This window comes from Eumetopias jubatus, unplaced genomic scaffold, assembly GCF_037043125.1.
Source record: "Eumetopias jubatus isolate StellerSeaLion01/CBP00866 unplaced genomic scaffold, mEumJub1_p1.0 scaffold_5, whole genome shotgun sequence".
NCBI lineage: Eukaryota > Metazoa > Chordata > Mammalia > Carnivora > Otariidae > Eumetopias > Eumetopias jubatus.
The window spans coordinates 53972270-54116448 of NW_028274811.1; the positions used below are offsets into that span (position 1 = coordinate 53972270).

The 144179-nt window shown below is 42.9% G+C and overlaps 1 protein-coding gene and 1 pseudogene across 2 annotated transcripts; one reads left to right on the forward strand and one right to left on the reverse strand.

The window, feature by feature from the left end:
* Nucleotides 1–13606: 13606 nt before the first annotated feature.
* On the reverse strand, nucleotides 13607–80886 carry ZNF366 (zinc finger protein 366). 2 transcript variants are annotated; one of them, XM_028089665.2, is made up of 5 exons: nucleotides 80763–80886; nucleotides 33167–34509; nucleotides 29808–29999; nucleotides 21015–21189; nucleotides 13607–17763 (listed from the first exon to the last, which is right to left on the reverse strand). In XM_028089665.2, exons 2-5 carry the CDS (start codon nucleotides 34493–34495, stop codon nucleotides 17216–17218), a joined length of 2244 nt encoding a protein of 747 aa, XP_027945466.2. In that variant the 5' UTR covers nucleotides 34496–34509; nucleotides 80763–80886; the 3' UTR covers nucleotides 13607–17215. The 2 variants fall into 2 exon arrangements, with proteins under 2 accessions (XP_027945466.2, XP_027945465.2); XM_028089664.2 differs by lacking the exon at nucleotides 80763–80886 and adding an exon at nucleotides 59650–59821.
* A 35663-nt stretch (nucleotides 80887–116549) lies between these two features.
* LOC148164356 (transcription factor BTF3 pseudogene) lies at nucleotides 116550–117270 on the forward strand (annotated as a pseudogene).
* Nucleotides 117271–144179: the final 26909 nt, after the last annotated feature.

The following is a 144179-nucleotide window of genomic DNA, read 5'->3' on the forward strand; positions in this document are numbered from 1 at the left end:
GCCATCCCCTCAATAACATTAATAACCCCTCTGTGAGAGTGCTGACTCTGGACTTCCTGATACTCCATTTCATCTTTCTTATTCATGCCTAGTACCATTTATAATCTTTGATATTATAGTTTTTTTGGACTTTTTCTCCCTTCTCATCATTTTAGGAATGCCATTTATCGCTATCCTATTAAATGTGTTCCTTCAAGCCACCATAAGTTGTCCTCAACTTTTGCCCGGAACGTATGCCTGCCATGTAGCCAGCTGATCATTTCTCATGACCATCTTCTTTTAAAGACAGAATCTTCCGCAAGAAGGGATAAAAAATTATTGTGATGTCCAGTCCTTTAATTTCCTATCTAGAACCAGAGATAGGAACGTTTCTTCCAAATTCTACCGTTTGCTCCCCTGTGGTAGTTGACCAAAGGGACGCTTTCCTTGTCAAACATCCTCCCAACAGACAACCCAATTCTAAAGTGACCAGGACAGGTTAGCTACAGTCATCTCCTTATTCCTCACCATGGATAAGCTCCACAAAACACATCTTCCACCTAGAAAATGATTAAGCATATAGATGTTGGAGGAGTAAGAGCAATTCTTAGAATCATTGATTCAAAGACAAAGTCTTTGGAGGTAGTGAGAGTGGCTGGAAAGATGAGACTAAAGGAGAAACATGGTAAATAGAAAAGAACAAAATTCCTGAAGCTTTTCTGCGAATGAGTTTTCTCATATTATCTTGGAGATCTCCCCTCCTTAACAAATCAGAAGGATAGTGGAACTGGGAGATTATCTTTTAAAACTTCTGACTTCCAGGGACTGTATTTGAAATTGAAGCGCAGGGCCCATGACTAGTCCTAAATGTCACACACAGGTGTTACCAACCCCAGAAAGACTTGGACTTTGTTAGAAAAGTTGCTGACTCTTGAGAAAGCACAGCTGCCTCGAGGAATTGAGAGACCCATTAGAAGTTTACACTGGGGGCACCTGGGTGGCTCAGTCAGTTAAGCATCTGGCTCTTGATTTTGGCTCAGGTCATGATCTCAGGTTCTTGAGATTGAGCCCCATGCCAGGCTCCACACTGAGTGTGAAGCCTGCTTAAGATTCTCTCTCTCCCTCTCCCTCAACCCCTACCCCCATTCGTGTGTGCATGTGCTCTTTCTCTACAAAAAAAAAAAAAAAAAAAAAGGAGAGAGAGAAGAAGTTTACACTGGAATCTGTCTTCTGTCTTTGGGATGCCCTTTTAGTTTCAGAGACATAATAATCTGAAATTTGAAACTTGCCAATGACTCAGTTTCCTTTTCTTTCAGCTGTCTTTAATGAATTTATGAGATCTGACAATGGCCAGGCATGCAACCACTGAAAGTGCTCCCACTCCGGCACTTACTAGGCAAAGTAGTTTTCTGGGGTACTTACATGTGAGGGAAGCTGGAGGTAAAATAACATTGGTCTAAGAGAATGCTAAGAGTCAAACGGGAGAAGCCAAGTTCATGGTCCAGGGATTCAAGAACAACACAAGAAAAGAGGAGAAAAAAGCAGGAAGAAGGAAAGACCATTTTGCCCTGAGTAGGGCTGGGAGACTGGAGCTCTCTCTTTCATATGACTGATTCTCCAGGGTGTGGGTAGGGCAGCCTAGGTTGAAGGCACTGGACACACTGAATAAGAGCCACTGGTTTTAAAGACACATCCTCCATTCTCTAGAGATTTCCTTCTAGAATGCTCCCCTCAGTGAGTAAAAGCTGAAAAGTCAAAGGGATGGTTTATCTTACAGGGTACCAAAACCAGCAGCCTCTCCTGGTTTTGGGGATTAAAACATTGTTGGTAGAAGGGGCTAGGAAGCTTAACAGAAGCTAGATTCAGTTAGATTGCGCATTTATTTTGGGGCAGCTCTGAGGTTGATGGAGATGGGGGCTGGTGGCTACGGAAAGTCCAGAGTCCTCAAACCACTTCTTGGCACCATTTCCTTTCACAATTAAATTAGTTTACTCCACTGACGATGAAGGCATATTGTGAAAGATACAGAGAACTGTGGACAAGATGTTTGCAGGAGGCTGTGATGGTGTGGAGGACAGGACACACAGAGATACTGCCTGACACCAACAATTTAATGTATACCAGTGATGCAAGGGAACACAGTTCAGATTTCCAGGCTGTATTTTCATTTTCATCCATGCAAATAGGGAAATAATGAAAAGAAGGGTGAAGGAGAAAAATATAATAGGAATAAGATTATTTAGTTCTATCAAGAAAAAGGGAGAAAAACATTAATCATTAAGTGTAAAAGGGATACTCAGTCAATAATGAGCACATATTCCATGCCCAGGGTAGACATAATAAAAGAAAATAGACTGCAGCCAGAGGGGACATTGATCTGGGTAATAGAATTTCCTCCTCAGTTCTCCGGAACAGAAGAGATGCCCTTGTTCTGATAAGGCTTAGTTACAGCCCCCAACTCTCACCACTGTTCTCCCTGCCTCAGCATGGAAAGCACAGCCAGTCTTCCCAACCAGACGCACCCTGCCCCAGACTCTGCCTGACATGTTAACCACAATTGACATATAGACCACAAACCCATGAGAGACCATCAGCCAGAACCACCAGATCAGCTGCTCCTGAATTCTTAACCTACAGGATAATGATGCTTACTATTGTCTTAAGCTGCTAAGTTGTGGGGTGATTCACTACAGTAAATAACCAATATACAACCTGTGGACCAGAAGGGACTGAGCCAGGTTTGGGCAGAGGGAGCGGTTGAGGTGTGATCACCTCAGCCGACGCTATGAGAGTTTCTGAAGCTCGCATGACCCTTTGCAGTGATACGTATTCTTTTTTTAAACTATGGTGATTTCATTTTTTTTTTCTGTCTGTTGGAGATCATTCCATATCCGTTCATAAATAGCTTCCTTATTCTTTTCCACAGCTACATAGTACTCCACTGTGTGGAGGTAGGTATCATAATTTGTTGAGACAATCTCTTCTTGGTGGACATTTAGAGAGTCTTGCTATTTCAAAACATGCTTAAAGGTACGTATGTATATATCCTCTTTGTACACACTCACAGGTAGAAGCATAGAACTAACCCCTGGAGTTGGAATTGATGATACTCAGGCTTCTCACTCATGGTTCAGCACTGATCTATAGGAGCTGCCTGGCCCTTTGTGCTTCATCTACCTACCCCTGGTTCTCACCTAAGTGCTGAAACCTTTCTCTTCTGTGAATTGTCTGGAGATCCTACTGCACTCATCACACGAAAGGCACTTTATGTGAACTCGGAGAAAATTCCTGAAAACCTTATGGGTGCGTTCTATTAAGACATTAACAGAGAACTAGCTCAACAAGTCCACCACTGTGTCCTGTACAGACTTTTAGGTTAACACAAAGTTCTCAAACCCTTACTGTGATAGGACACTGTAAGAAAGTCAAAAGAAGTTAGAGACTCGGTCTTTACTCTTTAGAAACTGAAAATCAAGTCTACATCATTAGTTGGGACCCAGAGGAGCTGAATCCAATCAGCTAGTTTTTCTCCCTCACTGACACAGCTCCGGTTACCAGGGGGAGGAACTGCCCGGAGGTCACTGAAGATGTGAGGACACTCTTTAGTAGTCTTTCCCTCCCTCCCACCACTGCCCTTTCTCCTTCCTTCCCTTCCTTCCTTCCCCCTCCCCTCACACACTTTTTGTGATAAAATTATGCCATTACAAACAGAAGGTATTGGCTGAATGACTTGGGTTTCCCATTATCTTCATATAATTCTTTAATCCAGAGTGGGTGTTTTCGTTTGTTTTATTAAAATGCACATATGTATGTCTGTAAGTCTAGTATTTCAATGGCTTTCAAACTATTTTGGTCATGGCCAACAGTAACAAAACCATTTACCTTGCAATCTATCCAATTATCCACCTATCTATATGTCTTTTTTAGAAGGTATCACCAAAAGCCCCTAGCCTTATATGCACAGTACTCTAGAATAGATATTTTCCATTCTAGTCTATTCCTTTTTGTAAAAATGCTGGTCTTAACGCACTTGATTTCATGAACAATTAATGGGTCGCGACCTGTGGTTTGAAAACCACGGCTGTCTGTGCCACACCACAGGCCTGGGGTAAATTTCAGGTGTTCGCCTTGTGTAATAAAAACCTTAAAAGCGGTGCTGGCTGCTTGCTAAATTGTTCTTCCTTTAAAACTTAAAAGTTATCCTCACTAAATGTACTGGAAGCCACATAAATCTGAGACTTTCTCAGAAGTTGGCATTAATGTGCTGTAATTTGGTGCCAGCGCTGGGAATATCAGTAAGTGCACCTGGCTCTGTCATTCTGCTTGATTGTCTGTCACAGCTGGGGAGGTACTTTGCCTCCAGATGCCCTTTGATGCAGCTTGCATGAAGAGAACGCAAATGCTAGTCAGCTCCGGCCAAGAATCCATCCCCCTCTAGCTGATTGGATTACATGGCCGAGTGGCATGTGTGTCTGTCACTGGAAAGAGTGATGTGTTGTATGGGAAAACCAGGGGGATGGAGTGCAGTGAGAAGACAAGGGAAGGGGTACAGGTATGGGAGAATTCTCCCTAACCTCATGCCATCCCGCCCAAAGCGGCATTAATGATGCCACACTTGCGTTCAAGTCAGTCCGGGAGGATGGGGGCGAGAGACCGACATGGTCTGTAAGTTGCCTTGTGTGTCAGGCCCTTCTCTAGGCACATTTCCACGCAGTCACTGCAGTAAGGAGTTAACATGTACTGAGGGCTTATTTTACTTGAGGCATTTATGTGCCTTATCCCATTTAAATCTCACAATTCTCTGAGGTGGATGCTCTGTGGCTCTCAGTTTTGCAGAGAAAACTGAAGCTTAGGGAGGGAGACTAATTTCCTCTAGGCTACATTGCCAGTATAAGAGGGAGCCAGGCCCAGCGCCCAGATCTGCCCCAGCCCCAAGCTTGTGCGTGTCACCACCACCCTGCGTCATCTCTCTTTGGCAGATAGGAAACTGACTCAGAAAGTTTGTGTCCAAGGTCACACAGCTAAGAGGTGGCAGAGCCGGGAGTCACGTGGAGTCTGTCCCAACACCATGGTCTTTCACTGGAACTGCTCAGCACTGCTGTATCCCAAGCCCATGGCAACCTGGGATAATTTAAAGACAAATGTGGTTCTTCCAGGAATGTAAGCTTGAATAGGGTAGGGTGAAACAATCCCAGGGCTGCTACTGAGAAACCGGGACTCTGGTGTGATTCCCCACAAACCTGTGAGGACTGGAGGTTAAGGAGAGGGATGTCTCAGATAAATCATCCTGCATCTTCAGGCAAGTAACAGTAACACTGCAAGCTCGTGGACATTTGTGAGCTTTCCCTGAGGATCAGACCTAAAGGTGTGAGGGCTTTGAAAATTTTTTAGTTCCATAGAAAGATTGGACTCTTAAAATTCCTTCTTAAACCATGCATCTTATGAGAGGCCAAGAGAAATGTTAAATACTTCCTTGCTTAGATAAATAGAAACAAATTCCTGGAGGGCAGGAACCATGCTGCATGGCACTTAGAATACTTAGCTCTCAAGTCCTTCTCCACTGTTACCTTGTAAAGCCCCAAAAAGGAATTTCCAGTGTCAGGGAAGATACTTAAAAGTTGTGGGGAGGGGAGGTGGTAACCCCTGCTAATTAATACCACTATTAAGCAATAGTTGTAATAGATGTTAATATTATAGTTAATTAACATAAGAATTCTAGAATCATTCTCTCAACAGGAACATAATTATTCTGCTCATCTGTACATTTTCTCTATAACTGATATATTGTTTTAAGTTACTCATATCAATGGCCTTTATATATAATGGCCTCACAAGTTTATTTTATTTTTTTAAAGATATTATTTATTTATCTGAGAGAGAGAGAGAGAGAGAGAGAGAACGAGATTGAGAGCACAAGCAGGGGGAAGGGGCAGAGGGAAAGGGAGAAGCAGGCTCCTTGCTGATCAAGGAGCCCAATGTGGGGCTGGATCCCAGGACCCTGGGATCATGACCTGAGCTGAAGGCAGATGCTTAACTGACTGAGTCACCCAGGGGGCCCCCCTCACAAGTTTATTTAGGAGAGTGACTGGGTCTGTAATGCTCATTCTGGTATCTCCAGAGCCTCTCAGCACACTGCCTGTCACATAGCAGGTGCTCAATAAACATTCATTGGATGAGTGGAGTTGTTGATATCTTACCCCTTTTTTAGTTCAAATGGGAAAATAATGGTTGGCAAATACTGCAGACACGTTTTTAGCTTAAGAGTAAGTGTCAGGGTTTTGGTGAATGAATTCTGTTCCATTGTTTTAGAGACTAAATAGAGGCTTTCATCCCTAAACAACTCATATTACTACAAGATTAGCCACATTGGTTCATTCTCTTCAAACAAACAAATGTCGAATAGAGGTTTTTTGGTTTGGGGGTTGTTTTGGGAAGCTTGTACAGTTTAAAATTGGCGACCTTGGACAAGAAGATAGACAGTTCCTGGGGACTTGATTCGTGGTGGACGTGTGTTCTACTCCTGACCGTGGGTACTCGCATGTCTCTGTCCTCTCACCCCCACTCACAGGGAAGGTGCGTTTCTCCAGACTGTTTACAGACAAGTCCCAGGGAAGACTGCCCTCAATCTTTTTGGTGCAAGTGTTACAAGGGCCACCCAAGGGTACAGCCGGCTTGCTCTAGCTGTTAGTTGCACCTGACTATTCAGGGTCAAGGGAAAATAGGAACAGAGGCCCAAAAAGAAAATAGACTGGTAAAGCGGAGGAAAACAACTGGAGTAAAGACTTCTTTTCAAAATTCAAGCAGAGTCCTTGCCCTTTGAAGAATAGGAGGTACAAAACAATGGCAAGACAACAGGGATAAAAGCCGCATAAATCCCTGGACTATTCAGTTTCTATTTACAAGGAAAAACCTCCAGTTCATCCAGTTATTTTCTGTTGATATTCATGAGAAAAACACAAGGAGATGATAAAACACAAGGAGATGATAAAACTAAATAGGAATCTCAGCATTAACAGCCGAACAGATGAAGGAATTTACACGTGTTAATCTAAAAATTATGATCACAATGAGATACCACTTCATACCCATTAGAATGGCTGTTATCCAAAAAATGGAAAATTGCCAAGTGTTGGAGAGGATGCAGAGAAATTAGAATCTTTCTTCATTGCTGGTGGGAATATAAAATGGTGCAGCTACTGCGGAAAACAGCCTGGTGGTTCCTCAAAAAGTTACACAGAGAGTTACCATATGACCCAGCAATTCCACTTTTATGTATATGCCCCAAAGAATTAAAAGTAGGGACTCAAACAGATCTTTCTCCACCACTGTTCCCGGCAGCACTGTTCACAATAGCCAAAAGGTAGAAATAACACAATTGTTCATACCAGGACAGGTGAATGGATACATGGAAATGCATTCTACACATTCAATGGAATATTATTCAGACTTAAAAAGGAATGCAATTTTGACACACGCTACAACGTGGATGGACCTTGACAACAGTAACGTCGAGTAAACTAAGCCAGACACAAAGGACAACTATTGTATAGTTCCACTTACATTATTTACAAGGAAAAAACTCCAGCTCATCCCTTATTTTCTGTTTATATTCATGAGAAAAACACAAGCTTATGAAACTAAATATGGATCTCAGCAATAACAACTGAACAGATGAAGGAATCTAGAGTAGTCACATTCATAGGGCCAGAAAGGAAAATATAGGTTACCAGGGGCCAGGGGGAGGGAGAGTGGGGAGTTAGTGTTCAGTGAGTCCAGAGTTGCTATTTGGGATGATGCAACAGTTCTGGAAGTGGATAGGGGTGATAGTTATATGGCATTATAAGTGTACTTAACGCTACTGCGGTGCACACTTGAAAATGGTTAAAATGGTCATTTTTACATTATGTGTATTTTATCACAATAAAAAAAGAATATATTATAAAACCTGTGGATATATGAATTATATTCGCGGTGTTGTACAAACATCACCACCAGCTGCCTCCGCCTCCCTCAGAACAGGGTTTACATAGCCCAGAGGCAGGGGAAATGGGAGCTGCCCGGGTTTGCCTTGACTAGCCCTCCTCCAACCAGGAACGGGAGCTTTTGGAAAGACAAGCCCTTTGAAATCCACAAAATCATCTGTGTCTCAGATAGGGGCTTAGAGTGACTTCGGAGGGGATTAGACCCTGTCGGTGGTGCCTACTTCCTAAAGATGCATCATTATTCTCAGTGATGTTTACTGAATGTCTCCTGAGAGGCCGGCATTTTAATGATCTCTTTCGAAGGCTCTGCCTAACCTTGCTTTGGTTTTTGCTTTTTCTTCCTTTAAAGACTCTGCTACTGCTGGGGATTTCATATTTCTTTTCTTTTCAGCTGGTTTTTCAGGAGAAGAGGCAGTTGACTCAATGCTCTGTGTCTACAGTCTTGCAAAACCACAGCTGAGGATTTTAAATATTAGCCCGATTTGGAGAACGTGCCACTCTAAGCAAAGGCTAGGCTTGTGACAAGTTGTCAGGGAAGCTGTCCTTCAACAATGGCAAATAACACAGCTATCATCTCTGCAAGTCCAGAATGATGAATAGATTTTACCTCATCCCTCCCCTCTCTTGACAGAAGTTGGAGAACAGTTTCATTATTACTGCTTTCTGGAAGAAGAAACAAAATTATTTGCCAGTGTGCTTACAATGATGAATTGCTAAAATGGAAGAAGTATCTTTATATTCCTTTTAGATGTCTCTTAATGTATCTCTTCATTTTCCTTCCAAAGACCGTTTGTTTATTAAGATCCACCCAGTGAAGATTCGCAAGGCCTATTGCAAACATCAGTTTAAAATGATCCTTCAGGTGTGATGCCAGAAACTTTAATAGCCCCCTTTGCAACACTTCTGTATTCTCTGGCATGTCCTTCCAAGTTCCCTCCTGTCGCCCCTTCCCTGCCCTAGGGCATTGTGAATAACAAAGATTTCTGGCTGGACAATGTTTGGGTCAAGTTCAGAGAGTGTTCTTGTATTTCTTTCATCATCTAATGAGGATGGGGGGGTGCTGTGGTCAGGAGAAGCACGTCTTAGGGAGGAAGGGCAAACTGAGATCTTTGGATTCAAAGACTGTGGCTCCATCACTTTCTCTTACATAAAGATTGTATTCGTCGCATACTTCCTACTGCAAATCACGCTGGTACGATGTGACAATGCAGCGGACACACAAGCACTTTTCCCACATCACACTACAAACAGAGCCGCCCTCTCTGGGGAGCTGAAGAGAAACGTTTGGGTTTCCAGTTCCCCTCCATTTGTTTGAAGGATCAAGAGAACACAGTTTCATTTTCAACAAAAATTAAAAAGGAAAATCATGAAAAGAACCAGCCTCCTCTTTTTTTTTTTTTTCTCTCTCTTAATATATTGTTGCATCCAGGGCAGAGGAAGCAGTGAGCGCCACTGATACTGGATCCCCCGGGACCCTCTAAGGGTCACTCCCAGCTATCAAATGAGCATGCCTTCCTCCACTTGCTACAGCAAGTTTGTAATGGCAGTTACTGGAAGTTACTTTCGGCTCAACTCTGCAGTGCAAAACTATGAAATGCTGCAGCATCTCAGGATTCAGGCCGTGTTCACACCTGGGTTTTCACAGGGAAGACAGTTTTCAGTTTGAAGGCTTTGGAGGTTTGAAAAACCATTAGCCATGTTCCTGCCAGCCTCCATAGGCCTCTCTAGGAACTGTGTGTTCCTTAAGGACAGGAGCCAATTCCTTCCACACGTTTTTGTGTTTTATTTCTTCTTTGGGTGCTGACTATGGTGCCGTGGGCCAATTCGATTTGGGGACTTAAAATATGACAACATCCCATTTATTCTGCATTGTTGCAGAACAATGTGTGCACTGGATAAAAATTTCCGGATGACGGTACTGTCACCCTTTGAAGAGCTTAAAAAGAAAATGTTATTTGGAGGGCATCTAGTGAATAAACAAGCAAGTTCATTGTTATTAACATGCATTATTTTACTGGCTGCATCAGAGATGTCCTCAGGGCCTACAGAGACAAAAAGGACTCTTTGCAGCCTCGCTTGTGGTCTTGGAGTTCTAGCGTCTTTCCTTGGTTTTCAGATTTCTAACTGTGTGCTCATTTGTCCTCAGTTCTGCCATTCCTTCTGAGGATCTCTGTCTGAGAAGCTTCATTGATTTCTTTGGTCCTCACTATTTATTTCATCAGCAACTATAACTCAGAACAAAACCCAAGAAACCAGATGGGCTTAATTCTACCTACAGTACTTGGTAAATATGCTGTCTTGCCAACTGAGTAAAGAGCATGGGTTTTATGATAGCTCTGAGACTCTAATTCTTCCCTTCTATCATTATGTGAGGAGATAGACTTTGTAGTAAGTGGCATTCTATTTTGCACTTAGAAAAATATACATTTTTGTTATTATGATGATTAGCCTTCGATAGAACAAATCAACTGGACCCCCAAAAGAGCTTTTGAACCATCCACTCCTAACTCTTCCTTGCTACCTCCTTAATCAAGGCGAATGTTAACTCTCACAGACTATTAAAACTGCTTCTTAGTGGTCTCTCAACATCATCCTGGCTTCCTTCCAACCCATCTTCCACACTACAGCCAGAATGAGCTTTAGAACATGTAAATCTCATCATTTCACCCCCCTTGCTCAGTGGCTTTCCATGTCAGCATCTCCTTACATCACTCTTGTCCCTGCTGTGTGCTGCCACACTGTCTCCTCTCCCTGGCCATGTTCCCTATACAACAGCCCTTTGCACATGCTGTCTGCTCTGTCTGGAATGCTCCTCCCCTGGTTTTCCCCATATGGCTGGCTCCTTATATCCTTAAGTTCTCAAATTAAATGTCACTTTTTCAGAGAGACAATTCCTGATCACTCTAATTAAAGTAGGTATTCACTATTATTCTCTTTGTAGGGTGGATGGACATATGAGAGTGAACACAAGAATGAAAATCATGGTATCACATGTTAACATCCACCAGGTTGCATGCATCATGAAAGAGAAATTAATAAATCAGGCAGACAATGACCTTGCCAGTTGACTTCATCCGTCTATCAACAGCCACTCCAGTGCTAAACAAAACAAAACAAAACAAAAAACATATGAATTAGCCACAGTGATAGATATGGAGGCTACACATGCGCCCAATAGCGTAAAGTACATTTACCAAGGCTGATCGAACTCTTATCACTGCTGAATATCCAACACACCAGCAACAAAGACTGATGCTGACCTTCCAATACGGCACCATTGCTCTGGACGATCAACCAGTCACTTAGTGAGAAGTTGACTATATTGAGTCCTTTTCATCTTAAAGATCCAGTGGTTTTCTTTGTCATAGGGACAGACCCATACTTCCAACGGTAGAGACAGGAGTGGGCCCCCCCACCTTGTCAATACTCACAGTAACACACTGTTATACTTCTCATCCCTGGCACTCTGGGTTCTGTGGGGTTAGAGATTCTCATCCTCAAAAAGGGATACACTTTCACCTGGGGATACAGCAAGGGTACCATTGAATTAGAAGCTACAGCTGCTATCTGGGCATTTTTTGTTCCTTGTCTCCAGGAACCAGCAGATAAGGAATGGAGTCACCATTTTGGCAGAGGTGATCAACCTAATCATCTGGAGGGAGAAGGCTGTGGTTACAAAATGGGTCATGGAGGAATACATGTGGAACCCAGATCACCCATTTGGGTTTCTTTTGGTACTTCCTTTCCTACTTGTGACTACAAATGAATAAATATGGAAACTTCATTCTGAAAAGGGCATGTGTCTTAGTCCACTTGGGCTGCTATAACAAAATACCATAGACTGGGTAGCTTTAGCAATAAACACTTATTTCTCACAATTCTGGAGGTTGGGAATTTCAAGATCAAGGTGTTGGCAGGTTCTGAGACTGGCAGAGGTGGTATCTGATGGTGACAGGGATCCAGACAGGTAGTGGAGGAAGGAGAAGATGAGTATTGGCTATGTCTCCTAGACTAATTACAGTAGTGGGGGCTAAAGTTTTTCCCACTCATCTTCCTCTTCTAAGTTTTCCTTCAGAAAGAGAGGCCCACTGGTATCCTGGAGGAGATGTTCCATGAACGTACATGAACAAGTGGACTGGAGTCATACAAGGGGTGGACTGTGGTAGACAAGGGATGAGTCAAGCAGTGTCTCTTCAAGGAAGGACTTGTATCGAGCCGTCAGTCAGTAGACAACCTCTGGCCACTGGCTCCTTCAGGGTCTGTCCCTGCTACAGAGTCACACCGTCCTGAGGTCGTGCCCTTTCTAGGGCAGCCCATACCTGGTGACTGAGCAAGGGGGTGTGTGCAAAGGCCCGGGCATCTCTGCTCAACATGGCACAACTCTGATGGGCAATCCTTGCCATGAGCTACCTGCTGTGTTGAGTGAGGCTTAGCAGGCCAGCATCACACACAGTTTGTCCTCTCTCTTTACTCAGCCTTCTTTCCACCCCTTTCTTTTCACTGGTTCTAATCCCTGGAAAACATCTTGCACCCAGATTTATCTCATCATCTACTCCCAAAGAACCCAAACTGGTACATGCTTTGGTGGCAAATGAGGAACTTGCTAACTAGGTCGTTTGGAGCAACTTATTTCACTCTGCCGATCCTCCATTTCTTCATCAGTAAAATGGAAATAAAATTTGCCTCTCAGGGTTGTGTGAGGTTTGAATAAAACCAAGTGTGTGATCACCTAGCACCATGCATGGTGTAGAGTGGTGTATGATGTTTAAAAGGGAAGCCTTCTCAGAAATGGTGACTTTCCATGCCGACACAGCATTGTGAGCTGAGAAGGGAGAGCTGAGTGTTCTGTCTTCTGGCCACTTTGTTGGTGACAATAATGGCAAATTCTCACATAGCGTGCACCATGAGCCAGGCACTTTTCAAGTGTCTTGCATATATTAACCTACAAACAACTTGGTGAGGGGGCGCCTGGGTGGCTCAGTCATTAAGTGTCTGCCTTCGGCTCAGGTCATGGTCCCAGGGTCCTGGGATCGAGCCCCGTATCTGGCTCCCTGCTCGGCGGGAAACCTGCTTCTCCCTCTCCCACTCCCCCTGCTTGTGTTTCTGCTCTCGCTATCTCTCTCTGTGTCAAATAAATAAATAAAATCTTAAAAAAAAAAAAAAAAAACTTGGTGAGGAAGGTTCCAAACCCCATTATCACAGGTGAGGAAACGGAGGCACAGAGAGATTCACAAACTGGTCACAGTCTCAAAGATTGCAAGGAATAGAGTTGGGCTTTGAACCCAGGAACCTGATACCAGTACCTATGCTCATGCCCAGTATGGTACATGGCCTCTTAGTTCAACTTTATCCTACAAAGAACTTGACACAGAGTAAGGCAATCTTGCTGCTCACTTCCCACTTCCTCATGACACCCTTCCAGAACTAGTTTTTCTGAATGGGAAAGAAAAAGATGAGGAAAGTGTCACCCCCACTGCAGATGGTCTGAGCTTCATGAATCCTTTCTGAAACCTTGAGGCAGGGAGAATCGAACATCTATCTCCCTGGGTTGAAGCCCCAAAGGGAACTACTCTGGCAGAAGGAGCGAGACACTGACAATGGTAGTTTCCTAGCAAAATTTCAGGTATTTGCAAATAATTAACTCAGCCTTTTCAACATGTCTTTATTTGCTTAAATTAACAAAATATAGGTTACATGCTATTTTCAGGTAAACTGCTTTTTCACCGAAGTAGAAAGCGATATTCACAACTTGGGTTACTACATACTTGGAGTTTTTGTATTTAAATAGCAAGCCAGAATTCTGTACAAAATCAACATTTGGTGTAATGTTGTCCAAATATGCGAAGGATTTTAAATGTTAGCTCTGTTACATGTTGTTCCAGCAAAGCAGACAAAGATCATGATTCAAAATGCGATGTTAATATTTTATTAAATGCCTTTAGGGCTTAATAAATACAGTATGCACATTGACTTTCTCATGCAGCTACTCGTATACAAATATACCAGTTACCCTTGTGGGGTTATGAAAGGTCAGCCTCAGTCTCATGGCCAGTGGGGAGTCAAATTTTAAAAAAAAAGAATGAGAGAGGAATTAGAAGGCAAAAAGAGGGAGGTAATCATAGGCCTGAATAAAAGGATAAAAGAGAAATATGCCACTTGGCTGGTCGGTTGGCTGTTTCAGAGTGACAGCGGTCAAAAGTCTGGAAAGCTTTCAGTAGTGACCTATTTTCAGAGTGTCACAAGAAGGTGAATGTTATTCTGCCCTAGCCCTTAGAATGCTGATAACCTTGGACGGTTTTACCCCTCAATTCTCTCAGGGTGATCCCCACGTGCTGTCCTTCAGGTTTGCATTCTCATTAATTAGCCCAGTAGGCAAGGTTGGCCAACCCTTTCCTTTGCTCTGCACTTACACATGAGGTATCCATGTAATTTATCTCCCAAACTGGGATACTTCTGAGAGTTGAGGTGATACTCTTAACAATTATCTTGGGGCAGAGGTATAAACCAGGGTTGGTCCAGGCAAATCAGGATGGTGGTCACTCAACAACATACAAAACCAAGATTTTAGCCTTAATTCTCACAAAGTCAGTGTATATTTATCATCAGGCTAGATCTAATTAAGTCTCTCATACCCAGAGTCAAGAACTAAAAACAGGCTTTATAATACACTTCCTAACACTTTTTAAATTACTTTTCTTAGGAATTTTTTTCCCTCAAAATGAAATTTTACTTGGAAGGCTAACATGAAAAACAGATGAAATGTGAGCCACTTTGAGTGAAGTGGGCGTGAGGGCTGAGAGTTTCTCCTTCTCCTCTAGTAGCTTTGGAGGGACCTAAGAGGGACCTCTGGCTCCTTGATCCACAATTTGGAAACCACCATTCTAGACCATACTCTCTCTATCTCAACATGAACTTGATCCTCAAACATTCCCGTATGATTCATTTGGTTGGAAAAAACTAGAGCTTGCTATTCTAGATTTCCTGGTTCTGGCGAGGCATACCCAGAACACACTGGAAGTATGTCTTCAACTACTATGGGCTACTGAAAGAATGAACTTGTAATGGGACCCTGACAGCTGGAGCCCTCACAGACCATGCAGCCAGCCTCCTGCATGATTTGATCAAAGGCACTAATGAGCTATATCAATAATGACTGGAAGGCAAGTCACCCCTCCGAGGACTTGGGACAGTTTCCCAGCACAGAGTTGGGCTTGTACCCACAGAAACCCAAACTGTTTCCTTCAGCATCCCCTTTGCAGGAGCCTGACCTCAGGACACAGGTGGCGGCGGTAGGAAACCCAAACAGCTTTGGCATTTGTGGTGGTGGTGAGGCTGAAGGAAAGAGCTTTAGGCGAGGGGGGCAGGAGAAATGCGTCAGGGACTGACAAAGCCCATGAGGGGATGATTAGAAATCAATGAGTCTCAGGGGGAAGCACCTTGGCCAAGAGAAAAAGCTGACATCCAGCAGTCAGACACGGGCCAGGTCTTCTCAAGAAATGTACTGGAACTTTAGGAGGAGAGAAAGCACACAATAAACAGTACCTCGCTCTACAAATAAGAGTTGAAACTACCAACCAAGAGGCAGTTTTTACATAAACACAGACACAGTACCAGAGGGTTACTGCTTATGGTCAGTCACAGATCTGCGACATCCCGTGAGCCCTGCTTTACTTGGCACCGGTGCCTAAGGAAAGCCTACTGGCTGGGTTCAACCCACCCATGACAGTCATGGCCACTCACTACAATCATGATTCAAGCATCTAGGAAGAAATAATGAGTCACTGTAGGCTGGCTATGTATTTTTAAACATATTAGGTGACCATAAACATCACAGGCATCATCTCCTAATACAAAGAGTGTGTGTTTATATGGTGTGTGTGAGTGTGTGTGTGTGTGTGTGCACACGTGCACATGCATGTGTATGTTTGTGTCCTTGTGAGGGTCTTACGGAACAGGTAAGAAGCCCTAGGTCAGCAATAAGATTTCAAGGTCTCCTGCTCCATATTTTAATGAGTCTGACGCCAGAAACACATATTCATGGAGTCCAAGAGAGCCACCCTATTAGCCCAGTCAGTCTTTCTTGATCCTCCTGCACAGAAGAATCATCAGGGGGAACCTTTTAAAAAACACCAAAGTTGGGGCTCCACTCTAGACCAAATTAAATCAGAATCTCAGAACTTGAGGCCTCAGCATTGGCATTTTTTTAAAAAGTTCCCCTAGATGATTCTACTGTGCAGGCAGCATTGAGAACACAGTCCAGAGTTGGGCTTGTACCCACAGAAACCCAAACTGTTTCCTTCAGCATCCCCTTTGCAGGAGCCTGACCTCAGCTACTCCCTTAGCAGTAATTAGCTGATGGTGATTCTAATATTCTAAAGAAGCAGCACTCAGATTGCAAGACTTCCCCACCACGCCCCCAGCTCCGGCGCTGAGGAGAAAGCCGCTGCTCGTAAGGCGACAACTCTTCCTGCAGCTACTTTTATGGGGCACGGGGCCTCAGAACAAGGTGTCCAGGAGGGAGCTCTGCTCAGGACACAAGGGGTGAGCCTGCAGACACTGACCACTTTGGGGCCATCTGAAAATACGCTCCAAATTCCACATGCGATGAAGGCAGCTGAAGCAGAACAAGGCAGACCCAGGCAGGAAGCTCAGTCCTGCTGGTTTTTCATTAGTTGAAATTATTCATATTTTCTTAAACTTCTCTCTTATATCTGCAGCAACCACTTGAGAATATCCTCTTCAATACCTCACTCTTCTTGTCATTTCTGGTGTCTTGGCTTATTTAATAAAGGTGATTTTCATATATACAACTAGGAATGTTTTCATCTATCTGGAAAAATATGATAACTTCCACACATTCAACTAAATCATCATTGATAAGGTAACGTGTCAAGCACCATATTTTTGCAACTAAAGAAAATTCCCCATGTATTGCATATTAGTCAAAGGAAAATAGACTTTCTAAAAGCACCTCGGCATCTACAATTAGGTATCTAGGATATGTACAGTCTATTATAGTGAAGATGCATAAAATAGCACTGAAGAGGACCCTGCATGTGTGTTAGAAATCAAGGGCCCAAGGAGAGACCTGAGAAGCGTTTACATGACTGAGGACAAATCCCTGCTCATGTAGTCTGAGCCATTTATAAAGATTTGCACCATTTGCCAGTCTCCAGCAAATGACAACTCATGCAGAAAGCTATATTTGAACTGCCTAGTTCTCATTTTCTAAATGCAATTTGAAAACTGTCCACTTAGATACCTAAAAGCACTGCTTGTTTTTCCATTTTCCTCTCCAGTAATTCTTTTAAACTCTCATCTCTGTGCTTGAAGTACAAGTAATCAGAGAAGGAGGGGCCCCGCCGGGCACTCTGCAGAGCCCTGAGGCGGGGACGCTCTTCTCTGAGGGCAGATCGTCTCTGCGGGCTGCCCTCTGCCCCGCAGCTGCCCTTGCTCCTCTCCTGGTGCTCTCCTCGGGGCTTGTCCCCATCGTCGTCCTCCTCTTGCTCCTCACAGGGGTCCTCGAGGGCCCTGGGAGCCGGCTCGGGGTGGGCGGGTAGACCATGGGGTGTGCAGGGCTGCCTGCTCTGCAGGGCCGGGCCCGGGCTGTCTCGCCCCACCTCACGGCTGGTGTCCTCCCCCTCTTCCTCGTGGCAGGGGCTGCCCCGGGCGCTCTCCCCGTCCGACCGGAACACTGGCCCCTTTGCCCCACGCTTCTGGGAAAGGTCAAAGGGCTCCTCCTGTTCCAGACTCCTGAGCACGCCTGCCGCCGGGGCCAGGGCCATTCTCCCCCTTCCAAAACCTGTGAGAGCAAAAGCAATATTCAGGCCCCAGGAATAGCTGTGAAAATGGGTCACTGTGTGGTACCCAGGGCCATTTAGTATAGTTTCATTTTACATTTTAAAAACAAATTCCCAGGCGCGCCTGGGTGGCTCAGTTGGTTAAGCATCTGACTCTTGATCTCAGCTCAGCTCTTGATCTTACAGCCGTGAGTTCAAGCCCTGTGTTGGCTCCACGCTGGGTGTGAAGCCTACTTAAAAAAAATAATTAAATGAAAATAAAAAATGAAAATAAATTCCCAGTAAGGCTACGGAGAGATGGGCCTTGTCACAAACGTAGTTTACATCAGTAGAACTCCTTTAAGGTAAATCTGGCAACATGTACCAAAAGCTTAAAATAAGCATAGCTCTGACTGAGCAATTATACAATTGAGAATTTAAACTATGAAAATAGTCATACAGGTGCACAAAATGTATAAGGATGCTCATCACATTTTTTTTTTTACAGTGAAACTGAAATGATAGAGGTTTACTTAAATAATACAATGAACCACATGTAGAAGATGTAGAGACCTACTAATAGTCATAAAAAGGTATTCTATATATTTTAAGTAAAAAACATATTTATCATATATATTTATAGTACCGTCCCGATTTTATCTATCTTTATCAAAAAATATCTGGAAGAATTTATGTCAAAATCTCAAACATTAGGTGATTCTAACATTTTTCTTTTCATTTCTAATATATTTCTTATTATTTTCAGTGAGCATATATTTTACCATAAGAAAAAACAAAACCATAACAGAGGTATTTTCATCTTGAAAAAATTATATTTACCATTTGGGGCCAAGAAGGCCACCCCATACCGGGCCCCTAAGCACAGATAGAGAGGGCACAAAGAGATCCAAAGCCCCTGTGTCCAACCACAAGTATCCCTGCTGTTGGGCACAGCCATGCGCAAGGGTCTCACTTTTAGTTTCAGTTTGAGGGCCCTGCAGGGAGGGACTTTTCAGGAGCCAACAAACGCATGGTAACACTCTGCCTGATTTGATCTTGAAGGTCTCTGGTTCTGGTGACCCCCAGTCAGGCCCTGGGGAGAAGGTGGGAACAATCAGGCTTCCAGGGTGGGGGCACATAAAGGAGGTAAAGGTCCAAGTCAGCCTACCTTATGCTATTGTCAGGCAATGAAGCTGTCTATAGCTTTAATCACATAAGGGGCACAGGGAGGATCTTTTTAATCTGAGTCATGATTTTTGAGCCATTTCAAACACTAGAGTGAAAAAGTGCTAACACCTTCTGTAGATGAAAACATTAAAATTGTTGAAAGCCTGTTAACTTTCAAAGCATCTCTCTGATATATATGATGCTCTTTATTTTTCCAGAAGAATGACAGAGTCATTAGGTGCCTTTTAGGATTTGAGCCCCCATGTGGGGTAAGACACGATGACCAGGGTAGGCTGTCAAGTGGAGGACTGTCTCCTCAGTGCCTTCTGTCCCCAGCCACAGCAATTGAGCAACTTCACCTATTCCGGAAAAATCCAGGCCTATGTTGGAAATTAGCTCAGGCAACTAGAGATGCAAAGAATAATTCAGGAGAAAACCAATCTCGGGGAAAGAAAACGGCTTTTATTTTTTACCAGAATTTTTCAGCGCTTTTGCATAAACTCTAGGCTTTGTTTTGTGATGACCACAGCTCCCTGTCACTCAGGAGCAGTGTAAGCTCAGTGGGTGCCGTGAAAAATAGGAAAACTATAATCATTCTGTTTCATCCTGTGGGTATACGTGTATGTCGTATTTATGAATACGTGTGCCTATTTGACCAGCTCTCTGAGAAGGGTAGGAGAAGCGGCCAACAAGAACAGATCACCCCACGTGTTCACCTAGTGTAGTGGGCACCGGCTTCATTCAGAAATTCTGGAGTTGGAGTCCCAGTTCTGCCTTCAGATTTGGTGTATAACATCGAACAGTTTATAACGTCTCTTGGTCTTTGTCTCCTCTTACATAAAATGGGAATAACACAGGCTACTTTGTGAAGTTGTGGGTACAAATAATAGTATTTCTAGAGTGCATGGCACTGCGCTTTAATCACACCAGCATCAGAAAACAGCAGTTCACAGGGTTTTGTAAGTTACCTCAGTGTGTGTCTGCTCTCCCCGCACACGGACCTTCCAGGGAGCAAAGATGGTCTCACTTCCCTGGTCTCTCTGGCAGCACGTAGCGTGCTGTTTGGGATAGAGGTGCATCTCTTGCCTGCTTGTTTAAGTGACTAAAGAGCAACCTGCTGAATTTAGTGGATCGGGAACCTAAACTCTTCACAGCTAAGGGCGCTGGGACTGAGAAAATGGAAGAGGCAAGATCTTTTTACCAGTTCAGTGAGGACTCAGTGGGGGGAGGCAGCAGCCTGTGCTCTGCATATGGGCCAATTAGCCCCACCAGGCAGGAAAACTGTCCCTGGGTGCATCTGGTTGTAAACACAAGGAGCCCTGGCCTGCTACAGATATACTTCTGCTAATGCGGAGCTTACAGACCTGGTTTTTAGAAAGGAAAGAAAAATCACACGTCCTTTAACAGCAGTGTGATGAAAAAGATCCACTAAGGGCTTTAGGGTCAGGAAGGTCTGTGTTCAAATCTTGACTCTGCCACTTTTGAGTTGAGCAGCTTTGGGAAAATCAGGATCTTGAAGCCTCAGTTACCCCATCTGTAAAATGGAGGTAATAGAAGTTCCTCTCGCCTTGAGTTGTTTATTTTTTAAAAAGATTTTATTTATTTATTTGACAGAGAGAGAGAGAGCACAAATAGGCAGAGTGGCAGGCAGAGGGAGAGGGAGAAGCAGGCTCTCCGTCGAGCAGGGAGCTGGATGTAGGGCTCGATCCCAGGACCCCAGGATCATGACCTGAGCCGAAGGCAGCCGCCCAACTGACTGAGCCACCCAGGCGCCCCTCGCCTTGAGTTGTTTAAAGATTAAAGGAGACAGGACACCTGATGTGGTGTCTGGAGCAAAAACTAATAACAGTACTGACGGGCGTCATTTGGATATTCCAGTTTCTCCTCTATAATTCACTTTTATGCACTACCTTCAGATATTAGCATTCTATTTGTTATGGTAACATTGTAAGACTCTTCCTTTTCCTCTGCTGTGGTCTTGAAAATTCTGATCCCTTTTCAACTACAGGTATAGCCCCTAAAGTAAAGCCCCCTAAAAACAAGTTCAGCTCCCTTTTGTTATCCACTGGCCTCAGCAGCCTTGGGTGCTTCCTGGAAGAGTGATTACCTTGAGAATGGAGGCCCCGCTCCATGACCCCGTGCTTGACTTTCATGTGGCGTGTCAGGTTCCCCTTTAGGGTGAATTTGCTCGGACAGTAGAGACACTTGAAGGGTTTGCTGTCAGAGTGCAGGTGCATGTGACCCATTAGGTTGTGCATCCGGTTGAATTCCTTCCCACACAGCTGTCAGAAACAATGATGAGGATAAGACAGGTTACTCGTGGTGGTGGGCCCTCCCCAGATGAGCCCACACCCAGGCCCATGTGAGGATGGATGTGTTTCTCCTTTGTTTGGATCTTGGCATTTTAAGCAGCCTCCAAGTGAAATGTCCCCAGTGACGTCAGGGAGGGCCTGGATTGTGCCCAGGCTCAGAGGTGGAGCCAGTAGGAATGGACTCATGAGATTGTGTTCCTATTACACAGTGATTTTTAAACACAAGGCAAAACTTGCAGACCTATTTCAGCTTCAGTTGAATGCAAGTTGTAGAAAAGGAGAAAGGCTGATGTGAAAAGCAATGGCTCAAAGTGTGTTTCACTTTAATCGTAAGTATATGATTACTTGTTTAATATCTATGGAGCATTATAACATGGAAGATACTGTCTTAAGTCTGCCATGGAGTGTCACATCTAATTCTCACGTCAATTCCATGAGATGGGTGCTGTTATCACCCCCATTTTACAGATGGACAAAATGAGGGATTAAGGCACTTGGCCAAGGTACACAGCTAATGGGTACTGGAGCTGGGATAATGATCTAAGGCCACTAGACACCAGAAGCCACATGGTAAACCACCACACCATCTTGTGTCCCTTCAACATAACTCTTTTGTTAGACTGTATCGTGCAATGTGTTTCTAATTTTTTAATTTGCTTATTTTTGGGATGGATGTCAAAATTAGAAAGAACAAAGAGAGAGCTAAAGGAAGGAATATGTCTTCTCTATGGGCAGAGATTTGAAGTACTGAAAAATATTATCTCAGCTATACAAAAAGTAAACATGTTTTATTCATTTCTTTCTTTTTGTTGTTTTGTCATTTCTTTTTCCAACAAAGTGCAGATGCATGATGGATCAGAACAGTGGTTCTCCAACTTCTTTTGAAAGAACTGAACTGCCTTTTCGAAGGCAATTTATGCAGGTGCAAAAGGTGGAAAACAGAATCTGCTGCTCTGGGTCTTTTCCTTCCTTTTCTCGTCCCCAAGCCCTAGCAGAGCAGAGTTTAGAGAATCCAGCCCTCCCTCAGCTGTGCTGGGAAGAATAGAAAGAAGGGTTTTCTGTGTGTGCTAAGGCCAGAGTGTTAAGAAGGAACATCTTCCTTCCCTCCCCAACCTCAGAGGCCCATGTCGTGAGGGCAGTGAGATGGGGGGAAAGATGGCTTGGAGACAGGACTCAGGGTAAGTGTCCCCGGAGGCTGACACCAGTTTTCCTTTCTCATGGAGAGAGATTTTCAGGGACAGTGTTGGGGATCCTGGATTGAATATTTATTAAAGAAGGCACTGTTTCTGTTAGGTGGCCTTGGAGATGAGACTTAACTGGCCCTGGAAGAATGGGTAGACCTAACAAACAATGACCTTGGGAGGCCAGCTGAAAAGAATGCTGGGTGGTAAGAGGCAGCCAGCTGGGATGACAACTTTGTCACAGATAATCCACGCATGGATAATGAATAATTGGTTCTGTATTTTTAAATGATTCATATTTGGGGGTGTTAAGTACTTTTTTCCCTTTTTACTTCCTTACTGGCAAGAATGAATTTGGCATACTGGTGTCCCACACTCAGTATTCAGAGCACCTGCACACCACATTCATGTGGAAAAGGTGACCCAAGAGGGAAAAGGCTGAGAGTGTTGGTCTAATTTTAATGTCCTGGGGAGAAGCCCTACGTGTGGGATGGATACTTGCTTTCTTTTATTCTCAATAGAGACGATTTAGTAAGATGAATCAATCTGTGACTCAGCTTTGCACATGTGTGGAAGTTCTGGTAGAGTATTATTTATTAGCTTAGCTTAGTTTATCCAGTTCTCCATCCTGACTAAGGGGGAAAGAAAGCTTTGAATCTAGAGATTCTACATTAGGTATTTCCACTCATGATTCATTTTAGAAAAAGTATATCTCATTCGGTTTGTGGGGTGCTTCCTGATTATTTGGAGTGAGGTTGCAGCAAAAGATCTGAAAACAGCAGAAGCCCTGGGTGGTTAAGCACAAGACACATGGGAAGAGAGGAGCTGGAGGCTGCAGGATCAGACTACTGCGCTAGTCCAGGCTTGGATGGGTCTCGTGGTAGTTTAAACCAGACAGAATTGAAGAGATGGGTGCCTTCTTTACTTGGCTCCTGTAAAGGAGAGATTCTACTTTTAGGTATTACCTCTACTTGCTAAGGTATTAGAAGCTGGACTTGTCTGAAACAGTTTTTATAAAGGAGATGGAATTTTAGCCAAACCTTGAAGGATGTATAAGGTGCCATTTGTTTTTGTTTTGATACAGAATGACTTCTCTTCATTAAGTAGTTTCAGGCACTCTATTCCACCTTAGACCATAGGCAACACAGTGATCACAGCTGTGCTAATGACCAACTATTTGCTGTTGCCACAGCTGCTATGACTTGGAGGTCAGAGGGGTCGTGCAGTTCACCTGCCCCAAGGTCCCACTTCCCTTTCCCCTTCCCTACCCCACCCCCACTCCAACACACAGAGATGTGTGCACACATCAGAATGGCTACTGGTAAGTAATTTCCGGATTCTTTCTTAGCTTTAGACAAGCCACATTTTATGATCCTTTAACATAGCCCAGTGTGTATTTTTCTAATATAATGTTTTTCTAACTCAATTCATTCACTCCTGAAAATCATGAGACATTTTTAGTGGTACATGAGTACATCAGGACATTAAAATGATATTGTCCCCTGAAGTCAAAGCATATGGCTTTAGGGAAGGTCCACTGTAGGGCATGACTGGTCAGCTATATTATCAGAAGGTGACTGGTAGAGGACACTTATTTTTGTGCTGTTGGTAAAATTTATTTTTTATATATCAGAGTTATCCCTCATGGTTTATGGTAGCCTGCTGGACCAACCAATGGAAAGCTTTTGCAGGGTTGAACGAAGGTGTGTTAACTCTGAAAGATGTTTGGGGCACTAAAAGGAACCCTAGGTTATCTTCTGAAATGCAAGGGCTACCTTCCTTTTCTTTGTGGCCAACCTCAATATCAAGCACAGGGCTATCCACATAGTAGAAGATATTTTATGTCTGTGAAATTCAGAGAGAGACCTCTCAGTCACTGTTACTGAAGAGAGGCCAGAGAAAGAGAACTGGGCGAATTAAAGATGGCCCCCTCGGGTAGGGTTTGAGATGTGAGCTTCAGGAAGACTCATTATAATAGAGAAAGGGAAGGAGACCGGAAGGAAGAAGAAGAGTTGGGAGGGATCACCAAAATGCTAGTTTCTTCTCCTGGGGAAAGCAGTCAGTCTATGTCAAGGCCCCTATAATCATGAGGTGTAAGGCTAAGAGCTTACCCAAGTCAAGACTTGCTGAATCATCTCCTGCCAAGGTCTGTGGGGATTAAATTAAGGTGGCTGTCGGGGGATACAGGAAGCTAATGGAATGGTGAAGTCTCAGATGTCATGGTGCAGATGGTCATCTCAACCAGTCTGCCCCTCCTGAACTCTCAGTTGCTCTAATGAGGGGTATTCGTGTGCCTCTGACATTAAATCTCAGCTTCTCCATCAAAGACACACTTTTATGCCTACTTTTTAAATGGAGGGGGACCTCAACATTTAATAGAAAATTGGAACAAATGTTTTGAACTGTCCTTTCAAAGTGGGTTGCACGAATCATTAGGTTTGGAAATAGCAGAGCAGAGAGGTGATGCTGAGAGCCCAAAAGGATAGAGAACTTGCTCCATTTTCTCTTCTGTAAAATGTCAATGATAATAGTTTCTTATGAAGGTTGTTGTAAGGATCAAATGAGATAATTCATGCAAAGGTCTTGCCAAATAGTAAGAGCTCAATAAATATTAGCTCTTATTATTATCATTACCGTGTACATAGTAGACTCCTTTACAATCTGGAAATAGAAAGATCTTTACAGATAAGAGTGCTTTTTAAACCAAATTATTTGGAGGAAATATTAAAGGGAGGATGAAGTAAGGAATCCTTTGAGCAAATACTTGCCAGGTCACTTGAGGCGTACAGAAATGGAAGGAGTTGTGCCTGACCCAGCACTAAGAAATGTGGTTGGAAAGAGAAGATGCATCCCGAATTGCAGCCTTTGGGAAAGCCCTTTATGCGGCAACCCAGTCCTCAGCCCTTTAAATAGCTGGCCGAAGCCCTTCACTCTGAATTCTGGCCTCCTCCTGCCCCGCCCCTCACTGTCCAGGGCCTGGAGGCACCTCAGGCACTTTGCGTGAGCTGCAGTGACAACGGGGCCGGCCAGCCACACCGAGAAGCCAGCTTTGTGAAGAGACTGGGGGATGGCAGCAGGCAGCCCTGGCCAGAGGCCCACAGAGCCAAGAAGAGGCACGCCGCTTCGTGCCAACCAGCCTCATCTGAGCCTGAGGACTGAGATGCACCAGGAAGCCTGTGTTTTCCTATTCTAGGAGAAAAGGTCAAAGAGCTGAAGCCTGCAGCCGAGGAGAATGGCCTCTGCTAAACTGCCCTTCCCTTACATTCTTCTCTCTCTCTCTCTCTCTCTTTTTAATAAGAAGGGTGTTCCTTTCCTCAAAGGGAGAGGGAGGGAGGGAGAGAGAGAGACTGTAAACTGTCCAAAAGGACCGTGAGAAAACAGGAAGCTTTGAAAAGTACAAGAGAAAGCAAGATGAAATCTATTTGCAGGAGGGCCCCTGGGGACATGTGAGGCATTGTTAAGCAGGCAGTTCATACAGTTATATCCTTCCTTCTGCTGAGGAGGGCTTTACTGCCAAAAGGCTGCTATCTGGTCACTGCCTTAACCCCCTCCATGCCAGCCTGAGAGCCCAGACCCAAAGTTCTGGGCCCCTCACAGGCCCCAGCCGGTTTGTCCCCCATAGGGCATCCAAGAGCTGGAGTGCCAAGCAAAGCCATTGTGGCAAAGGTGGTGGGACCTTTTCCAAGGAGACCTCATCCTCTTCTATCAGCTCTGCCCTCCGCCTTCGGGCCTCTGCCTCAGACGAGGCTGCAGATGACCTGGTGATTCATAACTTAGGCAGCTCCCGGCTTCACCCATCTCAAAGGAGAATTTGTCCCGGAAATTCTGGATGGCTGCTTTTCCTGGACAGGTTTCCCAAAGACGGCAGCTGGTTCTTTGCTATTATGGAGTGTGGCTGCTACAAGGATAGCATCCAAATCAACCCCTGCGTGCTTACGCAGAATCTGGGAAGCATATTTCTGAAACATGGCTTAAGTCTACAGGCGCAGGTCTTTGGAGATCCTCCAGCTGGCTCCAAGAAGCAGGGAGTCCAGAAGTGGAGCCAATAGCAAAAGAGCCCAGAAGGGCAGTAATTTTTTTTTTGAGAAAAAAAAAAAGAAATATAGAATGGAAACCTTTCCTCTCCTCTAATTTTCCATCCTATTGTTAATGCTTAATCTCACAGTGAGTGAATGTTTCTGCTTGCTGTGGACAGCTGTTTCCACTGAGCATGGGGCCAGAGAGAGCCAGTCCATGTTGCAATGGGGCTTGGAGGGGGGGAGGGCTTTAGGTTAGGAAGGATTTTTAGTGGTGAGAAACCCAAGAAAGTAGAATCTGTTACTTAAGCAATCTCCCCTTTTTACAAGGTTTTGGGTCAAAGAGACAGAGCTAACTCTTGGAACATGACTGAAGCAAGGTCTGCCTCCTTTTCCAGCCATGTCAATCATGTAAAGGGAACATCTCCTCCCTGTTACCCACAATAAAGCTTGGGTTGAGTTTTTGGGCCTCTTCTCCAACATCGCTATGCAGTCAGCCTGTGACTCATTTCTGATTGACTGTGAATTTTGTAGTGATGAGCAAATGGCCCTCCATTCCGTACCCAACTCCCAAAGTCCCATCAACCTCCACTCAGGGCCAGATTTCCAAGAATCCACAATGACAACTGATGGGGAGCAAAGTCCACAGGGACACTATCTTGAGATGGCCCATCCTACAGTGGGATCTGGAGCTAGTTTACAAACACAAAGAGCCCTGTCACATACTCTGTAAATGCAGACATGTGCTGAAATTCCTTTGAAATGAAGAAGGGTGATGATACAAAGAGCACACCAAGCAGGGGAGCACTTGGCAGGGAGATGGGGACAGGGAGATGCTTCTGGCACCTCCCTGGCGGCAGAGGGCTCTTCAGTGAGATGACTGACACCTGTCCTTGTTTCAGAAATGTCTAAGAACGGAGAAGGGCCACCTGCTTGACAAAAGTACCTTTCAACAGCCACTTGTTTTTTTTAATGATAGATACACTCTCCTAGGCAGCCTCCTGACCCATAGTGTGGTCTTCTGGGAAAACCCTTCCACCAGGGAAAGGTGGCCTTTGCAGATGACTCGTCCAATTCCTGCAACAGGCCCATCTGCCACTGAAGAATATAAACTGTGCATCATCTCAGAGCTGGCATTTCATCCTGCAATCTGGTGGTGTGAGCACACATACAGAGCCTAATGCACCCTCAAGGAGAGGTCAAATTGAGTTTCTGAGCCACAAAGTGGAACCTCAGGCACCTGTTGAGCCCTGTATGGTACACTATCATTGGGGTGGATGGTGGATGCCCAATGCCCACAAAGCATTGGGCAAAGCTGGCTCACTGATCATTGGGCCCAGGTTGCACTACAATGTGCAGTCTTCTGTGCACTGGTACCAGAGGGAACCTTCTAAACCCTCAGATACCACCTGGCCCAAGAAATTCTCCAGGCCGTTCCAAGGCCCTTGAGGTAGGCACAAAGAACTGCCCCTATGTCCCCAGATCAAACCCAACCTGCAAGCCCTTTTCCTGTATCGGCTCTGCTCCCTGCCATATCCCTTGTTTCAGAGATATTTTCTGCCTGGTTTAATCACTACCTCTGGACCTGAACTGATGAGGTGGAAGTGGCAGTTGGCTGGACTGGACAGGTGTGGAAGGGACGGCAAGCATGGCTCCCTTCGTGTTTTAACAAGGTACATGTTCCACCACCAGTTGATCAGATAAAAAACACAGTTCGTGCTCGAAGCCCAAGAGTACACTCAGCGTAACACATGGGGAGTGACTGACAGCACCTGTTTACACCCCCACTGTAGGAGACAGCAAACCCCCGGGCTCAAGTGGGAAGTGGGAAGGAAATCAAGGGTGCCTAACAAGAGAACAAAGAGGTGGGATATGGACTCCACAGACTCGTGCAGCCAGGGCCGGCTTCACAGACACGTGGCCAGCGCAGTCACACAGGCCCCAACTCAGAAGGGTCCTGAGTTTAACACCTTGAAATTCTTAATGATGTTTGAACAAGCGGCCTCACATTTTCATTTTGCACCAGGCACTGTGAATTCTGTAGCCCCATGTGCATGCAGCTTCCTCCCCCTTTGGCTCAGATGACTCAAGATGGACATAAATTGACTTTCAAACCACTGGGAACTTGAAGGAAAGGAGGGGAAACACAAGTGGGTGGCAGGAAAGGGCTGGAGGGAGAAACCTCCCTCCCCCACCTCCAGAGAATGCTCATACAGGTCTAGGGAAGCTCTGGTTCCTGACCCCTCTCACCCCGTCCAGGAGTGGCCAACACAGGAAAGCAGTTAGCTTCACGGGGGGTTCCTTCAAGTGGGGAGGGGGGGGACAGGGGACATGCTGTAGAGGGTTTAAAGCAGGAACAGCCCCTCGGATGCACAGAGCATATCATCGGGACCCTATCAGACATGCAGTAACCAAGAAGGAAGGCTTCCATTTCAAACAGAGAGGCTCTAACTGAAGGTGGGGTTCCCCTTTCATTCGCCCTCAGCCCTCTCTTCACGATGGGGATGACACGTGCCTGTACATTCCTTGAATTAAACTACCCAATCCCCGGCAAGATTCCTTCTCACTCTGGAGGTGGAGAAGGGAAACAATGTGGGGAGGGGACGGGAGGAGAGGGGAACAGTCTGGAAAGCCCAAGCATTTTAAGTAATACCAGTCATTGCGTTGAGTTTTACAGATCTCCAGTTCCCACGTTATCTCCGCTGATACAATAAAAATCCAACCAGGTTAACCTGATACAGACATTTTAATGAAGATGCTCAATCCTTGCACTCCATGGTACTTAGGAACAAAGGAGAAACACTTCAGATGACCGTGCTCACAGTTATTCCTTGACCCAAACAAGCATTTCTAAGGTCATCAGAGGGGCTAACCTCAGAATCTCATTCATCTTGCCTGGGAGAACTGCCCTCAAATTACACGGCTCAGGCCAAGTGTCAGGAGGGCAAGGGGGGTGGTATGAGACAGGAGGGGCAGTGCTAGAAGCCTCTATGACTCCTTTCTCTATTCTACTTATTGGCTTGTAAGGAGAAGAGGACTATACCCGATTGCTCCTTTCTGGAATGGGAACTCTCCACATCGCCTTCGTCCTTTAACCACCTCATTCCCCAAATGGGCCTTCCATCCTCAGACCTCCCCTACTGGCTGCGTCCTCCCCTCTACACTCAGTGAGACAAACAGGGCAAGATTCTCAGGGACCAGCGAAGGGCTGGTGTGAGCGTAGGTGGTGCAAAGAGGAACAGAGCTGCAGATGGGCCGGGGGTTGGCCACAGCCTCAGTGACCCCACCTGATGACACCGTAGAAAGTCTCCTGGAGATTCTCCCCCACAGGGCATTAGCACAACCCTCTGAGTCCTCCCCACCTGCATCCCTCCCGGGGCCCACTGCCCACCTTGCATTTGAAAGGCTTCACGTCAGAGTGGACGATCATGTGTGCCTTGAGGGTCTGTTTCTGCACAAAACTCTTGTAGCAGAGGTGACACTGGTAGGCACGAATGTTGGTATGGATCAGCACGTGTCTCTTCATGTTGGCCAACAGAGTGAACTCCCGTCCACAGATCCCACATTTGTGCTCCTTCACGCCCTGGAGGGAAGCAAGATTCCAAAAATGCTGTGGTTAGCAGGTAACATGCTTTCATCAGAATTACAGTCTTCATTTTTCTCTTTGCCACACAAGTCCATGAAGAGCTTGGTGACAGATGCTGAGTCCCAAATAGTGTGGCACTAGCCTTGTTAACTGATGTTTTCTTGAAAAGTGTTGATTACATAATCTTTTTTGTTTTCTGAAAACCATGAACTAAGCCAGACCTTTAGAGGAAAAGAAAGCCACTGCTCTTGTTCCTGCTGCTACAGGGGTTAATTCTACAGTAACAGTTCTGGGGATTAATAGGATTTTGGTAAGAGCACTGTGGAATATGTGAAATGAGTCTATAATCCACCTTTCCTGATAATGAAAAAAATAAAACCTTCTCAAGATAATATCATTTCTCATATGAAAACCACTGTTTGCTGGCGTTCTCATTAATGGACTTGAAAATCCCAGAAGAACAATTCTTATGCACACTTGAATAAATTACAACTCTTGAAATAGTCTCCAGGGCTCCCACAGGTCATGGTGACCTCCGTGTGATTTGGCTATGGAGCCTCTGCTCAGCTAGCTTCTGTCCTATAGAGAAATTTGGCAGAGGACAGCTTTCTGAATTAGAAGACAGGACAGAAGGAGACCTTCTATTTTCCTTGCTGTTTATGGAGAAGTGTTTGAATTCTTAAGCATCAATGCCCTCAATTGAAAGCACTCTCAGGAACTCATAGCATACGTAGAGTATTAGCTATTCCTGACTCACCAGTGCTTTCCTGAAAAGGCCTCTACAAGCCATCTTAACACAGAATGACTTTTCAGAAGGAAAACTTAGAGAACCATGGCATTAAAACTAAGGTTGTTACAGGATCATAACAAGTTGCTTAGCTAACAATTGTACCTTATAAAACACATATTATCTGGTATCCATAGTGACCTAGGGAGAGAGGAGTTCCAAGTATAGCTCTCGGTCTCTCTGCCTATATGTCCATTTCTTTAATGTGGGACATGATAAGAAAATATCACTCTTCAGTTTTGGTGAGCCCATGGCACCCAAGGGTGAATCCAGGTCTTTTGCCCAGCCATTTATTGGCTGTGTAACTTTAGACAAGTCTCATGGCCTCCCTTGGTGATGGCTTCCTCATCTCAAGATGTGGTGGTAGGTATGAGAATCAGGTACTCTTTCCAGCTGGAATACTCTTGAGTCTAGATGATTGTAGATGAGTATGAATTTATGCTAACAAAGAGACCTAAATTTTAATGCCCTCCTAAGAAGATGAATTTTAACAGTATGTTGCATATTCAAGCCGTGAGTTTAAAATTTTGAAATTAATAAAAATTATGTTCTTGATTGGTTTCAAACATTACTTCAGCATCTTTCTTCTCAAGATCGCCTCTCCACTTGCCTATGATTCTGTTGTCTTGCGACCAAGGAGAAGAATCTACTTATCACTGTTTTCGGAATTCTCTGAAGAGTAAAATTCACACATAGGCTGGCCTAGAACTCAAGTGAATGGAAGGCTGGACACAACTTGGGGAACAAAGGAAGCGACTGTGTCACTAACAGGATCAGTGAAAGCACAGAGAAGGAGCCTGTGGGGGTTGTTAGGAGTGAGGGAGGAAAGGGGGTGGAGAAGGGGAACACTTGACAGTAGCGTTCAAGAGCTGGAGTCCCAGATTCTGGGTGGCTGCCCCATGCCTCAGTGCCTTCATCTGCAAATCTGGAGTAGAGATACCTGCAGGTAGCTCTTAGAGTTGTTGAAGAGGATTAAATGAGAAGTAAAGCACCTGGTACACAGCAAGTGTTCAGTAAATACTACCCCTCACTGTTTGCGGACACTGTGGATTAAAATGGGTTTTGTTTCCTAATTCAAATGAGACATTTCAGATACCAGGTTGTTTTGTCCATTTCTGACTTCATTTTCTACTATTTTACAGAATTTTTATATGTTCTAAAATGCATCTTTGACTCCTTTTCCACACATGTAGGAGCCCTTGAAATCAGCATATGGTCCCCTTTGTGGCTGAATCTCAGTATAGATTCTTTGTTGATGGTTCCTGCATTTGGCAGGTGCCTCCTCTCTGGGTGGAATCTACAGTGCCTTTTGTAGGGCAGGAGCTGTAGAATCTACAGGTGCACTGCCCACAGGGCAGCCACACATTTTGTCCTCTGCTGCAGAGCCAAAAAAATGCCCCTGTTGTGTCCTAACCTATCAAATGAAACCCATTATGGCAGAGTAGAGATGTTTTCTTGGCTGGGCAAAGTCCTCCACTGACCTTTCTGAATTAAAGAGTGGGTTTTAGAAACTCTGGCTTACTAGAAGTCTCTCCCGCCAAGAAAACCACTTGAGGTCAAAAGTGTGAGGGGAGAGGTCAGTGGGGCAGAGCTCCCCTCTCGGAAGCTCAAAGCAGACCCAAGTCAGCTTTGCTGGGTAAGATTTTAGGGACACAACTGAGGCCCTGCCTTAGTTCATCCTGCAGGACTCAAGAGCTCTGGTTGCAAGCTAGGCTGAAATTAGACCCTCGGGCCTGCAATTCCCAGGGAAAATAAAATCCAGGCAAACAGAAGGATACTCTCTCACTCCTCCAACTAGGCGGGGGCTCTACTGCCGGAAGCGCAGGCCTTGCTGGACCCAGAGCCATGTGCATATGAAGCAGTTCTCACAGCTGAGCGAGAAATCGGCCCAAAACGGAGCCACGGCTTCGGCAGCAAAGGACCAAGAGAAGTCTCTAGAAGGCTCTGATTAGTATATCCCAGGCACAGAGCTGGTCTTGGGTAAATGAGGCCTAAGGCCACACTCATGCTAGTGCCTTGGATGAGGTTTCCAGAAACCGAATTTTAGTGGTTGTAGGAGGCTAAGAAGCAACAGCACAAGGACCTGTTGTTTCCTTCGGCCTTCTTCACCCTCTTTTCCGAACTGGCCACATTATTTATTTCGACGCCCATCTTAGACTCTAGAAGGCTGGAGGGGGCAAAGGACGTGCTTGCTGGTCTCCTAAGCATCTGCCATGTCAAGGTGAGGAGGGAGGTGAGGACTCAGGGAAGCAGCCCCTTGCCCAGAGTTGCAAACCCCACCTGTCCCAGGCGGAGGGCAGAGAAGGGCTCCTGGCCCCTCCCCGCCAGGGCTCTGCGCCTGCTCCCCAAGCCCCCCCCCCCCCCCCCCCCGCCGTACCTTGTGCGTGAGGGAGTGCTGCTTGAGGTGGTGGGGCTGCACGAACTCCATGCCGCACTCGGAGCAGATGTAGGGCCGGATGTCCTTGTGCTTCATCATGTGGTTCTGCAGCTGGCTCGGGTACTGGAAGGTCTTGTCGCACTCGGAGCAGCTGTACTGGATGGGCCCCCGGTGCGTGGTGAGGTGTCTCTTCAGCTGGGCCAAAGTGGGGAAGTCGAGGCCGCACTCCACACAGATGTTCTCGCGCCCGCTGGCGTGCTTGGCCTCGTGGGCCTTGAGCTCGCTGGGGTAGGCGAAGCCGCGGCCGCACACGCGGCAGTTGTGCGGCTTCACCTCGCTGTGCTGCATCATGTGGCGCTTCAGGTGGCTGGTCTGCGTGAAGGCCTTGTGGCACACCTGGCACTTGTGGGGCCGCGTGCCCTGGTGGGTCAGCATGTGGGTGTGCAGGTGGCTGAGCTGCTTGAAGAGCTTCCCGCAGCGGGTGCAGGCGTGCGGCTTGATCCCGCTGTGGCCCAGGATGTGGGTGACCAGGTTGTACTTGGAGGTGTAGGACTTCTCGCAGGTGGGGCACTGCCAGCGCTTCTGCGCCCCGCCCACGTCCACGTAGTAACTGTCGTCGATGCGCACGTTCACATCCACCCTCTCCACCTTCTGCTTGGTCTCCTCGCTCTCTTGAGGCTCGGCTTTGCGCGGCAGCAGCGCTTCCGGGGGCTGCTTGGGCAGGAAGGTGTGCCGACTGAAGGGGAAGGGGGAGGCCGAGGGCATGAAGAAGGGGAACATGAGGCCCGGGGGCACCTTGGGGTAGTAGGGGTAGGGCGTGGGCAGGAACGGAGCGGGGGACGGCTGGGGCCACACAGCACTGGGCTTCACGGGCTCCTGCTTGACGGGCTTGCCCCCCAAGTGTTCCAGGGTGCGGTAGAACTGGAAGCCAACGTTGCACAGGTCGATCATTTGCGAGTCATACTTGGGGCGCGGGGGCTGCGGGAAGAGCAGAGAGAGGTTCGGAGGGCCGTGGTTTTTGCTCTCCTCATGGAGGGCGAGAGGGGCTTCTTCCGCAGGGTGGTTGTAGGGCATCTTGGTGGGCATGCTCTTCCGTTTCCGAGACCCTCCTCCTTCAAAGACCCCCGGGAATCCATCCAGGTGTCCCGGAGGAGGTTCATACCGAAATTGGGAAAAAGGCCCCCGGAGAGCTTCTGGGAAGGGGTGTCTTTGGGGAGCTTTCCCTTGGGAAACCACTGGCTTCAGGCAGTGGGGAAAGGAGGGGGCTCTCTTCACACCCAAACTGAAATGCACATCCTCATCTTTGATCATCTTCATTTCCTTCTGCATCCTTGGCAATTTTCCTTTAAAGAGAAAGAAACTTACTGTTTAAAAAAGAGTCCCTTTTTTTCCCTGAAGGGTTCTGGCTAGAGATCAGTACTAATTTATGAAGAGTGATGCTTGTTTAATACTGACCCTCACTTATCCTAGGGCTGTTTGAGGTATCACATTTTTTCCCCTTACAAACCCGTTACTAAAGTGGAAAGCCCTGGCCTCCTGGAGTGGGACCCTAGAGGTCCAGTGTAAATCCACAGCCACAGAATCATAGCTGGGGGTTGGTGGGGGGCGCTTGGGAGTGCACTGGACTGGGAAGAAACCTGAGAATTCAACCAGCCGTTGTGCCCACTTAAGATGAGGCTACAAAAAAAAAAAAAAAAAAGAGTAGCAAGGCCCAGACAGATGAAGTGACATGCTCAGTGCAGGAGTAAGAATGGGGATGCATTCTGATGTGGGTTTTCAGCCTGAGATGGAATTGTCATCTGCTAATGGTCTTTGGGGTTGTTTCTGTTCTGGAGGAACCAATTTCCTGTGCCCCTCCCTGTCTTGGGGACCTTTGCTGCTGGAGGATGAGAGTACTCAAGTCCACACAGGTGAAGAGATTTAACTGCTTAACTGGGATCTCAGATTTTCTGAGTTACCCACTCCGAGCAAGGTGTGCTGCTGGGGTATATCAAGTGGATGAGGTCAATGTGATTAAGAAAAGCCTGTGAGCCAGTGTCACAAAGTCATCTTGGCAACTTATGCATTTTCATCTTCCACCTGGAGCAACCTCAGGTGAAAATTTCCAAGACTGTGAATCTCTAAAACTGCGCTTGTATCTCCTCCTTCACACAGGTGTCGGGGTAAAGCTTGGCTTTCGGTGACTCCTGAGGTGCATGACATTTCCTTGCTGAGCCAGTTATTGTATCCTGGTGACTACATCAGGTATGTGTGCGAGAGCCTGTGGGCTGGAGTCTAAACCAAGGACTCTGCTTCCTTTCACATGTCTCCTTGCCATTTTTCTACCCTCCTCATGTGGATAGTGGTAGAAAGAACCAAGTGGCTGACTCCACGTTTCCAGTGAAGGCCCTTTGTACCCAAATTCTCTGAGCTTGGATGGGATACTTAGGGCCCTGACCCTGTGAGATTGGCTACATGCTGAGCAATGTAGGGTGAGGGTCCCAGGGGGTGAGAGGGCCAACAGCTTCTAGTGATTTTCTTCATTTGCAATATTGGATATTCCCAAAACTGCACATGTGTCTTCATGAGAGGTTTGAAAACTGCAGCATAATTAAAACAAAATGGGCCTTTTTATATTGGATTACCAATTCCATACACAGAGGATCCAACTGAGAGAAAAAATATGTGCCTTTATTATATGAATATTTGGGCATTACTTAAAAGTGTTACATAAAATCATCAGAAAACGAAAAAAATGTCTATTAATCTTTGTATTTACGTGGTGGGAAGACAGTCCTGGTTTGTCTTCTTTCCATGGGTTTGGGGCTTAGTAATTAAGAGCAAGAGCTTGCTTGTTTAGCAGAAGGAAACCTCAGCCCTAAGTCCCATCTTTCTTCTGCTTCTTTCTAAAATTGTTACCAAAATGCTGGGTCTTCTACCACTGCAGACTCAAGGACCAGGCACCTGTAGGAGGTGAAGAGAGCAGTAGGAGAATGAATATCTAGGTTTATGAGGTCGGGGAATCCTGCTCTGCTGTTGACGACACCAGGGCAAGGACAGAGAGGGAAGAGGCTCTTGGATGGTTTTCCATGTTTACTAGGTCTCGCCTTGCACTTCAGCAGCTCCTGCTCCCTGAATTCACATGCAGTTATAGAGGGTGCAGGGGACCCTGATCTGAGAGTGTTGCTTCTATAAAAATAGTTGGCTTCCAGATAAGGTTAATGTGTCCTATTGAAATAAAGGTGAAAAATGGCAGCTCCTTTCTCTGGATTTCATCTTGACCATGGTTGGTTGTATACCCTCGGTGGAGAGAAGATTCTATTTTTAAAAAGGCTACTCAGACTGAAGAGAACTACTCCAGGCTACATGTGACTATGGCAGACCACGGCAGAGCCCATCCAAGTGCACACTGGTTCTGTCTGTCTTATTCTGATCTAGTTTAAAGAGGCAGGGATTCCTATTTCCTATTTGAGAGCTTGATTGGAGAATTAGTGTAAAAAAAAAAAAGGTTGCGGGGAGAGAAAAAGATACAGAGAGACATATCAGAGCATGGACCAGAATGTATTGAGTTTTTTGTGTATTTTATTGTTAAGAAGGTATTAGAAAATGCATGGCTAATGATGTCTGGTGTCTTTATACCATGTGTTAATATCTTACACTAGAAAACTGCTTACATGGAAATGAATGTCATCACTAATTTTGAAACAAAAGGTGTTTTGGTATATACACATTATTGCCTTTGTTTAATATATTTGTTTTTAGTTGTGACATAGTCAACTAATTGAGTCACTTTACTGTATTAGAAGTGACATTTTTAATACAATACTAAGTTCAAAAGCATATTTATTTTCAGTGTTTGCATTTTAATTTTATCACCATCAACCTAGTAAGGCAAAGAGACATTGTTGAACAGAGATGATGTGTTTTTAAACATCAACAGCAGAATTGTGTTCCCCAAATACAGAGATTTTCCATATGTACATTTTAATTTCCTCCCTGTTTTAATATGATTAAAATTTTCCCCGGTTCTAACTTGTGTGTATACACACCCCACCCCTAAAATAGTAGTGTGCCTATTCTAGAATAAAATCATTAATTCAGGAGCATTAAAAAGGCATTGAGATCCATCCACAGACATTTTTCCAGAACTTTAAAACAGCAGTCCCCTCTGCATAAAGATCTTAAGGGACGCTACCAGTCCCTACAGAGGTCAAGGAGAGCTGGATCTGCTTCCTCTTGGCCCTCTTGAGAGAGAAATCAGCTGTAGCTGCTGCTGGTTATTAATATCCCTGTCTTCTGAGCACAGGGTGCTAAGGAGAAGCCCTAAGGGGTAAAAGAAAAACACAAAAAGCAAACTCATTTTGGGATGGGGAATGCTGAAGGGAAGAACAGGGAAAGGATGTTTTCCCCAGGAGGTAATTTATCTTGAAATCAGTCAACTTAAAACTCTGAGTGGCCTCTACAAAAATATTAACTCCTAGAAAACCTCAATGTGTGCCACCCACAGGCTCCCCTCTATTTCTAAAAATAGGTCCACAGGCATCCATGGCAGATAGGGATTCCCATTCAGGTGGCAAGAAGAGATCTGAGAGCCACAATAATCTTCTTGGCCAAGGGCAGAGGATCAGGGAACTGTAGGCCCTCCCCTGGCCAGTAACCCATGGCTTCTCCCAGAAAACTAGCGTGTCATAGGACCATACCCCACCAGGGTGAGCAAGGCAATATGCAAAAAAGAAGAACTGGAATTGTAAAGTAGCCACCTATGGGGTAGTTTGGAGACTTGCTTTGGAGGCTGAGGACCTGGATTTGAATTCTTTGTGTTAGCAGCTGTGAGAAACTGAGCAAGTTAATTTTGGGGCTTGGTTTCCTTGGCCATGGAGGTTGGGATATCCCCACTGGGTTGCTGCAAACTTAAAATAGGGGGTGTATGTGAAAGTGTGTTAAACACTGGACAGCGTGGTGCTCTTGAGTGGACAAGAGGGGAGGATTGCTCTTGTGATCAGTAGATGGATGCTGACTGACAGCATCTCTCTTTTCCAAGCTGAAGCTCTTGGTCAGCCTCTGCTTTGCAGGTTAAAACATAGACTTGACTCATTTACCCTGAGTCGGTCTTGTCGCAGCAGTGGATATGAACCACACTAAAAGAGGCCGGTGGGCGAGGACAGGACGTGTGTATTCATTCAGTGTGAAGAGCAGCCTTCTGGTTTGAGAATGGTCCCCCATCCCTTCTCCTTGGCTGTCTTTCCTATTATGGAGATGGCTCTGGGCCTACATTAGTAACAGATGGCTTCCGTGAGTGGGGACCAAAGGGGTCGGGTGGTCTTGTAAGCTATTTCAGCCAGTCTGTGGGAAGCTGAAGGATTGTCCCCAGCCTAATATCAGAGGTCACTAACCCAGAGATAGGAGGACCTGTTTGTCAAACCCCAAGTCTCAGATACTTAGGACAGTGCTGAGCCAACAGTGACAACCTGACTCTTGCAATTCCTGCTAGACTGTAAGGGCAGGGACTGGGTCTGTTTTGTTCACCACTGCATTTCCAGTGCCCAGCACGGTGCTTTGCTTTTTATTGAGCAACAAAGTGCTCAATAAACTGCTGTGGGATGAGAGAAGGAATGAAAAACTCTTGTTTTTAAAGTCTCCACATGGAACTTTTAAATGTATAATTTTATCTTACTTTATTTAGACTGCAGATGACTTTTTGAGACATCCCTAATCAGAGCATGAGCACACTCATAAACTCTCAGGTAGTTACTGTGGGAAGAACTTGAAATATACACCTTACGTGTGCTATTGCTTACCCTCCTCAGTTTCCAAGGGCTGCAGTCTCTGAACTGATCCTCAAATCAGGGTAAGGCCTACGTCCTGGCTATTTCCAGGATGCAAAGTATATGGAAACTAATTCCAGGGAGCCATCCTCAAAGTGCCATAAGGTTCTGCAACCCAGTCAGACAACAGATGCCTGAAAAGGCCAACAGGCAATAGTGAGTGGAAAGACAGACCCTTGGGGGCGCCTGGGTGGCCCAGTCGGTCAAGCATCTGCCTCTTAATCTCAGCTCAGGGCCTTGATCTCAGGGTCGTGAGTTCAAGCCCTGCATGGAGCCTACTTTTTAAAAAAAGGGGGAGGGAGGTGCTGGATCAAGAATGTGAAACATAAACCAAGACTAAGTAGTCACCCTGCACTCTTCCACCCAAAGGAGATGTTTGGAAAGGTAGTAGCAGTCCACCTTTTGTACTGTGAGGTAAGGGTGGAGGTTTAGAATCGTCATAGATTTTCATTGCTACTCTCTGAGAATGTCCCTGACTTTCTTCCTTGTATACTCAATCACCAAAGCAAATAGGCTATAAGTCAGGAAGCAAATAATTTGAGGAGGAAAATATTGGGTTGATCTGTGTAGAAAAATCTGGGACTTAAGATGTCTTCTTTCATGCGTATTATCCACAAGAGGTAGTGGTGAGGAAATGGGGAATGAAAGGATTTTAAAAACAAGAATAAAATCTTCTGAATCATAAGGACCAGTTAGAAATGCAAGGCCTAAGATGAAACCACATTTAGTTTGGGAAAAAAAAATTCTTCTAATAATGCCCTTTAATCAGGAATTCACCTACTGTACTAAAATATAAATATTCCCCAGATAAAATTACTGGTATTTTGTGGTTCTCACTCGAATCTAAGGTCATTCCAGTAAATGGTATCAGAAGAGTCATGGTGAGTCAGCAAGGCAGAGGCAGATCTACTTATCTTGACTCCGTAACACTGATTTTTGTTCATCCTGAAATTCATGGAAGAATATTCTCTCACATTCTTTATTACTTGAAGATTTCCACCTTTCACTGGAGGTTGTTAGATCTTGGTACTGGAGACAGTGGCTTCCCTTTTCATTTGAGAGAGTGGCACTTTTTTATGTGGTCTACCTGGAGCTCTGCTCTCAACAAAGATGGAAGCAGAGAGGAGGTGGGCATTGAGGAGACGTTTAAGAAAAAGCAATAGTGCTAAGAGAAGCAAAGGGTAGGGAGTTGGGGGGAAGGTACCAGGAAGGCAGGATGGGAGATACATGGACTGATTACTAACCTCTCTCTGTTCATACAAGAAGATTTTGTTGTAACATTCCTCCAGAGTGGGATTTTATTGGATCACCTGGTTCTCTGTGAATTTTTGATAATAAAAGGAGACTTTGAATCTTAGAATTAAACATTGTAATGATGGAACATAATTGTCTTAATATGTATGCAGTTGTATTGCTGCGTTCTTCATGTGTATAATATGTTTGGCAAATAATGATTCGGTCTTGTCTTCCTGTAGTCGGCAGGCATAGGAGGGTCTCTGTATGCAGCTGGTAGATAAGGTAATATGTTCTAAAGAAAGGAATGGTCTGCCTTGTCACTCCCTGAATTAGTGCTCTACCTCAGAAGAGGTAACCAGATACCCGGGAGCAAGACCCCAGGTAGGGCCCTTCTGGATGGCCCTGTGGCCCTGATTTAATTTATAAACCCAAATTCCTCCCGTTTTGTTATAAAAAGTAACCTGTCAGCCCGCAGCATGGTGGTCAGAAAATATTAATTGGTGATGAGACCGATTTACATGTAAAATAGTTCATTGAACTCACATGATTTATTTTTTTTAAGTTCCTAAATATCACCAAGACATGACATAGTTAAAGTCAAGTTTAGTTTTTCATTGTTAAGATTGACAATGCTGAGTATGCGTATTTACCTCATATTGACATATACAGTGAATAGGTCTTATTAAAACAGCAACAGCTACTAACTTGCATAGATTAAATAGATGTGGGAAAAAGTAAATAAAGAGATGTGGTTTTCATTTAGGAAAGTGCTTGATGCCTAGGTCAGGTTCTAGAAAGCAGAATGAATATAATTACTTGAGCCCCGGAACAGCTGCTAGGGTGTTGGGGTTATCTCTGCCCTCGTGACCCATTTAAAGAAAGGAAATGAATTGGAGATGTGGCTGAGCAGTTTGCTTTCCCAACCCTGAGAGCTAATATATCTCTTGTGGATGGAGCTGTAACTGGAATTAAAATTTTTTCCTACTTTCTTTTGGGGGAAATGTCCTTAGAATATATGTCAGGTTTTTGTTTGTTTGTTTTTTGGCTTTATGTTTGTAGATGAAGTACACTTGTTATACCTCCTCCTGGCTAAGCAAATATACACATGCATATGATAAAGCTTTATTTTGTCTATCTCTGGGAATGACAGCATATTCTGTTAGGTAAGCCTTAGAATGGGTAGCTAATGCCAGAAAATATGACCCTCTGGCAAGCAAGAATGGTGAGAATTAACACATAATAAACGAGGATAGCCATCTATGGAGGGAACCTGTCTTAAAAGTATAACTCAAGGCTGTATTTTTGGGAGAGGGGTGTGAAGAACTGTTTTGTATCTTAATTGTGGTGGTGGTTACACAACTCTATTTGTCAAAACTCCTAGAACTCAAATGAATTTTATAGTATGTAAATTAAAAATAAGTTTAAAAATAAAAAGAAACATACCCCAAAATCCTACTCTCCACATTATCATAAAAAGAGTAACTGGGGATATTCGGGAAATATCTGTCAAGGCAAGCAGACTCCACCCTCTCTTTGGAATGCATACAATAATATGCATATGGTGTATGAAGAGGGGAACTCGGTTATAAGTATTTGATCTTAATTATTGCTCTTTCCGAAGGGGAGACTTTAAATATGGCAGATATGCCAGCTTTTTTTTTTTTTTTTTTTTTTTTTTGGTTTTTTACGTTTTCTTTTCAGCATGAATGTTATGGGGGCAGGGATAGTGCTTTAAATTACACTTCAAGGTCTAATTTTTGGCCCTGATTGCATATTCAGTAAATAATCTTCTGTTACTTCTCCAACATTTTTGAAATGTATGTCTACCATCGGTGGACAGGATCATTCTGGTCATTAGGAAAGATATTTTTCCCCCGTGTAAATCAATAGATTGGTATTGACATGCAGGTCCACAGATAACTCTTGTGAATGAATCATTTCCTCTAAGAGTGATTAGCTGAGTGCTTTTATGAAATGGAACACTAGAATATCCAAACCCACAGACTAAATAATGGCAGTCCCACCAGGCGCTGCTATCCCATGAAGTCTACCTGAGCAGTCAGCTGCCTTCTTTCTTTGACACCTTTCACTGGATATATGAGCCAGACAGTCCCAAGATTGTAAAGGGCAGGAGGTAGAGAGACTCTTGCCTACTGGAGGCTTTATGGAGACATACAGGTGAAACTTTCCTTTCTATCAGAGCTGGAAGAAAATTCCTCACTTCTCTGATGGTTATCACATTTGTCTGTTTGACTCATTGACTAGTTCCTGTGTTGCTAGTCACCTTTCTCTGTGGGTAGGTATCTTATATTTCTAACAATCTGGTTAGAAAGTCAGAAACTTGCCTGGTGCATTACCTATTTAACAAGTCCCATGTTTTAGCTTGCTCTTGCTCTCTGATCCCTGTTCCTATGCCCTGTCCCAGTCCATCCCAGGCCAACTTCACATCCAGGCCAAGAACAACTCTGATGAGGAAGGTGGTTTAGCTAAGGTGTAGCAATGCCTAGGGTTTTACTTTTCAGAAAGCATGGCCCCCTTTGCTTCATGCGGGTGCAGGATCCTTAGCCAGTGTGTGCCATATTCCTTTGACCTGAAAGGTGGAATTCAGTCCTGTTACACTGAAATAATATGAGTGAATGTGGGAGGGCTCTGGAAATGCCCAGTGATCAAATGCCACCGAGCCTCTGAGGGAGTGTGTCACCCTAGAGTAGAACATGCCCACGTTCTAGCAAACAATATCCCAGGAAGGCAGGCCACCACAATTTCTCTCAGTCACTCCATAACTGCAAGTTCCCCCATGATCTGCTGGGCAAATGTCCATTAGTTTTGTGGAATTGTCCACCCTAATGGTCAAAGGGATCTGTGACCTTACCCTTTGTTTTTATTTTTATGTAGAGAAAATTCCTTCTCTATTTTTGTCATCTGATGAGTGATCACTTTTCATCCTGGATACCAGTTTTCCCCTCGTACTTTTTTAAGTTTAAGATCTTCTGTTTCATGTTGATTTTTCTACTGATTCTGCTCACTAAAAGCATTCTTGGAAAATACATATACTTATATGTATTTATTTCCTCATGTTCTTGTACCCCTAGCCTGTCTCTGGAAGGAAATATAAGAATCTGATAAGACTGGTTGCCTCTGAGGAGGCAGACTGTATGGCTGGTGGAGGAAGGCTTGGGAGTCCAGCAGTTGAGTTACCTGTTCAGCATGGATCATTGGCATCATAGTCTATAGACATGGGAACGTGCCCTTTGGGTTTGGAGTTCCCTGGGTGGAGAGGAAACTTTTAATTGTATACCCTTTCAACTTATACTTTAGCAACTGTGACTGACTTAGCTGCTCAAATATTTGCACTGAAAAAGTAAAAATTCATATTGGCTTTCAAACAGCAAACGTTCAGACAAAATTAGACTTGGGATCCCCATCCTTTTAGAGTACTGAAGAATTCTCTGGAAGCATTTCTTTGGACTCCTCAAGTTTTCTGCCCAAGGTCTTTTGATGCCCCTGGCAAAGTTAATCCCGGTTTAGACTTTGGGCATGCAGCTTTACGACCCAGGGAAGTAAGTATAAGCAACCACAAAGACTCAGCCTTGGAGAAACCTCCTCAAAGGCATTCACTCAGGAAACGCCTTCAAGTGCTTTCTCTGTGCCTGCACTGTGTGGGAGCCAGAGGACAATGTCTAATTAGCCAAGTGCTAACTTCAAGGAACTTGCCGTCTGGGAGAAGAAACTGACAAACAGATGTGGAGAAAAGTATTCTAGGAACTACAATAGAGGATTCTTGAACTGGCAGGTTGATTTGTTGGATATGAGAGATCAAGAAGCAGAATGACATTTCTTTGACATAAAATATTTTCTTTCAAGATATTCCTTAATTTCCTTTTTTTTATCATTAAAACTTCTATTAGAATAACAAGAAACAGATGAAGGAATATCTGTGGATGTGAAAGAAATGAGGAAAACTACCCTTTTCTCCAACCAGTGCCCCAGTCTACACTAGCCATGTATCCTACAGAACAGAGGAAGACTTTGGTGACTTGAAAAGTGGGCTGACCTTTGATGAACTGCATTAAGAAAACGAGGTGGATCTAAAGACAAAAATACATTCAACCTTGGAAGTTCAGATTAAATGAGTCTGATGTGAAGATTCGTAGTAATTACAGAATCACACGCTGCAAATATGACTAATCCAGTTTCTCCACCCTACCCATCCCTGAGTTTTTCCTTGGCTCCCTCCCCCCTGGTGAGAAGGAACTTTGGGACACTAAGGATGAGGCCCTTGGATTATCAGGTCCTCCCCCAGGGCCCTAAGGTAATTAAGTTGCTTAAAACTTCTTCCAGGGTAAAAGTCCAATCCTATTTATGCCACTGCACAATCATAAAACGTCAAAAGACAAGCATGCTCCAGCCCTCAGACAGAATTAGTCCCTCCCTCATCTGGGCTCCCGCAGTCTGTGCCCACACCCATCACGCTGATTCCTCCTGGAACGCTGCAACAACTTGCTTCCCCACGTCACTGTGATCCCCTTGAGGTCCAGACTAATTCCTAAACTTCTCCGAGTCTCCACCGCCTTGTACAGTGACTGGTACTTACTAACAGTTTTAAGTGAGACATTTTCAAATTGCAATAATTTTCTAGTTGTAAAATGAGCTTATTCTGTTCATTAGCACTAACTAGTAGATAAAAGTACCAAAAAAGTCTGTGGAGTTCTTTCCTTGTACCCTTTTCTTTCTACTTCCCTTCTAACAAATAGACAATGCTTTTTTGTTGTTGTTTAGTATTAGTCATCAAAAGGAACATAATTTGCTTTCAGATGTGGTTCATCTTGCTTATTAGTCACAAATGTATTTTATATTCTAATCTGTTCTAATCATCTGCTAAGTGTTGTGTTTAGAGAATGCAATGCTCACATTCCCAAGAAGGAGCACATTCATATTAGAATCCGTAACTTCGAATCTAACTCGTCTCTTTTCCATACCTTAAGTGCTTATTACATTAACATGTAATAATACTCCAAGATTTGTAATTGCCTCAACATGTCTCATTCTGGCATTTTTCTTTGTTAGTTTCTCCCTTTAATATGTTCTCTCCCATAAACCCTCAATACTAACTTTATGTAAAAAATAAGGAAGGAAGGAATGGAAGGAGGGAGGGAGGGAACCAAGAAGTCAACTTGCCAATACCTTCCACATTGACCATGCATTGTTGGGTGGGTGCTAGAAAATCTTGTTCACTGTTTCTTAGAAATGGCTATTAGCTTCTCTCTTTGTTTCCATTCCCAGAGCTAGGACTGTAGTCTGGGTGCCCACTCACTCCTACGTTACTTTCAGCCGTTTCCATCCACTCTTCCAGAACTTCTTCCTCCTTCCTGAATACCAGCATCAAATTCATCTTCTAAACAGGCGTCACTTTTTCTAAGACAGCTCTCTCTTGAGGAACCGACAACAATAGTGTATAGATATTGCTATACATGGAGTGTAGAGCTTGCTAATTGCTGCTCCTATATCCGTTCTTCCTTCTACCATTAGAAACAGAACCCTGATTTTGCTTGTGGTGGCCATGTGCCCAGCCAAAGTTCTAACCTTTTCAGACATCCCTTCAGTTAAGGTTCTCTCGTACCACAGTTCTGGCCAGTGAGATGTAAGCAGCTGGGGCTAGGGATTTCTGAGAAAGCTCTTGCATTCCCAACACAGAAACCACCTGCTTTATCTTTTCCTTTTTTAATTCTTTCTGCCTGGAATGTGGATATGAGGTTGGAGGTGGAGCGGTCATATTGCATCCATGAAACAAGGTTAATGACAATGCTTCCCACAAAGTATAGTAGAGGGGAAGAGGGTAGTTGTCAGTATGAAACTTCCGTTACCCCCTTGGTGCTGGTCTTCTTGTTATTTGACAAAACAAATCCTTTACTTTGTTAAGAAAATGTATTCAGAGTTCTATGGCTTACAACTAAACAGAATCCCTACCTGATACACAGAGCAATGTAAACTTCACTCCCTGACTTTCAAAGCAAATGTGAACTCCTCTCCCTGACTTTTAGGTCCTTTAATAAAACAGATCCAACTCAGTTCCCCTTCTCACTAAAATCCTCTCAACCGCAATGAGACCAGGCTTTCGCTATTCTCTTTACGTGGAGCAAACTGATTTCTACCTCCTGGCTTTTGTTTAGACTGGTCAGCCATCCAGGAATATTCTTTCCATTGATCCATCCCATTGTTCCAGTCTTCCTCCTGGAAACTTTTCCACCCTATCCTTATGCACAGTTATCTTTCTCCTCTTTCTTTTTTTTTTTAAGATTTATTAATTTATTTAAGAGAGAGAGAGAGAGTGCCTGTAGTGGAGGGGGGGGGGGCAAAGGGAGAAGGAGAGAGAGAATCTCAAGCAGACTCCCCACTGAGCACTGAGCCCCACTCAGGACTCTATCTCAGGACCCTGAGATCATGACCTGAGCCAAAAATAAGAGTCAGTCACTTAACCATCTGAGCCACCCAGGTGCCCTTCCCTTCTTTCAAATCCTATTGTATCACCCAATGAGCCCCGGGTTAAATACAGAGTTTTTTTTTTTTTTTTTTTTTTTTGTCTTTACTGCACTCTGGTTCTTTCATGTTTAGGTTTTGTTTTACCCATAAGCTCCTTTCAGCCTGGGATTCATACCCTTCTGTCTCCCATTGTGCCTTGCATGGTACTAATTGCCATGAAGTTACTCAATACAGAGCTGTTGCCTGGTTAAGATTCTTTTACTATGTGCTGCTGTACCTGCCTTTTAAAGCACATTTGTTTGTGGCTTTAAGAGGACATGTGAATTTAGGTTGTATTTCCATCTAGTAAGTTAATGTTACTATAGATTGCCAGTTCAGATTCAGTATGATTTGCCAGTTGGAGATATTTGCAGCAGCAAACATCATCATTGTGGATTTTTAGTTCCTATGAGCATTATGTTGAAATCACACATTGTTGATAGAACATTTGCTAACATTGGAGATCCACCCCTAGGCCCTTAATCTGGGTTTTCAGCATCAAGAGAATGTGAGATTAGGACTCTTTGGAGCCCATTTCTCCCTGTCTCAGAAGCACTACAAAGGCCAATTAAAAGACTCAGCTTGGGTGCAAGGCCACAGATGTACTGTCAGGTTCCTGTGCTGAGCTGGGGCTAGGCTGCCACAGTGGGCCAAACCAGCCCAATACTCTCCTCAGAGAGTGGCATTCCTCATGTTCTGCTGAATGCAAAGAAAGGAGGGAGAAGAGGGGAAAATACCACCTTTGATTAAACCTCTGGGGGTTTAGTTACTCTTCTATGAAATGGAAATAATCACTGGACTTATATGGTGGACAGTTTTGTGTTCTTCCTTAGACACTTCAACTGTGAAAAATGAAAGGGACATCAGCACAAGGAGGGGGTTCCAAATTCAGAAATGAAGGTTACTGTAATTTACCAGCTTTCTTTTTTTTCTCTTAAAGATTTTACTTATTTTATAGAGAGAGCATGGGGTGGGGGGGGTAGAGGGAGAGGGAGAGAGAGTCACAAGCAGACTCTATGTTGAGCCCCATGTGGAGCTCCACACTGGGCTCCATGTGGGGCTCAATCCCGCAACCCTGAGATGACAACCCAAGCTGAAACCAAGAGTTGGATGTTCAAGAAATCAGGAGTTGGTCTTTTAACTGACTGTGCCACCCAGGCACCCCTAATTTCTCAATTTTCTATATTTTTTTCAAGGAGATATCACCACATTAATATCCTTGCTTTCTTCCCCTTTGTCTCAAACATACACACATATATGTGCATACACTGACAAGCCATGTAAAGCTATCTCTTATCTAATTTGTTATATTCTTTGTATCTGTTACATTAAGAAATATAGGCATTATGGAACACAATATGGAGGTTCCTCAAGAAATTAAAAATAGAACTACATATGATCAGCAATATCACTTCTGGGTATATATCCAAAGGAAACGCAACTATTATTGAAGAGATACCTGCATTCCCATGTTTACTGCAGTATTATTCACAATAGTCAAGAGGTGGAAACAACCCAAGTGTCTGCCAATGGATGAATAAATCAAGAAAATGTATGTAATGGAATATTATTCAGCCTTAAAAAAAGAAGGAATCCTGGCATCTGTGACAACATGAATGGACTTTGAAGGCATTCTGATAATTGAAATAAACCAGACACAGAATGATAAATACTGCATGGCATCACTTATACATGGAATCTAAAAAAAAAAAAAAAAAAGAAAAAAGTTGAACTCACGGAAACAGTGTAGAGAAGTAGTTACCAGAGGTTTGGGTGTGGGGGAAACGGAGGCTGGTAAAAGGGTATACAATTTCAGTTATACGATGAAAAATCTGAGGATCTCATGTAAAACATGGTGGCTGTAGTTGATAACACTGTACTATATATTTGAAATTTGCTAAAAGAGTAGAGCTTAAATGTTCTCACCAAAAAAAAAAAAAGTGGTAAATATGTGGGGTGATGGATGTGTTAATTAACTAGTTGGAGGGGATCTTTTCACAATGTATGTCTAGCAAGTCATCACGTTGTTTAAATATCTTAAAATTTTATTTACCAGTTATACCTCAGAAAAGCTGGAAAAAAATGAGGAAGTCTCTTCCAAGATATGTCCTCCTAATACCTTTAAACATCAGCAGAAGTGTGTCTTCTGGAATAACAATGTCTAGTCTAAGAAATTGCAATGACTTTGTTATTTGGTATATTAATCTCTTTTTAAAAAAAAATTTAATTAGCAAAACAAAACTGATGGGGAACATGAAATATCATTTCTTTGGGGACAGACCTTGGGGCAAATGCCCACAGGACCCATTTATAAGTGTCTGTGAGTTGCTTTGGGGCACTTCAAGGAGTCTCAGTGTTGCTTGGTAAAAACTCCTCTGGGCAGTTCTGATGGGAAAGGACAAAGTCCAAGCTTATGAGCAACAACACTGAGGCTCGAAGGACTCAAAGGATTCCTTGGGGCCTCAAGGGCTCTGGAGTGATTGCCAGGATGCCTCCACAAATTGACCGCTGATATATTTATTGCTCACCTCAGGCAAGGAACATGGGTTTGAGAAGAGAAGGGATTCTCCTGCAAAGATGTATATGACACAGTGCCTTTCCTCAGGGAGCTTGCCACCTAGTTAAGGAAATGAGCTAGAAATTGTAGGATCACAGACTGTCTGAATTGGAGGGGACCTAAAAGGTCTAAAATGTAAGCCACATTATAAGTCTCTTAACCATTCAGGGTCTTATTTTCCACATTTATGAAACAGAGCTGATTCTACCTTGGTAGTGAATTGAATGAGATAATGTATCTTGTAGAGTGCCTGCACATAATAAGTGTAGTTCAATCTGTTTTTAGTATTATCATTATTACAAGTCAGCAAATTATGTTCAGTAATGATGCTGATGATAGGATATTACTTTAGAGTGGGGCACTCAATTAATAGTGGGTGAAAGGGAAATAGGGAGGGGGCATGCTGGCATACTGAGGATAACACATGCCCTGTGAGTCTGCTTCTGGTTACAGTGATTGATCTGGGCTGTCCAGTGAGGGTCTCCCATGGTTCATCAGTCCATGGAAACTGGGCTCAGGGGACACAGTGACACTAATTGTCCTGAACAAGAAGCAGGCATCTAAACCACAGCCCTGCCACTAGCCCTGAGTGCTAACAGAGCTTACCATAAGCAAAGAAGCAGAGTAGGACCCTACAGTGATGATGCCCTGACTATTCTAAAGTTACATAATCTCCCATCCTCCAGCTCTTTCACGGCCCCATGCTTTATTTTCCAGTGGCAGTCAGAAAAAATCTTTGCCATTCATTTATTTGTTCTCTGTCTTACTCCACTAGACCATAAGCTCCATGAGACCAGGTCCTTGCCTGTTCTATTCACAGTTGTACCCACCAAGAAGAGTACCCTGTGCATAGCAGATTAGCACATGGGAATCACTTGGGAACCTTTAAATGTACAGTATCCACCCACCACCATGACTAAACACAATGCCATGCCTAGACCCCTCCCCAGATCTAAATTATATCAGGATCTCTGGGGATGGGGACCAAGCATTGGTGTATTTTAAGAGCTCTGTGGGTGATTCTCACAGCCATCCAAGATTAAGAATTACTTCAGGGAGGCGTGTGATAAAACTCTGTTGTCTATCAATGGCAGAACCTCTACAATAAGGGAAAGGTGATTGGGCCTAGGGTGGTAGAGGAAGGATTCTGATGGAAGAAGCCCTGTGACATGTAGTCATCCTTCCCTTTCTTCCACACAATCAGGCTACTAGGGATGGGGTATAGGGGTGATAAGATTCTTCTCTATGACAAGGCTGAGTTGATGAGGCACAACTCATGCAATGGCTATTTTAGGGCTCAGGTAATCCACAAAGGGAAACATCCTGGGCAGGTCATGCTGTACCTGGTGGTGGTGGGGTACCACCAGTGCCTCATTTGAGTGCATATGAGTCTCAGACTAGAGAAGTTCCCCACCCCTTTTTCTCTTCCCAAGCCCCAACCTACCCCAAGGCCCTGCCAAGCCACCTGCTAAGAAGTTAGGCTGCAGATTTGGTCCCTCATAGGGATGGCTCTTCTCGGCTCTTCTAACCTGCAAAGCTTGACAATGCGGAAGAGAGTACAAGAAAGTTTTCTCCCTGCATGACTGATACTTGTGAAAGGTTGAGCTGTGGGATTTTTTTTTTTCTCACTTCTCTCTTGGAAATCACCTCCATATGCTGATTGGACTGTAGGATAAGACTTCTTCTTTACATTGAGAGAGCATTTCCCATTATATTTAGGAAGCAATGTGGAGCTGCTGTTTTTGCAGCTTCCTTAGTGGCTTTTAATGCCGTTTGTCAAGCTTGATTGTCTTCGAAAAAAAAACTTTTCATTTTCGAACAATAAGTGACTAAATGCAAAATCTTCCCTTATACGTTGGTTGATGGTTCACACCTTTTAGAATATCTTGCTTGTATTTTTAGAAAGGAACAGCTGATACTATTGACATTTAATTCCATCAAATGCCTCATCCAATTCCCCCTCTCCCAGATAGGATACGCAGACTATTGGAAAATATTCAGTGACGCGAATCCAAATGTCTATATTAAGTGTGGAGGAAAGGTAGAGTATGTGTTTAATATCCCGGAAGCTGAGCTAATGGCATTGAAATGGCTGCTCTTAAAAAGCCATTGTGGCAGGAAAAGGTGACTATTTTAGGTGCTGTTGATATCTGCAGTGGGCCCGGGGGCTTTGAAATTGGAGTTGAGCAAACAGGATTTTTGGTCCCTGGGTCAGGGTGAGTTTTACACAATGGACTTTGCTATAAATCAATGAGATTATGAGTAAAATTATAGCTATCATTAACCAAGGACTCAGCACATGCAAAGCTTTGGATTATCTCATTCAATCACTACTATTACTATCCCTACTTTACAGAAAAGGAATTTGAGGCACAATAAGTATAAATTATTTGTCTAAGGTCACATAGCCTGAAAGTAGCAGCTCTTAGCCAGGTATTGGTAAACTTTTACTTAAAAGGTCAAAGAGCAAGTATTGTTGGCTTTGTGAGACCTACAGTCTCTGTTGCAACTATTCAACCCTGTCCTTGTAACTAAAGCAGCCATAGTAGCCATGTCAACAAATGGGAGTGGCTGTGTTCCAATAAAACTTTATATACAAAAACAGGGGGTGGGTTAGATTTGGCTTGGGGGCCATAGTTTGCCAACTCCTGCTCTTAGCCATGACACTGAGCTCTCTCTTGAGGCCTGTGGCTGGACTCTTGTTTTAATAACCCTCTTTCAAGATCTTTTACATTTACATATGGGCTATTGCAAACGCTAATCAAGCCTACTTATACAATGGCCTACTGGGCAAATAATTGAGTTTTTCGATGAATCATAATCCTCAATGCCAGCAGCACTCTAAATGTTATGATAGAAAAGAGCTTTTAGATGAGCAGGGTTATAAACCACACAAGGACTCTTCAGAGGAAAGCCTCCAAGTGCATCTTAGCTCTCAGGAGTTTGGAAGCTGGCATGGTAGAAGAGAAGTTAGGTTCTTGCAACACCCACTCTGTGCCAGGCATTGTGCAGGGGCTCTTCATGCTCTGCCCTTCCTGAGAGGGTCTTTATATACTACTCCTTCCATGCAAGTTTCACAGTGACACTCAAAAACATACAGCACCAACCCGATAAAAGACCTGAAGGAGATGGAGCATTATATAACTTAATCCTCACATCAATCCTGTAAGGCCATTATTCCATTTTATAGATGAGAAATAGAAGCTCAGAGGAAAGTCACTTGCTTGAGGTCAAAGAGCAAATAACTGGCTGAGTTGGCATTTCATCCCAGATGTGCCCACCTTCTTTGCCTGTACACCTGTTAGACCACACTGCCCCTTTGTAGTAGACTGCACACCTCTCATCTTGCTTCATAACTCAATCACAAACTCACTTACGTTTGGAAAATCAGTTACATTTGATATTCTATTTACTTCTAGTCTGTAGAAAAGAGAATAGGAAACCTTGGTGTACCCTCCTTGCTTCGCATAGTCACTGTCATAACCAAACCAGGTAGAGCATCTAAAGGATACTTGCAAAGGGTGAAACACTCTATGGATGTGCAGCAGTGCCATCTGTCAGGGAACTGGTCATAGCTGTGGTGAGGCAGGCCCCTTCACCCCCTCACCACATTGCTGGCCACTGAAAGTATTCCCCTGCACCCAGGGGACCCTGGCCACTGAATCATTCAGATTGCCCAAGTCTGGGAAGGAATTGCCCCCCCCCCCAAAATCCCCTGAAATCAACCCAAAGCTCAGGAACTAGGAAAAGGTTACAGAATAGTCATCCACTTTCTGGTCACATAGTGACTCTTAAGCACACACATTAGTGTCATTGCTGTCCCTCCTCACACTGCATTCACCCTACTTCTATTCCTCTAGTTTCACAGTGGCTTTTTTCTCCTCAGGATGAGGGTAAATCCAACCATATCTTCCAGACTGATCCCCTGCCCAGTTGTTTCAACAACATGGTAGGGAAAGATTGTACCAGCTTCATTCGAAGCCTGAAGTTCCAACTCATTGGGAAGAGGGCTTTCATGTGTCTTTGCCTTAAACCTGTAACCTTTTAAAGCCCTTGGCTAAAAAAAAACTAGAAAAGTTTGAATAGTTTGATGATATAAGGAAAAAAATTCGTGTATGCCAAAAATCACGTAAAATTGGGGCATCTGGGTGACTCAGTCTGCCTTCGGTTCATGTCATGATCCCAGAATCCTAGGACCAAGCCCCACATCAGGCTCCTTGCTCAGCAGGGAGCCTGCTTATCCCTCTCCTCACCCCACCACTCATATGCTCACTCAGATAAATAAATAAAATCTTATTTAAAAAATTAAAAATGAAATGGCAGACTGGAAAAATTATTACAACATATGACAGAGAAACAGTATCATTTGATATCTAAGAGCTTCCACAGATCACAAATGTGACTACTTAAAGTGGAAAATTTGGCAAAAACCATCAAAAGGGAATGCAAATGAACAGTTCTAAAGACAGATCTAAAAAAAAAATTTTTTTTTTTGGCTAGTTTCAAGTAACACCAGACATCCAATTCTCATGGACTCGCCAGTAATGGAATTGTTTTGACAAAACATACAGGATCATATCTGCCATTCGTAAGTTGTGTGTGTGCCCATGGGTGTGTGTAATCTCTGTATAAGCCCACACCTGCCTGAGACAGTGTAGATGATGGAAGAGAATGGTACCAGAAACAGGGATTGGACTGTTTCAAATTTAAAATTTATGAAAACACCATATACAAATACAACCAAGATTTCAAATCTGAGAATTTGGACAAAGGGAGAAAGAAATACTTTTATATTTAGGGAGGAAGATAGAAGCAGCCTCACAAACTCTTGTTTTGCAACAATATCTGGAATGAAGTATACAAGGCCCTAGGCTCATCTAAGGCTACAATCACACAGGAAGAAAATCCATTCATGAAACTAAATCGTCCTAATGCAAATGGCATTTCATGAGGAGAGACTACAACCAAAGTGTGAAGGACATTTTCCAAATCAACGTAAAAGTGTGAAGAAATAGCTGGATCTAAATTGAGTGAGAATTGTGCGACAAACTGATGAGGTGGTGAGGAAAAGCTAGTTAAGATACTGACAGGCTTACTCTGAGAGTCTGAATGCTACAAGACTGAATCTGGAAGATTCTGGCTAAAGACTATTTCCTTGGAAGGGTTAGCCAAAGAAAGAATTCTTTGACGGGCTTTGCCATAGGTTATTGTCTGTTTTGGGGAGCTTTTTGACTTTGAGCGTTTGGGGGTAACTTGGTTTTAGTTGATCAGTTTGTCTCTTTCTCCCGTTCTCCCCTTCTCCCCAGTCTCCATTACTAGCAACAGGCTGATTCTGTTAGATTATTAACCTTCTCTGGCTTTCTAATAAAAAAGCTACATTTGATAGATAGCATCATTTGATGGACTATTTGGGAAATAACCCCTTCAAGTTTTCATCTTCATTTGTGCTGATTGAAGAAATGCTGGAGCTAACTTAACATGGAACTGTTTGAGTGAATAATGTAGTGAGTAAATAACAAAACACCTTTCTACTTACTATCTGGTAACAGGTAACTCATGTGAATTCCACTTAAAAACACAATGTGAGTAAATTTGATCTAGAGTTTAGAGAATTGCCTATAATTTCTGAAACCTTTGGTTTTTCAGAATAAAAGGCTATTGTGTAGGCTATTGTGTAGGGGATTGATGAGAAATTCATGAGCAGATAATGCCTCCACCTGAGAACTTTTTTTTTAAGAGAGGGAGGGAGGGAGAGAGAGAGAGAGAAAAGGTCCATGTCCAGCATAGAGCCCGACATGGGGGTCCATGAGATCATGACCTGAACTGAAATCAAGAGCCAGATGCTCAACCAACTGAGCCACAGAGGTGCCCCTCTGCATGGGGACTTTTTAGGGAGAATCAAGCAAGCCACACTTTAAGAGTGTCGCTTGGTAGATCTTATTCTAAAAGAAATGAGTCCTAGGCCAATTCATATCTTGTGAACTTCATGAGAAGAAAGAATATATGGGATATTCAAGGAAAGAATGAGCACCACATGTGGACACTCTAAAACTGACAGGTGAATCTGCTCTCTGGGTGCTTTCTAGGCTGCTGGCAAACAACAGGCATAATATAAAGCCCAGAGAATGTTGTTGTTAGCAGAAGAACAAGAAGAAAGTCATGGACACAGTTCAGATAAGCTGGCTATTGATCAAGATGAATTAAAAGACAAAATGAGTTAACAACACAGTTAGATGAAGGTGAGCAACTCTACACAATTTATTTTTAATGACTTTAAATAATATGAATTCATTACCATCATAAAATTTAATACTAAAATGCTTAAAGAAGAAAATGAAAATAATAATACCACCAACCAAGAGTAGCTGTTAATATTTTGGCTTGTTTCTTTCAAGTCTTTTACATGAATGAATGTTTTCTTTTCCAACACTTACTATTTACTGTACATCTCTATACAATATGCAAATAACACTGCAGTAGACAACTTTATACATAAATCTTGGTTGACTATCAGTTCCTTAGATTAGAGTCTCTAGAAAAAGAATTACTGAGTCAAAGGATATGAATTTTCAGGTCTTAGTATATATATATTGCTAAATTGATTTCCAGAAAGGTCAAATTTATACGTAAACTACTCATTTCCTTCAGTGCATCTTTTTACCTGCTGTGGATCCTTTCATTTTCCACCTGAAATTAAGTAAACTCCTAAACTTGACCCAACATTTTTGTAATAGAAATGGAAAATAATTCCAGGTTTATTGAGAGAATTATTTTGTGATATTGTAACTTAACACAGAGATAATTCTCAAGTTGTAAAAAAAAAGAAAACTTTTCATACTCATTATTACATTTAGTTCCCACAAAAACCCCATGAGATGAAGAGAATTCATTGGTAGAATGTTTCGAGCATGGGAGAGGATTTCAGGCATCATCTTGTTCAGGTTGTATGAATGTTTCCATGTGACAGAGGCAAAGGGAGAATGTGAGTCTTAAAGTTCTAGAGCCCAAGTGGCTATAATCTCAGTTCATATATTACTTCCTACTGGATGACCTTGACTCTATACTGGCTCCTGTAAGCCTTTTGTCATTCCCAATTTCCTCCCCTCCTGTACTTTTTTTATCAGTCCATTGGGAAGTATACCACTCAGTCTCTCCCTATATTAAGGGATTTGTGAATAACTAGAAATCTAGACACAGATTCCTAAGCAGAGACAGAGCAATTTGGAAACAAGCATTTTATCTGTGATGTATATGATGACTTAGAAAAGAAGCATATGGATGAAAATGAGCCAGTGGAGTTGAGGTAATCAGGTCTGAACTTGGAGTGAACTTGATAAACGAAAGTGGTCAAGGGAAACTTAGTAAGAACAAGTCTAAGGTTCCAGTCTCGGCATATTTCACCACCAGACTGTTCTGACCATGAAGACTGCTGAATGCCCGAGTATGCTGACACAGGGGGAATCATTTCCATGGATAAGTCTCACCTGCTCATGTGACTTAGGTAGCACAGGTGAATTCTGTCAACGGACAGGTCGAATCTTCAGTGAAAACTGTCAAGTCTTCTACCCCAAAGACTTGGACACTCTTTGCAGATTATCATCTGGTTAATGCGCTGCAGGATTATAATATATTGCTTAGAAGTTAAAACACCATTCTGCTGATGTTTGGCTCTCCAGCGGTCCACCATGGCCTCTGGTCAGCTGTTGCCTCATTTTATTTAGAAACATCTCAGTAGTATTTCCATTTTGGGGGTGTGTAATTTTAATTCAAAGAAACCATTTCTTAAAATGCTTGACATTTAAGAAAATCTGGCACTGGTATTGCCACCACTGAAGTCAAGTACCACATGTGTAGAAAGTAGCATGGCTTAGCGTATTATGTGTGCCAAATTTTCCTTAGAATTAACATTTGTGCCATATGTTGGTACCCTAAACTCAATACTCCTTTGGCTGATGAAAATGCAAAAGGAAAACATTCTCAGACTAAGTCCTGTTCTCTTTCTTTGTATATCCTTTTATGTAGACACTAGCAGTGATATTCCTTTGGGCGTGAAAATGAGCACCTGCTCTGTAATTCTTGGTGAGAGGTCAAGCACCCAAAGACTTGGAGGCAGGAAGACCCGATGTTAGCAGGCAAGGGTGCCTGAAGGCAGCATATCTGCAAGGTAGTCCTATGTTCTCAGTTTATTATTCAGCTCCTCACAATGTCTTGGGCAAGAACTTGGAAGTAGACTCCAGCCTCCTCATTTTCCATCAAATGTTCGAGAGGGCTGAGTGGACAGGAGGTAGCCAGAAATCTCTCATGGAATTTAGAGAGAGTGTTACACCAGAAATTTACAAAATGCCCAGGCAACCTAAGGTGACAAGTGACCTATATTCATACATCCCCCTTTGTGGGTCTTAGGTGTTATGTCTTCTGGCCTTTGAAGCTCCATCCCCTCTGAGTTCCCTCCTCTGTTTCTACCTATCCCTGTCACATGTCGCCTCCATGATGCAAAGAATGCCCGTGGGCCAAGCATCTGCACCATTCTGGGTTTGCAACGTACTTTGTCTATATGATTTATCACTGTGCTCCCTGATCCCCTGTGTGGCTCAGGCAGAGTCTGGGGCTCTCCTTGACACAGAAGACACAGGCTTTGCTTATAAATATTGATCCTAAATCAGTACCAAAGGGTAGGATGAAAGGGTAAAGTCTTGTTATACCAAAAACACCAGAGATTTAAACTACAATGGGAATTCGGGGTCCTTAAACATACAGCTTTATTTCACTGCACTATTAAATAAGAATTACTTGTACTTGATGCTTAGGTAGGCTTTTGCATCTGTACTATGAAGCATACACAGTATTTAAGGGGAATATTTGAAAATCCTACCTCTAGTAGGACCTAAGAAAGTCTGGAAGTCTACCTTCAGGAAAAGAAAAAGTTTATTACATAAGTATTCAAACTATAAAAGTAGAGAGAATAATACAGTGAATCCCCATGTGAATCTCACACCAAGTTTCAATTACAACAAATCTTATTTCATCTAAAGCCCACCTTCTCCCCTACCTCCTAATTAGGATGATTTTTAAGTAGATCCACGACATCGTATTATTTCATCTATAAATATATTTTAGGATGTATCCCTTAAACATAAGGATTTTTTCTTAAAACACAGCCACAGTGATATATGTAATATCTAAAACATCATTAGTTTCCTTAATCAATAAATATCCAGTTAGTATTCAAATTTCCTAAGAAAATCCAACTTTTTTGCCTCAGAATGAAAACCATTATTGGAGTTTTGTCTGCTTACTATTGAACTAGCTAATTTCCCACCTTCAACTATCATAGAATTTAGAAGTTTGGAAGGAAAGATTTCTTTGGGAAATGATAATTAAAGAGGAGGAAAAACTATTTGGACTTCCTTCTTGGGGAGCCAGTGATTGTTAAGATTGAAAACATTGATACATACTATCCAGCCCCACTGTGGTTCTTTTCTGGGCACTGAGGCATGGAAGAGAAAACCAACTTCCTTGAATTCATATAGTTACTCACAAATTAATTGCTTTTGAAATTTAAGAAGTTCTGTTTAAAGTATTACTTGCCTTTTTAAACTCCTATAGAAGGACCTATATTTTCAGTGTTTTGTACATGGGTTTAGGATCTGTGTGGCTGCTTTAATGGTTTAGAGCTACGTGATCTAGTTCAGTACTCACTAGCCATGTGTGATGTGGCTTTTGAGCACATGAAATTGGCTAATCAAAATGCAGACATGCTGTACATGTAGAAGCACACTGGATTTTAAAAATTTAGTTAAAAAAAGAAATTACCTCAATAATTATTCTGGTGGTTACATGTCTCAATATTTTGATTTATTGTGTTAAATAAAATAGGTTATTCAAATTAATTTCATCTGGGCTTTTTTTTTTCTTTTTTAAATATAGCTACTTGCAAATATAAAATTACATTTGTGGCTTGCATTATTTTATGTTTCTATTGTACAATGCTGGGACTACATTAATTCATTATACAACCAAGCCAGGAGAGGGCTAGGGACAGTCATCTCTCTCACCCTCTCTTTCTGGTAAGCCCAGACATTAAACCATCCTACAGTAAATCTTATCTTTTTGAAATATTTATAGAAAAATAGATTTTCCAACTTACCCTGTGGCTTGGTCTAATACAGGTAGGTGAGTTCTACAAATAGGAGAGTCTTACATCCACTGGTACAAGTATCTGAAACAAAGAACTGGGAACACACCACTGGGCCATCCAAACCCGGGTCTACTTTCTAAATAGCTCTCGGATCTTGATCTTTCTTCTCTTCTCATCATGACCTCCCAGCTCTCTCCCAGGTCCACAGGAGCACCAAGCACTGACTCACCTGAGCTTCTGCCTTTGTCTCGTACTTGGCCTTCAGCATCACTCTTACTTCACTCAGCAAGCACGTAGGACCATCATTCCCCTGCTTTGAGGCCTCCAGCTGTTTCCCATTGATTCCAGGATGAGGTTCAAAATCTGAACATGGCCCACAAGCCCAACAGTCTGACCCTGTCCATTTCTCCAGCTGCATTTTGCTCACATTCCCCAAACTCTACATTTTACTCACATTGGTGTTCTCTCAGTTCCTCATCCATACTGTGCTCCCCCTCCCTCCAGAACCTCTGTACATGCCATTCCCATTGCCTAGGACACTCTTCTCCTCCCTCTGCCATCTTTGTCTGGTTGGCATGTGTCTATTCAGATCCCAGCTCAAGTGTTCTTTCCTCAGCACCTCCTGACCAGGGCAGATAAACCAATTTTGACACTCAGCGTATATCAGAGTAGTCATTTTACATTTATGTGTGTGATTATTCACTTAACATCTGACTCCCTTTGTAAACTGTTTGCTCTATAAGGGCAGTAATCCTATTTACATTCACTGCTATATCCCAGCACAGTGCTTGGCACAAAATTGGCCCTCAATTTACATGAAGGATAAAGGACAAAAGGCAAGGTGGTTGAACCAACGAGAATCCTGCCTCTTCTTCCTTTACTGGAAGGGAAGAGGGTACATCCTTCATAACCATTCCTTCACAGCTCACTGACATGGTCCTGGACAGACCTCTTAAGTTCCCAAGTATATGGATTACCAAATTCTCTGGGTTCTGTTTTCATTGTCCATGCAGATTCCAGCCCTTTCTCACCACCTGCACTGCCCCTACCCTGGCCCATACCACAACAGGCTTCTTCTAGGAACTTTGGCTTATTTTTTTGGTAAAGATTTATTTATTTATTTTTAGAGAGAGAGGGCAGGTGAAGGGGCAGAAGGAGAGAGAAAGAATCCCAAGCAGACTCCCCATTAAGCCCAGAACCCGATGTGGGGCTAGATCTTATGACCCTGAGATCATGACCCTAGCCGAAATCATGAGTCAGACTTTTAACTGACTGAGCCACCCAGGCACCCCCAGAAACTTTGCCTTTTACTCTAAAATCAGTGGAAAATCACTTCCTAATAGCCTCCTAGCTCTTCTCCTCATTTCCAAACTTTGGCTCCCTTTAGCTTACTCTCAACACACTAGTCAAATTGATTCTATTAAAATGTAAGTCAGATCTTGTCACTCCCCTGCCTAAAATTTTCCCGCCATCTTTTATTTTAGAATAAAATCCAAAGTAGGGACGCCTGGGTGGCTCAGTCGGTTAAGCGTCTGCCTGCAACTCAGGTCATGATCCCAGGGTCTTGGAATGGAACCCCGCATCAGGCTCCCTGCTCAGCGGGGAGCCTGCTTCTCCCTCTCCCTCTGAGTGCTCTCTCGCTCTCTCTCTCTCTCAAATAAATAAATAAATCTTAAAAAAAAAAGAAGAAGAAGAAGAAGAAAAGCCAGAGTCCACCCAGTGGCATCCAAGGCTATCCATGTTATACTTACCCCCCCCCAACAGAGCATACACTACCACACCCTCCATTGCTTACTCCACTCCAACCCCACTGGCCACAGAAAGCAGTCTCCCACTTCCAGATCTTGGCACTTGCTTCTCTTTCTACCTGGAGAGCTCTTCCCCAGATATCTACATGGTTCTCTCTTTTGCTTCCTTCAAGTTTTTGTGCAGTACAACCTTTTCACTGAGGCCACCCTAACCCTGCCCCCCTCAGCACTCGTACTCCGTATTCACTCTTTCTTCCTGCTTTGTAATGCTCCATACCTTTTAACATGTAACTTATTTATTTTATTTAGTGTTCATTTCCGTCCACTAGAATGCAGGCTCCATAAGCACAGAGATGTTTGTCTTTTGTTTCCTGATATATCCCCAGTGCCTATAACAGTGTCTGCTGGAATCGGTTAATAGATGTTTGTTGAATGAAAAACCAAGACTCAGCCCATGCTGAGAAATAGGCAGGCTCGAAATCAGCCATCTAGTGTGAACGTTCAGAAGTGGCCTTTGTTGTCAGCAGGCTGACTTGGCTCTACCTTGGAGCTGGTTCAGGAATCTTGGAGGTTCCCTTAGCCTGGATCATCTGCCCAGTTTCCCAGTGTCATTCTGGTAACTGTCTATGAGGCCCAAGGAAATGGTTTGGTTCCAGAGAGCATCTAAATGTCTCCTCCCAATATCCTCTCCTCCTCCCCCTCCTTCATCACACACAAATACACCACACAACCCTCTCACTTTCCAAGGACACAACTCAGGCTATTTCCAAAACTGAGATTCTGATCCAAAACAGTAGCACAGTGCACCTCCATGTGCGCAGGAAGAGACAGAAGACCTCTGAGCAATTTCCTGGCCCTATATTTTTCCATTCCAGTAAATGAGGCCTTCTTTAGCTCAGGAATCTCTCTCTGAACCAAGCCAATGCCTTAATGCTGCCTGCCATTTGTCACTGCCCGGGCTTGTTTCTTTGTTCTCTTATTTTCTATTTTAAGTGATCAGTGCCTGGGTCGCTTATGTCAAAAATTTTTGACTTCTAGCTCTACCAGGTGTTGACTACTAGTTAAGGCACATATAATGCTAATGGAGAGTTCCCTTCCTAAGTAGGCATTTTATTTAATAATACATAATACTTCAGTTGCACTCTCTGTCTTCAAAGAGTTTTGCAAACTATATACTCATTAGGCTGAGCAGCACTTGAGTTCATGCTTTATGGCTCAGAAACCAGCAAGGTTAAATAATTTGCTTAGACTCTAGCTAGCTGTGCTTCAGGCAAAGCACTTTGCTTTTTTAATGGATAAGGAAATATAACCAATAAAAATGTTATTCTTTAGCAACTGACTTAATAAATTAGTTTTCAGTTCTTTCCATGTGCTTTTTAAAGCCATATTTGTAACTTGCTGCCATGGCTGTGCTGGCTTCTCTTTGCTTCCAGATACCATTTCATGGTCTTCTTCTCCCTTCTCCCCTATCCCTCCTTTTCCTCATTTTTAAAAAATATTTTATTTGAGAGAGAGAGTGCAGGAGCAGGGGGAGAGCAGAAGGGAGGGAGAGGGAGAGGCAGGCTCCCTGAGAAGCATCGCAGATGCTGGGCTTGATCCCAGGACCCTGGTATCATGACCTGAGCCGGAGGCAGACGCTTAACGGAGCCACCCAGGCGCCCCCCCCTTCTTCCTCCTTTTCTCGCCTTTATCCTCTCCTGGTTTCTAGGGGTACTCTAGCTGCCAAGGGAAACCTCCCATATCCCCAGCCTAAAAGTAATCCTTATCCCTGCCCCTCTGGGGCCCATTTTCAGGTGATAAGCATATTATTATTCATGGATGGGGAAGGCTTGAGGTCAGTTTCCTAGGGAGTGGTGAAAATCAAGAATAAGTATATTTTTCTGGCCTATCAATTTTATGTAGTGGTGAGTGATTTAAAACATTTTACATGCAAACAAATGTGGATATGTTATGGAGCAGAATGCAAACCTACACGCACGCACCCAGGACTGGTTAAAGTCTGAAATTGCACCTGTGGTAGACCACTTGGGATTTATTTTCCTCTCTCATTAGGGGTACTTGGATTAGAAAAGTCTGAGGAGAACTAACATAGCATAGCCCTTCGTCTGGGCTCCAGGGAGATGAAATATTGGGATTGATTTTCTAAGGGCTGGTAGAATCAGTCTTGTTATTTTGTTTCTTTGAGCAAGATTTTTTTTTTCTAGAGATTGTCTTGAAAGTAATAGAGGGAGACTGGGACATCCTTTCCCCTTGACCTTGAACATCCACCAGGCAGCAACCTTACCAAACTAAGGGCAGAGTGGCCCTTTTCTCATTAAATAGCAAATAAAGGCAATAAGCAAAGAAACCTGTTGTACTTGAAACTATGATTAAAAACAAAAATCTGGCATGTGTTCAAAGATGAAACTTCTATTACATAATGATTTCATGCCAAGTGTGGTAAAGATCTTTACAGAGAGTAGAAATTGGTACAATAAAGTAAAGGCTGAGTCGCATTAACTTTGATTTGACTCTAACCTGTTCATACCCAGGTGCATGTGCACACTTCCTTCTTAAGCCCCAAGGACACTTTATTTGGAGAGAAGGTACAGCACCACGTATGTGACAACGTGCTTATAGAACGTACCTGCTGTAGGAGAGTAGAGAGCCCAGGAGACCAAGTCACAAAACTCGGCTTGGAGTTCTAACTCCACCACCTACTGACTTTCCTAAGCATCCATTTTCTCAGCTATAATAACACTTTATCGACCAGATGTTTCTAGCTCTCCTGCACATATAGTTGGATTGCATTTCTCTCTTCCCTTTATATGTAGGCATGGCCTTGAGACTTGCTTTGGCCAACAAAACGTGAGCATATGTGACATGTGTCATTTCCTTGTGGAATCTTTGAGAAGCAGTTCATGCCTGCCATAGCAACCTGAAACATTTCCAATAATAGCTATTCTGTCAGCCTCAGGTCTAAAGTTAAGATGCCCTGGAACAAAGCTACAGTTGAGCCATGTAATAGAAATAAGATATAAATCCTTGTTTTCTTTCTTTTTTCCTTTTTCTTTTTTTTTAAGCAATGGCAATTTGAAGGTTGTTTGTTATTAAGGCATAGGCTAGTATACCCTGACTAATAGACTCCTTCGTGGATCTGGAGAAAGATTAGAATGTGATACGTGATAGGTAGTCTGCTTGGCACATAGCTGGTGCTAAGTAAATGCTAGCTCTTTTGACCTTCACCAAATTTCTCTGCTTTGTGATCCTTCTCAGCCCTTCCTGATCAGTCCTAAGCTGTGCTACTCTGTAGAGAGTGATTTTCAATTAAGAAAGAATGAAAATGAACTTTAAGACTTCTTAATTCCCTAATATGCTCTCAAAAGTGAGAGAGCCTGAGTGGATTAGAGTGGGGAATTCCCAGGATGGGCAGAGAACCTCCTATCTGAAATTTGTAAAAGAGAAAGGAGCTAGGGGTCTTATCAAAGAAATCAGTGAGAAAATAAAAACAATGAACTCTGAAAATATCCAACCATAGATATGCGCCACCCTGCCGCGTCATGCTACCATTCTGGAGCTGGAATCAGGGCACAGACATCTCCTGGGATTCCAGTTTTGACTACTCTTTACCAGGTTATCTGTCCTGGAGTGAAGTAGTCCTTGATTTACACGGTACCAGCTTTCCTGACATGTCAGCGAGAATGATGAAACTGGTCAGACCTCAAGCTTTTAGCGTTTTCCTTCTTGGTTTCTTAAGGGGCCACTCCCTTCCTCCACCCAATCCAGACTGTAGCTTCATGGGTCTGAGAGGGGAAGCCAGCCAGGGCCACTGCTGCTGTCTGGGCCAAAACCAGATCACTTAGAGTTAATCACATCACAATCCATTCACTGAGGCCATCGACCTCATACCTTTTTAGGGTATTTAAATCCACTTTAAAAGAAAAAAGTTTCTACCTAAAATTACTCTAGAAAGCCATGTCTCTGAGCTTTACTAAAAGAGTAAATCATCACTGATCAAGTTAGAAGGCATTCATAAGGGATGTGGGCCTCCAAATTGTTGAACATTTTGAAAAGAGGGGAAGGAAAGAGGATTGGAATATAGATGAGACAGAGCTATATAAGGCCTCCAGAAATTAGAATTAGAGGCAAGCTGTACAACTCTCTTTCAGAACCTCCAGTGGGAGAAGAGAGATACAGAAAATGGGAAGGGTAGCAAAGGAGAACAAAGATTTGTATTAAGCATCTACGGGGGGACAGGTACTATGCCAGGCATGGAGGGATGGTAGCAAGAAGACAGTCATGGCCCTGACCTTCTCAAAGGGAATAGACATCATTGCTATTTTGCACGGGTTCATTGCAGAACTTTACCATCCCGGCCCATCCCAACACTAGATGCCAAGGGTGCCCCCTACTCATTCTGATAACCAAAAGGTATCCTCCCTGTTTTCAAATGTCTCAGTGCGGGGACTGGACTACCTCCAGCTGAGAACTGTTGAACTTGAGTAATGGTAGTTGCTGAAGGTGACAGAACCAAGCACTCAAAGGTGCATAAGGGACCCCAGTGAGGGTAGAAGGAGTGAGAGGGAAGTCCACACTGAGATGCCCTTCCTCTCCCTGAGATGGCACTTGCTGTCTACATATTTCCCCAAGGAAGACAAAAGATGATAGAAGAAAGGGAAACACTTACTGAGCACCCAGTATGGCCAGGTAAAGTACTAAGAATGTTCAAGTATGTTCTGTCACAGAGAGGCTGAGCGATATATGACAAGGAGCATCAACTTGGAAGTCAGGAAGCCCAGGGCTTGATTCTAGGTCTTCTACTTATCGTCTGTGACAAGGTACTTAATCGCTGAGTCCCAGTTTCCTCAGTTGGAAAATGGTGATTAAAAAAAATAATTAACCCACCTCACAGGGTTATTAGGAAATTTCACAAAATAAGAAATATAAACCACTTGATCTTTAAAAAAGGCACTCCATAAATAGTAGCCACCCTTTTACCTGTATTTGGGCTTCCTAACAATGCTGGTAAGAAGATATTCTCATAGTTGTAAAGAGGAAGGAAGAAGACCTAAGACAAGGTGAGGGCTGGGAGCTAGAAAAATAATTAGACAAATAAGTAATTCTCTTCAGTGGCCCATCTGCCTCAGACTTATGTTAAAAAACACTATGTCAGGGATGCCTGGGTGGCGCAGTCAGTTAGGCATCCAACTCTTGATTTTGGCTCAGGTTGTGATCTCAGGGTTGTGAGATTCCGCCCCACTGTGGACTCCATGCTGGGCCTGGAGCCTGCCTGATCCCTCTGCCTCTCCCCACCCCCTCTTAAAAAAAAAAAAAAAAGAAAGCTATGTCAGCCAGCACTGAAACTCAGGGCAGCCCATCTTTTAAAGTCTAGCAACAGGTGCTTTACCCCTACCTTCAACACTTCACTTTGCAAACACCGAACAGGTGCTTTACCCCTACCTTCAACATTTCACTTTGCAAAAGTAAAACCCTCTTTCTGTTAGGCTCAAAGATTATTTATGTAATAAAGCCAAATAACTATCCAGGGGATAATCTGGAAGTGAAATTTTAAGCTAGATAAGCATTGAGCCTGCTATGAAAGTTCATTCTAACTTCCTTTGACCCTCTTATAACTGTGGTCCTCAGCATTTTGGTTTGTGGTAAGAACGCATTGCTTCTCTCCTGTCTAGAAGGTCTACTGGTCTTATTTCCTCTTACAGTTTTTAAAGAGGAATATAGCCTGTACTTCGGTTCTAAGCCCAGCTCGTTCTGCCTGATCCCTTCCACATGTGTCTTGATGCGTCTAACACATAAGTTGAGAGACTTGTAAAGTCTGAGGGACCAGGCTAGATAAGGCATTATCATCTCGCTAGTTTGAGCTCACTGAAGCAAAAACTCCTCAACAGAGCACCTGCACAAAAACAGCTGTCCTGGGATGAAGGATATGTAGATGAATCACATATCTAGAACTGCCCTCTCTTCCAGTTTCACATTTTCAGTTACTCATTGTTCATTCCAAAAATGTCTATCAAGTCCCGACTATGTGTCAAAAAACAGTGGCAAGTGGTGCCTAACACAACCATAATATTTGCTGAGTATTTTGCTGTGTGTCAAGAATGTGTGAAAGACATCACATGAGTTAGCTAATGTGACGGCCCCAGCATTGTGTGAGGTAGGTACTGTTCTTTTCCCCATCTTACCAATGAGGAAACTAGGACATGAATAAGTTAAACAAATTGCCCAAGGTCACACAGATAAAAAGGAAAGGAACCAGGACTTTTTTTTTTTTTTGAAGACAGTTGTTAGATGAAGAAATTAAATAGTAATGACGCCTACATCCAGACAATTTCTAGACTTCTATCAAATATAGAAACTGATTCTAGGTAGCAGTTTAAGAATGGAAAGCTCATTGCCACCAAAGACCTAGGTTTTTCCAAGTACCTCCCAGTTTTGGTCTCCTGCAGTGATTCCCAGGCTTCTCAGCATGAGGACTCCCATTGCAAATTATAAAAATAAACCCATTTTCCAAATCCCCAGTATGTTAGAAAAAATATGAAATAACCTAACGCTCTTTGAATTCAGTAACCTCTTCAAATTAATTTGTCTTTTATTAATTACCCTGATATAATTAGATTTGAAAAGCAGAGGTACATATACATTCACAACATTGTTTAGTCTGCATGCCAACTATTAAGCGCTTGATATCGAAATACAGATTCCTTGCCTCCTTAAACTGAGTCCCCCGACCCCCAGAGATCCACAGAGCTGTATCACTTCAGCCACTTGTTTCTCTTCCCTGAGCCTCAGTTTTCTCATCTCTAAAGTGGGGATAATAAGAGCTTTTCGTAGGATCTCAGAGAGAATTAATGTGAGGCCTGCAGGAATTTGGAGGGCTCTTGTTCTTGAGGGGACAAAAATCCTTAAAAACACAGTCCCTAACAAATATAGTTCCGATGTAGTTAGGCAGAACAGAAACACATGAGAGATTTAGTGAGCTGGGCAACCCACTAAAGTAAACTATGCCTTCTGGAACCTAGTTCTAGAATGTGACGTGATAATGTATAAGGCAGGGAGTGTATGCAAAAGGGGTTCCCTATCACCTTACAAACGGGAAATTTAAATCACTTGAAAGTTATCAATTTGTTGTTGTTAGGGTAGGGCTCCTATCTGTGGCTGAGACACTTGAAGTTACAGGGACCCCAGGTTGTCCGGGTTTAGATACCTCTCTTGCTGTGCGGTGCTGAGACTGAAGTTGGGGACCATGAGCCTGTGCGCATCGTGGTGATGGAAGAGGTTTGGTTTGATTTGCTTGGAAAGCTGCAACTCACATTTATTGAGTAGCTACCATGGTGAGGAGGTTATACAATGGCCCTGATATTAATATTTGATGATATTTTGATCCAAATGTAATTTAAGGCACTTTTATCATGCATATTGAAACTTGCTCTTTAACTTAACAGGCTTGACCCCCAGCCTGATGTCACAGTCTCACAATTTTTCAGCTTGCATTCATCACATGTTCAGGTTATAATCAACTCCAGGGATGAAATCTTCGAAGTTTCCCTCAGTGATATTGGCTTGGGGGCAGCAGAAGTGACTCCAATATCTCCATTTGGGTCCTGGGATTAAGAAAACAAGCCATTCTGTCACCCCTAAACTCCCAGTTCCTGACATTAGTGAGTACACAGCTTGATAACCTAGCTGCCTCTCTTCCCTCCACTTCCAGGAAAGTGGGTCCCATGAGCAGTGGAGTTCAGATTAATAATTACAAGGGCTAACATTTATTGAATATTACTATGAGGCAGGCACTGTACTAAGCAATTACATGAATTATCACTCGTAATCCCCACAGTAAACCTTAAGAAGAGGGATGCTGTTTTATATCTATCATGCAGATGAAGAAATTAGAACTACCCATGTGTTTATTATCACACTTCTGGCCAACAGGAGGGCTGGGACTTGATTTCAACCAGCTGCCCCTAGGACAGATGAGTTGTGAGCACTCCTCTGTATTGTTTTGTCACTCTGGAATGCCTTGTCACCCTAGTTGACAACCATATTTTACATGTTGCTGAGACGATGGGGACCTGATACACTGAGATGCACCTGAGTGAGAAAGAACAAAACCTTGGGTTGTGGCTTTCTATGTGGCAGTCCATGACGGGCTGGCAGGGGAAAGACAACGGGAAGGTAGACAGATGTGAGATGATCATCCTTAAAGAAATTCTCAGAGTATGGAACTTGAAGTCAGAGGCATCCTTAGAGAGCAAGTGGTCCAACGCCTTCATTTTACAGATGAGGAAAAGAGGCTCAGACAGTTGCCCACAGTCACAGAGCTGGTGTGGGATTCAGAATGCCCCTTTCTCTCTCCCTCTCTCCTCTCATCTGTTTTTATTGAGTACAAAAGGATATTCAGTGAAAATGTTTCCTTTATGCCCCTTCCCCTACCCCAGCCACCCCACTCGCCTGCACAAAGGCAAATTCTTTTCTTTTTTTAATTTAAATTTATTTATTTATTTAAATTTAATTAAGATATACTGTACTTTTAGTTTCAGAGGTAGAGGTCAGTGACTGATCAGTTGCCTATAACACCCAGTGCTCATTCCTTCAAGTGCTGTCCTTAATGTCCATCACCCAGTTACCCCATCCCCCTCCCCCCCTCCCCTCCTCCCCTCCAGCAACCCTCAGTTTGTTTCCTAGAGTTAAGGGCTTCTTATGGTTTGCCTCCCTCTCTGTTTTCCTCTTATTTTATTTTTCCTTCCCTTCCCCTATGTTCATCTCTTTTGTTCCCAAAGGCAAATTCTTGTATCCTTTTAGAGAAACTCTCTGCATACCAAAAAATATACTTTGTTTTGTTTTGTTTTTTTACACAAAAGTGGTAGCATCACGTACACTGGCAGAATCTTGCTTTTCTTCCCTTAAACCATACAGGTTGGAGGTTGCTCCATCATTACAACGTATAGAACTTCCTCACTTTTTTTCTTTCACAAATTTGACAGCTTTATTGAGATATAACTTACATAATATAAAATTCATACATTTCTAAGTGTCAATGTGATGTGTTTTAGAAAATTTATATAGTTGTATAATCATCACCAAACCCCACTTTTGGAATAATTTCATTACTCCCAGAAAGTTCCATTTTGTTCATTTGCAGTCACTTCCAGCTTCTACTTCTAACCCCAGGCAGCCACCCAGCTACTTTTCCTCTTTCTAGATTTTTTGGTTTTCAAAATTTCAAATAAATGAAATCATTCAATATTTGTTATACCTCTGGCTCCTTAAATACTATCGTGTCTGGCTTCTTTTCCTTAGCAAGATGTTTTTAAGATTCACCACATTATTGCATAGAACAGTAGTCCCTTTTCATGCCTGGGTGGTACCCCATTGCACAGATCTACCACCTTTTGTTTCTCTACCAGTTGATTGACCTTTGAATCGTTTCCACTTTGGGACAATTATGAATAAGGATGCTGTGAACATTTGTGTACGAGTCTTTTATATGGACATTTGATTTCATTATTAGCGGGTGGTTACCCAGAAGTAGAATTGCTGGGTTGCATGGTAAGTATGTATTTAACTATTTAAGAAGCTGCCAAACTGTTTCCCAAAGTGCCAGTACCCTGTCACATTCCCACCAGCAATGTATTAGAGTTCTTCTAGTTTCTGCACATCCTTGAGAACATTTGGTATTTTCAGTCTTTTTGGTTTGGGACATTTTACTGGGTGTGTAGTTATATCTTATCATGCATGGTTTTAATTTGCACTTTATTTATTGATATTACATATCTTTTCATGTGCTTATTTGCCATTTGTATATCTTCTGTGGTTAAGTATCTATTCAAAAATTGTGCCCAGCTTTTAATTGTCCTATTCTTGAGTTGTTAAGAGTTCTTTATATATTCTGGAAACAAGTGCTTTATCAGCTCTGTTTTGCAAATATTTTTCTCCTAGTTTATGGCTTGTCTTTTTATTTTACTAACAGTGTCCTTTTTTTGAACAGCAAAAGTTTTTAATTTTGACAAAGTCCAATTTATCAATTTTTTCATGTATTGTTTGTGCATCTTGTGTCATGACTAAGATATCATTGACTAACCATGGTTACAAAGATTTTCTCCTACATTTTAAAAAAATTTTTTTATAATTTTAACTCTTACATTTAAGTCTTTGATCTACTCTAAGTTAATATATGTGTATCATGTGAAGTAAGAGCCTAAGGTCAGATTTTCTTTTGCATATAGATATTCAGTTGCTCCAGTGACATTTGTTTCAAAGATTATCTTTCCCTCGTTGCATTACCTTTACACCTTTGTCACAGTTGACCATATACCTAGAGTCCAGTCCTGGTCTTTATTCTATTCATTCTTTTTTAGGGTGCCATAATACTCCATTCTATAGCAGTACTGTGCTTAACTTAATCAATCCCTTATTAATGGGCAATTATACTACTTACAATCTTTTCTTCCTATTTCAAATAATGCTGGGCAAATATATTGCATTGTGGGAATGTCTTTTTGCATCTTATAAGTATATTGTAGGATTAATTCCAAGAGAAGTCAGTTTTACGTTTTGATAGACATTAACAAATTGCTCCCTACAGTAAGTTTTGCTAGTCCACTATTGCACCAGATGCATGACAGTACTCTCCAGATCCCCAGAAACAAATATGCTAACAAATGTTTCATCTTTTGTTTCATCGAGTAGGTAAAAAATAGTGTCTCATAGTTTTAATTTATATTTTCTTATTATGAAGTAGGATAAGTATCTTTTATTTATAAATTTTAGAGCCAACTATATTTCATTTTATGTGAAATGTAGTAGTTCATGTCATTTGCCCATTTCTTGTGATATTAAGTTCCTTGTGATACACATTATATGTTTCCCCCAGTTTTGTGTTTGTCTTTTGACTTTGTTAATTGAGTTTTGGCCTTGTAGAAGCCCTTTAAGTGATAAAATGTATAATAAATGTTAAGACTTCTTGGTAAAACCAAAAAGATTTTCCCTACTCTGAGATTCAAAAGATGAATCTCTCATTTTTTTCTTATTTTTGATGTTCTTATTTTTAATCTTTTCAATTTTTTATCTATTTGGAATTTATTTTAATTTAAGAGATAAAGTAGGGATGTAAATTTCCCCCCAAATAGCTACTGAGTGTCCCTAACATCATTAATTACATGATCCAGCATTCCCCTCTGATAATGCAATGCTGTTTTTGTCATATACTAAATTTCCATATGCATTCGGGTTTACTGATCTGCCGCCTATTCACGTGTTAATAAGCATGCTCAACTCTCTATTCTCTGACTCCTTCTGTCCTGTGTTACGTATATTTTCAAAATGACAGTGAATGAAAGCCTTTATGAATTGCTTGCAGTAACACTTAAGTCCTTTCTCACCTTCTATCCTGCTGTTACTAGCTAACAAAATTCAAACTCTTTTTAACATCCCTAAGGAAAATATGATTAGGATAGTAAGTCTGTTTGGAATCATAGGTGGTTAATAATCAAATAACTACATTTTTTGAGTCAAATAAATAAGTTGGTGCTAATCTGTGGTTTCCTTCTAGAACAACCAATGACTTTGGATAAGCTGTGTCTCTCTGTGTGTATGTGTATGTTTATTCACATGTGTGTAAGGCTCATGTGCCATAAACAGAAGAAATAGCACTTTACTAAATAAACCAAATCCTCCACTCCCCAAAATCCATAGTGGTTGAAAAACAAATAAGGCTGTCACTTCATGTCCTAATCATTCTGGGGTGGGATTTGCTCATGGTTCAAGGTCCTTCCCAGCTTCATGGATGAATATGTGATGCCAGTATTTCTCTCCTAGGAGGGTTAGAAGGAGCACAAAGGAGCCAGTGTAAGCCATTGTAAAGAGTACGTGGCGGTCTGAGCCCTTAGAGGTTGTGAAGACACTCTGCATAGAATTGCCTTCTTCAAAATGATGTAGTACTGGGCTGTATCTTCTTGTCCCCAAACTGGGCTCTCCACTCCTTCTCTCCAGCATGCCCGCTCAGACCTGGGGCCCAGGCTGCAGTCAGGAGAAAAGAACTCTACCCCCGAGGACCTAGACAGAGCCAGAGATGGATCATTGTGCTGAGATGGGGCTGGGTGGCAGGAGCACCGTGGACAAAGTTGGAGGAACCACTGACTGGCTTGCTGCATTACCTGATGTCTCCTGAGTGTCAAGAAAGATGGTGCTCGGAATAGTCCCTCCTCACTCACCTCTTTAAAAAAAAACCTGGTAGGAGGAGAGATTCTGCACACACCTATGAGTCACTGTGTGGAACTTTTTGAATGTTCCTCACCCTAAAAATTCAAGGTCTAGTATATCAGGAACCCCATCTTGATGGATTAAGTACAATTCTCAGCACCTTAAATTGTTCAGTATATATATGTAAATATTTTTAGGATAATGCTGGAAGATCTCTCTTTATCTTCCTTTCTTGACTGAAAAAGTCCTGTAGGGTGGTGGCTGGGGGAGGGAGGATCCACTGTGCTATGGGGAAGAAAACTGCCCGAATTAGAAAAACAGCAAGAAACAAAGTGGTGGTGTACTACAGTGGGTGTTCCATAAAACAGAGCTGAAAACGTGCAGTTCTCCGTCTCCCTGCACTTCCTGTGGAAGAAGCCCAGAGGGCCTTGATTAAGGGGGAGAAGCCACCATCTCCATCCAGGCAGAGGCCTGGATGAAGCAAACCAGAGGCTATTCCGGTCCTCTCCCTCACTCTCTTCCGGCCCTGCTTCCTTTCCCCACCCCTCCAACAATACCCCCTCTTGATTTCTGTTCCAAGACAGAACGGTGAGTCCCAATGAAAAGGAAACTTTAAGGATTCTTTCCATGAAGTTTTCTAACTGGGAAGAGTGAGGTGTGTGTGTTGGCATCTGCTCCTTGGCAGGGATGTTGGAGACCCCGGAGGCCCCCATCCTTTTCCCTGAGGCAGACTCAAGGCAGGTAACAGGGTTTCTTGTCCCCATCCTCCAGCAGTCAATGGAAGAAGCTGGTAGAGTACCTCTTCTTCCTGGAAGGACTCTGAGCTTACTCTCTTTGGTATGGTTGCTTAAATTTTTTTTTTCAAGCTGCTGAAAAGCTGAATGTCTTTTGGGACTGATGTCACCCAAATACTTGTCACCACCCTGCTGGGACTTCCTTACCCTGAGCTAGTAGCTTATGGAATAGGCAGACACTTGGCCCCCTCCCCAGCTTCATTAGATCTGGAGAAGGCCTAGAAATCTGCCCTGGGTAATTCTGATGTTTGGTGCTCAGAACACACTTGAAAAACAATACCCCAGACCTTTCCTCTCTGTTATTATCAGGGTCCTTTGGTGTGGAGTTGACCTGCTTGGTGAGACCATAAAAATCATGCCTAATGTTGCTCAGAGCTGAATAGAGTCAAGACTTGTCCAAAAACCACTGTAACCACTCTCCAAGAGGTAGTTCTGTTGTCTTGGATAAGGTCAAAGTTAACCAATGGCTCTGTAACTCTTTTGAACAGGGACCTATATTCTGAAATCACTCTGTATACAACCAGTCAAAACCCTAACACAGTGCTGCTCAAACTTGAATGTGTACCTTAATCACGTGGAGATCATGTTAAGATACTGATTCTGAATCAGGAGGTCTGGGATAGAGCTGGAGGTTGTGCTTTTCTAACAGACTCCTAGGTGATGCCATGCTGTTGATTCTTGGACTACATTTGAGGAGCACTACCTTAAGGGATACTTAGTTTTTTAAAAATATTATTAGCTGCAGGTAACATGTTCTCCTTAATGAGAAACCCAACACGCAACATCAATTTAGTGACTTAAGTAAATCACTTACTTTCTCTAGTTTATCTGTTAAACAAGGTGGTTGTCTTTCTTCATTTCAGAAATGAGAGCAAGAAAGCACTTACTTCTTAGAATGGGAAGGTTAGGTGAAATGATGTATATACAATTCTTAGCAGGCCCCAGACTTGGAAATGACTCCCATAAATGTTGCCATTGGTGGTGGTGGTACTGTTGTGGGGCTCATTCTCCCATTTAATATCAGTGGCCATCATAGAATGAGGTCCACGTGAGGCCATAACATGTTATAGGAAAATAGGAGAATGGGTTAAAATTGCCTTTGTGTGCTCTGGTGCTTGGCTTTATCAATGTGAACAGAAAGAGCTTTTCCAGTTTCTACTGCAAATTACAGAAACCTTGGACCCCATGGGCAAAACCCCTTGTTGTTATTATATTTACCACTTTAAATAGGCCAAATAAGTGCAGGACTGCCTCAAACCAGTATTTGTTCATTTGATTGTCTCTACTGCCTACTTATATAAAGGAAAGGGTGTTGTGCACCACAAGGATATCACATTTTCCTCCCTGAATTCACCCCTTCATGTTTGTGTAAACTCAGCCCGAGTGGCATCCCTTTACTTGAATTTACAACCCTGCCTATAAAAAAACAGAGAGCACTGAGCATTTCCTACAAGGCTGAATTCTGGCTCACAGCTCTTTTAGCCAAGGAAAAATAAATGGCCTCTCTCTGTCTCTCTTTCTCCAAAAACAATTTGCTAACCCATCATCTTCCCAGAAAACAAATGGAAAATAAAATGCAACCAACAGTCTTCTCTGAGGATCTGATAAATGTTTATCTCCCACGAGAGAGTAGGTGGGGTCCTTGCCAAGATGACACATTAATATACATAAATGTAGCAGCCCCACGCACATAATGGTGGAATAAGCCATAATTGCCGTCAATTCAGGCAGGGAATAAATATGTGAAGCTGGTAGTTTGTCATTGTCTAGACCCTAAAAAAGTTTGACTAACTTCTGCATTTGGCTTTATATAAAGATAGCATATTTCACTCCACAGCCCCTTTATGTGTTAAGTTACCTATTCAACAAATATTTATCGTGCATCTGTTATATGCCATGAGCTATTCTAGGCCCTGGGCACATAAGCAGTGAACAAACGGGGTCCCTGTCCTCATGGTGCCTATTTTCTGGTGAACTCCTATATTACACATATCTCCTGATGAAGACATGTTCTTATTCTTTTATCTAAATGTCTTTGTTTTTATCTAAAATTATTTGGTATTTGAATGGTCAAAAGCGAGCAACCATTATTAGGGTAGCTGTTTCTAAGAGTACCCATCGAAATACTTGTTGTCTTTCTGTTCCTAGCAGATGGAGACCTGCGTCCATTGCTGCTCAACTTAATTAGGTATAAGCATATGGGGAAAAAATTGGGTGATTTAGGTAGAAACAAAATCAGGAAAATCAGAACAACATTTTCTTTAAGTTGCAGATTTTTCTTATAATTAAAGCAGATTTAACATGGCTTGTGAGTGCTGGTTTTTCAAACACCATAATCATTCTTTTGCCTTTCCATGTCACCATTAACTTAGAGACAAGGATCTGTTGTCTAAAATAGGCTTCAGCAAGCACACACTGTAAGAGTGTAAAAACAAAACAAAAAGCTTATGAGATTGAATCTAGCAATAATTTTTAAAACTTGCATAGAAAAATTTAGTATCTATTTTTCTTGACCAAATAAACAGTGCATGCTCATTATAAGATGAAAATAGTATAGAAATGCATAAATCAAAAAGTGCTATGCATGCAGCATTACAATATTTATACACCTAAGTAATTGCTCTTTTTATGATTTATGTATGGTTATAGAACATTGATTAGTCTCACCAGATTGTTTGACCAGCTAGCATATTTCTCACTTTATAATACTAACAGCTTCTAGAACACCAATTGATAAATTTAAAACTAATTTCTAGAGAGGATGTCCAATGCTGAATAGGAATTCCACTTAAAAGCATGGTTTTTAACACATACATTTTTATTTAATGTCAATGCAATCCTGACGAAACAGAACAAGACACTTACCATTTGTTTAGAGAATCATAGGATGTCAGTATCAGAATCTCATAGATCATCCAGTGCAGTGGGCAGGAGAGAAGAGTATAAACAAGCCCCCAGGTGAATTCTGATACACAGTGAACACACACAGACCACCCTGAGAATTACCGATTTGGTCTGACTCCATCATTTTGTAGATAAGAAAACTGAGGTCCAAGAAAGTAAAGAAACCTTCCAGGTCACACGTATAGGGAATGGTGGAGGTCAGAAAAGAACAGAACCAAAGTGTTGTGACTCCTAATCTGCTCTTTGTTCTACTGCACTAAGCCACATTAGAAGACACCTTTTGCACATTAGTGTAGAACAACCCAACTTCAGTTTGCTCTCCAAAGATGTTGTTGTTCAAACAAATCTTTATTGTATCAGAAACTCTTATTACAACAAAGAACCTCAAAGTTTCGCATTATTAGTGACAGATTTCTGGTCGTTGTTGTGGTTGTACATTTTCTTCAGGAAAGTAGAGAGGGAAGTTTAACCAAGACCTAAGCTAAAGTATCATTATTACTTGACAAATTAATCAGTATGTATGTTTTAAAGTTTAGAGTGAGAGAAAAATAGCAGTTGGATGAACCACACCCCCCACCCACGTACCTCCAGCCACACACACAGACACACAGACACACACTATGGTGATAATGGTGTTCTTAATATCCATGTGAGGTTAAATGGCTCTTTACAAAAATGTTTAGGGAAATAGATCACCAAGTGTGCCGCCCTCAGTAGGAAGACAACATGTCATTTCAAGTCCTTTCTCTGTGGCTGAGTCACGGAACTGCCACGATGGTCTCCAAAAATTGTGTCTCCAGCCCTCCATGGCCAGGGAAAAGGTCACCAACGACACAGAGCTCAACAGTTTGGGGAAGTAGGTGAAAGGGAGAATGGGACGTCTACAGTGTAATTGCAGTCTCTTTGAACACTCATCTAAGCTGAAAACTTTTCTTCCAAGGCAACCTTTCCCCTGCATTGAGCTCTGTTAAACAGAGCTGGCATTTTAGTGAGGCTAAATCTGGTGTTTCTGCCATGAGCAGCGAGGAACATCAAAACATTCAGCTCTGCCTTCCTTTATTTTATAAGAATTTGGGGTCCAGGATACCTTTACTAAATGTGTGTCCACCTCTAAAGCCGTGAGGAATCATTTTGTTCTGATGGACCCTTGGCACAGTATTGACCAAAGATAATGACACAAATTATGGAAGATGTATTCTCTTAAAGTACATCTTAAAATACGTTTAAAAAATACAGTACCCTTAAATAATATACGACTTAAAAGATTACAACTGACATTGACTCCTGCTGCTTGCCATGCGTTGTCCATAGTCGCCACACTTAATTGCATTACGTACATAATCTTATTTAATCCTCACAAGTCTATTACATGGATGCAGGTTTACACTTGAGGAAACTGAGGCTTGGGGGTGAACAACCTGGCCTAAGCCCCATAGTCAGCAAGTGACAAAGCTGGAATTCAAACCCACGTTTGTAGGACAACAAAGTCTGTGCTTTTGATGCTCTGCCTTTGATGCTCTAATTTGATTCACATCGCAGCACAAAGACCTACAGGACACATCCTAACATAATTTGACATTCATTCGACAAATTTGTAATTAGATGCACAGTGTTGACCCAAATTAATTAACAAAATCTTCTTTGCATCAAATTCTGAATCATTCCAAGCTGGAGTTCCCCTGATGATATCACAAAAGAGCCTCTGATGACCCCAAAGAAGAATCACACGGTGGAAGTTTCCACAAATGCCAACTCCTTGGAGTTGAGTGGAGACAGATTGGTAGCAAATACACTAAATGAGTCAGTGGCTTTTTTCTTTAGGTCGCTGAATATTTCCCCCCAGAATCAAACAAATATTCTCATTGCAATGGCTTAACAACTTAAATGGAAATAACGTGTATTTTTTTCTTCTAAAGAAGAGAACATATCCTGAGCTTAATCTTGGGCCACAGTGAAGACGCATGTTAAAAAAGTGTGGCTGTTTTCTGCACCATTGACATCATACCCACCTTTTGCCTTACTTGTCTTTAGACACTGTGACTCTGCTGTCATTTTTTGTCATACTGTATTGCATCTGATGCTTTTATTCAATAACCCAAACTACAGAGCATTCTATGATGTTGTTTTAATTAAGCACAAAATTAAATATGTTGTCAAGAAAAAATGAAACCGAAAGAAGCAAGTCAAGATCGCAACCCAGAGTTTTCCACTGGGGTCACATTTGCTGATAAAAGATGCAAAACGCCCAAGTCAGTCAGTCCTGGATACCTTTTCACCTGAAGATCTATGAAATGGGGTGGCTGGAAGCCCCTTTCAAGTGTTACTAGAATAATTTTGCATCCTCAAGCAGGCAAACGCTAATCTCGCCTTTCTTACATTGCTCATTTTACAGTGCTCATAAGGAAAGCCTCTTGAAAAAAGGAAAGGAAAAAAGAAATCTGACTAATGGAACAAAATGTACATTGCAGCCTAGTGGCAGCATACTTTCTCAGGCTTATTAAGATGATGGCTCAGTTTTGAGTAAAGATTAATTACTTGATTGGTTCATACTCAGTCTGGCCAAATTAATTTATAAATGAGAGACTGGTTGTTTTTATTATACTCTTCACTTCCTAAGTTACTTCATTCCCTAAGTTTTATAGAAATGAATATTTTTTAAAAACTGCATGATCTTTGTCTTTCACCCACTCAACACCTCTCTGAATTAAATGGCTAATATTAGTAATTATACATAGTATTTCTGAGAGACCTTGCTGGCCTATTTTTGACAATGTGCTCTTGGCTCCCTTGTGGCTTGCCATGATGAGTTCTTGGTAAAATTATCCTTTCTGACAAGTTTAAATGAAGCAAGTTAGACTTTTAAAAACTAGCTGTCTGTATAAGCTTGACCACTTTGCTCTGTTCTATTTGGTGCTTGGAAAATCAGGTGCTGGGTGAATATTTTTCAATTGCGTCTGTAGCTTAGTTTTTTGCTCCTACTCTCAGAAGAGATCAATCTTAATCCTATTCTAGCCACATGTTGTTTTCCAAAACTAAAGCTATATGCCCCAAAATCTTTGCCTTCTTTCGTGTGGCAGATGACACCTTCCATTGACAGTGGATGATAAATTTACACTCAATCCACATGTGAAAACGGAACACATAAGCATGCAGTACAATTCAAAGTGACAGTCTTTTCTTTTTTCTCCAGCCTCAGTGATGCAGAATAACAGTTATAACTTAACATTCTTTTTGGGGAGGGGGCGGTCTTGAATGGAAAGAAAAGAACAAGAGAAGGCCACCCTCAATCTAGACAACAAGTAACAAAAGCCCTACAGCAAACCACAGTTCTTAGCAGACACCCTCCTGAGTTTCCCAGGACATAGCACTGAGGAAGACTGAATCCTCCAGTAAGACACATCACACACTCCAGTGGCTCCTGGCTAACCCAGCCACACTATCTGTACCAAAAATCACATTTAACACACTGTCCTCCTTAGCCCCAGTGCAATTTTATTTCCAGTTCGGCCAGCCATAGCTCTGCAAAGCATCAGTATTCTCCTAAAAAAAAAAGTATAAGCTTAAATCCTGGGCCATCCATCAGTCATACCCTTTGATTTAGGATTATACACAGCGAGGTATGTTCTGTTGGAGGTGCCGACGGCAGTATGCATCCCAGGGACATTGAAATGGAAGTAGAAATGATTGCATGGGTAACTTACCAGCTCCTGAGTCTGAATGGCTGCAGCAGCCCCAGTGCTTTACCTGATCCCTTGCTCTCTCTGTCTCTCTCCCTCTCTCTCTCCCTCCTTCTCTTGTGTACAGATTGCAGGGAACTTAAAGAACTCGCAGGGACAATGTTTCAAATGACTTAAGAAAGAGAACAGGAACAATACTTCGTTCTCTTTTTCTCAGATGAGTACCTTCGGGAAGAAGGAAGGAAGGGAGGGGAGAGGGAGGAAGTCAACAACCCTTTGCTTTCCTGAAAAAAAATAAGGAAACAGAAGATAGACATCTCATTTTCTCTTAAACAAAATGTTGGAAGGAGCAAAAAAAAAAAAATCTTTGAAAAAAGGAATTCCTCAAATATGCTCTCCCCCCACCCCCACCCCAAGAGGTTTAAAGAGATGAAAAGCCTTACTGGCCTGTCCTGTCCAAACAAATGGTGTTCCAGAAAGGCAGGCTCTCCTGAGCTTATAGCCTCTGGTATCTGGTTTGCCGAACTGACACAGCCAAAAGGAAACAAATCATTTCACGTTGCCTCTGAGCAAAGGAATGGTTGGTCTGTTGTGCTAACCGAGGCAAACCTGCAGCATATGAAGCTGGGCAGGGTGCTGGTCAGCCAGGACATTTGACTCTTCTTGGGTTCTTTGAAACACCAGCGTTGCAGCAATTTTGTAGCCTGACTCTAGATCCTTAGAGTTCTTCCAGGAACAAAGCAGATTTATGCACTGGTCCCTGAGCTCTCTGCAGCCAACACCAAGTCAAGCTTCCATCTTTGCTGATATTTTCAAAAGAGAAAAAAAAAAGAAGCCACTTGCCAACACTGCCGTTGGACATAGTTAGCTCATGTTGGATTTAGTCACCTCTGGAAAAACTGAAAGGCGATTTCTCATTTGTTTTCACAAAATACGGTGAAGCAGCATAGGTCTTAGATAAGTCAGCTAGTTGTTGGAAAGGGAAGGGGAGGCTGACTAGAAGGAGAAAGACATGGAGGGAATATCCTTTAACAAGTGAGAGGTGCTTGGCAGTTCAGTGGGTCAGCATGAGCTCTGTTTGGAGTAACTGTGCTCTGATTGTGTTGTGGATCTTGTGCCGTTCATTCATCTGGCTAAGACCATTTTACCACAAACAGGAACCAGCAGTTATGTGGACCTTTGTGGCAGCAGAAGAAAAACCAACTTTAAGGTACTTCCTTATTTCACTCAGTTGTGAAAAAATGGGGTGGAGAGTCACACCTGATCACAAGGAGCAATTAAAATGAATTCAGGGAAGGAAAGATTCTGATTCAGTCCCTCTGAAAGACTTTTATTGGGTTCAGTGGTGAATAAGGTTACTGTTTTATCCCCAGTTTTCTTCCTCCATTAACTTACCTGCCTATCCATCCGTCCATCCATCTAACTGAGTGTGTGTGTGTATATCAAAGAGAACATGAAGAGACTGTTACTCAATAGGTTTACAAGAGCCAGAACAGAGTCTTCTTCCTTGCATTCCCCATGGCAGCCCTTCTGGCACAACATACGGATTTCTGGCAAGGGTCCCCCAACCCCATGGACACATGAGAAAACTCACACCCAGAGAGAAGAGTCCGTCCCACTTGCCCGAGGTCACACACATCAGTGGCAAAACCCAAAACACTCATCTGTCTCTTGAGTCAGCCATAGGGCCCTTGGCCCCCTGCTGGCCTTCCTCTGTACCCTGCCTTTGTAGAAATGGGAAGGGAAATCACAATGAGAATCTAAGAAAGCAAAAGAGCAGGAGAGAATGGGGCAGAGAAGGATAGGTACGGATTTTTTTTTAAAGGAGTAGCAGTATTGGGGGCAAACGTTGGGTGCCTGTGAGGGTCAGGAAGCCCTCTGCCGGGATGTGCAATAGGAAGTGGAAGTAGAAGGGGGTGAGGTGAGGGTGAGTGGGGAGAGGTAGGCAGGGGCTGGGCTAGGTTTCTGTAGCATCAGTCAGCAGAGGCAGTGAGGGGACATGGAGGAACAAGGAAGCTCAGGCTACAGAACTCTGGCAGGCCTGAAGATGTCTCTGATCACCTGAAGAGCCGGTGACAGCAACAGGCCCCCTTTCCTTATTGTTTTTCCTCCTGCAGCCTCAGGCAAGGCCAGGGCTGAGCCCCAGGAGCCCAGTCAGAGGCCAGAGGATTTCCCTTTTAAGTCTGCAGAATGTGGGAACTGTCACGTTGAGGCCTGTTGTTTTCTGTAAGCCAGCTGACCCGCCCAAAGACAGGCTGGCCTGGCCAGGGCCATGTGCCATCCGAGCCTTGTGGCTTTGATGTAACGGCCCGGCGTCCAGTCGGGATCTGGCCACGGCACCTCTGGAAAACCTGGAAGGCCATTTCTCATGTTTTCAAAGAACCGTGAAGCAGCGGAGGTCTGAATCTGCCTGCCACCGTTTCTGAAAAAGAGTTCTCGACGTTGCCTGTGGCAAGCCGTTCCACTCACGTATCTTGTTGTAACCCAGCCTGTGAGGCTCACAGGAAAGGCTTCTCCCTCCTTCCCGGCCCTGCCAGTCACATGAGGAGTCATCCTGTGATGCTTGGAACATCACCCACCATGTGTCTAGAAGCTGAAATTCCTGAATCCCTCCCATTAGGTTTCACAGGAGAGATCCCTGTGGTCCCTCAAGCTGGTGAAGCTTACTGCCCCGCTGTCTCATGGCTTCTTCGGGTTTTGACTGAAAGTGAAGGGAATGGATGTGTGTACCACAGACAACTGAGGAAACACGTGTGTAGAAATGGAATATGGCTCAGCCATTCACCTCTCAGGTAAGCCCCACATGGCACTAGATATTGTAGAGATTGTTTAGTATAAACAGGACTGGGAGACCCTATGACTGAATCAGAGGACAAGAAGAAAACCTGAGATGTAAGATTCAGTGAGGCCAAAGAAGGACTCAAGACTCAGGACCAGCACGACAGAAATATGAGCTCTAAGCAAAATGGATTCCCAGTTCAGAAGCATTCTCTTTGGTACTTCTCCAGCTTCTGATTATCCAGAACTCTGGGGCTATCTATTGACCCCAGAACTAACTTGTCCCCAGTCTTGGAAGGTGAGGAAATGAAGGGTGGGCTGAAATACAACATATGGTCAGAATAGTACACAAAAAATAAGTGTATGTCAGTGAACTTTCACAAAATGAACACATCTGAGTAACAGAAACAGAAGACCCCCCCCCCCCGCAACTGGGGCACTCCAGCCACTACCTCCCCTCAGGGGTCACATGATCATGACGTCTCATACCTGATATAGATGTGAATTACCTGGTTTTGAATTTACATAACGGATGATATCAGACTGTAGTTTTTGTTTTGGGTTTCATTACCCCAGTATTTGTGAAATTCACCCCTATTGTAGAGCGCAGGTGTGATTCATTCATTCATGTTTCTAGAGAGTATTTTATTTTGTGGCAGTACTACAATTTATATATCTACTCTATTGCAGATGGACATTTGGGTTGTTTCTAGTTTGGGACCATTATAAGTGGGCTGCCAGGAATTCCTGTCCCTGCCAGATGTCTTTTAAAAAGTCTGATACAGGAATCACCTCTCTCCAGACAATTGTCCATAAGTCATTCACAACATTTTTGTTTGATTTTGTTTTGTTTTGTTTGTTTGTTTTTGTTTTTTGACATTTGCTTCCTCTCACATGAGATGCATGGCATAGATTTTTTTTTTTTAATTCAGATGGATTCAGTTTGGGGATGTGATGCCCTTGGAGATACTGGCAGAGCTCCTGAGCAGCTTTGGAAGGACTTGGGAGCCAGAGTTCTGACTTCCTCCTGCAGCCAGGAGATGCTGCTCTGAGTCAGGCTCCATTGACTTCCCATCTCCCTTCCACATTCTGTGGAAAGTGGATCCATTCTTCCCCCTCTCGGCTTCTCATGGACATGCTAAGTTTCATCATATCGGTGTGTAGAAGAGAGGGCCTAGTCCTGGGCATGAAACCGCCTTCACACTTCCCTTGTATTTTTGATTTATTCTCTTTGTCTTGCCAAGCCCCAACATCCTCCAAGTCTCAACTCTCAAAATGTGAGAACATTCATTTCTTTCTTCCTTTTTAGTTTTTTTTTTCCAGATTGCAAAAATGATATGAAGGATTTATTTAAACAAGTTATTGAAGAAAGTCTTTTTTATGCTTCTGTTTCCTCATTTGACAAAGGGGGATAATAAAATAATACCTAGTTTTTATAGTATTAGGAGTAAAGAAGAGGAGTAGTTAACATCTTTCACATACTTACCAAGTGCCAGGCACCGTTCTAAACATGCTACATGTCATAACTCAGTCATCACACTGCCCTATGAAGTAGGTGCTCTTACTGTCTTTTCCCTTGTATCTTTTTTTAGATGAGGAAACAGGCATGGAGAAGTTCTCCTACTTCCCCAACATCACATGATGAGTAACATTTCAAACCCAGGGAATTCTGGCCTAGAACCCCAATTCTAACTTGCCCTGCCCTCTAAACAAACACTTCCTGTCACATTGTAAAATCTCAGTGAATGGCCCTTCAAATTGGAGAGTAACATGCTTTATAACATAAAAAGTAAAAATGTGTGGCACAGACGCTCCTTCTTCAATCATTTAGTGAGCATGTCTTACGGACCAGAGGACCCCCTGCTAGATGTGGTTAATGTGCTTCTTGATGTCCCTGCCTGGTAGAGGCACATCAAGCAAACTGAACAGATTGTACCTGAATATATAAATAATTACGGTTGTGGTCAGTGCTCTGAAGAGGAAATAGAGGAGTTAGGAGAGCTTAAAGTCAGGTACTAAATCTGGACAAAAGGTCAGGGAAGGTCCTCCTAAGAAAATGACATGTAAATTGAGACCTGAAGATTGAGCAGGCATGTGCCAGACAAAGATGGGGCAGTGGCAGCTTATTCGGGAAGCAGCCCGATAGGTCTGAGTTTGGATTCTGGGCCTGATGCTAAGATGGATGGGAAATCATTGAAGATTTTACAAAGGGGAATGACATCATCAGATTTGCATTTCAGAAAGCCTATTTTGGTCACTGTGCAAAGAATGGATTTTAGAGGGACAAGAATGGGAGCAAATTAACAGTTGTAAAGTGTCATCTAAATTTGATCATGCCATTAAGAGCTTATCTGGAGATGCAAGTGGGCATGTTAATGCCTAGGGAGGTCATGGGATGATAAGATTTGAGAGCTATGCTGATATGTTGTATGACAAGAGGATATTGGAAAATGAATATTGATAATGCCTAGCACACAAACAGCTGACTTATGAAAGATTCATACTCCTGAATGGCAACACCTTCTACCATGTCCCCACCCTCATCCTCAATTTTCAGAGCCTCCAAAGCTGAGTACCTACCTGCCTTGCTCCACCCCAACCTCCTGGTCTGCTTGTCTTGCTGTCACTGCCCTAAGGTGTATCCCCACGCCTGAATTTCTTAACATTCACCCAATAAAGTTCCTTTTCCTCTAGCATACACCGAGTGCTGTTACTGAAAACTAGTGGCATCAGACCTGGCCCAGGAGTGGTAAGTTTGAGGGATAAAGTAGAACTCAGTGTTTGAACTACTAGGGTTGGGGAAAATGTGCTCTAGGTATTCCATGTTAGAATCCGGGCTGAAATTTTCTAAGGAATCCTGTTATATGTGATAGATTGGTAGTATTAGGATTTAGTTCCAGCATATAATGGGTCTTATGGACTGGCCGGTAGACTTAATCACCAAGAAACATGTGCTTTCTATGGGAAAGTGCATTCTGAGCTCCAGAAATCTGATACAAGCAAACGGGCATTTTTAATTTAAGGAATGGCAGTAGTTGCATTAAAAAGAAACTGCAGGTTCATTATTTTGCTAGAGATGGGCAAGCATTCTCCTCCAGTATTCATTTCCAAAATTCCATAGAGCTCATCCTTTTGGTCTTCCTCCACAGTGGTCACAAAGGCTTTTTTCTCCACGTACAGGTTCTCTCCAGGCATCCTAAAACTGTATATGGCTGTGGCACACAAGGGACAAAAAATAACTCTCTTTATATTTATAAATTGAATTAAATATGATAAAGCTGGCCTAACAATTCTATATACTTTTTCATGGCTCTCAGGCCCTTCCTTAGGTTGTAACTTTCACAGTCCTAGGAAAAGAACTGAGACTTGAAATATGTTGGCTGATTCATGGTCCTCTCACTGGCAGCTGATTGTGCTCATGGCTCTAGTCCTTCAGTGCCAAAATCTGTGCAAGAACATCCACCAAATATTCCAAGACCATATTGACTAATGCCCAGATCTCTGGCAACTCTACAGCCCTACGTAGGTAACCCCAAGTTTGCTGCTACTCCGTGAAAACCTACACCCTGTCTCATTTCCTGATCTTCTGGGATCCGACTCACACTGGTGGGCAGGCTTTTCTCTCCCTTAACCCCACTGCCACATCTTTCAGCCTCCTTGGACCTAGAACAGTGATAAATCCAAATATTAAATCAACCACAAATCAGTACCCCCTTCATAATACAAGAGGGTGTGGCAGGGAGCATGACAAATTGAAGGGTCCATGTCCCATCTAAAGTGTTTTGTGACCATGTGAGAACATAGGCCTAATGTGACTGGATCATCTTATTTTTAAAAAATAAGAAATCTGAATTTTTATGTGGAATCTCTTGGTTTTAAGATTTTAGAACTGAAAACGTTTTTAAAAGATAGTAAGGAATTGTTAATTTGAGGGGGATGATAATGATATGGTGGTTTTACTTTTAAAATTTATAGGGAAGGGTGCCTGGGTGGCTCAGTCGTTAAATGTCTGCCTTCGGCTCGGGTCATGATCCCAGGGTCCAGGGATCGAGTTCCACATCGGGCTCCCTGCTCAGCGGGAAGCCTGCTTCTCCCTCTCCCACTCCCCCTGCTTGTGTTCCTGCTCTCGCTGTCTCTCTCTCTGTCAAATAAATAAATAAAATCTTTAAATAAAATAAAATAAAATAAAATTTATAGGGAAGTATTAACAGATGAAACGTGATTTGTTTTAAGATTCTACAAAAAAATAAATTTTATATGAGGAAGGAATCTAAATTTGATCATTTTAAAATATGTCTATAAGGTCTTTGATATTCTTCTTTTGAAGAGAAGATGGAGCCCAATTTTCCATCCTTTGAGATCTAATCACTTAGACTTAGTGATTTGTTTCTAAAAATAGAAAAAGGCAGATATGCTGGGGAGGGACTTAGAAGACTGGTCATAAAAGGCATTAAGGTTTCCTCTTCATTCACCTTCTCTTAGATTGCTTGCTCTGGGGGAAGCAGTCTAGATGCCATGTCATAAGGATGCTGAAGTAACCTGTGGAAAGGACCACATGAACAGAAACTGAGGCCTCCTCTAACAGCCCTGTGAGTGCACCATTTTGGCAATGGATCATCCAGCCCAGTCAAGCCTTCTAATGCCACATTCTGATGACAGTCTCATGAGAGCTCTTGAGGCAAATCACCCAGCTCACTTCTTCCTGAATGCCTGACCCACAGAATCTGTGAAGTAATTCATATTTGTGCTTTTGAAGCCGCTAGGTTTGGCGGAAATTTGTTACACCCTGAACGATAATTGATACGTTAGCACCAGAGAGGCTGCTAGTTTATTTTTGGCCTCAAATTTTCAAACCCCAAATTCCAGGTGGGAATATTTGCTGGTAGCAATCACAGTTTGACTCTGAAACTCAACAGGCTATTAACGGCCACACCCACATCCACCCTACCACCAAACAAAGGGGGTCAACCTTAAAGTATTCACACGCTGACTGCACTCCGCCTGGGATACCTGAGAGGAAAGTCTACTAATGACCCCTGATGTGGATATAACAGATTAGAAGAGTTCAGCTAATCATCCGTACCATCGATTTGTTTATTTATTTCTCTCCTACATTTGTCAGTGAGTGAGTGGAGACGATACCGTCAGGGGCAAATTCTCGTTTTAAGTTGTCTTTTTTTTAATAGATTTCAAATTGCCAGGGGTTGAAAGATCAGCAGCTAATTTGTTGTATGTAGTGGCAAAATCTCCGCTTAATGCTGTTTGATGAGTATCAGTTAATGCTTTGAAAACTACGTATGGAAAATATTTTATTTTCTTAAAGAAAAAAAGAACAGAACCATTTTACCAAAAACATAATCTTAGAGACCAGTATAGACAACAGATTACAAATTTTATGGGAACCCAGACTTTCTGAGTTCATTGTTGTATCTCTAGCATCTAGAAGTTACCTGCCACATAGAAATTGCTCAATAGACATTTGTGGAATGAATAAATGAGTGAATGAATGAATGAATGAAACCAAAGAGAAGAAGCTCCACTGGAGGGGCCATTAGGCATTCTCCTTTGTCCTTCCTTCCCCCATCCCCTCTCAAATGTCATCATTGCTGAGGCATCTTTGAGGAGGCTAAGATTCCTTTGAGAAACATGGTTTTAAATGCAAGGACCAGGGGTGCCTGGGTGGCTCAGTCAGTTAAGCGTCTGCCTTTGGCTCAGGTCATGATCCCAGGGTCCTGGGATGGAGTCCCACATCAGACGCCCTGCTCAGTGGGTAGTCTGCTTCTCCCTCTACCCCTCCCTCCTGCTCGTGCTCTTGCTCTTTCTCGCTCTCTCAAATAAACAAAATCTTTAAAAAATGTATTATTTATAAAATTTATAAAAATAAATAAATACAAGGACCAGGAAGAACCCCTTGGGACTAGACGTGAGGAGACGTGGCTCCCCGTCCTTCCACTTACTGGCCACAAGGCCTGGCAGTAGGCTTCACTGCTCTTCTTTGGTCCTGATTTCTTCTCTCTCTCTCTCTCTTTTTTAAAGATTTTATTTATTTCAGAGAGAGTGTACAAGTGAGGGGAGGGACAGAGGGGGAGGGAGAAGAAGAGAGAGAGAATCTCCCAAGCGACTCTGACTCTGTACTAAGCACACTCAGTGAGAAGCCCGACGTGGGGCTCGATAACAGGACCCAAGATCATGACCTGAGTGGAAACCAAGAGTCTGATGCTCAACCGCCTGAGCCACCCAGGTGCCCGGGTCCTGATTTCTTCTTCTGCAAAATGATATAGAAGATTCCAGCCTTAATTCCAGAGGTGTCACGAGTTTTTCCAGGCTTCCCCTTCTTTTAACACCCCAAAGGAGGCAAGTCACCACGTGTGAGGCACTTTGAAGCTGACAGACCGGAGGCCTCAGACTGATGTGGCCAGAGGCGCACAGCTTGGCAGATGACCTGATATGACTGATGTTCAAAGCAGCTGTCAGTGAATAGAAGGCAGCCTGCACAAAGGAGCCAGCCAAAAATAATGAGGGAGGTGAAAAGAAAAAAAAAAGAAGAAGAAAGAAAGAAAAAACAGGCAGGGCAGGGCTTGGGGTCACTTGTGTTTCCTCTGGTCTCACCTCCTCCCTGTCCTCCTCCACCCAGTCCTCAAACAACCCCCTTCTGCCTCCTCCAAAAGAAAAGTTAAAAGCTTTCTTTTGGAAAAAGTGTAGTTTGCTTAGACTGCTGCTGTTTACCTTTGGTAGGACAGCCATTGGTGGTGAGTTCAAACACAGGAAAAGGCCTCTGCTTACAGGAAGAGCTGCAGACAGGCCTTGGAAGACTTGCCACGATGCTGTGAGGTTGCCCCTTTCCCATCAGTGTGCAGCCCTGGGACCTGCTGCCACATCAGGCAACCACACTGCACCGTTGCTTGGACTGCTCTACTCCTCCCTTCCCTCAGGAATATTGATCCCAAAGCATGGAGATTATAAGGGAATGACGGGTGGGTGGGGAGGGAAGGGGGAACAAAAAAGAAGGAAAAGAGGTTTACATCACAAGCAAGCCATAACCTCATTTCTAGTCTCGCATGGAAAACATAATTACAAGCAGCAAACTTTGGGTTTACATTTGGGAGTTTTATTTGTTTTCAGTCATTAAAATCTTCATGAACTAAAGGCACCACATCTGCCAAAATGAGGTAATAACCCTTCCCTGGAAAACTGATCTGTCTACAGCCACCTCTAGAACCCTGTGATATATTCGTAAAACGGAAGGGAAAGAATAATCTGCCCTCTTACTTTTCAAAGCACTTGCTCCCGAGACCTACGCATCCTGGGAAGGGTTAGACTACAGTGTGAGGGAAGAGAATCACTGAGGAAACAAATGCTGGCAAATAATCAAAATCTTCTGGGTCTTCCCCATCTCCCCCAAATTTCTTTCCTCTATTTCTACTTCAGAAATTCCCCTGGCTCCAGGAAGTACTAGACTTTCTGGTCAGGCCATTCGCAAGTTTACCATGAGGATCTCACTTCTCTCTTTCCCTGATTTTAGAATTATTGATGTCAAAATCTCTCTGCCTTCAGTGAGCCTGTATCATCCTGTTTCCCCCAGGAGACTTGCCCAACCAAAAGGGAAATAAAGAAAGGGCTGTTAACGTCCTCTCCAGCCACCCATCTCTGTTTTGTTTGACACTCCTTGTCAGTGAGCTCCTGACATACCTGATGTGCTACATAGTGAAAAGGAACAATATCTCCACTGAAAAATTTTCCCTAGTACTCCAAGCTCACTAAACTTTGGTTGCAGTATTTTACTTGGTATGGGATGAGTTTGTAAAGGTCCTTCGGTTCTTTCAAGATTTTTCTCTTCAAATTTCATTTTTAGCAGTTTGACACTGATATGCCTATGCTTGTGAGTGTGTGTTTAAATCTGTTCTCTGTGGGTTTGCTCTCCTTTCTAAATCTATAAATTTAAATCTTTCTCCTAATTAGGATGTTTTTCATCAGTTCTTTTTTTTTTTTTTGAATATTCTTTGCTGCCCCCTTTTTCTCTTTTCTCCTTCAGTGACTCCAATTGCACATACATTAGACCTTTTGATATTGTCCACAGGTCTCTGAGGATTTGCTCATTTTTTTAAATCTCTCTTCTCTCTGTTCTTCATTTCTACCATTGTTTGAACTATTTTAAAGTTCACTGATTTTTGTTCTGTTCTCTTTATTTTACTGTTAAGCCCAACCAGTAGATTCTTTTTGATGTTGTAATTTTCACTTTTAGAATTCTCATTTGGTTCTTTTTTTCAAAAAATCCTTTTTTAGAATCTCTTGCTGATAGATTACTACACTTATCTGTTAAACAGCTATATGAAGAATGGTGGGATACTTTTCTTAGTCCTATTTTATAACCAAGGAATCTAGAGGTTAAACAGATGTATCAAGATTGGAGAGGCAGCCATAAATAGAGCCAAGATATATAACATATAGTATATAAAATGGTGGAGGAAGAGGGAGAAAGGAAAAGAACAGGGGGGAATTAAGAAGTGTGGGAATGAGGTAGAGTTTACAGTTTCAAATAGGATGTCTAGGGAAGGCCTCAGTGAGAAGGTGAGGACAGAAAACACCTGAAAGAGGCAAGGAAACGGGTAGAGGCTTTTATTCAGTGGGAAGAGTGAGCGCCCTTAGTAGGATATATTATGTATGTATGTTATATATGATCTCTGTATCTTCCATTATATTTTTACAAGTTGGTGGGGCATAAGTTTATCATATTAAAGTCCAAAGGCCAGAAGTAGTCATGACTTAAAAATGTCTTATGAACTAATTTGTATCATACCAGATTGGGTTCTTTGAAAAGATGGATTTGATGAGTTCTCTATAATGATTTTGGTTCTGTTGGATAAATTACATTCTTGGCATATGCAAAGTACTTTATAGGGACTAACAAATTGATAGACATAAAATAGAAATAAAGGACTATGAAAAATTTCCTTTCCTCTGATGACTAAATGGTAACTTCTACTCCCAGTAACTGATGACCGGGAAATTTGGACCAAACCTCCCACTAAAAAAAAAAAAAAAAACCTAAAGAATTAGATGAAATATGAAAAACATCTTCTTAAAGGCCTCAAAATATCCACAAGGTAGTGAGGACTTTAAAAGCCAAAATCCAGAAGAGGAGAACCCAGAGAATAGGACTGATCTTCAAATCTGATTTTGCCCTCTGCGCATTTGCCAATCCTAAAGAAAGAGCTGCAAAACTGAACTGTACTTCTGATAAATTCCTAGGGCCAGGGGCAAAAGGAAAGACCTGCAATCCACCAGAGGTGGGGATTCTAGTCAACCACCTTCTCTTTAAACTGAGATCCCAAAGAGTTACAATTTCAGGTAAGGTGAATCATGAGTAAACCAATCTCTGCACACAGTTTCCTTCTGCCTTTCTGTCAGGTGGATGGTCCAGGCAACCTTAAATGTTGAACTTGGTTTGAGTTGGAGCTAGACTGATAGCACCTCAGGTGTCTGGCAGAGACAAATGAAAAGCCTTTTTGGGGGCACCTGGGTGGCTCAGTCATTAAGCATCTGCCTTCAGCTCAGGTCATGATCCCAGGATCCTGGGATCAAGCCCCGCATCGGGCTCTCTGCTCAGCAGGAAGCCTGCTTCTCCCTCTGCCGCTCTCCCTGCTTGTGTTCCTGCTCTCGCGCTCTCTCTCTCTGTCAAATAAATAAATAAAATCTTAAAAAAAAATCCTTTTTGGAAGAAGATGCTATCATGCTAAGTCTCAAATTATTCTTGCAAATAATTTTTAAAATACAGGGCCCAACACACTGTCAAAAATCGCCAATCATTATGGGGAGATAAAACACACTGAGCAGGAAGCAGCAGAAACAACAGACAATTCAAATAGGCCCATAAGCAGATAATGGAGATAATGTCTGTTGGAATTATTAGCCATAAACTATAAAACCATCTTGCTTTGTTTAAAGAAGAGAGAGTTAAACTCTTGTTTGAAGACCCTATGTTTGAAGAAGAGGGAGAGCGAAAGGTAATATCTTAAAATATAAGAGCTGAGAATATTTAGAACTAATGAAAGACATCTTTCCATAGATTCAAGAAGCCTAATAGAGTCTGCACAGTATATTTACACAGCACTCCCACGCACATTATAATAAAACCATAGGAAGCCAAAAAAATCCTGAACAGTCTATACACCATATATTTAAAGCAGCCACGGGGGAAAGGGTGTATTGTCTTCAAAGACAAAGTTAAATTGACAGCTGACTTCTAAAGTCAATAATGGAAGTCAGAAGACAGTAAAATGATATTGTCAACATGCTGAAAGAAATTAATTGCCTACTTAGAATTCTATTCCCAGTACATACATACATATGTATATATAACAAAGATGAATGAAAACTTATTTTAAATGAGAGAGTTTGGGAAATTCTAAAAGATGTGTTTCAAGATAAAGCAAAATGATCCAGATGGCAAGTCTGAGATGCAAGAAAAAATGAAGAGCAAAAAAAAAACCCAATACAAGTATCTTGTGGAATTTAAAAATTAGATAAAATTTAAAATACTGTCAACAATGGCGAGAGTGGGATGTGGGTTAAAGTGTTCTTATGTTCCTGAATTGTATAGGCCAATAATAAAGATCAGTATTTATATTAGATTTGAATAAGTTTAACAATGCAAGGTTAAAGATATAATAAATAGCAAAAAAAAAAAAAGTTTTAAGCTAACCACTAAAAGAAGAGATAATTAATGTAAATCTTCCAAAATAATAAAGGGGAAAAAAATAATAAACAAATCTTAGTCAATCCAAAAGAAGTCAGAAAACAAAAGAAGAATTATTAAAGAGGAGGATATGTTGAAATCGAGAAATAAGATGACAGATTAAAACTCAAATATGTCAGTAATTACATCAAATGAAATGGACCAGGGTTACTGTTGCTTAGCAAATGCACATGGGAGGTTGGTGAGGAATAGGAGAGCGCACTGGGGTGAGGGTAGAAGGCCTGAATTCAGGTGCTGGTCTTGTCATCAGCTAACCATGGAATTCTGAGCAGTTTTCTGGACCTGAGCCCCCCCCCCAGGAAATGAGGATATTAGGTTGGATAAAGAATGAGCTTCATTCAGCCCTTACAGACATAGACACTGCTCTTAAGACCTCTTTCCTTAGGTCCCAGGTCTTAAGATTGCCTCTCGTTGCTAAGGGCTTGTCACATTCCTGGAAGGAAGCGACGCCCTCTACTGAGATAAAATTGAATTCTCTTAAGCTTCTGTCACCTACTGGGCAAGATATCTGAGTTGGCATATGGGAAAGGCATATGTTAGGGGTAGAGAGGCCTTAGTTAAAGGTGAAATAAGTGCCCCTTTAAATGACAGTTCACACCCTTGCCAAAATCTTCAATGATCATTTACTTGAGTTAGCAAATGAAAAATGCAACTCACGGGTCTCTAAAGAAGAGGGGGCAGAACTTCCAAAGCTATTTATATTTAACCTCCCCATAAGAAATTTAGATTTATCAACACTTAATAGACCTAATGATACAGATGCCCTCCCTTAGTCCGTACGCAAGATGGTCACAGTTCACAAACAGAGCTGGAGTTACCCTGAGGGAAAACTGGGAATTCCTTGTGGGGAAGTGGGTGACCCTTCCAACATCATTCCTTCATTGGCTTTCAGTGTATTGCAACCTAACATAGCTTGTATGTTGCCAACTAACAATTTGGACATTTGGCTTAAAAGGATTCCTGCCAAAAAAAATTACAAATTGAGTAGAATATTAATAGTGCAAATTGAAGCAAAGAACAAGAAAACAGCACAGCTGACATTTTTCCCATTCCTTCAACCATATTACAAAGTAAAAACAATGATAATGTGATCAGATCTGCAAAGAAGCCTGCCAGAAATACGAAACACGGTCAAGAAGCCTTTTGGAAATACAGATTTATACCCTATGTCATTAGGGAAAAAACCTTAAGTAATATCAACTGATATCAGCTCCTGATAGAATGGGACCATCATTAATTAGCAGAAAACCTTGAAGTACGTTTTACTAGATTTTTTCCATCCTTTTAAAATTTCTTTTGTGTATGTCTTATAATGAACGAATATCGCTTGTGTGTACAATTAGTAAACAATTAGACAAACAGAGTTGTATGCCTCAATAGTGGTGAAGGGGTGGGGGAGTGAGGGCAGGAGGGCGGATTATATAGACAAAGGAATCTGGAGACCTCAGGCCTAGTTAAAAACCAGATCCCTGGGATTGACCTTGAGAGAGATGTGAATCCTAGGGCTCCCTGGGAACCGAGCAGCCTTGAGTCCTTGGACTGTAACGGCTGAGCCCTGTGGTGTGGTGGCTCTGAAGGCAGACCGAGACTCCAGTTCCAGTCTGGGGATCTCTTTGCAAGTGGTACCTTGCTAGCCATGGCTGAGAGGTCAGACACAGCGACTTCAGCCCCAGCTTCCTGGTTGGAGGTATTGTCCCAGCACCCTGCTTCACTCAGAGAACCTGGTCCACCATGATGCAGAGTTCACTTGGCCCCCATTGCCAAAGGAACTCTGACAGGACCTAGTTTCCACAGGCCCCATGACTCCAACTTTCCAAACATTTGCTGCTTTTGATTTTAAGAAGAGATTTTTTCCTTCTGTTTCTGAATCAGTGTGATTTTGTGGTTTATAATAAGAAATACATGTATATTTGGTCTTACTCTTCTGTTTCTGTTGGAATTTCCTCTGTGATGAGAGCTAAAAAAAAAAAAAAAAAAAATGTGTCCTTTGTTGTTATGTTAATGAGGTAACTAAGGTGATAGCCCCTAAGGACAGAAGCTGGTTGCCAAGGGAGCTAACTATATGATTAGAGCCTTAGAACTTTCAGTCCCCCTCCCAGCCCCAGAGAGAGGAGAGGGGCTGGAGGCTAAATCAATAGCCAATAGCCCAGACTGGGGAGAATGATGCCCCTGGAGAGGGCATGGTGGCTCTGCCCCCTTTCCCCACACTCTCCCCTGTGCTGCTTTTCCATCTGGCTGTTCCTGAGTTGTATCTGTTTATACTAAACTGGTAATCTAATGAGTGAACTGAGTTCTGTGAACCACTCTAGGATATTAGTTAAACCTGAGGTGGTGGGGAGTCACGGGAACCTCTGATCTATAGCAGCTTGGTCAGAAGTATAGGTGACAATCTGGACTTGCAGTTGGTGTCTGAAATGGGGTTGGGGGACAGTCTTGTGGGACTCAGTCCTTACCCTGTGGGAACTAACGCTTTCTTCAGGTAAATTGTGTCAGAGCTGAGTTGAACTGTAGGACACCCAGCTAGCTGGTATCCCAAGAGTTGCTTGGTGGTATATGGAAAAGCCACCCCCCCCCAGACACAACATTGGAATTGGGTCCTGAACTCTTTAGTATATCCATTTTTTAATGTTTTATATTCCATTTGTATCACCATTTCTATGTGCTTGTATTATTAGAGTAGAGAGAAATACTCTTGTGATTACTTTACTGTCTCATCTCACAATCTTTGGACGTTCATTTGAAAGACTGACCAGCTGAAGCCCAGACAGGTTAGTGGAACTTTACAGGTGCCAGAACAAGGTATTATTAAAGCCAAGTTCCTTGGTTAGGATACAGTACTCTCTCCACTTTACCCCATTGAGCTATGGGATTTTATTTGCTTTGTCTTTTTATGTAAAATGATTTATTAAGCTTCCGTAGCTTGGGGTAGAAACATCATAACATCTCATTTGTAGTTCAGACTAAAGCAGCTCAGTTGGGATAGAGGAATGTGTAGTGGCCCTGTGCCCTCTGCCTGAATTGTCCAAGAACACTGGGGGTTATTTGGTCCACAAGAGCCCTTCCTGCTGTTGTGGTGCTGGTTCTTCTCTCCCCAACAGATATCTCACTCCAGATGACTCCAAGCCTTTCAGTATCCAATTACATCACCAATGAATGGCTCAGCATGGACTTGGTGACCCAATTCTGGCCAGTTAATCCTGAGAGCAAGGGGAGGGGTGGGATAGGAGACTTCTGGGAAAGACTGTCTCACTCTTAATAAGAAAGATAAGACAAGCATCCTCCTCTTTGTTTCCTCTGGATATTGAAAATGTCTGGATGTGACTTTTGGGACTTCTACAATATATATTGACCTTGAGCTGAGCCAGATGAGAGTAGAGTGGAAAGGTGAGAAGGAATGAAGCCTAAGGATGCCACTGAACATCATTAACAACCCTAGCATTTCCCGGTCTCTTTGTTATCTCTGTAAGATAGTACATTTCTTTATTATTTATTCTACTTTGAGCTGAGGTTTCTGTTACCTGAACACTGAAGCATCCTAACTGATAATACCTGCTTCCAGATGGTTCCAGCAGTGAGATTGGGGTCATCTAGATGAGTGTTGTCCAATAGAAATACAGTGCAAGCCACAAATGTGGGCCACATATGTCATTTAACAATTTTTAGTTGCTACATTAAAATGAAATTAATTTTAATGTATTTTAAACCTACTATATGCAAGATATTATCATTTTGACATGTAGCCGGCATAAAAATTAAGATATTTTATGATGTCTTAACACAAAATATAACACAAACCGTAAGAAAAATTTTTTAAATTGGACTTCATCAAAATTAAAACTTTACCTTCTTAGGAAAATAACATTAAGAAAATGAAAAGACAAGTCACAGTCTGGGAGAAGATATTCATGATACATATATCTGATGAAGGACCAAAATATATAAAGAACTCCTACAGCTCAATAAGAAGAAGACAAGTAATCAATTAAAAATAGGCAGGTTTGAGCAGTCCCTTCACCAAAACAGACATATGAATGGCAGATAAGCACATGAGAAGATTCTCAACATCACTGATCATCAGAAAAAGCAAATTAAAATCACAGTGAGATATAAGTGCCAAGCCTCTAGAATGCCTAAAGTGAAGTAGACTGAAAATACTATGTATTGGTAAGATTATGGAGCAACCAAATTTCTGACCCATTGTTGGTGGGCACAGTTAATTATATGTAAATTATATCCCAGTAAAGCTTTAAAAAAAGAGCTAAGCCAATGAAGTCTCAGAGTAATGGCACATGATTTAAAGCACAAGCAAAAAATAATTACAAAGGAATAATGGAGTTATTGCTAATATTTCAAGAGGCACTATCTAAATCTTTGCTGTATTTCTTCATTCAATCTTGAAAAAGAGCCTACGAGATAGCTATAATTATCTCCATTTTAGAGCGGGGCAAACTGAAGCTTAGAGAGATTCAGTGGTCAGTCCGGGGCTAGGGACGGTATCTAAACTCTTAAGCATTAAGCAAAAGTAACTAAAATTAAAATTAAAACAAGATTAAATGTGGTAAAAGAAGATGGCAAAGCTGTGGTTTGAGGAGACCAGTGCAGCAATGGCTCCCAGGTATGGGTGACAATTCTGGTTTTGGCTCTATCCTCTTCACTTTTTTTCACTTATAAAAGAGAATAAAATATCTCCTTAGAGATTTATGGTCAGGACCAAGTAATTTAGCGTATGTAAAGTACCTAGCACACAGCATGCTTAGCACACTAAGATATATTTATTTTTTTCTTCTTCCTAATGGAAAACAATATATTTCATATTCTTATAGAAAGTTAACCCTTGGGTTATATTGCAGTCTTGAGTCCAGAACAAACTTGAGATCACCTTTGGTTTTGATTTTGAGTATTTATATAGATGTCCCCATTTACATTCATCCCCCACTCCCAAACAAAACCCCATCTCCATATAAATTGTTCCAAAAGTGAGAAATATTTATTCTAATTAAACCGTGATGTTTGAGAGTAATCAAAACATGCCCACACCATTTCAGGGTCTAGGTGCAAATATAGGAAGAATCTGGGTTTGGTTAAACAGAAGACACTCCCTTGGAGCACAGAGGTGAGTAGAAGTTGCAAGGAACCAAGTAGAAAGCAGGTTAAGTGGATTCTGCAAAAATTCAAATTGAACCCAGTGCTCTTCCCTAATGCACTTCTATTTCTGGTTCTGCCAAGCTCAGCTCTGTAAATCTCTGATTTGCTTTGTCTGTCCCATCCCTCTAGATCTGGCTGTCATGTCCTTCGTATGCCTATATATCAGGACAAAGGCCATTTCCCTACTAAGAGGATCCAGCAATTAGGTGAACATATGTGACAGCAAAAGAAAACCAGCCTTCAGTTAATGTCTCCATTTCTCCAAATTTTGAAAAATGGGGTGTGGATTTACACCTGACAGCAAGGAGCTACTAAAGTAGGTCAGGAGTAGGAAAATTCTGATTCAGTCTCTAGGGGTGTGTGTGTATGTGTGTGTGTGTGTCTGCATGTGTGTGAAAAGAGACAGAGGGGGGGAGAGAATGAGAACATGAAGAGACTGTTACTCAATAGGTTTATAAGAGCCAGAACAGAGTCTTCTTCCTTGCATTCCCCATGGCAGCCCTTCTGGCACAACATACGGATTTCTGGCAAGGGTCCCCCAACCCCATGGACACATGAGAAAACTCACACCCAGAGAGAAGAGTCCGTCCCACTTGCCCGAGGTCACACACATCAGTGGCAAAACCCAAAACACTCATCTGTCTCCTGAGTCAGCCATAGGGCCCTCGGCCCCCTGCTGGCCTTCCTCTGTACCCTGCCTTTGTAGAAATGGGAAGGGAAATCACAATGAGAATCTAAGAAAGCAAAAGAGCAGGAGAGAATGGGGCAGAGAAGGATAGGTACGGATTTTTTTTAAAGGAGTAGCAGTATTGGGGGCAAACGTTGGGTGCCTGTGAGGGTCAGGAAGCCCTCTGCCGGGATGTGCAATAGGAAGTGGAAGTAGAAGGGGGTGAGGTGAGGGTGAGTGGGGAGAGGTAGGCAGAGGCTGGGCTAGGTTTCTGTAGCATCAGTCAGCAGAGGCAGTGAGGGGACATGGAGGAACAAGGAAGCTCAGGCTACAGAACTCTGGCAGGCCTGAAGATGTCTCTGATCACCTGAAGAGCCGGTGACAGCAACAGGCCCCCTTTCCTTATTGTTTTTCCTCCTGCAGCCTCAGGCAAGGCCAGGGCTAAGCCCCAGGAGCCCAGTCAGAGGCCAGAGGATTTCCCTTTTAAGTCTGCAGAATGTGGGAACTGTCACGTTGAGGCCTGTTGTTTTCTGTAAGCCAGCTGACCCGCCCAAAGACAGGCTGGCCTGGCCAGGGCCATGTGCCATCCGAGCCTTGTGGCTTTGATGTAACGGCCCGGCGTCCAGTCGGGATCTGGCCACGGCACCTCTGGAAAACCTGGAAGGCCATTTCTCATGTTTTCAAAGAACCGTGAAGCAGCGGAGGTCTGAATCTGCCTGCCACCGTTTCTGAAAAAGAGTTCTCGACGTTGCCTGTGGCAAGCCGTTCCACTCACGTATCTTGTTGTAACCCAGCCTGTGAGGCTCACAGGAAAGGCTTCTCCCTCCTTCCCGGCCCTGCCAGTCACATGAGGAGTCATCCTGTGATGCTTGGAACATCACCCACCATGTGTCTAGAAGCTGAAATTCCTGAATCCCTCCCATTAGGTTTCACAGGAGAGATCCCTGTGGTCCCTCAAGCTGGTGAAGCTTACTGCCCCGCTGTCTCATGGCTTCTTTGGGTTTTGACTGAAAGTGAAAGGAATGGATGTGTGTACCACAGACAACTGAGGAAACACATGTGTAGAAATGGAATATGACCATGCCTCTGAACCAGCAGATTTGTTCCAACTTGTATGGGATTTACAGATTAAATAAGAGCCAGAGGTCTGAAAGCTCTTGTGTTGGGGTGGGGAGAAGGAAAAGGACCATGGTTTGCTGTTGACGGAGTAGAAGCTGCACCAGCAGAACTCTGAACGCACACCCCAGTGTCCTAAACTATGCAAAACAGCTTCCCACCATCCAAGGCATCTTTATTCCTATTTCCTGCTTTAGGTCTAATTATCCAGACCAGCAGGGCCATCATTTAGCCCAGGACAAATTTAACACTAGACTCCTGCTGTTTTTTGCTTTTTTATTTTAAAATTGTATTTAAGTGTAACATATGTCCATGCAACTGCACAAATTATTACAGTCAGGTTTATATACATCCAGGTCCTGAGATGGAGCATGATCAGCCCCCAGGAGCCCCTCATGTCCCCTTTAGCCTCTGCCTCCTCAGGTATAACCATGACCCCTGTTGACTCTTAACTATGACAGTCTGTTTTGCCTATTTCTGAACTTGCTTAAAAAATAGAATTATATGGTACATACTCTTTTCTGTCATTTTTGTTACTCAAACTTAGGTTTGTGAGAACCAACCATGTTGTGTGTAGCTGTGGTTTGTTGACTTTTGCACTCATTCTTGTAAGGTATTCTGTTGCTTAAACATGCAGTATTTATATATTCCTTCTACTGAACAGGGCATTTGGGTGGTCTGGTTTGTGACCATGTGCATAATGTTGCCATGAACAGTCTAGCACATACCATATTTTATTTTATTCTTTTAAAGATTTTTATATATTTGAGGGAGAGAGAGAGAGCACAAGCGGAGGAAGGAGCAGAGGGAGAGGGAAAGGGTAAGAAGCAGACTCCCCATTGAGTGTGGAGCCCGACGCGGGGCTCAATCCCAGGATCCCAGGATCATGACCTGAGCTGAAGGCAACACTTAACTGACTGAACCACTCAGGTGCCCCCAACCATATCATATTTTAAAATTTTGATGCAGGACTGCCCATTGTTGCTCTGATCCTTTTTACCAGCAAGGCGGTTCACTCCTAAGATTCACATTTTTTGTTATGATACCCTACTTTTATTTCATTAGGCACCCACTTCCTCCCAAAATGATGTATGGCATAGATGTTTTTTAAATAAAATTAACCTGGTTTAAGCAACAGAATACCTTACAAGAATGAGTGCAAAAGTCAACAAACCACATGGCAGTGTCATCAGCATGTACTCAATTCTGTCTGCCCTTAGCAGCTTGTCCTGCACAAAGTAAATAATTACAACATTTATTCAATTGCAATGAATTGTTTGAGAACAACCTCCCCCTACACACCCTCCACAATTTCCACCTCTCTTCATCTTCTTGAAACAAAAAACCATCACTCCCTTAACTATTCTTTATAGCAATTGTATTCTTTCTTTTGTTCTGCTACGCAGCGTAAAATATTTTTGGAAAACACATACATAATCACACACTTTTAAGCTGGCATCTAAAATTTTTATCATCATTTAAATAAATCAAAAAATGGAATTTCTGCCATATTTTAAATTGTTTAAGAGTTTAAATTTTTTTAAACTTTGAAACTACAAGCTTAGCTCATACAATTTATAGAAAATGTCCACTATGTTACATGTTTCATAAAGCTGTCCTCTTGAAAATCAATTAGCAAAATGAGACTTTCATTCAGATGTCGCTTTCCATTTTTTTTTATCATTTCAAATAAACCTGTTAATACTTATTCCTTGGCAAACATTACAACTAAATTTAAATTCTAAGCTACATGGATGGATGGATGGATGGCTAAATGGATGGGTGGATGGATGAATGGATGGAATCTCACTATGACCTATTCCCCTGAGTGAAAAAAAGAGCCACACTTTGATATTTCCTCCCAGTACTTTCTTTGCTTTGCTTTCATGTGACTCTCAGAAGGGATGCATTCTTAGGTTGTTTGGTGCCCAGAAATCTTTTACACTCCAGAATAATAGTACTCCACAGTAAGATCCAGGATGGGTGAGAGGTCTGTTTTTCTACTTTGTTAAAGAGAGAAGGGAAAGGGGAGATGGAAAGCTATGCTCTGAGCCAATTTGCTCTACACTTTCTAAAACCATGTGGAGGAGAAAGTGGTATTTTAAAGATGTTAGGTCACTTTATTTTCTCATGCTATTAAATAGGCCAACCTGTGATGCTTAGTTTTACCTTTATGTCAGGTATAAAAGACCCATGGGAATCCAGAAATGAGACAAAGGATAGGTTTTCCAGTCTCTCAAGAAAATGGACTATAAGAGATTCCCTGCTAGGATATTTGCTTATCTGGTATTTGGAATGTTTAAAATTCTCCCTCTGAATTATTCTATTTTGCTTGTTTATACTGTGTTCAGGTGTTTTCTAGATAGTATTAGAATCAGCGCTATCATCAGCTCTTAATTATCTAACAATATTCTGTTCATTACTTGAGGTCAATTTTTAATTTGGGTTGACTTTCTCTTGAAATTTAGCACAACAAACATCTTGGGTCATTTGCCCCCCACAGCTCAACTAGTCTTTGAGTTCATGGAATGCAAACTAATTTAAAATAAGCAGGGGACTCCAAAGGCAAGATTTTGCTGCCAGATAATAATAATAATGCATTAAGAGCCAACTGAGATTACTCTGACATCTGGTACTCCCTATTCTCCACAACATCTGCAAACCTGAAAATATCCCCAAAAGCCTCTGGGAGTGAACACTCTGGAAAGATTCAAACCTTGAAGGTTACAGAAGACACAAGGCAACCGGTTCTTCCTCCAGACAACAGAGCATGCCCAGGAGAGCAGGACCTCTAAAGGTAATAAAAGCCAGGCATGGAGAATTAGGTGGGAGAAAAACAGAAGGAGTAGAGAAAAGTGATGAAAAATGAGAAGCAAGTGGCAAAAAAGAGAAGCCAGAGCAAAGCCTAGAAATGAAGATTATTCAGGAAGAAATAAAGTCCCCACGAGAGAGGAGAAGGGGCTTAGGGAAACCCAAAAGACAACCAAGGAAAAGTAGCAGCAGCTGAAAGAGCAGAGCAGACTTGAAGCCCTCAGTGTTGGCGCCTCCTGCCCCAAATACCTGTCTTCTGAGGGCCTCTACACAGTATTCAGTAAGGGTCCCCATTGTACTTCCATCTTTTGGGCTTTAAAGGCCAAAGACCCACTCAGGACCATAGGAAAAAAAGGAAGTTTCTGAAAAAATCCATGTTATCAGAACACAATTTAGAACTGGAAAGGCTCAGGAAGTAAGATGACTTAAGCAATTAGCTGTTCTTTCTTTCTGGATCACAGGATCCCCACAGACCCTGCTTCTCTCTGCATACTGGCTCCTTAGCCTTCCCACAGTCAGCCCTTTATCTGCTTCATCACAATTACTGCTTCCTCCTAGCCTTGCTTACTTATAAATCATCAGGGAGTCTTCAGTTTTAACTTTTATGTCACTCAGCTTGCCAAAGATCGGCCACGTCTGTTCCCTTATCTGTTTATACCAGGAGTGCTTTTATTATAATTTTATAATTCATAGGTAAACTCAAAACATATGAATAGAAAAAAATTAATGTTTCTACAAAACTAATTTGAATGCTTTGAAAAGACTCATAAAGTTGAATTTCACACATACAAAAACCTCACTATCAAATTAGGTGTGATAAAGACAGTTCTAAAAGACTAGGGGGAAATACCTGAAAAATCTAGAAGTATTCTGCACTCAGCTTGCTTAAAAATTGTCTTTAAGTTGTTGATTCACTTGAAAGAAATCAAAACTGGAAATGGTAGAGGATTCTCTATGAGTGTGATTTATTCCAGAAAGACAATACAGAACTTCAGTGAGTCAGTCCGTAATCAAAGCAAAGGTCTTAGCCTTCATGAAAAGACAGCAAATGAATTTACATGTATATGTATTTATATGTACTCATGTGTTTACATATTAATCTACTTATATCTGTAAAATTAAAACTTTTTAGGTGGTATCATTTTTAAAAATGTTTTCCTCAATCACTACCAGTCATCAGTGCAGTCAAATTGGGTAGGAGGATTTCTGCTGCTATTTTCATCCATTCTGGTCCTCCCCACTCAGTGACTTGCTTAGCATGGAGTACATAACAGCCACTAATGAACCCCTGTTCCTGGACAACCTCAAAGGAGGTAAACACACCAAGTAGTGATAACCTAAATCCTGCCCCCAAATTATCTTTTTGTCCCAATAGTCCTCAAGCAGTGAGCCAACTGTAAGCAATAATGAACTCAACCCAGTTCCAGGAAATAAAATAACGTGGTCTCTTGTTTTGAATTCATTGTTAAAGGATTTGGCATGCTTTTTTTTTTTTAAGATTTTATTTATTTATTTGACAGAGACAGCGAGAGAGGGAACATAAGCAGTGGGAGTGGGAGAGGGAGAAGCAGGCTTCCGGCTGAGCAGGGAGCCCGATGCGGGGCTCGATCCCAGGACCCTGGGATCATGACCTGAGCCAAAGGCAGACGCTTAACTGAGCCACCCAGGTGCCCCAAGGATTTGGCATGTTTTTAAACATTCCCCCAAAGGGCAAGGAACCTGCCCTAAACACTGCCCTATCCCTGGAGGTGGGGTGAGCAGGAAAATGGGAACAATGCAAAATAGAGATCATGCATTTTTTGTCCCACCAGCCAGCGCAGTGGGTAAAAGCACAGCTCTAGAGTCTGAAGCTCCTTGGCATTAACTTGCCATGATACCTCAGCAACTACCTAACCTTTCTAAATCTCAGTTTCCTCTTTTGTAAAATAGGTTGTCAAATGGTTGAAAGACCTAAACGTGAGACAGGAGTCCATCAAAATCCTAGAGGAGAACACAGGCAGCAACCTCTTCGACCTCAGCTGCAGCAACTTCTTCCTAGAAATATCGCCAAAGGCAAGGGAAGCAAGGGCAAAAATGAACTATTGGGATTTCAACAAGATAAAAAGCTTTTGCACAGCAAAAGAAACAGTCCACAAAACCAAAAGACAACTGACAGAATGGGAGAAAATATTTGCAAATGACATATCAGATAAAGGGCTAGTATCCAAAATCTATAAAGAACTTATCAAACTCAACACCCAAAGAACAAATGATCCAATCAAGAAATGGGCAGAAGACATGAACAGACATTTTTCCAAAGAAGACATCCAGATGGCCAACAGACACATGAAAAAGTGCTGAACATCACTCGGCATCAGGGAAATCCAAATCAAAACCTCAATGAGATACCACCTCACACCCGTCAGAATGGCTCAAATTAACAAGTCAGGAAACGACAGATGTTGGCGGGGATGCGGAGAAAGGGGAACCCTCCTACACTGTTGGTGGGAATGCAAGCTGGTGCAGCCACTCTGGAAAACAGTATGGAGGTTCCTCAAACAGTTGAAAATAGAGCTACCATACGATCCAGCAACTGCACTACTGGGTATTTACCACAAAGATACAAATGTCGGGATCCGAAGGGGTTACGTGCACCCCAATGTTTATAGCAGCAGTGTCCACAATAGCCAAACTGTGGAAAGAGCCAAGATGTCCATCGACAGATGAATGGATAAAGAAGAAGTTGTATATATACACGATGGAATATTATGCAGCCATCAAAAGGAATGAGATCTTGCCATTTGCAATGATGTGGATGGAACTGGAGGGTGTTATGCTGAGTGAAATAAGTCAATCAGAGAAAGACATGTATCATATGACCTCACTGATATGAGGAATTCTTAATCTCAGGAAACAAACAGGGTTGCTGGAGTGGTGGGGGGGTGGGAGGGATGGGGTCGCTGGGTGATAGACATTGGGGAGGGTATGTGCTATGGTGAGCGCTGTGAATTGTGCAAGACTGTTGAATCACAGATCTGTACTTCTGAAACAAATAATGCAAGATATGTTAAGAAAAACGAAAAAGAAGAAGAGAACAGGAGGGGAAGAATGAAGGGGAGTAAGTCAGGGGGAGATGAACCATGAGAGACGATGGACTCTGAAAAACAAACTGAGGGTTCTAGAGGGGAGGAGGGTAGGGGGATGGGTTAGCCTGGTGATGGGTATTCAAGAGGGCACGTTCTGCGTGGAGCACTGGTGTTATGCACAAACAATGAATCATGGAACACTACATCAAAAACTAATGATGTAATGTATGGTGATTAACATAACAAAAAATTTTTAAAAAAGTAAAATAGGTTGTCAGAAGAACTAAATGAGGTATGCATGAATGTCAAGATAAGGTTTTCTTTTCCACTCCTCTCCTTTTTCTTCCTCTATCCACTCATCCACCATGGGGCAGGGGAAGGTGGTAAACACAGGAAAAAGAAGAAACACCAACCCTAATGAGGCCTAGAGTCATATGCAGAGTGGTTAGCAATAAGAAGAATGAGGAATATTATTATGTTTGCTGTACTCTGAAAATTATGAAGGGCCTAAAACCTCCTTAGCATCTTACTGTAAGGCCCACAGTAGGAGCACCTTGAAACTCTTCTCCATGCAACCATTCATCCATTCAGTGAGTACCATTTATGTGCCAGGAATTTGTTCAGGCACAACAGTGAATAAATCCAAGTTCTCTTTCTTAGGAAGCTTACAGCACATTCTAGTTGAAGAAAAACCAGAGACTAAGAGGTTACCTCTGAAACCATGTACAATGCCTGTTACAAAGTAAGCACTCAGTAAACGCTAGCAATGTTAATTGTTATCAACCCAGCTGAAAAATCTAATTTAGGATTATTAAAAAGTGTTTCTTGACTTCACACCAAATAGAAGTTTTTCCTACCCTAAAACTGGACCCACCATCTTACACTAGCTTTCTCACAAGCCAACCTCAGAACCCCTGTGTCTCTCTCAGCACAGAACTCTTTGTATTTTATGTATCTTTTCCCTCCCGTAACTTCCTACCTCTTCTCAGAAATCACAATTCTTTTTCCAGCTCTTTAGAGGTTAGGCATGGAAGCTGGGGAAGTCAGAGCTGTAATGTCCTATTAAAAAATGAGCAATTGGTATTTTGATAGGGATTGCATTGAATCTGTAGATTGCTTTGAGTAGTATGGGCATCTCACATCTTCCAATCCATGAGCATGGTATATCTTTACATTTGTTTGTGTGATCTTTGGTTGCTTTCATCATTGTCTTATAGTTTTCAGACTATAGGACGTTCATCTCCTTGGTTAAATTTATTTGTAGGTATTTTATCTTTTTTGGTGCCATTGTAAATGGGATTGTTTTCTTAATTTCTGTTCCCTCCAAACCCACTTTGTTGACGGTTTTTATCACCAACAGATGTTGTATTTTGTCAAATGCTTTTTCTGTATCTATTGATGATCATATGGTTTTTATCTTTTCTCTTGTTAATGTGCTGTATCACGTTGATTGATTTGCAAATATTGAACCACCCTTGTATCCCTGGAATAAATCCCCCTTGATCATGGTGAATCATTTTTTTAATGTATTGTTGTATGTACTTTGCTAATATTTTGTTGAGGATTTCAGCATCTATGTTAATCATGGATATTGGACTTTAGTTTTCTTTCTTTTTTTTTTTTGTAGTGTCTTTGTCTGGTTTTGGTATCAGAATAATGCTTGCCTCATAGAATTAATTTAGAAGTTTTCCTTCCTCTTGTATTTTTTGGAAAAGTTTGAGAAAAATAGATATTAACTCTTCTTTAAATGTTTGGTAGAATTCATCTGTGAAGCCATCTGGTCCTAGATTTTGTTTGTTGGGAATTTATTGATTACTGATTCAATTTCAATACTAGTAATCACTCAAGAAATGGAAGCTCATGTGTCCATCAATAAAGAATTGATAAAGAAGATGTGAGATATATATATATATGTATATGTATATACCTACAGGGTATTATACAAAGTGAAATAAGTTAGAGAAAGATCAATACCATATGATTTCACTTACATGTGGAATCTAAGAAACAAAACAAATGAGCAAACAAAACTAAACTCTCTTTTTTCTTAAAGTAATCTCTGCACCCATCATGGGTCTCAAATTCATGACCCTGAGATCAAGAGACGCATGCTTTAGTGACTGAGCCAGCCAAGCACCCCAAAAATTACACCCCAAATTACACCCCAAAAATTACACTCTTAAGCACAGAGAACAAACTGATAGTTGCCAGAGGAGAAGTAGGTGGGGGGATGGGTGAGATACATGAAGGGGATTACTTCCAGTTATAAATTAAAATGTTTAAATATGAATAATTTATGGTTCACCTCCCATCCTGTTCTAGAAGTAAAAGCCTCTCTGCAAGGGTCTCCAACTCTGTGCAAATCTGTGAACACAAAGAAGTGCTCCTAAGAGCCTGCCCGGGGACAGAGGCACTAATCTGCACTTGGCCTAATTTCCACCTGGCAGATTTCCATTGTGTGGTCCTCTGGGGTGCTCCCCAGGCCACCTTATGTTAAAATGGAACCCACCACACTCTGATCCCTCATACCCACTTATCTGTATTGTTACATCACCTTCTAACATGTGATTCCTTTATTTATTAGGTTCCTTATTTTCTCTTTCCTCCACGAGAATGCAAATTCTTATGAGGGCAAATATATTAGGTTTGTTCATTACAACAATGCCTGGCACATATTAGTCACCCAGTAAGTATTTGTGGAATGAATGAATGAATGAAAACTTCAGAGGAAAAAACTTTCTTTCAATCCTAGAAGGGCCTTGGGGCCCTTAGGGAGGGTTCTGAAATGCAAAACCAAGCAAAACTTGGCCAACTGGCTGAGACTATTTTCTCATGCAAACTGGAGAGCAAGGGAAGTGGAGGCGGAGGCTCCAGCCCTTCTGCCCCGCAGAGGAGGCCAAGGCAGCAAAGCAGGGGAATGATGCCCCTTCAGCTTTCTGGAATATTGGCTGTTTCCTGGTTGTTTTGTTCCTATTCTTTGGATAGTTCTTTTCCTGGATTTTATATTGTGAGCCTATTCTTTCAATATCATAGCTACTGTGAATAAATAAATTGAATAAGGATGAATGCATCTCCCCCCCCCCCGCCCCTTGCAGCATGACTAGCAGTTAGCTGGGTCCAGTAGACAGGAAACACAAATATATAATGAAACTGGGATTTGAAAGTGGCACCTTCAGTTGCAAGATCTGCTTCTTAAGAGGACCAAAAGCAGTGCCCAGGCGAGCCCAACTGTGTGCGCAGGGCGGCATTCCTGGCCCTCCATGCACTTGGGACCAGGTAGGGCAGGGATAAAGGAGAGCAGGCAGTGTGGGGGACACGGGAGGGGAGTGCTGGCTCTCTACTTGCTACCCGCACCCCCCATCCCCAGCTTCAGTTAACTGGAAAAGGCTGCATGTTCTGGGCCTTCTGTGGTATCCTCCAGGCTAAAGCAACAGCAATGTGATCAAGGTGGGGGCGTGGGGGAGAGGACGCTGAGAGCAAGGAAAGGCAAAGCCGAGGCGGATCCTAAGCCGCTCTGCACCCAGAGTCTGAGAATGTACTCCCTGGGAGAATGAGGGGTCACTCTGTAGAACCATCTTCCCGGCTTTAACCATCTTTGCTCCAGAACCCAGGGCTTTCGGGCAGAGGCGGGGTAGGAGGGAGGGGCTCTGCCCCTTCCTCAGGCCAGGAGAGAGATGCTGGCAGCTCTCTGTTCCTCTTCTCCCAGAGCTGGCCTTGGGGCTCTCCTGGTAGCCCCTCTACTTTCCCTGAAGCCTTTTCTGACCACCTTGCCTCTTTGGGATCCCCCACCCCTTAATTGCTGCAGCACTTTCAACAGTTCACATGATTTTTCATCTCGGTAATTTGTGTCCCCAGTTAAATTTTAAAACACCTAAAGAGCCATATGCTCTTTTTTCTTAAGCTTTCTTTTTTTATCAAGTGCTTCTGTAGTTTCTGTCATGTTCAACCCAAAGCAATGATCCTTGCCGGCTACTAAGTGGGTGACTTTAGAAAAGTCCTTCTGGACTGGTGTTCTCATGTGCCAAATGAGATTTCTAAGATCCCTCCCAGTTTTCAAACGCAGGGACTTTCCAAAGAGAACGAGAGTTGGTTTACTAGATAGAGCTGATCTGGTTACAGTGGTTTTGGGTCTATATGCATGTTTCTGGAGGTCATGGGTGGGTCACATCTATGGGTAGTCATCATGAAGAGGAGCCAGCAGTGACCTCTGGCTTCTTTTCTCATGGACACTCATTACCTGCCCAAGCTCCTCTAGAACCAGGTCCCCAGGTCATAACATGTAACCTCTCTAATACTGGCTGGGTATAGGAAAAATCCCTTCTCCTTAAGTTCAGCACTGAAAAGCAAGAAATTTTTCAGGAAGACTTTTTGCTAGGAAAATATAAAGTACGAAAACACAAACCCATAGATGCATCCAGTCAGAGCCCACATTTGTTCAATAACTTTAATAACAAGTAGATGTTGATTAGCGCATTTTAGGCAACCTTGAGCCCCAGGTCATTTCCCTCAGCTGAACCATGAAGGAGAAAGAAGTCAAGTCAAAGCACTCAAACTTTGGGGTGCTGGGGTGGCTCAGTGGGTTAAGCGTCTGACTCTTGGTTTTGGCTCAAGTCATGATCTCAGGGTCGTAAGATCGAGCCCCATGTCAGGCTCCATGCTCAGGGGGAATCTGCCTGAGATGCTCTCTCTCCCTTTCCCTCTGCCCTCCCCCACCATGCATCAAGTGCAAGCACGCACGCGCACGTGTGCTCTCTCTCTCTCAAATAATAAATACATAAATCTTAAAAAAAAAAAAAAAGATACTCAGACTTCCACTGTGCAGCATATGTGGCTCCTTTCCAGGGTCTACACAGAGGAAAGGACATGGGCTCAGAGTTCACATGGCAATTTGACTTCAGTCTTGCCCTTTAATGGCTGGCTGGTCTTAGATAAGCTTCGTCAATTCTCTGATTCTCACTGTCAAGTAGGAATAATATTTTCTGTCTTGTTGAGTTGAAGGAGTATTAAATAAAAATGTATGTGTATTGTTCAGATTCTTCACTGTAAGCGTGCACTTACCCCATAGGCTTCATCAACACAGCAGCCGTTTATTATTAAGGAATGCTGAGGGACCACAATCTCTAGGAAGGCTGGGGAATAGGGTTTGGAGGCAGTGAAGCCAGGAAGGCTTCCCAAATTACACCACCAGGTGCTCCCAGGAGATCCTACTGCTTCAGCAGCCGGGACAGGCCCCATCATCTATACCACTGCTCCCAGGCCTACAGGTCCTCATAACAGCTTCTGCCACTGCTGCTTCCAAGAGCCAGACTTCTCAGGATGCCACCTTCACTGCAGCATTGCCTTGCAACCTGAAGCCTTGCACAACCTGAGAGAGAGTTCTCTGTTATCATCCCCAAAGGTCTCCCTCTAGCCCCTGGAAAGCCCACCCTCTCTGACCCATTTTCTTCCATCTTGTTTGATTTATTTGACACAGTCATCTGCCTGTATTTTAGGCTAATTCTACCCTTGGGTGAAATTCAGCTTTTCAGTTCTTCTTCAGGAATAGAACAGCATGACCATGGAAGGAAACACCAGCTCTCCCTGCAACTTCACCACTTTACCCCCTCACAGCCCCAAGTTAGTACCTTATCCCTTCCTGCCATAAAGCCTACACTATTTTTATACCTGATACATCCCTATGTCTAGTCTGAGTCAAGTTCAGTTACCAGCTGAGCCACCGCTTGGATGTTCTTTGATTCAATATCCAGTCTAAACCAGGGGTTCTCAGCCCCTGGGTGCACATTTGAATGAAGGGGGAGTGGGGTAACTGGTCTTTGGAGGGTCTAATTAATTTGGTTGAGTGAGCCCAGCTGTAGGCATTTTTAACAGCTCCCCAGTTTGTTTTATTGGGGGAAGTGCCTACTAAAATCCCCTCAAGGTTTTACTAACAACACCGAAAGCTATAAGCAAGGGGTAAAAATCGGAAAACATAATATCAAATAAGAGGGGAAGAGAGAAATATACTCTAAATCTCTAGTAATTCTTGGCAAACATTAATTTTTGAGTAAATAATTTTGCCAGTAGGGGAGACAAATTAGTCTTTTCGGGCCATTTCAGCTTCTGGTTTGATTGAAAGTCATGCAAATTCCTCTTAGCTCATCAGTACCTATTGATATTGAATGTAAACAGAAAATGGGCTGGAGGAGAGAAATGGGTCTTTTAAGGAATGTGACACAATGCCTGGTTGTCAAGTCTCTCTAAGATGAGTGAGGAATGGCAGATTCTAAATTCCATTTATCTCACATGTTGGATTCATTAAATAACATGAGTCATCTGATGACCAAGTGATGGAGGTCAAAATATTGACAACCGTGAGAATGCCAGGGTGTTTATTACTTTTCCCTGATGGCCTGACACATCTCTTTTCAATTTCCCCATCTAGTCACCATTCTGAGCTGTCAGTTACAGTGATAAGAAAGGAGCAGGAGAGAATCAATATGCCTTCAATGAAGGAATAGGTAAAATGTTATCAAGTGATGGAACAGCATGGAAATAACATCACAACGTGACTCACATTATGTAGCTGACTCACAAGCATTGTGAGGGTGTAGTGTGGATAACTATGAGAACACTGGCATTCTATTGCTAACACCGTTGTGGAAAAAGCCGGGAAGACTCACCCCAAACTGCCATTTGGTGCACAATTAGGCAGAAGCACAAGGACTAAGGAAGGAACAGAAGGAAGCCACCAGGGCTGGACATGTGTCATTCCTTTTTGGCCAATTATTCTGAATCCCTGTCCTGTGTTTGGGCATCACCCACTTCCACTGTAGAAGCTAGGAGTGCCAGATACTCATTTTGCCTGCTGCCCTTGCAGCTGGGACACAGGCATAGGTACCTGATGCCGGCTTCACTGATCACAGGTAACCTCCAGACAGAATCGGAAGCTCAGTGAGCAGAAGGGATGCATGATGGCGTTGGGCAGAGGTTCTAGCAGATGGGTCCAGCAGGAGCAGCATTACGGGTGCAGGCACAGCACTGAAGAGGCATGTGGGCCATGGAGGGGCAGTGCAGAGCCAGTTCCATACCATGAGGGAGCTGGCTTTCAGTCCTCTCAGATTTTTGATGAGCTACCCAATATCTGTTGAATAAAACTTTTCTTTCCTCCTTCATTGCACCATTGCAGCAGTCATAATTGTTGCTCTACCTCATGCCTTGTCCTATAGTCTACTCTCCATGAACAAGCTGGAATGTTCCTGTGAAAACATCCATCGTGGCATACGATTTCTCAGCTCAGAACCCTCCAGTGGTGTCCCTTCTCACTCAGAGTAAAAGCAAAAGAAAGATGTCCAGTGGCCTAAAAGGCCCTCAGTGGCCCCTCTGACTGCATTGCCATCATCATGCCTCCTTACCCAACCTGTGACGGCCACTCAAACAGTCCTGCTTCAAGGACTGTTCACTTGCTGAAATTCTCCCTGGAAAGTTCTTCCCCCAGAAACCCACATGATCCACTCACTCACCTCCTTCAAGCCTTTGCTGAAATATTCCCTTCGTGGTGAAGGCTTCTCTGGAAGTGCTGTTTACAACTGCATCCCATTGTCCCCAGGCATGCCTCATATACTTTCCCTGCCTCAGTTTCCTCCATAGAACGTAGCACTGTCTAACATGTTTTATATTTTACTTATTTATGTCAGTCTCTTAGCCACCACCAATGTGTAAGCTCCAATGCAAACACCTAATATAATGTCTGTCCCAGAGAAGTCACTCAAGAAATGGTACTATTATTGTTGTTGTTGTTGTTATTGTTACTGTAACTGTTGCAGTTAATATTGGAGGAATTCAGAGTCTGGCCTCTTGGCTCCATACTATGAGGGCCCGCATCTGTGCTATTCAAACATTAGTGGGTAGCATTTAGAATCAATTAAAATGCAAATTTCTGAGTTCCAACCCTCAGAATTCTAATTTAGTATATATGACGGGGCCTAGAAGTCTCACTCTTAGATGGAAAATTGGCATTCTCTTAAAGAACTCCAGAAAAGGAGAGAACCTCTACCCCTTCTTTCTAATGTGCCAGCTGAAGTCCTTGTATGACACTGACCTCTCAAGCAGTATGGTCTATTGGTTAAGAGATTGAGTTCTGGGACACCTGGGTGGCTCAGTCAGTTAAGTGTCTGGCTTCGGCTTAGGTCATGATCCCAGGGTCCTGGGATCGAGCCCCACCTCAGACTTCTTGCTCAGTGGAGAGCCTGCTTCTCCTTCACCCTCTGCCCCTCCCCCCGCTTGTGCTCTCTGTCTCTCTCTGACAAATACATAAATAAAGTCTTTAAAAAAGAGAGAGATTCTGGCATCTCACAGCTATGGGAACTTGGGTAAGCCTATGTACCTCTGTGCCTGTCTTTATGCATAAAATTGGGATAATAACAATTCTTACTTTATAGAGATGAAGCAAGGCTTAAAACAAACATGTAAAATAATTAGAAAGAGCCTGGCACAGATTAAGTTCAATAAAGGTTAACTATTATCATTTGAATCTACTTCCCATTCTTTGGACTTGGATTGGTAGGAGGATTAAAAAAAACAAGTGGAGATTTTTCCAGTCCCAAACCCTGCAAATAAGTATCCCAGGTTGGTCTTCGTACTGAAGGAGACAACGTGCTGAGCCCATTTCTGCCATGTTCTGTGCTGCAGGTCAGGCCTGCTGAGGGTCCCAGACTCACCTTATGGAGCCCTTGTCACTTGATGTATGTGAAGTTAGGAAGATTTTTTCAATAGCTAAACTAAATCTTACAGATTAAGATTCCACATATGTTAATGTGCAGGGAGGAGGACATGCACCCATCTCCCAAGCCACTGAGGGGCTCCATCATTTCCTGCCATGAGTATCTCTCACCTGCCAGAGGCCACAGCACATTTCTTCCACCTGGGATCCGATCTGCCCCCTTGCCACAGCCGCTTCCCCTGGCCAAACTTCACGTGAGAATTTACCTGTGCCAAGAGACCTTCTCTGAGTACACACTCGAAGAGCACCCCTCACCCCCAACACCTTGACGGGCACACCATCACCCTGGCGTTTACTCTCTCTCAGCCCTCGGTCTACTTCACAGCTCTTATCACAAGACATAATTACATAACCGATTTCCTGTTCTCCCGTTTCTGGGCTGGGCCCCTCCACATGCACACGTGTCCATAGGAACGCAGGGCTCACATCTGTCTTGTTCCTCCTTTTTCACCAGCATCTACCTCAATGCTAGCTCTCAGCGCATAGCAGCTCTCAACAAATATTCAGTAAAAGTGTATGAATTTAACATCTTGAATCTAAAGAGGCATTTGTTCTGGACTCTTCTATCTAAAAGAAAAGGCAAGCGGATGGATTTGAATAAATAGTACAGGAAAAAAGCATTAGACACAACCTCTGTAATTTCCCAGAGCGTGGCCATTAGGAGCTTCATACCAACACTTTTAAGATCATTAAATGAAGATTTTCGAGCTGCCATCTTGCGTCCCCGCGTGTGTGCACCTAATCTCAGCTGGTCCGCCCGAGACCCCCTGAGCGCCAACCCTATCCGCCCCCCGCGCGGTCCCATTTCCGCTCCAACAAGATGAAAGAAACTATCATGAACCAGGAGAAACTCGCCAAACTGCAAGCACAAGTGTGCATTGGTGGGAAAGGAACTGCTCGCCGAAAGACGAAGGTGGTTCATAGAACGGCTACAGCAGATGATAAAAAACTTCAGTTCTCCTTAAAGAAGTTAGGGGTAAACAATATCTCTGGTATTGAAGAAGTGAATATGTTCACAAACCAAGGAACAGTGATCCATTTTAACAACCCCAAAGGTCAGGCATCACTGGCAGCGAACACTTTCACCATTACAGGCCATGCTGAGACAAAGCCGCTGACAGAAATGCTACCCAGTATCTTAAACCAACTTGGTGCAGACAGTCTGACTAGTTTAAGGAGACTGGCTGAAGCTCTGCCCAAACAATCTGTGGATGGAAAAGCACCACTTGCTACCGGAGAGGAGGAGGATGATGAAGTTCCAGATCTTGTGGAGAATTTTGATGAAGCTTCCAAGAATGAAGCAAACTGAATTGAGTCAACTTCTGAAGAACATAAAACTTGAAGAAGTTACTGGGAGCTGCTATTTTATATTATGACTGCTTTTTAAAATTTTGTTCATGGATCTGATAAAATCTAGATCGCTAATATTTTTAAGCCCAAGCCCCTTGAACACTGCAGCTCTTTTCAGTTTTTGCTTATACACAATTCATTCTTTGCAGCTAATTAAGCTGAAGAAGCCTGGGAATAAAGTTTGAAACAAGGTTAATAAAGTTCTTTGCCTAGGAAAAAAAAAAAAAGATCATTAAATGAAGATTTTCCACCTTAAATGTGAAAACCAGTAGCTACACAGAGGCTGCTAAACTATTGAAGTCACTGGAAGGGATTATGAGTAAAATAAAGTTCAGTTATCATTTTTTTTTCCTGAGAAAAGAGAAAAAACTTTGATGAGATCTTAAATCTCCTGATCTTTCTGAGAGAAGTCAGATCCTTTCTTCTCTTTTTAAACCATTTGTCATTTTGATTTTTAAACTTAGAGTGTTCCCTCAGCTTACACTTGAACCACCATCTATACCCTAGGTCTCCCCATTCCTTCCCCCTACTATATGAGCGAGTCTTGAAGTTGGAGGGACTTTAAAAATAATCTTGTTAGTCCTTCCTTTCGTGGAAGAGGAAAAAGAAGTCCAGGCCATACTGTGAGAGGGTCTCAGGACCCAGGTCTCCTGACTCCCCAGCTAGCCCTCCACTCCTCCAAGTTAAATTCAGCTCACTTTGACTTGTCCCCTCTGACATGGGGCTTGATCCACTTTTCAGCCCCAGTACAGCAGTTCAGGAGGCAGCTAGTCAATATCTTGTCTGCTCTGAAGACAAGAACAACCCCACAGATGTCAGCCAAGACCTTTCTTTTCTGGCAGCCCTAAATGAGCCTTCCTTTCTCCAATCAGTGGGTCGGTCCAGCCAGAATATTTCCAACTAGGGAGTGGCCCGTTCCTGAAGATAGTTTCTTCTCTCCTTAATCTATCTGGGTTTGCTCCATAAGCCTGACAGGCAGCAGGAATGGAAGTGGGCGTATGGAACGTCCCACAGTGTACATCCTCATCCTCAGAAAGCCTTGATTTTCTGCTCTTGAGAACGCCAAGGCCAGAGTATCTTCAGTCCTCTTTTATCTTATTCCCACTACAGAAGGAAAGAGGACCCCCGAGTACTTTGGTGAAGAAAACCATAGGTGTAAGTCCTGACAGGCCATGTGAAGGTTGAGGAAAGACTATGTCCTCCCTCACAGCCAGGTGGGGGCACTGTTCTGGACTCCAAAATGGTGGGCGACAGAGCTGAGTTGGTTAGTTCTGCCTCTCCCTCCCTTCTGTCCACCTCTACTGCAGAAAGTGCAATGTGCCAAGAAATCCTTTGCCGTGGTCCTTTTCTCCCTAGAAACTCTATTCACTCAGCAGTAAATCCCTTAGGCACTTTTTCACATGGTTCCATATATTGCCTGGGTTTCTTCGTGACTTTGGTTGGTGGTTTGGGATTTGGGGCCAGTGTGCATCTGGGAGCTGATGTAGGAGACAAGTAGGATTCTGATGATTTTAAGACAAAATGACTCACGTTCCTCTCGGTCTCTAAAATTGTCTCTCAGCTCATTTTCCATTTATCACACAACTCATCCACTCACCAATACCAGCATTTGGGTTGTTTGTTGGGTTTATTGTTATTGTGTATGAGTTTTTCTTTTTGTTTTAGTTTTGTGAGAGGGTCATTTGTTTTAAGATAAGGAGCCATCTTCACCTCTAGACCAGTCTATTCCAAAAGTTATATTCCCTGCAACACTAGTTTTCCAGGTACCTTCAGTGGCACCACCATATTCACGTTCTCTGTCTGTGAACAAGAATATCTTCATCTCTTTCGTCTTCTCCTCACTTGGCCACCCGTTTTTATTAAAAGAGTTTCTCATAAGAACTTCATTTGGATCACTTGCAGCTTTGTATTACTCATAAATTTTACAAACTATTGGCATGAATTCTAGTCAAAATGGTGTTGTAGGTTCAAATCTTGAGGCTTTGTTCTGCCCCAAAGACATTGCTGTGATATAAAATAGAAAAAAAAGAAAATAAAAAAATGGCCATCTTCAAAACAAGATAAATATCTCTATGTATTACAATAAGAACAGAAACAAAAGATGGGAAGTGAGACCATTGGGAACTGAATCATAAGTGAACAGAGATGGCCAGTAATTCTAGTTCCTGTGGGGTTATGGGACCCAAAATACTCCAGAGAATGTAGGGACAGAAGTGTGGGCCCCTAAAGTTACCCGTCTGTAGCCCATTCTAAAATGGCAGTGCTAGGAAGCCCTATTCTGTACCATATCACCTTGACCTACTCCCTCCCAAACCGCTCACCTTACCCAAAGGCTCCTATGAGGGGAACTAAACAGAAAAGTTCTTCCAAATGAATAAGAAGTGGCCCTCTAAGATTCTTATTCCAATAAAATTAAATTGGGAAGTATGTGGAGAAGTAAAGAATTGTAAGTGGGAACTAAAGATGAAAGATCCTGAGGTAGAGAGAGGGCAAAAGGGCTCAGATGGACCAAAGTCATGAGGAAACAGAAACTCTGGGATCACAACTGATCAGCTTAGAGTGGGGGATGAAGATGCCACCTGATGGCTAAATGAGGAAACCAGACCCATGGAGAGATTTGGGATCCTGTTAATGCAGAAAAGGAAAGCATATTCTATAGCTCCCACCACTGAGTGACCTGGGAGTGCTTCAGATTCTGAAGGTCTTTCTAAAATTTTAGCTTCCAGGAGACCCAGCTGTGCAGTCATGCCAGCTGGTCCTCCTGGGGGCTGTTAGTTTAGCTTCTCCTGGGTGATTGTGAAGCTTGGCCCCAGGCTTGGACTGCTTTTTCCTTGGTTTTATGGATATCTTTATAACAGTCTCCCTTTTGCTACTCCAATTACTTGAGCTTATTTGAGTGAGACTATTCCTTACAACCAAGAAAACCCAACTGAAACATATGTTAAGTCATTTAATCCTCCCAATAAACCTGAGAGGTAGGAATAATATTCCCATTTGTAAAACTGAGGCCTATGAGACATCAAGCAGCGAGATCACTTAACTCCTCCACTGGTCCTTTGCCTCTTTGCTCTCACCTCAGTTTCCCGGCCTTCTCCTGCTTTGCTGGCCACGCAAATTACATTTCCCAGGCTCCCTGTAGACCACATTGTATTGACAGTTAAATCACAGATTTCTCTGAACTTCAACCCCAAACTAAGTGATGTTTCCCCCAGAGCAGGCTTCCCACTTTGTGTTTTCACTGCTCACTGTCATGAGTTAACTTTACGGGGCCACCAACCCAGAGATCAAAGTCAGGCCAGAAGAGTTCATTTCTAAGGCACCACAGCACTGTACCTTGTTCTGACTCTGCTCCCTGAACCCTTAGGGCCAATCTCGTAGTATTGGATTTGCTACAAGGTGAGGAGTTCTCATGGCACTGGTCACTCGCCATTAAGGCAGTTTAAAATCTCAAATTGCTCATTAGGCTTGCCACTGCTTGAGAGCAATCCAGTCTCTTCCTAATGCTCTTGGTTCTGGCTCCTCCCCTAAGCTTCAACGCTTAGAGACCCTATCCTTTCATGATAATGCATCCTACTTGTACTCTCAGGTGTTTGTGCCCCCACACCCCACCCCAGATTCCTGGATTTCTGACTATCTGACCTCCCAGGCCAGGAGATGCCTGGTAAAGTAAATCATGTACAAATAGTCCTCTGTTGGTCAATCATCAAGATTCATGTCACTCCTGATGAGGTCCTATCATCTACTTAATGCTGCACTGAGGTCCGGCTTACTGTACTGTGTTGCATTTAGAGGAGCCTAGATGTGGGTGAATATAAGATTTCTCAAAATCTGATGCTCTGCCAGAGGGAGCAAAATGTTCAGATCATCTCCCCTGAAAAAAATCTAAAAAAAAAAAAAAAAAATCAAAGAAAGAAGGCTCAACTTTCTGGTCTTTAAATAAACCCATAATTGCATCCCTAATTGTAAATGCCTCCTGCACCTGGTCTCAATCCTTTAAATACTAAATTTAGTCCATTCATGGGTGAAGGTGGATAATTTCAGCAATTAGCAAGTGTATGATGCGAAATAGACTAAGCTCTTGAGGTTTGTACTACACAATATCTTGTAACTACTGATAAGTGACATCTATGTTTTATAGACCACAGTTGAACAATCTGTACAATCATTTGTAAAAATAACCAAATCCTGTTATAAAAATCGGTGTTATCTTTGGCATCTCCCTCCTCATTCCCTCTAGCCACCACCTCCCACATCCCAGCTGTCTCCTAATTCTGTGAGGCTTTTTGTTTCCCCAGAAAGCTTTAGTGCCTTCTCTGTTCTTCCTTTTCTCTCTCTAAGGAAATCTCAGTGTTACCAGAGACTAAAATGAATGGCCATATGTCACAAAGAGTGAAATATCTTTTCCCAATCCCTATCTTTTGAGCTGACCTAGGAGACTTTCCATTAAGACAGGATGGACTACATGTCCTGAAGAAGGCCCCTCAACCCACCAGCAGGTAGCTGACTCCTGTGCACCATTCAGGTCTCAGCAAAAGAATAAAATTGTTGGGAAAATATTCTTCAACCCCCAGCCTAAGTCAGGGTCCTAAGAGTAATTACCTCAATTTACAAAGAGACCTTCATCTATATCATCTGGATAATAACTGTCTGCTCCAGGAGTCTGCAAGGTCCATTGTCCCAAAGTGTATTTCATGAAAGTAATGGCAGGGGGTTGGGGGGGGGGGGTCAGACTACGGCCAATATATTTGGGAAATGCTGGCTTAATCCAAATTAGGCAAATTTCTTTGCTCTAGGACTTCTTTAAAACACTAGTGTGTGTAATAATCACCAGCATTTTACAAACCATATAAACCATGCAACCTTTTTTCAGAACACATGTAAACATTTGGAGGAACCTAGTGTTCTGTGGAATGTAGTTTGAGAAAGGCCAATATAAAATGAATTACAATTTCTGCCTTTAACATTGCAGCAGAGTGGGAATTGTCACAGACTTTAAATGACCTTGGAAACTGCAGTGGAAAACTGACAAAACTTCAGAAAGAAATAATCACAAAGAAAGAGAAAGTTGGGATAATGGTAAGTTTGAGGAGGATACCCAAAAAGTTGGGAGAGGGTGTGAGAAAGATAGTTGGTTTATAAAGTATGCAATGATGGATTTCCATTTAAAGTGGAATACATGGCAACCAGCTAAGTCAAAAGAGAGCTGAGAAGATTCTTCTCAGTATATGATGCTGATGACTGAGAACCAGTGTGACACCTGCTGACCCCTGAAACACTGTGGAAAGGAGTTGTGACCTTGGGTTTTCTGGCTGGCTTTTACATATAACAGAACCGCACGGTTAGCTTGTTTGTGATAATGTGAAGTTCAAAATTGGTGAATTTCAATTCAAGTCCCACAGGGTTACATTATTCAGGAACATAGCAATATACAAATGTATACATAATTATACAAAATTAATAATATTTTTTAAATAATATAAAGGTATAAAATATATAATCTTTTTAGCTTTTGGTAAAATCATTTAAATAATTTTCAATGAAAACATATCAGTACTACTGTGAGCTACTTTTGTACGTGTGAGGTGGCAATAGATATTTCTTGATATTCCAAAGGGCTGCCCCAGATCCTTTATGCAAATAGAGGTGTAGACTTCATAAATGAATGTAAAAACAATTACTCCAAGTTTTGTGGCCATCAGGTGATGTCTAGGAGGTTACTATGGCTACAGATCATCGTTTGGAGTTAATCCAGTGAGCAGGGATTTTGTTTTTGAGTCTAACTTCTCAAGGCGTGTGATCACATGTGAACAATGGGAGCTCAGAGTGGAAGCCTTATTTTGAAAATCAACTAACATTTAGTTTTCAGCCACTCAACTAAGATGATAGTTTCATGATGAAGATTGAAACCAACATCGAGTAAAATTTGTCTTAGTGGAAAGAAAATAGAAATTAGTTGTTTGAGAGTTTGTGGGCTTTTAGACATTTGCATTATTGCAGGAAACAAAATCCATAATTTAATATAGGATACTTCTGGATGATACATAAACACAGATATGTAGTACCAAGGCAAAAAGAGGAAGAGATCTTTGGAAGATGCTAAACAGTAAGGATTTGGTTTTGCTGGGCCTGTCTTTTATGTCAACCCTGGAATCTATCTTCTTGGGTGTTAATGAATAGATGCAGAAATAGAACTTGCAGAGTCGGACAGAGGGGTCGATTGTAAAAAGGTTTTTTCAGCCTCTGGGTTCCTGAGATCATGGCTATTTTACTAAGTTCGGATTGAGGAATCTGAATGGTGGGTGAGAAGTCAGAGAAAGAGTTAGGGTGGAACAACACGGACACGTCCCTGAGGGAAGGAGGATTCGCTGAATGTGATGATCAGGTGTGAATCCACTCTTCTTTCTGATGCCACAACCCTCCATCTCCCTCCTCCATCTTCCCAGACTCGGGAAATTCCCTTGGCAGCAGTAACTTTTGGGTCCAGCCTCTTCTACCTCACTGACTCAGGACCTACCCTCTATCCCCCTTAACTTCCACCCCCCGCCCCAGAGGGACCATTTACTTCATACTTCCTCAAGGGGCTTAAAAACATGAAAGCTCTTTACTTCCCCTCCCAGAGGGTGTGTGTGTGTGTGTGTGTGTGTGTGTGTGTGTTTGGAAGGGATGGTTGTTTTGGCACCGGCTGTGGTATGAGGACTTCTCAGACTTTAGAAAAATGGTATAGCCTCTCTTTGCTGAGGGGAGGGTGAAGATGGTAAGGCTCCTTCTTAACACCTCACCCTTTTGTGTGAAGAGTAAAAGCCGCTGTTTGGTCCCTAGTTTCTAGCCAGATTTCTCTGCCCACTTCGTGGGGCTTGTGGGGGCATGCAAAACACAGCACCTGCCCCATCCTCCTGCTCACACATTTTTGCTTTTGCCTCCTCCGTCATTTGGATCTCCCCAGCTTGCTCCCATATGTGCCTCGGGCTGCTGGCTTTTCTGGCTCTATTCTCAGGATTCCAGCTCTAACACGGTGCCAAAAAGCTCTCTCAAGCCCCAGGAACCACAGCTGCCTTGGGACATTCTAGCTCCTTCTAGTAGAAAGCAGACCAGACACCTTTCAAAATATAGCCCCCAGAACAAGAGGTATCTTTATCCTGTGTCTTCAGGGAAAGGAAATCTCTCTCTCTCTCTCTCAGGGGTGACAGATAGACGAATACTTTTATTTCAAGCCTTATTATTAGTTCCAGAGCATCCTGGACACTTACTGTGGTCACAAAACCGCTGTCTCTAACCCACTGCAGGCCACTTTGAAGAAAGTCAAGCTCTCTTTCTTCTGTGAGGCTCAGCCTGGCTTTTCACTCCAAAAGGAGAAGCTGGGACCACAATGCCTGCACCCGGCCTGGAATTCTCCCTCCCATTTTCTGTCTGTCTCACTCAAACCAGGAGGCCACCACCAATTGTGGTAAAAATTGCCCAGTTTTTTCCAATACTCCTTTCATAGTCATCTTAGGCCTTTAGGTTTGGCACCCTTTCACGTAGTACACATCACTCTGGCCAGAGAGTCCTTTTGGCTTCGCTGACAGTCATTTTACACACACTGTACACAAGCTGTCACTGGGGATGAAACTGGCACTCCCACCAGCCTTCCTTCCAGAGCAGAGATGGGCTTGATAGCGCCTCTGCCATAAGAAGCCAGAGACAGGGCAGGCAGTCTTCTGCTCCATGTCAGCCCTGGTACATCCTGAATCTCCTCACTGAACCTCAGGGCCTTTGTTTTGTCCCAGGTGAGCAATAGTTTTTGGTCAAGGCTCAGAGCAGAGAAGTTATATACCTTTACAACCTATATTCTGTTTTATTCAAAATGAGTACAGCTTCCTGGATTCCTACAGGAATGTGGATTCTTTAAATCTAGTTTACAGTAATGAATAAGGAAAAGAAAAGTTGTCATGGCCCTTTAGGCCCTGGATGTTAAGATTCACAAGCCTGAGAAGCAGCAGCCACGGAGGCAACTTTCTGGTGTCTTATTCTGCATGGGACTGTGGGCACGTGGAAAGGGTGCACATGCCATTTTCTGCCTGGGTGCTGCCCGTCACTGGCCTGTGCCCGGGATGATGAAGCTGCATCTCACATGGTCCCAAGCCCTTCTTCAGGTCTTCTTCTCCTCCAAAACTTCCAACTCTAAGGCATATTGGGGGTGACTTTGGGAATCAGGTGTAGGCCTTGGGGACATCTGGAGTCGTGGCTGGGCCTAGGTCCTTCTGTTCTGTAGAAGGCCCCAAGCAGAAGCAGCCTCTCTTTCCCCATTTGAGAGCCACAAAGACAGTGTGGCTTCATCCTCCCTCTGTCCCTAGAGGCCCTACTGTGCACAAAAAGGAAGAGGCATAGCAAGTTCAGTGAGTGAATGAGTCCTCCAAAGTGAGATTCCTGGAGGGTATTTTACTTTTCCACTTACAATAATCCTTAAACTATCTTAATAAGCTTTCCAACATTTCAGTTCATTTCATTTATCTTCTTCAGATAAGATGGAAAAAAGTTTTAAAATTACCTCCAGGCTCTTTGCATCAACTAGATAAATGGGGAGGTCTGAGAGAGGTTAATACGTTGCAGCCTAATCTTTCTCTGATATCCCATCAGGGCAGTTGTGATCTGTTAAATATCAACAGGATGACTACAGGTCTCCTGGAGGGAGTTATCAACTAATTTCAAACTAGAGATAAAAGCCTGTGAAATATGCAAACGCTCATTTCTAGTTAAATAATTTACTCAACAAATTTTGTTCAAATTTACTTTCCCCATTTAGAGCAAATTCTTTCCGATATCCCAAAGAGAGATGGCAAGATGGGTGATGAGTAAGTCTTTAGTGATCAAATTTGGTGATTATCGGGGCGCCTGGGTGGCTCAGTCATTAAGCGTCTGCCTTCGGCTCAGGTCATGATCCCAGGGTCCTGGGATCGAGCCCCGCATCGGGCTCCCCGCTCCGTGGGAAGCCTGCTTCTCCCTCTCCCACTCTCCCTGCTTGTGTTCCCTCTCTCACTGTGTCTCTCTCTGTCAAATAAATAAATAAAATCTTAAAAAAAAAAATTGGTGATTATCTGCTCAGAGATGGTGTGGCAACAATCTGTAGGATTATTAAAAGAGGACTTTAATGATTTTTTTTTAAATCATGTTTTGGTTTCTGCCCCATCCATTCCAGAAATCCTTTACAAAGAATTGACTCTAGACCATACCAGAGTAGTAAGAGGCTCTTGCTGCTTCCACTATGGTCCAAGCTGTGGGGCGTTCTACAGTTTTTTTTGGAGGTCAGGATTTGGGAGACAATGCCATGAAAGTTTGCATATATGGGACTTCCAACCATATGGAGGAGTTCCGGCAAAAGAGGTCAACCTGGGCGCCTGGGTGGCTCCATCAGTTAAGTGTCGGCCTTTGGCTCTGATGGTGATCCTGAGGTCCTGGAATTGAGTCCCGCATCGGGGGGGCAGGAGGGGGGTGTCCCCACTCAGCGGGGAATCTGCTTCTCCCTGTGCCCCTCTCCCCCCGCTGGTGATCTCTCTCGCACTCTCTCTCTCAAATGAATAAATAATATCTTTTTTTTAAAAAGAAAAAGAGGTCAAGATGGAAAATAGTATTATCAGAAAGGGTTCCAAGGAGGGGCCATACCTCTTGATCTGGGAGTTTGTACTGAGGCCAGGAAACATTAAATAAAAAGATGAGATGTTTTTCCTCTGGCTTTGGGGGTCAAATTTGTTCCACTTCTTAAGAATACAGCCCAAGGGTGAGTCTGAAGGAAGAAAGGGTTTGTCCCATAGTGGGAAAGACTGGCTGCCAGTTCCCAAAAGGATGTCCCACCAAAGGGAACAGAGCTCCAACTCATGATGGCAGTCTCAGTCAGGGCATTCCACTGACCTGCAAAAGGACCAGACCTTCTGGGAGGAAACTGACTCATGGGGCGTCCCACCAAGGAGAGGGTCACAACATGCCAACAGCAATCCCTGCTGGGGCGTCCCCTGCAACAGGGAAAGCCGGACACTGGGTGGCCACACGGGCTCAGAAAAAGGAGGGGAGGACTCACCACTCAGACGCCTAAGAACGTGTTTTGCCCATAGATCAGGGTGGCAGCTGGATCCACAGGAACAAAGGAATAAGGGGAGGGGGCCCAAAGAAGCAAGGTAGCTTAGAATCCGCCAGCATCAGGAAAGGGTCCCAACCAAGTCCGTAATGTGTGCAGATTCACTGTAGATGAGCTGCAGATGGAGTGGGAGAGGAGAGGAAAGGGGTCTTTCATGCTCACAGGTGTGGACAGTCCAACCTGTTGGCCCTCAGACCTTCAGACCACACCAGGGAGCCACCCTGGCCGGAGATCTTCAGTTGTCCTAGAACTACTAGGGCGGTGCCGAAGGGCTGAAAAGTGAAAGGAGAGGGAGGGAAGGGCCCCTCTGAAGGGCAAGAAGGGAAATCCCTCACCCTTTCCGGGGAAAGGGCGGCCTGGCTGGTTCCCCCTGGGGCTTCTGATCCTAACGGAGGAGTGACCTCTGCCGGAGGTCATCAGTTCCCCGAGGAGTCCTGGGGTCGGCCCACCAGGGAAAGTCCCCAGAAATTCCTGGAGAATCCGGGGTGAGTCCCTGACCAACCGAGGGTCCCTGTAGGGGCCACCAAATGTGGGGTGACCCGATCGGATAGGGGACCGATGCCATGGGCGGTGAAGGAATTCACTCAAGGCAGAATACACCTCCTGGGAGCATCAGGCAGGACAGCAGAGGTGAGACCGTGACAAGGTGGTGGTGAGGGGCCACAGTTACAGGGGCGGAGGGAGGGCGGAGGGAGGGCGAAGGAGGGATGTATGGAATTTTCCCTTTTTTGGTAATCTTAGGAATTGTGCCTGGTTGTAATCAGTCATTTAGGGCCTATGGTTATCTGAAGGTGGGTCTCTTAATGAGCCTGTTTGCATTGCCTGTTTGTATTCAGCTGGGTGATGGCTGTGGGCCCTTTTGCCTTGCTCTACACCAGCTACCCCATCACTCCCCCAGATGATTAGAATTGCCTTTTGAAGGGACTCCCTTCAGGGCTGCCAGGGTGGTTCAGTCAGGTAAGCAGCCGCCTTCGGCTCAGGCCCTGATCTCAGGGTCCTGGGATCAAGCCCGCGTCGGGCTCCCTGCTCGGCGGGGAGGCTGCTTCTCCCTCTCCTCCCCACTCATGCTCTCTCTCGCTGTCTCTGTCTCTGTATCAAATAAATAAAATCTTTAAAAATAAATAAATAAATTTCTTCTTCTGCCCTTGTCTCCCTACAGACTGTCTGCAACAAAGCAATCAGCATGATTCTATTAAAATGCGAGTCAAATCATGAAATTCCTCTGCTCAAAACTCTCCAATAATTTCCCATCGCACCCAAAATAAAAGCCAGGGCCCTTCTTAATCTGCCCCCCACCCAACGTGATCTGACCTCCCTCCCACCATCCTCGGTCAGCCTACTCTGCCTGTTTCCTTCCTTCCTGCAGGTTCTTCTACAGTCATCTCAGTGAGTCCTGTTCTTACTGCCTTGTCTACTGTCACACTCGTCCAATTTTCTCTCGTCTTCCCCGCTCTCTTTTCTCTGAGGCCCTTTTAATCATGACACGTTATACCTTGCATGTTCATCTTGTTTTATTTTCTATTTTTCCTCTACCCCACCCAAGATTAGATCATAAGCTCTAGGAAGACACCCTTTTCTGTCGGTTTTCTGCACTGCTTCCTCCACAGGGCATACCTGCCACATATTAGGCACTCACTTAATAGTTGTTGAATGGCTGGATGACTTGAGTCATGAGTCAGCCATTTGGAGGCCATGTGCAAAATCAGTAAGCAGAGAAAGGTAAAGGAAAAGAGAACACACATGGGGCAGGGAGGGGAAGCTGAGAAAAGAGATCATGAACCTCTGAGAGATGGAAAGAATAGCCTCCATCTTCAATTTACGAGTTCCCAGTTCTGACTCCCATTAGGCTTCTGACATGCAATTTATTTCCAGTCTTTGTATGGTCCACATATGTACATAATATTACCCGCTTTATCTTTACAGCAATGCTCTTTAACTTGATACAGCTTGAAAGGGAGAGTAGAAGGAGACAACCTCGGAAGAACAGGCAGCCCAGATCACCTGGGGCCTTTCAGGCCATTGTAAATACTTTGGCTTTTGCTCTGTTTGAAACGGGAGGCCACTGCAACGTGTTTTTGATCAGAGGAGTGACAAGCTGATTCTTATTTAAAGGAGCTGCCTGTGATTGCTGTATGTGGATAACCATTGTGAGGAGATATATTAGGCTTCTCCAGAGAAACAGAACCAATAGGGTATGTATATAGAGAGAGAGAAAGAGAGGGAGATTTATTTTAAAGAATTGTCCCCACACCATTGTTAGGACTGGCAAGTTTAAAATCCATGTTGCTGGACAGCACCATTTCACACCCATTAGGAGGACTACTATCCAAAAACAAACCCCAGAAAATAACAAGTATTGGTAAGAGTTGGAATCTTTGTACACTGTTGATGGGAATGTAAAATGGTATAGCTACTGTGGAAAACAATATAGTGATTCCTCAAACAATTAAAAATAGAACTATTGTATGATCTAGAATTCTACTTCCAGGTATATACCTAAAAGAATAGAAAGCAGGGTCTCCAAGAGGTATTTGTACATTCACGTTCCTAGCAGTGTTATTCACAGTATTTAAAATGTGGAAGCAACCCAAGTGTTCATCAACAGATGAATGGCTAAGTGAAATATAGTATATATGTACAACAGAATGCTATTCACCCTTTACAAGGAAAGAAGTTCTGACTCATGCTACCACATAGAGGAACTTGGAGGATATTATGCTAAATGAAATAAGCTTGTCCCAAAAGGACAAATACTATATGACTCCACTTACACGAGATACTTAGTCAAAATCATAGACGTAGAAAGTGTAATGGTGTTTTCCAGGGACTAGAAAAAGTGAGGAATAGGGAATTATTGTTTAATGGATTATAGAGTTTCAGTTTTACAATATGAAAAGATATATGGAGATTTTTATGGTGGTGATAGCTGTACAACGTTGTAAATATAGTCAATACCATTAAACTGCACACTTAAAAATGGTTAAGATGGTAATTTTTATGTTTTATGCATTTTACCACAATAAAAAAAATTGGGGGGTGGGGAGAAAAAGTAATGCTCCAGTCGTGAATCCAAAGGTGGAAACTCAGGTCGAATTTCAGTGTTGTGGTCTAGCGGCAACATTCTTTCTTCTTTAAGAAGCCTCTGTCTTTGCTCTTAAGACCTTCAACTGATGGGAAAAGGCCCACCCACATTATGGAGGATAATCTGCTTTACTTAAAGTCTACTGATTTAAATGTTAATCACATCTTTTTAAAAATGCCTTCACAGCAATATCTAGACTGGTATTTGATCACAAACAACTGGGCACCATAGCCTAGCCAAGCTGACGCATCAAAGTAACCATCACAGGAGGATAGGGTGGCAGGACCAGTAAGGAGACAATAGAACAATCCAGATGGGCAATAGTGGTAGCGTGGACCAGAGTGCTGAGCAGTGGAGAGGATGAGAAGTGGTAAATTTTGGATATATTTTGAAGGTCAAACTGATAGCATTTGCTAATAAATTGGATGTGGGGTATGAGAGAAAATGAAGAGTCCAGGATGATTCCAGAGCTCTTGGCCTGAGCAACCAGCAGATATTGTTTCTGTCAACTAAAATGGGAAGGCTGCAAGGCGAGCAGTTTTCAGGGAGAATGAGGGGAAAATCAGGAGTTCCGTTTCAGACTTGTTCTGTTGGGATGCTCCGTAAACATCCCACTAAAGATGCTGAATAGCCAGTTAGATGTATGTGTCTGGAGTTTAGGGGGAAGGTTTAGATGGTAGATAGAAATGTAGAAGTTTCAAAATACAGATGTGATGTTAAAGTCATGAGGCTAGTGACCTCAACTGTAGCTATTTTAGTAGAGTGATGGGGGCCAAAGCTTGATTGGAGGGGCTTCAAGAGAGAATAAAAGAGATGGTATTGAGATTATAGACAGTTCTTTTCAAGAGTTTTTCTATAAAAAGAAGGAGAGCAATAGGATAGTGGGGTCTGCAGGTTTTTAAAAAATTAAGTATATAATGGTATACAAATATGCTTATGGAAGTGACCCAGGAGAGAGGAAAAAATCAAGGATTTTAATGAATGTTTACTGTGTGCAGGAGCTGTGCTAAGTACAGGTGTCTGGTCACTCCTGATCATCACAGCAAGCTTCTGAGGTTGGAGCTGTTATCATCCCACTTCACAGCTGAGAGGACTGAGGAAGAGAGAGTCAAAGTCCCGCAATTAGTAAGAGGCAGAGTGAGGGCCTGAACTCAGGAGTATCTGATTCTAGAGCTATGACTATGAAGTACTTCCCTGCACAGACCCTACATTCTAGCCCCCCATTTGTAGAATCCACTAAAGATATAAAGAGATATCTCAGAAACTTTGTCTAAAACTTTCATGAATTTTATGGAGAAAACTCTATATTATAAGGATGTTTGCTAAATTGAGGACTCTCAAAGGAAATATCCCTCTTAGATATCAGAGGCTGATGTTTTGGGGTCTCCAGAACACAGACTGCTCGCTCTTACCTCTATCACCTGGCATGTTTGGTTCTGGGCTACCCCTCAATCCTCCTTGTTGAGTGAATTCCAGCCAAGTTCAATCACCTTTTTGAGGTTCTCCTCAGTCAGTCCCCAGACACTCTGCCCATGTGATGTTGTACTATAATCTCCACGTTTAGACACTTTCATGCAAGGATCTAAACTCATTTTGTGGGCACCCGGGTGGCTCAGATGGTTGGACGTCTGCCTTCGGCTCGGGTCATGATCTCAGGGTCCTGGGATCGAGTCCTGCAACGGGCTCCTTGCTTAGCAGGGAGCCTGCTTCTCCCTCTGCCTGCCACTCCCCCTGCTTATACTCTCCCTCCCTCTCTCTCTCTCTGGCAAATAAATAAATAAAATCTTTTAAAAAAAATAAACTCATTTTGTGTGCCAGGGCCTACTACCTGAAAACCTCTCGGTACATCTTTGTCAAATGATTAATTGATCCAGTTAGATAAGGCTGACAATCCCTTGTTCTCATAGATGAGAGATTCTCGATGAAGTGGGGGGGGAACTCCCCCTGTTCCTGGGGATACCTGGCAATGCCTCCAGCATTTTTTGGTTATTGCAACTGGGGTTTAAGGGTTACTAGTGGTGTCAATTGAGTAGAAGCCAGATGTACTGTTAAACAGCCTACACTGCAGAGTAGTTCACCACAACAAAGAGTTATCTGCCCCAAATAACTCAGAACTCACTTTCTCAATCTCTTTAATCTCTTTCATAGATTAAAACAGAAAATAGAGTTCTGAGATACATACCAACAAGCATTTTTCCTGCTTTTTTTCCTCATTCTGATTATTCCTAGGTTAGGGTGAGATGCTTATTTCATCAGATCATGGGTTCCTTCTCCAGCAGCTGCAGCCTGAACATCTTGTCCCAAAACTGAGGTAGTTCCCTAAAGCAAAGAGGCACTAGCCCATTACCCTTAGAATCAGGTTACAACTCCCCAAATCAAGTGCTGAAAACAGCTCTTAATTTCTTGTCTTTCCATCCTTCCAGATTCTCTCAGGGATTTTCAGAATATTTAACAATAAATACATCAACACTAACTCCATAGCTATTCTGGAACACAATGGGGTCACTACGGCTGATAATCTATGCACCAATTCCCTCTTAAAGCCACCAGATTCTAAAAATCTGTAGAAAAAAGCTTTTCCCAAGCTTGTTCCCATCTCCAAGTACAGAAAGGGGAAACATTTGGATTCAGCTCCCTCCCCAGCAAATACACAGAAATATTGGATAAGTGTTTTAACAATTTATGTCAAGTTCAGAAACAAAGAGAAAGGTCTAGGTGCCAAAAATGAAGAGGGGCTCCTTGGTGCTGAGTAGAATTGGGGTCTTGGGACCCACAGGAGTAAGCAAACTCAACATCAGTTTTTCTTACTGGTTGGGGGTTGGGGTGCGCAGAAAAGGGGGACAGGAACAGAGGTCATAGGTCCTGCACAAGTGGGGAAATTGAATTGCCTCCCTGAACAAAGCTGAGAGTTGGGGAAATCTTTGTCTGCAGTTTGAGGGCTTGTTTTGGACCCAAGTGCCAACCCCTCTTATTGGAGAAAGAGTCATTCTTGAAAAATCAGAACCTCTAGGCTGCTCTGCATACAATGGTATGGCAGGACTCTTGTACTACATAGAGAGAGAGACACAGAGAAACACACACAGAGTTTTGAAATTGGTAGACCTCTTAACACCCTGTCAGAGGTTATCTCAAAACTGAGCTGAAGGGCTGTCTCTACAACTCAGAAGAGCATAGGATACTTGAAGAAGGTAATTCCCACTGCAGAGGAGCTGAAAGCAAATAAGGAAATGCAGTTTGTTCAGAGATAATCAACTGGTGCAAAAATAGGAGAAATTAAACCCAAAGAACTGCAAATATTGGGTTAATCTGAAAGTGATTTCAAAATAAATGTTTAAAATGTTCATCAAGATGAAAGAAATGGAGTTTATTAGGCAAGATGGGGCATTTTGAAACGAAAGAGCAGAGAGACTGGAAAGACAAACAACTAATGAAAAAAATTTTTTTTAAGATTTTATTTATTTATTTATTTATTTATTTATTTATTTATTTATTTGACAGAGATAGAGTACAAGCAGGGGGAGCAGCAGAGAGAGGCAGAAGCAGACTCCCCGCTGAGCAGGGAGCCCGAAGCGGGACTTGACCCTAGGACCCTGGGATCATGACCTGAGCCGAAGGCAGACGTTTAACTGACTGAGCCACCCAGGCATCCCTGAAAAAGTATTTTTTTTTAAAGATTTTATTTATTTATTTGACAGAGAGAGAGAGATAGTGAGAGCAGGAACACAAGCAGGGGGAGTGGGAGAGGGAGAAGCAGGCTCCCCGCGGAGCAGGGAGCCCGATGTGGGGCTCTATCCCAGGACCCCGGGATCATGACCCGAGCCAAAGGCAGACCCTTAACAACTGAGCCACCCAGGCGCCCCCCTGAAAAAGTATTTTTAAAAAGAGGATCTCTCAAGGGTGGGGAAAGCAGCAGCTAGAAAGAATTTAAGAGCCATGGAAACAATAACTACCAATTATTCCTATTACCGGGTTACTGAGGAGTGGCCTCAGCTCACTGGGGTATAAACATTTGAAATTTATTAAGTTTTCCTAATTACTTCTAAATAGGCTCTCTTGACACCCTCCTTTCCCACTGGCTAGTGGGTCAATCATTGTCTGTTGGCTGGCTTCTCTACCACTCTTATCACTTATGGCTATTAGAACCATCTTATTTTGATATTTAAGATGAATCTTACTTATTTTAAAACTTCATTCTGGTCTCATCTCTTCTGCCCTCAGCTGTGGGATGAGAATAAATAACAGGGTTCTCTTCACACTGTTTTTCCTTTTTTTATTTTTATTTTTTTTCTGTCTTTGAACTTCCTCCTTCCCCACTCTTCAGATAGTGGGCCAAAATTTGCCTACTTCTGGTGGCCTCTGCTGACGGGTATACTACTGACGGAGGTACTCCAGGCTTTCTTAGTGTGGGGGTCCAGCTTCACTCCACTCCTCTGCTGTTGAACCCCTCTCTCCAAGGGCAGCTCCATCTCCATTGGAACCCATGCATGCACTGTGGTTCTTCTGCTGGGTTGGGCATCCCCTTGTGTAACCCACAGGCCGCTTGGCAGCTGCACAGCTCCTAACTCTCCACCCTCCTCTGAGCTCCTTTACGTGCACACAGGGATCCACTTCCACATCCTTTCAAGTCCATGGATGGGGTGGGATGTCCCCTCTTTTCCTCCTAAGGATGCTGGCTGTTCATTGTACTTGGAATGCAGGGTGTCCAGTGCCTGTGATGCTCACGTTTGGTTTAGCTGCAATTCTGGGACAACAGAAACAGTCCCACTCAGCATCCTGAGCTTCAACATTGTGCCGTGTCTGCACTGGCTGAAAAACCAGGGCTCAGGGAGGTTAGATAACTTGCCCAACCAGTCATCTGAGGAGCATGGATACAAATATAAGTTTTTCTGACTCCAACACCAATGCTTTCCACCATGCTTTGCTATAAAAGAAGATATTCTAAGTCTAGAAAAGATTTGGAGGAAATTAAATGACTTCCTACCCTGAGAGAGTTGGCACAAAACAGCAGCAGGAGTAAAGCATTAGTAGGAAGAGCTCAGGGCTTGCAAGCCATGGTCCATGGTGGAGCCCAGACTTCATACCTGGGAGTCCTCTGATCTAGGGCAGCACGATGATTTAAGGCGGAGACACTGGCCCTCCTGGGGGATCAAGAGCAGGAGGGGAGAGGAAAGGACTGTGTCTTTGTGCTTTGGAAGGTAGGCCCCAAAAGAGAGGAAGCAGGGAATTCTGTCCTCCTGATGTCTCTAGGAGTGAAGGAGCCTCCTGATTTCTTCCAGGCTGTCCACATAGCTCAGAATACCAGGATTTGGGAGGAGGGAAGACAGCCAGGATAGTAGCTCTTTCCAGGGGTCAATACTATACCATTAACTGGCCTTTCCTTTAAACTCTCCTCCAGGAAGTATGGGTAGAGTGGGCATTCATAGCCACAATTTTCAGATGAGGAAATCCAGGCCCAGAGGGTAGGCATGACTTGCCCAAAGATACACAGAGTCAGGACTTAATCCAGGGCGCAAAGTCCAGAGTTTCACTTACTCTTGGAGCTGGTCTTCTATTCTGCTGTGCCTTCCTTCTTGTGTCCCTTTTGGGTTCTGTTTCTTAGCAAAAGAGATAACAGGGGTGTAAGAAACACAAATGATACTCAAAGAAAATATCTGTAAAAGCACTTTTAAGACAGTAAAGCTATATAGATGCAAGGAAGAATGACTCTTAAGTGTGGAAATGTTTTATAACATTATTCTTCCCCATGATGACTAATAATTTTAATTTCTCATCTTCCCTGAGAATTGAACATCAGGCTAGGGCAAATATGACTTAGGCTAGACGGGGCAATGCCTAAATTGCTGCATTATAAAGAAAGATTACAGAAATCTTCCGGCAAAGAAATTGGGGAAGGAGCCCACCTCTCTAGGTGACTTCTCCTCAAAGCAAAATAGATCATGAAAACCAGTTGTGGAAGACATTGTGATCATAGCTATCAGAAGTGGTTTTTCATGAAAGCAACTCTGATTTTTTTTAAGTGATCTGGTTGGGGGTACCATGTACCTAGCCAAGAAGGATAGGAAAATTATGAAAGCTTCGGGAAGAATTTATGTGCCCCAAGAGTGAACGATTGGCCTCACTTGGGGTCATGTATGAAAGAAGAAAAATGCCATTAACCAAAAGGGAAAGTTCTGAGTCCTAGAAGCCTGTGTTTCTCACTTTTCCCCCAAATCCTCAGCTGACTAGAAAGGGAAACAAACAATCCCCTTTAAGGACTTTTTTTAGTGAGAAATGAGGCCCAGTCATCATATAGCTGCTGAATGCCATCTACTGAAGGAAATGGGACATGTTTACCAGTCTCAGACAGATGTGTTTATGAGTGATTATCTAAATGAGACCCCTCATGTCCAGCTTGCATGGCACTCACAGAGGAAAATCTAGTTTTTTGGTGGGCTAGAAAGCATAGAACCATGAAATGGTAGAGCTGAAAGGCATTAGAGAGCATCCAATCCAGTTTCCTATTTTACAAATGAGTGATAAGGGCCCCAGAGTGTTTCAGTGACTTGCTCAGCATCACATAGAGAGTGGCGCAGCTGCATGAACCCAAATCTTCTAATCCCCAGTCCCCCAGCTCTTGAGAATATTTCCCATAAAGTGCAGTTGGTTTTATGTAGTTGGTTGTAAGACCTATCCATGGAGGATCATGAAAACTAAGTGTTTATTTCCTGTGGGCTGAATTATAAAGAGAATATTGACATCATTTACTTGATCTGAAGCAGTGCTAATCAGTAATTAAATCTTAAATTGTTCATGTTAAGAATTGTTAAAAAGATCTAAAACTCTTTCCATATTTTCCTCATTATACACCACACAATTTCTTCTTAGCCCAGAGTTCATAGTGATTTTCAGGGGAAAGAAACCTCATGATGTAATGTGAACAGTCAGTCAGGATGGGAATCAGATGGCGCAGGTCTCCTGAGATTCCCCACCATGGCCGTTGTGCTGGTGGCTGTTACTGTCCATCTCTTTCCTGTCTTCCTGCTCACAGCCAGCTGAGTGCAGCCAGAGGCCACCGTGCCTCCCGGTGTGCTGGTTCTCCCACAGACCCAGACGATTAAACCTCAAACCTCGGCTGCCTCTTCTCTATCAGCCCAGAGTATTGGGGTCACTCCCTCTCAAATTCCTTCCAACAGCTCTTTTACCTTCCTCTGTTCTCCAGCTCCCATTCTTCTTGGTCCCCTCAGTCTATAGAATGATCTTGCCCCAATTTCGCTGAAAAACAATCAAAGCCATTCAACATGACATAACAGAACTTACCTTTTCTTCACTCAAAAGTGACTCTTGATCTTCTGACCTTTATCAAAGGAAGAAAGGTTCCTTTTTCTCTTCAAAGTCTAGTCCTCTGTGCTTGGGAATCCCTCCTAGGACACTGCTCCATCAATGACCAACATTTTTTTTCTTCAGTTCTATTTTCTCTCTTCTCTTTCTGACTCCTCTCTTGCCTAGAAAAACACTCACATTTTCCTTAAACTTGGAAAGAATCTTTTGGCCACTTCCTCTCAAGCTAAACCTCATCTCCACCCTTCCTTTTATTGCCAAACTTAATGTACTCTCACCACCTCCTTAACACCTTGTAATCTCAATTTTATTCCAATTGTCTCCTGAAATCATTTTGTAGAAAGTAAAAATAATTGAAATTTAATCAATGGCCTCTTCTTATTTTCAGTCTTTCTTGAGCTGGATGCAGGGTTTTCTTTGCTCAGGAGATATTTACTAAACACCTATATTAGCAAGGCCCTGAGCTCAGCCCTGTGGGGAATAAAGATGAGTGATGTCCTGCCAGGAGCTTATAAACTAGTAGAAGAAATAAACAGAGAAATGCATCAAGTGAGTGCTTTTTCCTTTCCCAGCAATTTGGTTCTATAATTCAATGATATTTTTCACATTATTTGTGTATGTGTCTAATCACCCTAGTTCTAGTCTAAGTTCCTGGAGGAATGGGACTCTTTTCTTCTGTCCCCACTTGGGCACAGAACCTTGGCCCTGGTAAGTGTTTGTGGCAGTCAGTCTCCGAGACAACCACAAAAATCCTCACCCTCTGGTGTTCGTGTCCTTGCATAGTCTCTTTCTATATTGAATAGGAATGACCTATACCACCAGTAGGATATTGAAGAAATTAGTTTGTGACTTTTGAGGCTAGTTTATAAAAAACATTACAGCTTTGTCTTGCTCTCTCTTGGATCGCTCACTCTAGCAGAAGGCTATCATGAGAACACTCAAGCAGCCCTATGACTGAGGACCCTGCCAATGGCCACGTGAGCCATCTTGAAAATGGATCCTCCAGCCCGTCAAGGCTTCCAGTGACTGAAGCCCTGACTAACATCTTGACTGAAATATCAGGAGAGAACCTGAGCCAGAACCTCCCAACTAAGCCATTACCAAAGTCCTAACCCACAGAAGCTGTGTGTGATAATATATGTTTCTAGTGTTAAAATGTTACATTTTTGAGTAATTTGTTATATGAGTAATTAATTCAGATTTTAGTACCTGAAAGTGCAGTAGTGCTACTATAATAAAAATCTAAAACATGGGAGTGGCTTTTGAACTGGGAAGCAGGCAGAAGTTGGAAGGACATAGAAGACACTGGGAAAGAAGGCTGAAATGCCTTGAAGGACCTGATAGTAGAAGCTTAATAGCCTTTGGGGAGGCTGCAAGGGAGGCTTAAAGGAGATAAGGAAAAAGTTATTAGAAATGAGAGGGAAGTTGATTCTTCTTATGAAGTGGCAAATTGTGCAGCAACCAAGTAGAAAGTAGAAAATATACCTAGTGAACTGGTTGGTCTATCTGAGGAGATTTCCAGTCAGAGTGTTGATGGCCACCTGGTTTCATCTTGCTGCTTAGAGTAAAATGTAAGAGGGGAGAAAAGAGCTAAAGGAAGGGCTGATAAACAAAATGACCCCAGAAGTATTATATTTAAAGTTTCTCAGTTTGCTCTTCTGGCAAACTGTCTGAGTAATCTCAGAAAAACAGGATCTAAAGATGAAGCCAAGGAATTGACTATAAAATCCTTCATTAAGTCCAGAAAGATCCAAAGTTGTGCTTCAAGAACTATTCATTCAAACAGTAGGGCTTCAGAGAAGTCTGAGGATGGTGTCCCCTGGCAGGCCCAGAGAAGCTCAGGAAGAGGGGGGCTTACCTTAGAGCAATTTGTGGATATGACTTTTACCTAATGGAGTGAACCCCAATAAGAGTACAGACCCACATAGTTTTGTCAGACCCACACATTTTATTGTCCCAAATATGGCCAACTTGTATTATAAAGGGCAGAGACAGTACAAAAGGAAAAGTGGCCTCTACATCCCCAAACTTCTGCAGGAGGAAACAAGCTGAGAAAACTATGCAGCTGCCCGCACAGGTTAACTGTGATGGAACAGGAAAGATGACTCTGAGGGTGGAGCCAGGGGCCATTGAGAATCATTCTGGGAAGGAATAGCGCTGACTATTGAGGCCTCTTAGGAACAGTCTGAAGAAGTAAGGCCTCTTACCAATAGCCATGTGAGTGAGCAGTCCTGGACGTGGATCCTCCAGCCTCAGTCCAGCCTTCAGATGACTGCAACTCCACTGACATCTTGACCACAGCCAGAATCGCCAAGGTAAATGGCTCCCGAATGCCAGAATCACCAAGCTAAATGGCTCCTGAATTCCTGACTCTCAAACACCATGTGAAATAATAAATGTTGATTTTTGTTTTAGGCCACTACATTTTGGGGCACTGTGTTATGTAGTAATAGATAACTAATACAGTGTTCAAATAAATATTTGTCGATGAAATGAAACAAATCATATCTCAAGAAAAAATAAAACCAAATCCTCAGTACGCCCCATAATTAAGTATAAGAAATCTGAAATGTATAGAACTAGGTTCTTGGCAGAGAGAAAAGTTGACTCTGAATCACAGTTTTCTGTGTAGACACATAATACAAAGAGGAAGTATGTGGAGATACGACAATTCACTTCACCAGCTAACCACTGTTGTCTTCGTACTTGACTGCTCAAGTAGTGTCCAGAGTATGTGTGGAATGGCATGGCAAACAGATTGTGACCTAGGAGATCAAATTCCACAGGAGTTAGGTTTATCATCCTTGCATTCTCCCTTTGCTCCTCTCACTTAGGTCTGAACTTACCTTTGTCATCATTGCTTCATTTTCCAGGATTATATGGAAGAACCAAAGTATGGTGCAGGTGAAAGCAATATAACCCAGGAACCCCCATCTTATTTTTGTACAAGCCTTCCTTAGAACAGGAAAGGTTTAAATGCTAGATCCCGAAAGACTGAACACACTTGAACCATTCCAAGAAGCCAGTAAGGAAGGTATGATCCTGCTCTTTAAATAAGTCCACAGGAATTGATGGAGAGTTATCGCCCAAGAAGAGGACTGTCACCAGATGGAGAGGTTGAAGGGCCTGACGAGAACAGCACTCACACTGGGTCTTTATTCACGGGTCTGACGCTGAAGAAGTTCCTGTCACTGCCTAAAAATTCCTAATGTAAATCGTTACCACAAAGGATGCAAGACTGTTGTTGCTTTACTTCTACTAAACCCAACAACACTGCTGAGGAATTATCTGAGCTGAGAAATCCTAAAATTAATCTTATATTTGACTGCAAACAACAAAAATCCTGCTGAATATGGCTTAAACTGATGGGAATTCTTCTCTCAAGTGAGAAGGCACCCAAGGAATAGACACCCCAAACCCCCTTGGGCTCCCTGTCCTGCCATCCTTCATACACAGCTGTTGTACCTCCAGGTGGGCCTCTTGGTCACATTCCGTACAGGAAGAAGGGAGAAGGATACGGGGGCAAAAGGCAGAATGGGCATGCCAGTCACGTCTGTCCCTTTTGAAAATCTTCCCCAGAACCTGTGTCCAGTGACTGCCACTCACATCTCAGTGGCCAGAATTTGGTCACTTGACCATTCCTACCTGTGAAGAAGTCCTAAAGCGGTGAAGTTCTTAGTTCTCTTGCCTCTTAACAGAGGAAAGCAGGGAGCGGGGAGTTGTGAGCGCCATACTGAGGGATGTAAGAGAGTTTGGGTAATTCTGCTAATCTGCCCTTCTGCCTCAAACAAGATTATTCCCCGCACATAATTCTCTGTATTAGAGTATGTAGTGAATATTGGAATAAAGAAAGAGATCTCTTGCCCAATCAACACCCCCCCCCCTTTGCAGCAGAACAAAACAGCAAGATTTGTCTTTTAGAAAACAGATGCCTTGGGAGTCACTTCACTGGGGGTCAAACCTGTCCTCTCAGCAGCATAGGTGATTGTTTTTCTTAATTACCATTGCTTCGTATCTTGTTATGTGAGCTGTCAGCGTCTTAATTTAGCTAAAGACTTTCCACAATCATATTAGATTTATTTGGTACCCAATTTACTTAACATAGCTTTTGCTGTGAAAGTTAATCAGAGGCCCCAAAACTCTTAATAAGCTCAATATTTTACAGTGAACACTACCCTGAGGAATGCTTTATGAAAATGATGACAAGGCACAGGGTCTGTAGCTTTCAGAATCAATAAGTTACCGACTAATGAATTAAGAAGGTCTTGAACTTATACTTCACTACAGGCTTCCTGTAGCAGATGCACAAATGAGCTTTTGTAAATGCAGCTGGTTCTTAGTAGAAAATTTCTCTTAACCCAGCAGCTGGGTGTAGGAGAATCTCTGGAGTCTTATAAATAATGACCAAACAGCATTTACCCTTCAATAATTGAAATGATCTTGGTTTTACCACTGTTTCTTTAACTATTTCTTGTGTGATAAAACTTTTTGTTTTCTTTTCATGTTTCTACCAGTCCTGACTTTTTTTTTTTTAAGATTTATTTATTTGAGAGAGAGAGGAGGGGGAGGGGTAGAGGGAGAGAGAATCCCCAAGCAGACTCTGCACTGAGCGCAGAGCCCTGAGACGAGGACCACCCCAGCCGAAACCAAGAGTCAGCCGCCCAACCAACTGTGCCACCCAGGTGCCCCCTGACTTTTGGTATCAGTGGAAATCTTTGAGGCAGATAAAAATGTCCAGTTGAGATATCTCTTTTCCATATATCAAGGAGGGATGAGTTCACAATGCGAGAACCCAACCTTGTGTCATTTAAAACCTAAGACTGAAAATGCAAATGGTGAGGAACACAGGACAATCATAAAACAGACATACCACTTACAAATTCACATAGCTGCCCCACCAAGTGCAAGTACCTTGCATATACCCACCATCTTCACCACTAAATATCTAAATGGTGCCCTGCAAAAAGTAGCAACTCAAGGAATATTTGATGAATAAATTATTTTTGTAGTTATGGAGACTAAAAGGAAGGCAGGAAGGATGAAAAGAGAATATCTGGCCTAGAGTAGGCAGGCAGTATATGCTTGGGAAAGGCTGAGATTTTTTTTCCTCCCAGATAAAGAATTATATAGAAAACTTCCAATTAAAAGGAGCAAGAGAGAACACTGTATTTAGGTTCAGGTGGGAAGACCAACCCATTTCTAGGCTCTAACCCGGAAGGCCCAGAAAAACTGTCATGTGGGCCTTCGGGAAGCAGAGAGAGGCTGGAGAGCTGGGAGAGGACAAAGGAAGCAAAGCACTCCTGGATTCTGAACCAAGAGTTCAGTTCCCTCACCCCTGAAATAAGAATAATAACACTCGCTCTGCCTATTTCAGAGATATTGTGAGGACTGAATGAAATGGTGTTGTGAAAGTGTTTTCAAAACTTGAAGACACTGTGTTAACACAATGGGTCCTTTTAAAACCCAATTCTGGCAATGGAACAAGTGAGCAGGTGCTCACATTATGGTAAACTCTGCACAGAGGCAAGTCAGGAAGGGATTATGGCCCTGGATATAAATAGCCCAGGGGCACTTTAAAGGGTTGCAGTAGGAATCCCAGATATCCTACGTTTTTTAGGGCCCCAAACTTCCTGAGATGTTTTCATTAAAAAGATGTGTTTATTGCCAGCAGGACTTTATAAGGAGCCTGAGACTCCAGAAGTTAAGGGGCTTAGCAGGCACACATAGTCGGTTAACAGCAGAGCCAGGAGCAGGGCTCAAGCTTCCTGGCTCCTAGTCTAAAGCTCTGGCCACTCCAGAAAAAACCTCCAGCATGAGTTAAATCCTTTAGCACCAGTTTCCTTTGTTTCAAACCCACACAAGCTAATGAGCAAGAAGAAGAAGAGATGATTTAATTTCCCTGGACTTCTGATAACTCACTGATGGACAGTTTTCACAGGGAAAGTAATGGGTACCATGTTTCATCTAAATTGGTTTCCTTTCTGCAAAGCCACATCCATCTATTTTCAGGACAGAAAATCTGGGTGCTTATGGCCTCTCTGTGGAGTTCTGCATGGGAATTTGACATGATGGGAACATCATAATGGGCCAACCTGCCCAGGCTTCATAATGAAAGTGCTAGGCCACTATTAGATTGCAGAGAGCACCCGTCTGTTTGTGAGGTTCTCTGCTTGAGCTAGATTGCCTTCTTTTGAAGCTGGGTAGTACATTGATTTAGGTTGCTATGCTGAAGAGTTTGTCTTCATCACTTCAGGGTGCTGTAACAAAAATACCATAGACTGGGTGGCCTAAACAACAAACATCTATTTCTCACAGTCCTGGAGACTAGGAAGTCCAGGATCAAGGCGCCGGTAGATCTCTTCTCCCCTGAGATGCTCTCTTCTTACAAGGACACTAATCCCATAAATGTGGGCTCCACCCTCATGACCTAATTACCACACCTCCACATACCATGACAATTGGGGATTAGGCTTCAACATAGGAATTTT

Coding starts and splice junctions, on each gene's coding strand:
- ZNF366 (XM_028089665.2), bottom strand. CDS start 34,495: ATGCAGAAGGAAATGAAGATGATCAAAGATGAGGATGTGCATTTCAGT. Junction 30,000..33,166: donor AGCACTCCCTCACGCACAAG/GTACGGCGGGGG, acceptor GCTTCCCTCCAG/GGCGTGAAGGAGCACAAATG. Junction 17,764..21,014: donor GCGGGGCCTCCATTCTCAAG/GTAATCACTCTT, acceptor TTGCTCTCACAG/GTTTTGGAAGGGGGAGAATG.